This window comes from Solea senegalensis, linkage group LG8 (assembly GCF_019176455.1).
Source record: "Solea senegalensis isolate Sse05_10M linkage group LG8, IFAPA_SoseM_1, whole genome shotgun sequence".
Classification (NCBI taxonomy): domain Eukaryota; kingdom Metazoa; phylum Chordata; class Actinopteri; order Pleuronectiformes; family Soleidae; genus Solea; species Solea senegalensis.
This window is the reverse complement of record NC_058028.1, coordinates 3,540,259-3,682,279: the sequence shown is the minus strand read 5'-3', so window position 1 is coordinate 3,682,279 and position 142,021 is coordinate 3,540,259. Positions and strand designations below refer to the sequence as shown.

Sequence of the window (142,021 nt, the reverse complement as noted above, 5' to 3'; positions counted from 1 at the left end):
GCCATTTTTATGAAGATTCATTCAAACTCACCCACCATTGGTATATGAAATGGCCCGATGACAGTAGCTATGGGCATACTGAGTGAAGAGGAGGTTTCTCCCATGATGGCGAGCACCTGTGCAGGTCTCGCGCACGGTGTTTTGGAGGGCGCAGATGTGACTTCATCAGCGTTTGCCAGTGCCAGTGCAGCTCTCACACCTCTTGCAACGGAGCTGCAGGTGTCAAAAAACTTGTAGCCCAGGGAGATGGCAGGCAGTAAGTCTGTGGAGTTATTAATCTCCTCGATGGCGAAGCGCATCGCCTGAGCAAACTGGAAGCCCCTGAAATTCAAACTGAAGTCAAACCGTTTATGAGTTCAGTCCAGTCATTCTTGGATAAAATGTGACATTAAAAGAGATTTACACAGTATATAATTGACCTGGTACATTCCAGTGGTGACGGCTTGTGTGTGAAGTCTTCCCGCCTGTTCTTCCAGCTGCTGTGGAAAGAGAAGAGTCCCCCCAGCATGATGTCGCCATCCTTCAACAGCTGAGGGTTCTCGGGATCTCCTCTCTGTCGGCACAGCAGCTCCTCAGCCACAGAGAAAGACGCCACCAACAGCAGCTGTAAAAGTGCCCACCCTTGTTCTGGCCACCTCTGTGTGGACGTCATTGTGTCACAGACGACTAAACCACAAGGAGGTGTCACTCGAACCTCAGTGTAAATCTGAGTCGGCGCTGGTATTTATACAAAATTCATCTTTCGTCTCTCTGGGACGAGAGGAGGGAGGTGGCTGTATCATGTAGTTTGGAGAAACACATCTTATACAATCAGTGCATGTTAAAAGTCCCAATAATTGCGTTTTCTTAATGTCACATAAACATGTTAGTCTGACCAAAATCCAGCTAGTCTTAGACGGACTAACATACCTGGATAATGCGATCCATAGTCCGAATACTCCTGCGTGTATACGCCTAGTCAGACTGGAGTCGGACTTGGTGTTCTGTGCACGCACCAAAATTCAGTAGAAGGTTTCCGTTGCAAAGGTTCAACAGGAAACTGATACAATACGCACTCGCTTACAGAAGTGACGTGCGGTCAGGGGAGGCCGTACAATGACAAAAGTCCACTTGACTGTTCTATAAACTAGTTTTCTGTATGATTTCAACATTTCTATGGTCAAAATAACCAGATTTACTGCATTATTTCCCATTCAAATACACGGGAGAACGGTGAGGTGAGGCAGCTGAAGCAGGCAGATGGCGCATGCCCATTGCTGCCTCTCTTTATATCGCCAATATACATGTTTGACTACACATGCCGATGTTCTACAGTCTGTCTAATATATTTTTTGAATGTGTGTGACCTGTTTAGTCTTTCTGGTTGACCGTAAATGTGCAGTGAAAATGCACAGGGTGAGGCAGAAAATGAGGCTCTGATAGGGGGCAGTGCTGAGCCCCATAGGCACAATGCACGTGGCTGCGTGCTCTTCCTCGTCTAAGGATTAGGCGCATGGACTTATAATATATATATATATATATATATATTTATATATATATATATCTATATATATATATATATATATATATACATACAAGACCTTACATTGATAAATATTATTTTATTTTTCTTGCTATCGTATTGTTGAACAGATCGATTAAAGTATAATGAAAAGCTTCTAAATGTTTCAGTTGAGGTCAAAATTTAAATATAAGCTTCTATTAAGTCTGGACACAGGGAATAGGAGGCATTCCAACTAATGAAGAGATCACTGCTACAGCTCCCTCACAAATGTCTGGTTCGAGCTGCTGAAAGGTCCATCGGGCAGGGGAGTCGGGGTGTCGGCCGGCCGGCTCAGCGGGTCGCTGGGTCAAGGCTCGGATGACTATCCTTGGCGACTTCTTCTGTTGTCTTTTTTTTCGTCAACGATGACGATAGAGAAATGATTCCGCGCCTTTTTTTCATGACGATAACGAGACGATGACGAGATGAATCTTTGATGACTAGAACATGACGAGACGAAAATGGACATACATGTTAGTGGGTGGTCTGTCAGCTTATTGTGCGCGTAATCTGTCAAGTAAAACCTAAAATGATGTCAATGGTCCGTGTTTCAAGACGAGTCAGGTCAGTTGCGACATCGCCGCCAACTTCTGGTGCCTGATTTACGTGGACCGCTCACCACCCTGGTGACACGACACGGTTGGGGCGCACAGAGGATAGTCCGACAGTCGCACCGGGGTCCAATGACAACCCCCGGTGAGGGGGGGCATTCTGCAGGCAGGTCCAGGCCACTGTAAACCACCTTCACCCTGAGCCTTTCTACTAAACTAAATCTATCACATACAGAAATGACTAAAATGTGACTAAAAGCATTTTAGTCCAAAAGACTAAAACTAAGACTAAATCTAGAACGGCTGCCAAAAGCAAACACTGGTTGAACTGTTATTTCTGCTTTTTCAGCGGGGCTTAATACTCCACCTGTCCCCGCACAACCAACTCGCTTCTTGGTGTGCGGTTCCAACATCTGGGCTGCGCGTTGAACATTGATGACACAAATCACATCAAGAGAAATTATTGATCACTTTATTCTATTCAGTAACATGTCACAAAGATGCTGTTGTACGTCTACAGAGACAATTTCCACAACAGCCCACATTGAGATCGCGACTCAGTTGTTTGCAAAAAGATTGCACCTGTTTGCGTCAGTAGCAGTAGTAATAATTTTCATTCAGCAGAAGCAACGGTAGGAGCATCAGTAGTCTTTACTTCATCAGTCTGAACACCGCTATCCTTTTGTTCCTTTTCTTCATTAGAAGCACCTTCATTAGATAGTTTGACTTCACCAGTACCTGTTGAAAATGTGAACACAAAAACGTTTTGTCAAATTTCTGTCAAATTTACAGATTGATAGTTTTTCTGCATAAATTTCTTACAACTTTCTTAAACAACTCGGCATTTAATGGGTTAAATCCTGATAATTATTCAATATTTTATTGGTTTGATCAGGACTGCAGTTGATCAAAAATATTTAACCCAAACAACCCAGAAAAAAATATCAATTTTGGCGATTTGCAAACTTCGTAAATGAACAAACTAAAAAAAAAAAAAGAAGAAACGTGTCAGTTTGCACTAATTAGTTTGCACTAATTAAATCAAACGCAAAACATTATTGAACGTTTTCGCGGATTCAAAAGGCCGAGGCCAAGGCAAGCGTGCCAATTTTGGGCAAATTGTCACCATTCGCCATGAAACAGCTTGTGACACAATCGACCGATCGGCGAAACTGAATTATCTTTATCATCATTTATCAAGAGAAGGATCGTCTAAGTCACCGCACACATGAAGTGTTTCAGGTTCATTTTAACTGCGTCTTTTTCACCTTGTCCTCAGATTATAAAATCTGTCTTTGTCTGTCTTGAGATCTGTCTTTATACTCAGCTCCAACCACAGATTCTGGCCTTTATCAGGTTTTTGTCCGTGAGTACATTTCATGGGAGGGGCGTCCTGTCCCTGCATACCTCCTGACTTGCTACTTGGGGTTGTTCGTCTTCATCCAGAGCCACTGGCTGCTTCTCTCTGCTGCCTCTGATGCAGTTTTCATGGCTGTGCACTGGTTCTGGCCCCGGACTCCCAGGTCTCTCAACAGTTTGGTGGCCACGAATCCTCTGCGTCCAACCTCCACTGGGTGGACTTCCGTGTTCCAGCCGCGATTTTGTGCTTCAGCAGCTAACTCAGCATAACGCAGGTGTTTTCGCTCGTATGTCTCGTCCACGGAATCCTCCTGGGGTACTGTGAGCTCGATGATATAGACCTTCTTTAGAGAAGGGGACCAGAGCACCAGTTCAAGTCTTATGGTGGTGGTAGCGATCTCTGGAGGAAACACCGGCTGTTGGCCAATATCCACCAGCAGTTTCCAGTCACGTGCAAAGGACGGTAAAGCCAAGGCCAAGTTGTACCAAAAGTATTACTTCAGTTAAAGTAAAGTATTAAATTGAATTCATTAAAGTAGCTGTAAGTTCAGAGTTATGTTTTTTTTAATGGATGGTTCACTGTCCGTCATGTGTTTATTTTTGGATTCTACGCGAAATAAATGCATGAAGCCGGGTTGACTGATTAATTCAAGGAGAAGGGGTGAGATGAAATCATTTTTTAAACTTCCAACTCCTTTTCAAACATAAAAAGAAAAAAAGAAAGAATTTGTGAATTTGCACACTCGCTCTTCTTTATGTTCGAAAAAATTAATAAACTAAAACTAAAAAGCTTTGTGTTGACGTCACTCTACTTCCTACGGTAATAAGAGACGTCAATGGAACAGAACTGCAGGACTTTGAGATTTGATTATCTCCAATAATGAACAATAAAGTGTGGTTGGCGGTGAATATTGATTCTGCACCAAATTGTTGTGAGTTTGGGGGTCACCTCTAATTAAATGCCAGATTTAATTGTTTTCCAGCACCAACAGCTGCTGGGCGTCTGTTTCACAGCCTCAGGCGTCGTATCGGAAACACTTGCTTGTCTTTTCTTGCCCAGCTCGGCACTTTGTTTCACCCCTCGGCCTCCTGGGTAAAAAAAACACATTAATTGGCTGATTTGAGAAGGTGCTGTGATGACACATGACTGAAACAATAACAAGTGACAAAACAACAACATCTGACGTCTGCATGGTTATAGTCATTTTCTATGTAAAAAGTTTACTCCAGAACTATATTATGACGTTATAGTTATTTATTTTAGGGAAATTTCAGCTGTGTTTAAATGTCATGTTTTTCTTTTATATCTTTAATTAAAATGTCAAATACAAACTAGTTGTATACTTGTGTGCTCACTTTCTTGTTGAGGTGGAACCTTGTTGAGTTTAGTAGAAAAGTTAATTTTAATACAAAGCTTGAATTAATGACTGCAGAATTGACGTTAAATTGTGTTTTTCTGACAAAAACATTTGAAAATCGCATACATTTCACACAAACATGTTTCACCAAGAGCACGGTCTGAACTATAAAAGCATGAATGAATGAATAAATGATGGATGAATGTACAGCATATAGAATTATTTCCTCCCATCCTTAACATAACTTATCTTTATCATTTTTAACTCGCCTTTGTGCCTGTTTTCGGGACACAAAATTCTCGACTTTCAAGGTTTGGAAAACAGCGTTTCAAAATTGTTAATACTTTAAGACTTTCAAGACCTGTGCGAGCGCCCTGTACAATAATATGACTAAGAACTAGCATAAAAAAAACCCATAAAAGATAATATCAAAAAAGAAAACATTAGGGCAATCGATTAAAAATGTTTTAACTAATTAATCGTATTTTCTGTAATTAATCATGTAAAATAATGTGACGTCCAAATTTGGCACAAAAAAAATCTTTCATTTTTCTTATATTCTCGAACAAAAATAATAACAGAACCCAGGCCCGCATGTTAAAGTGCAGGGTGAATATCAAAACCACCAAGGCCAATAAATATAATAATAAATCAGCTGAAATAAATGATAACAACAAATATACAGTATGTATGTATGCACTGTGCAAATATAAACATGCTATGTGATGCTCATAGTTAATATTAACAAGTATTTTTACTTTACTTTATTGCTCCACTACACAGTCCTGGCACGCCTCGCCTCTCCTCGGCATGACACAGTTTGGTATCTTCTTTGGTACTTCCTCAACGTGGGCGGAGTCATCGTAGCATGGCTGCGTGAAACTGTCGGGACTTTGTTTTACACGCAACACAAACACACAGACTAGTGACTTGTAAAGCCGCTGTTTCCGGTGTAACTGAATCATCAGAACCAGTCGATTTAAAAAGATTCGTTCACAGAATCGCTCATTACTTCCTGCATGAGCGTCTGACGCAGTCACTGAACGTGGTCGTGATCGGGCTCTGTCGCTAAATACACCAGACTCCTCTGTTAAATGTTGACATTAATTATTGTTGGAGATTAACGCACGTTTTCAGGATTTTTTAGTCTTTCACTGATCTACAGTTCAGCATTGTTTGCTTTGATTCTTGTGTCCGACGTTGCGCTCATGACTATTCCTGTGATGACACTCTCTGACCAATCAGTGGCCGGCAGTCTGTTGACGTCACATTTAGGTATCGGCTCAGCTCACTGAGAACCTCACCAGACTAAAAAAAACACCAGGTACCAGGTTCTATCACTGATGGAATAAGAAAAAAAACTTTTTTAGGAACTCCCTGAGTTAGTGACTTTTGACCCATGTTGACTGATACAGTATGTGTTTACATATTTTATTTTGTCAGCACTTTAATTTGTAAAGGTTTGCCTTTAATTAAAAACAATTCATGTGAGATTTGTGACACCTTGTCCTTTTTGCACAACACAAGAAAGAACCACTTGTGTCCGAAGACCCCCAATTGGAAGACTTGACGGAGTTTACTCGACTTATTTTTCGTTAACGATCACGAAAAAGTGATTTAAAAAAATAAAAATAAATTTAAACTTGGTATCAAAATGTTCTTGATACCTGGTCTACAACGCTGTAAAGCATCTTTAAAATGTGACAAACACAGTTCAAATAACACCTAAATGAATAACTGCATGTCAAACTTCATAAATACCAATTACCAAGTTATTGCGCATATCGACGCATTTCTGGAGCTGACGCGCCGCCATCTTGTCCCCCCACACACACACACATGGCTCAAAGCTGCCCTTTCCAATGGTGTATGCCACAGCAGTATAAGACCAAGCATTACAGAGATACACGCCAAAGAATACACACAACAGAGAGTCGTTCGCCGAACGACAACTGTAAAAATGCTCTTACCTTTGATGTTTCTCCGTGAAAACTTAATCTTTCACCGCAAACAAAACACTCCCCGGTTAAACCGACTCCCTGTGATAAAATCAAGCGCTCCCTGGCGTCTCTAGGTGACGTCATCACGTTTTTAGACGCATTACCCTAGCCTAAGGCACAAGCCATTTTTTTTTTGAATGGAAAACATATTAAAGTCTGCAGGAACTTTGAAACAATGCCAGAAATTGTTTTATTGAACATTAATAGGCATATGAAAGTGAAGAAAGTAGTTAAATACATGGTTTAAATCTAAATCTGTTTTGAAATGTGATAAATGAGTCCTTGTCTGTAATTTTTGCACTAAAATCACTCTAATTTTGTTCTGCTTCTCTTGATCAAAGTCAAACTTTGCAGAGATTATGTTCACAGGCTGTACTTTGATGTGAGTGAGTTTAGAGCTTATTCACCATTATTCCAGAGAGATATTCATCTTTATTTTGGGTTTTTTTTCAGGCAAAGCTGAATTATTTTAATTTTGTTGGTGCCTTTATTTACTCTTCAACACTAATACTTACACTGATATTTACACATCTCAACAAATCCCACAATTTTTTCCTTTTTTTAAAAAGTATTAATATATATATATATACTCATTGTTATCGTATACTCATTTTATTATGAATAAAAAATATGCGTTCATAGACCTAACACATAGGCATAAATAGGCTCAGGTAGCAAGAAAAAAAAGAAAAATTAACTAAGTAACTTTTACTCTAAATACATTTCAAACAATCTACTTTTTTTTTACTTTAATTTGAATAAATTTTTTACACCAATACTTTAAGTTCAATCAAAAAATAGTGGTACTTTTACCTGAGTATAATATTCCACTCTTTCCACCTCTGCTGGTAAATTCATTGACCTTGATGAAAATAAAACGTTTCAAAGAGTCATTATGTCATTATGTCCTCATAATGACAATAAAAAATTCTTGAATCTTGAATTATTTCCTCTAACTATCTTTTTTACTCATTACTACCAAGTACAATCAGAAGAAGAAGAGTTGATATTATGGTCTGTATTTATATAGAGCTTTTCTAGTCTTGATGAGCTGCTTTTACACTACAGTTTTCACCCATTCACACGCTTCAACAAGTGTCTTTGCTCAGGGACACATATAGACAAAAAGAGCCAGGAATTGAACCCACAAACCTCTGGTTGACAGACAACTCACCCTACCACTGTTCCACCATGGGTCCCTCCCTAATCCCTTTTTAATACTTTTATGTTTTCTTCTAAAACTTGCAATCCAATCCAATCCAAATTTATTTATAAAGCACATTTAAAAACAACAGGGTTGACCAAAGTGCTATACAGTTAGACATAAAAACAACATAAGAAAACACTAAGAACTATTTAAAACCAACAGAAAAAAAGCATTAAGACCAATAGGAAAGGAAAGATAGATTAAAATAGGCAACTCTCATGCTGAGCCAAAAGCCAAGGAGTAAAGTAAGTGCGTTGTTCTTTTGTTTTATTCTTTATTTAACCAGATAAAAGATCAAGATCTCTTTCACACGGTGACCTGGCCAAGAAAGGCAGCAGCACAAATCATAGTTAAATAAAAAAACAGCAAGGCAGCAACTACTATACAAACATTGAAACACAAGAGTACAACTCAACAAACATAAAGTGCAAGAGTTGTGGTCACAGTGACAATTTAAGTACATAGGCACTGTTCAATGGATTTCTGTTGTCTGTCTATTAAGATGGAGCGGAAAGCTCCCAGTGAAATAAAAGCTTGCAATTTAAGTTCAGTTTGGTATTTTTGGTATTTTGGTTTGGTATTCCAAGCAGAGGGGGCAGAGAAACTGAAAGCTTTTTTTCCCCTTTTCGTTTTGCGGTTCGATTTAAAAACAGGCAGCCGAACATGTGGCGGCAGAGCGTTCCAGAGCTTTGGAGCTGCAACTGAAAAGGCTCGGTCCTCCCCAAGATTCAGTCTAGAGCAGCTGGTTAGATGATCTGAGTGTCCCGGATAAATTAAGTGGTTTTAAAAGGTCTATAAGATACTGTGGAGATTAAAACTTGGGAACATTTTATATCAGAAAATTACTTGTGATACTCAATAAACAGTAGTACATTTGTTTTAAACTGCTAATTTATTTATAAGAGACACTCCTACCTAGATTTCTACCTATTTATTATTTTACTCTTTTACTTTTATATTTCTATTGATTTTATGTTTACCTTGTTGTTGTGCCTTTAACTCTGTAAAGCACTTGAACGCTGGTCATTTTTAAATGTGCTCTAGAAATAAAGTTGACTTGACTTGATCACAGTGGCCAATACCTGCACACTTCTCCCATGTACCTCTTTATCGACTTGTGCTCGCTACATCACTGTGTGAAAAATGTGCCTGTAGTGACCTCTAGTGGACGCTGAATATATCAAACAATGTGGAAATGTATATTTTTCTAGAAGTTACCAGTGTAGTACAACATAACATCTAAAAACAGTCCATTAAATATTAAAATCTTTATTTTATTTCAAATCCAACATTTCTTTTACTGCAGTGAAAGCAATTTTAGTCCAATTTAACTTGAGGTTTCCTTGTAGAAGTCAAACAGCCAATAGGTGGCGCACTGTCTGTCTCTGATCTTGCCTGTGATTGGTCAAGGTTTCTCATCACACTAGTCCTTGCATGTACTTGTTTTTATGATTTGTTTGAGTAGTTCATGTCATCATGGTAAGTGGGAAAAGTTAGAGAAAAACACGATTTTAACACCAATTATGTCTGATTAGTGTCACCTTTATGTATGCTTTATCAGTGCTTTTCTTGTAATTTGCTCAAATTAATTCTTTTGTTGATTATATTAAAGTAAGCATGCTACCTAGTTAGGTCTGGTAGTAGTAGGTTGTAGAAATAAGTAGATTTTGGAACTGTAAGTTAAATTTGGAACTTTAAGTATTTTTTTGGAACTATAAGTATTTTAGAACTATGAGTAGATTTTGAAACTGTAAGTATTTTTTGGAACTATAAGTATTTTAGAGCTATGAGTAGATTTTGAAACTGTAAGTATTTTGGAACTATAAGTAGGATTTTTAAGTTCGGTATTGTTGGTTTTGATTCTTGTGTCGCATGTCATGCTCATGACTCTTCCAGTGACGACACTCTCTGACCAATCAGTGGTCGGCAGTCTGTTGACGTCACATTTTAGTATCGACTCAGCTCACGTGCAACTTCATCAAAGCAGGTACTGAAAAAAACACACCAGGTACCAGGTTCTAACACTGATGGAAAAGCAAAAAAAAATAGTGAAAAAGCACCATCATGCCACTGTATTTTAACGTAGGTGAGAATGCTGTTACTTCAAGAGCTGAATATTTTCTCAGGTGGTACAAAAGGAGAACCACAGACTTTACCTGTGGGTCAGAAAACTTTTAATTAAGCTGGTTTTCTAGTTTGTGTTAGTTTTTTTTTTGTAAATGCTTAGTTTAAATTTAGTACTTTAGTGTTTTAGTCTTTGTTATATGGAGTATTTGCCAGGCGCACTATCCTACACACATGTATAGCCTTACAGTATGTCAAACATTGTAAACAAACAAATTGAATCCATTTTATTATGAATGCATGAATGAAACTGCTGTCTCAAATAAAAACTTTAAAAAATAAATAAACTTTATATGAACCCAAAATGATTATGCATGAAATTAATTTACAAAGACATTTTCACTACAATCTTAGTTAGTCTTTGTTTTATTGTTTAATTTTAAACACTAGTTTTGATTTTTATTTCATTTAACGATTTTATTATATTTTGTTAGTTTTCGCTAACTATAATAACCTTGGCCCAGATGGGAATTATAAAAATTCTAATGTCTTGACAAGCAAAAATCGACGCCACCTGGCAAGAAACTGTACTACAGCACTACTTGAGAACCTTGATCCTGTTTTACAGCAGGTAATCTGCCTGTAATCTTCATCAGCAAACATGGAAATGGACAAAGTCTTAGTAGAAAAGGTCTGTCAAACAAACAAGCTCATTCAGAAATAATCACATGTTACTGTAAGTGATTACAAACATGTGCACACATGCTTGTTATTGTGTCGCTGGAGGGAAGTCTTTAATTTACCAAACATTACTTCAACTGCTTTAGATTAATTTATCAAAAACACTGATTTGCAGTTTTAAACAAAATTCAACTTTGATATAATGATGGTCCTAAAAATCACAATTATCAGCAATTAATGTTTGTATAAAAAATTAGTTCACTTTCCGTTAATTCATATTAATATTTACAGATTATAAAACGAACATGACACACCTTTTTTGTTGGATTGTAGTGCTTGTGAGGTTCGAGAGATTTTAATTAGATTTTTTTTCAGGTTAATTTTTTTAGCACTATTAATAAATACAAGGATTAAGAACAGCAGTTTAATCCAGGACTGTGATGGAAATGGTCGTGTTTGAAGCCAGACATATTCTAATCTGTCTGTCTGTCTGTCTGTCTATCTGACTGATTGCTAGCTAACTACAAAGCTAGCTAGATATAGAGCATATATCTATCTGATTGCAGCTAGCTAACTGGAAAGCGTTGGTGATAATGGTGTTACTGAGAAAGATCAGTATTTTCTCAACTGGTACTTGGTATAAAAAGTTTAAGAACCATTGATTTACAATATTTATTGTTACATCCCCACTTGTGGCATTCCAGGGGAAAAGGGGGGGCAACAATTAAATATCAAACCAGGCGTTTCAAGGAAGAAAAGAAACAGAAATATTTGTATAATTAAACTATTATTTTTACGTAAATAAATAAACGTTAACACAAAGCTACTTCCTTATGGGAGCAAAGTCAAAAACTAAGGTCAACACTATGGCCGGAGCCCCGAGGGAATAATAATCATTAGAAGATGGAGAGCAGCACACAGCTCTGGTTCACGACCAACAGCACTTCATGACACTAACTGGCAGCTTGGCCCAACGGCCCCCGTCTGCTTCCATCCCTGCAGCTTTGAAACAATCCACATGATTGCCGAGGTGCTGCAGGTATGCCTGACCAGTCAGGTAGGGAGGGTGGCACCTGGCGCAGGAAAACTATTGTAATTTGCTACTAGATGTAATTAGTCATCATAAACCAGAATGTGTCATGATAATAAATTTGCGGTCACATGGGGCGACAATGTATTAAAGATTGCTCATTTCGGAAAATACACATAAAGGTTGTCTGATTATGGTTAGTGTGCTGATATCTGAAGAGTCAAAGGTAAAAGAGTGAAAGGTGATATGTGATTAATCATTTCATGCAATTAATACATGTGAGAGGAAATAATCTGATTGGGGAGGACAAAAATACTAACAGCATTATTTCTTCCTGAGGTAAAATTTTTTTAGGAAGATTCAGGAAAATTCCAAAATCCAAAAACAGTTAATAGTCAGAAACAACCAAATTCTATAACATATCTTGTTCTATAAAACTTTGAAGAAATATTGTTTTATAAGAAATTGTGCCTTGATATTTGGGTCTTCGCATATGCAGACGATGCATGAATGTTCACACCCAAGACATAATGCAAAGCAAGGTTTTGTTTTATGCTCTATGTGAAGTAAATTCTTTTTCCACGAGCTTGAAAAATACACAGCAAAAATAGAAAATAGCCAGAAATGACCACATTTTATAATTCAGTTTTTTGGTTTTTACTTCTGTAAAGGTTTATTTAGAACTTTACAAGAACAATCGTAGTTTTAAATGAAATTGTGCCTGTTTATAGATATTTGGTCTTCGCATATGCAGACGAAGTACAAATTTCCAAGCGCAAGACAAAATGCGAAGCAAGGCAGTTTTATTTACTTTAAAAAAGGAACACATTTCAAATCAATACATTGACTGAACTGTAAGCAGAGGTTAAAAGCTTAAGTTGATTAAAATGTTAAATGGAGTAGTTTAATATAGTTGGAGTTACATTGAAAAAGTGGAGTAGATTAAAAACAAGTAAAATAAAAAAGAAGGTGATGTTATAAAAATACACATAAAACATAAAGTATAAAAACAAAGAAAAAATAAGTTAAATGTTTTTTATGGCCTGTAAATAGATACAGAAATAGATCATCCTGATATAGAAATATATATTATTGGTTTTATCCTATCCTTTAATCTACATTCAGTTAATAGTTTGTTTTACTATATTTCTGTTTGTCTGGATATTTATATATAGCCAATATAGCCAACATATTAGTAAATTCAAATAACCTCCATAGATCAGTTTAGATGAATAAGTTATTTTAACAACAAATATTTGATTTACTTAAATCACACTTGAAGCTGGAGTTTATTTATTTAAGACAAGCACAGTGGAAAAATGTAACATATACAAGATTATAGCCTAAGGCTAATTTTCATCTTTTGTCCCTTGGACAGGTTGATGGTCCCAAATGAATATGAATGACCAATTAAAGTTAGTTAACTAAAACCAAACAAAACAGCCATAACAGACAAGTTAGACATTATGCAGAATTGTGTTAGCAGTCTTGGTTTTGCAGGATCTACGTTTGGTAAATGAGTTTAGATGACTTACTTCCTCACTTAACAAACTGTTTGAGTTAATTAATAAACAACAAAGGTTAAAGTGGTTTCTTCAAACAGATGGAGTCAATCTAACTCACCAGGTTTTATAGTGTAAGCATGTACGTTTTAATTAGTTGTATACAATTGAAGTTATAAGCACTATTCAATGAAAGAAAAAAGGGATTTTTTGCACAAGTTACAAAAAGAGGTGAAAGTAAGTACTGTTAATGTGGATTTCCAGATGAATTATTAAGTGATGTTGCTCCTGAATAACTTCAAAGTTATCTGATTATTTTATGTAAACTACTTAATCAAAGCCAGACCCTTAAAGCGAGCAGGTCCAGTCATGACATTGAGAATATCAGTGTGCAGTTATCAGTGTTTGTAAATGTTTCAGTGGTGAAACTAATCACAAGTCGTAAAAAAAACCTGAAGAATGTTTTGTGGGCGGAGCTGTTCTTATAACCTGCCGGTTAAACACAGTTTTCCATCATCTTAGAGTAGATTCAGTGCAGAGACATTTGGACAAGTGAAGAACATTTAAAATGCAGCTTGCAACTGTTTTGTTTTTGGCGGCATCTTTCGTGAAATTTGCCTCAGGGGCAGGTATGTTCTCCAAGTAATTTAAATGAATTCAAATTAGAAGAAGAAGCAGAAGTACAATTGTAATAAACAGTTTTTTTGTGTGTTTGAAATTGTATTTATTTTTAGTCTTTCACCATATATGTCCTGATTTTGGTGACAGAAGAGGTTACGCACTGGAGCTTTAAATGCTGTTAAAATGTTAAATTATTTTTTTTAAAAATGTCTTCATCTGTTGTTCTAGATTGGTGCTACCAGTCTCAAGTTGCATGTAATCACACCTGCACAGGTAAAACCATCAGGACAAGCCACTGACTGTTAAAACTTTTTATGTAGAGTAACTGTTTTCCAACATTCTCTCCTGCCTTCAAAGGTCCAGACACATGGGGAGTGGTTTCTCAGCAATGCAATGGTGGAGCTCAATCTCCCATTAACATTGTTACGCGGAAGTTACTGCTGGATGAACGCCTCAGTCCCATTCAACTCACTGGTTATCAAGAGGTTTTTAATGGCCACCTCATTAACAACGGTCACAGTGGTATGGCTCTCTTATAGTGGAGATTTAAAAAAAAAAAGAATTGGATAAAAAGACAAGAAATCATTGTGCTTCTAAATTTCCAAAGGTAAATTTGGCTGTAAAGACACTTAGGGTGTGGTAAACAAAATTTTACAAGTGGTAGAGCTGCAGGAAGCTGTAAAACATTGATAAGGTTTGAACATTTGTAACAATAAAAACATATGCCAGGTTGTGCATTTTTCAGTGTTTTAATGATTTTTTTTTTTAATTTTGGTCTATTGTAAACAACGTAAACTAAAATACTCACACTAACAAACCTATGGACAAAAATGTCCTCATTGAAACACATTCAAATCCATCTTTAAATTGACAAAAACTTCGCACTTTAAGGGTTTAAAACTTATATCTATGTAATGTATTAATATATGACGAGGACTGATGTTGGCTTCAAAAATCAAATAAAAAATAATTTGTGTAATTTTTATCGCTTAATTGTTTATGAGCACACTTTGGTGCTCTATGTATGTTTACATGAGTATTTAAAATGTATAAACTCTTTTTAAATAAATGAAATATGTTTCTAAAAATAACCTAGTTTGCATGAAGTACTGTATATTGAAAATAATGAATTTATTATGTTTTTTTAGACCATAAAATGAAAGTGTATCTTGACAAAACATGGCAATTTTAGTGTTACATTTTTTTTTAAATTCATTAATATTTGATATGTATGGAAAGGACTGATGTTGGTTTAAAACATCAAAAAAATCAAATAAAAATGTGTACAATTTTTAATGTCATTAGCACATTTTGGTGCTCTAAGTGTTAACGTAACTTTCTTGAATCCATCTAAGTCTTGATACTGATTGTTTGCTTTTAGTTCAGCTGGATTTACCCTCCAGTCTAAAGATAAGTGGTGGAAATCTGGCTACAAAGTACAAGGCAGTTCAACTTCACCTGCACTGGGGCAGAGACGGAGGTTCGGGTTCTGAACACTTGATTGATGGAGAGCAATTCCCAATGGAGGTGTGAAATATGGAAATAAAAACATACTATTTAGTGTTTGTCGTATATGATATATGTTGTACCCTAACATCAAATTATTAAATCAATCATGAAGTACTTATGATACCTCAAAAATGTGCATTAACGTGATTTTTGCCACTTAACAGATGCACATTGTTCACATAAAAGAAGAACACAACTCATTATCTCAGGCTGTGAAAGATCGTGCAGGTGTGGCTGTTCTTGGATTTTTCTTTCAGGTGATATTTTTTATTATCTTTCAACAAAAATTACTAAATCAATACACAATTGTACTATTGTACTAACTATTTTGATTCAATGTGGATACATCCGTGTTTAAATGTGTCTGACCACTTAAAATCTGATGCTTTTAAAATAATATATATATATGTATATATATATATACATATATGTATATATATACATATACTGTATATATTTGTTCTCAGGGGAAAAGTACTGATTCTGATAAATTTATGAGATCAATCAGACTTCATAAATTAAAGGACACTTGTATGATATTATGTCAATTTAATATAAGCTATCAAAGCTGAGCTAAATATAAGAGCTATGTTGACTTGAAGTAATAGATTCAATTGTGAGACATTCATTTTGCTGGTAATTTAAAATTTAAGAAATGGCCCAAGAATCGAGTCTTGAGGTACACCAGAAAAGTGGTTTCATATAAAGATTGGACAAAACACCTCCAACAGTGAAGAAGTAATTTTCGAAATCCCTCGAAATTAATCAACGTTCAGTACATTTATTTATTTACAAATGTACAAAAATGCAATTTCAGTAACATCTAACTCTTTCCTTTCAGGAGTCAGGCTCCTCAAATAAGAAATTTGATTCCATTATAAACGCCCTGAACTTCACCACACAACCCAGTAAGTCAAACAACATTGTTTCATTGTATTCCAGCTGCAAAGTCCTGAGCAGTCCGCTGGTTGTTCCAGCATTAGGCTAAAGTGCAATAGTTTTACAGATAACACCGTGTCATAAAGCACTTTTGCTAACATGCAAGCAATAATTCAATCAGAACAATGAAGATGTCAACTTGAACATATTTGCCATAAACCCTACCCCGTAGTTATTTGTGTGTCTTGTTAATGTTTCATGAAAACAGCCAACAGCACCACAGTGAGCGGCATTTCCCTTAACATGTTCATTCCTCCGTCCGACAACATGACCAAGTACTTCCGCTACGACGGCTCGCTCACTACGCCAAACTGTGATGAGGCTGTTGTCTGGAGTGTCTTTGAAAACACAATTCCCCTCAGCAGGAAGCAGGTAACTTTTTAAATATACAGTCACGTCCTCTCATAAGTACACACACACTTCCCTCTTAATGCACAGGTGCGATATTTGCGTCGGCCGGGCCATCGATTTTGTCGCAATGACGCGATGGCCAATCCGATTGTCCCAATGACGTCACGTATTTTCCAGCATCCAGACTCTACTCTGGGAAACGTATTATTTTGTGTATGGGCACTCAGAGCTGTACCACACTTTACTCCACGCAAGACAATGGTTTCTTCTCTGCTGATGTTTCCACAACAGATAGTGCAACAATACTTTGGTTGATGGTGAAAAGAAATGCTACACAACTTCTGTTTAAATTACGGCAACTTGTGGCCAGCGCTTCCATCACTGCATCACAAAATGCAAAAAAATAATTAAAATAATAAATGATAAAAAATATTTTCTGGCTTCTGCACAATTCTCGCTACTTTTTGACATGTGCATTAATAACTTTGACATCTAAGAAGAAAAACCCATTTTGTAATGCCTGAAGATGTGACTTACAAACACACACCCAGGATGTCCATATAATTATTATTATTATAAGTATTATTCCCACAGCAATTTACACAACATGTACTAATATACTGATGATAACAAGTTTTATTTTGACCTTACTTTTTGATTTCATCTTTGTTTTAGCTCGCTGCATTTTCCCAGCTCGAGTTTTCCGACGGAAAGCAAATGGTCGGAACCTTCAGACCAGTGCAGCCACTGAATGGGAGGCAGGTATTTTACTCCAGTGGCCATGTTGCTCCAGTTAGTGCCGTGTTACTCTTCCTGGCTGCGCTTGTGTCCGGCACACTGCACACGACAACACTGATGTAACAAACGGTGTATTTAAAAGTAAATTATTGTATGTCTATACACACTGTTGTAATGAGAACAAGAATAAGAATAACAAACTGGGACTGCACACAGTCATGAAAGGGCCCTTGCGTGTCCCACACAAGTCGGGGAGTGCAGCAGTTCACTCAACAGTCTTCGCTTTTATTCATTATTGGGTCAAATTTGTGTCCGTTGACATGTTCACGGTCGGTCTCATGTGTCAGGTCTAAAGTGTCGAGGCGATCGGTTAATGTATGCCAAAGTTATGGGGAACTTCCTGTTTCATGGCGAGCGGTCAAAATTCACCAAAACGCCAATGGTTGCCGTGGCCACACCCTTTTGAATACGCAAAACCTTTTGACAACATTTTGCCTTTGATGTGTCTAGTACAAATTGTTGTTTTTTTATGTACGGTACGACAAACGTGCTCAGAGGAGTTTGCTCATTTATGTAGGGGTGCAAAGCTCCAAAATGGCCGGCTCCTGTTGAGTTGAGGCCATGGTTCCAATAGACTTTTTTGTTTGTCTTGGGCTATTACATTTTCCCATCAAGTTGCTTTAGAGCTCTTGAGCAATGCATGGGTTCGGGCCAATTATTGCATTTTCACCAGACCTGACCTCCGTGCAAAGTATCAAGAGTTTTTATGCACGTTAACCCCCTCAAAAATTACTGCAAAGCCACGGTTCCTCGCACAAATTTGTGCCAGGTGCTGCTTTGGCTCCTGCCATTCGTGCTCGGGCCCTAATAAAAATAAGAATAGGAAAGAAAAAAAAACAGGATACAAAATCAAGACAGTATGAAGGCAAAGTTACAAAATTCAGAGGGCCATGAAAAGTCAAAAATAAAACAAATAGGAAGAAAAATAAGAGCTACTGCGTTGGAGAAAGTTTAGTGCATTCAAAAGTTTGTGTCACTGAAACAGAATCATCTACTCATCAGGAAAAGTATATCTGTGTGTCATCTGCATAGCAATTAAAGTAATTAAAATTGTGCAGCTGGCATATACAGTAATTCCATATAAATGAAAAAAAAATTTGGCCCTAATATTGACCCTCGGGGTACACCACAGGTAATTTGGGTTGCAGGAGACACATCATTACCTACACGTAATTAGACATAATTATGACACACAAAGGATGAAAGTTGAGTAGAAACCGACTTGAATATTATTAAGAACATTTGAATAAAGGGTATGTTTCTTAAAGAGGTTGAATCACAGTTTGTTAAACAATGGACAGAAAAGTACCGTTTTATTGAGAACTACAAATACTGTTTTGTTAACATTTTTGATCAATTCATTTGGGAATAAAGGCAAAATGTCATTAAGATTTTCCTCCTTTTTTATGGTATATATCAAAAATGAAAGTGTATATTTCAAATGTAGATATGCAACAACCTTACTCCACTACACTGATCTTAGTAATTTTTATTTCTGTACAATCACTTTTGTTTCCGGTTATAAAAGTGGATGAGCCAGTATAATTTACAGGTGGCAATGGCTCGTATCTTTGTACTGTGACTTACTTTGATATGTTATCAGGTTACATTTGCATGTGATTCTAAAGTGTTTCCTCTTTCATCTTTTTAACTGTAATGAAAAGTTGGTTCTGTTTGTGTACATGGAGTGCGTACCAGTACTAGAATTCTAATAAAAGAAAACATTCAACTTTAAAATGTGAAACTGTTAGTTTTATGTGAATTTTTTTCCCCAAAAAAACATTTTACCTGGCTTGTTGTGAGTCATATTCACAAACATCCACCATGTGGCAGCACTGAGCATAACTGAATAAGGCAGCAGTTGGAACATTGTTCTCCCACGTCTCATCAAAAGAGTGTGATGTCCTGAGACTTTCAATATTTATTTGAGTCACGGGGGGGGGGTTTCCTCTCTCTTCCTGTGTGGCTCACCTCAAAGACACGAATGTTCATCATACTACTGAAACGAGTAAAAGAGAATAATGTCTTTATGTGGTGTGCATTGTACATTAAAAAAATGTGATTCAGTCAATCAGTTATCATGTATTTGTTATGGATCAACATTGGTGAAAACTAACATTAAGATGGAGCAGGACTAAAAAAAAAAGGTAAATTATCAATTATACGTCATGTCATCTTCATTTTAGGGGTCATAGGTGTTATACGGCCACAGATGAATTATATTTGGGTGGAGAGTGGTCAAAAGTGGCGACCCTGATACTAGAGGTTATAATAATTTTAATTTGTTTTTAGAGCGGGTATTCTCGTTTTTATTGTTAATGTTTTAGTTTTGTTTTTATTAGTTTTAGTGTCAAAGTAAACACTTCAAATGAACCCCTAAAGGATTATATATGAAATGAAACTTAGTTTTAGAAACACACAATTCAGTTTCAATTAGTTATAATCTTTTGTTTTTAAATGCTTTTAAACGAAAATGTTTTTATTTTATTTTAGTCTACATTATTTTGTTAGCTTTCGTTAACTATGATAACCTTCTTCTGATACTACTATTAATGGTGTTAATATTGGATTCTGGCTCTTTTTACGATATTATGACGTGTAGATAATGAAATTTCACACAGATCCTTGTCTTGAGCACATTTTTTCCCTTTATAGTTTACATTTGTCACATTTTTTCTATTGCAGGTCCCAACTTTTCTAAAAAAATAAAAAATAAAAATGTTTTTTTTTGGTTTTTGTACAACATTTAAACGGACTTAAATGTTCCATGTTCAATTCCTTCATTTACAGACAATAATGAATAGATTGTTTCATCACTGTGTCTTCGTATTCAGGACATCTTTTCTCACTTTGTGTCTGTGTGCAGTGCGCCAGTCCCATCCCCCCACTTCCTCTTCTGTCTTCTTGGTGTGACTCTGAGGTTTAGGTTGTCGTGACAACAGCAGACACAACCCTGTCTCTCTCCCGCTCTCTTTCTCTATTTGCAAAGTTTCTGTTGTTGCAAGCGTGTTGCACACTTACTACACTACGCCACCATCCCCCCCCCCTCCCACACTTCAGCAGAAACGTGCAGGCGTGAGTGAGTTCTCAGAAATACAAATCCGATATGAATGTGCGCTTCCTGTTCTCTATAATAATGCAGATGATTGACTCTTGAATGAGAAGCATGTGACTCATGAAGCAACCTCTACCATCAGTCTTTTTACCTTTACTGAAAAACATCTTCACTGTTGCTTCGAGCTTTACGCTGCAACCTCGGTGTATTTTGGTCGATTCACATTTTCCGTGAATCATTGTTGTCGATCAATATCGTTTGACGACTTAAAAGTAGGCGTTGCCACAGAACTTGACCGTATGACCTTAAAAGGTATGAGCTCATGCTTGACATCAGCAGTGCAGCGCGAAAACACATACTCTGTAAAGATTTAGGCGGTTTCCAATATCTATGTTCACACATATTTTAAAAGTCATTTAACTGTGAGGACATGTTGATGTTGTGGGGACATTTTGTCACCCTAAGCAATGAGTTTATTGAATGTCCAAATCTACTAGGTAGCGACACCCCCTTGTTCAGCTCTGTGGAGCTAAACCGGCAGTTTCCTGTTTAGCTTGTGGCTAGTTGTTAGCATTGGCTACGTGTATTTCTAAAAGTCTAACTTTAATCGGACAAACAGAATTATTTTGTTGTTGTTTTTAAGGTCACGCAAATGTACTAATTGTGAGGACATTTTGTCATTCAGTACTTTTCCATGCACATGTAAGTTGAGCTACGGTTGTAGCTTAGCTACGTCGTTCACCTGAACAATTGTCCTTGTATGTATTGAGGGAAGTGTGTCCAAATCTGCAACATAACATAAGGACATTTTGAACAGGTTCTCAACTTCGGGGATACATTTAATGAATAGTTAATATTTATGACTGTCCCTGCGGTAAGTGTGTGTGTGTACATGCTAAGTAAATGTCCTAAATTTCATGTGGATTTCTGAGATGCTGTATTTCTACTTCTTGAAACTTTCCCAGTGTGTCATGGTTGCAAGAAGCTACATGACACATGTGCACAAAAATCTCACCTGCGCTCACCTGCCAGTTTATTAGGTACACCCGTATGTCAGTTTTTAACACAAATTTCTGTAAAATGTAATATCCAAAAGTTCCTATCCCTTTATCTTTACACTGAGCAGCAATAAACCATTTATACTTTAACTGGACTTGCTTGAGTTAAGTTGTAACTTACTTTCAAAACTTTTTTTTTTTACTTAACTCAAGAATTCAACATGCAATATGACAACCTAAAATACTATAAATAAAATGTCTGAAAATATACACCTGCACTATATATCAACATGTTTTTTATGCATTACAGATATATATCTACCTGTATATGCAACTTTTCAACAACAGTTTCATTATGTTAATACTATTTTCACTGCAACTAGAAATAAGCCAAACAGTCTTAAACTGATTTAAGTTTTCTTGTTTTAAGGAAGATAATCTGTCAATTGGGTTTGCAAATCTGCAGCCACCTTCAAATTGTAATGTGACTTGTGAAAATAGTAATGTGAAAAACAAGACACAACTGGCCAAAAGGTAAGAAATTCTGTTATTAATAAATGTTTTCTTAAACTCAGTCTTCCTTTAGTTGATGAGCCGAATTTAAGGCATTATAACCAATTTCATATATTTGCACCCACACCAATCTGTGATAGGGAATTTAACACACATTTAATACACACTGTTTTATCTTGTTACTGGCAATTAAAGCTTTTATTTTTCTTGATGCAACTATTAATTAGGCTTATTTTACTAACTTGAAAACCAAGTATGTGTAAGTGTCATTTATCTTTGTACAGTATAAAAACATTCAGGTGCTAGTCAAGTCTGAGGAACACAAAAAAGGGGAAATAACAACACTTTACTGAGTTTTATTTGTTTTATACACACGAGTGAACAAGTCATTTTAGTGTGTTGTGGTTTTTCACTATGAGAAAGAGAATGAACCACCTGTTTTTGCATGCTCAGCTTTTGTTGTTTTGAAATGATACTGCCTTTTTAATGTTTTTATTATATTCATTATTTCTGTAATATTATTTTAGATCTCTGTCAAAGCACTTGTGTATGACAAGTTCATAAATAATAATAATAATAAAAAAAAAAAGATTCAGACATGTGCATGAGTTCACTTCCTTACGTGTGTGTGTGTGTGTGTTTCCTGTGTAAACCACGTGGCTCAGACGGGGGTTAATAAAAAAGATCACGTTCACTTCTGGGTTCTCTTTCTCGTGTGGACTCGAGATGCTGGTAAGACGACTGTCAAATCTGACAATCTCTGCTTTTAAAATAATAATAGTAATTATCATAACAATGTTACAAAATCTTGATTTTATCCGCTGTGAAATGCACTTTAAAATGCACTTAAACGTAAACTTTACCCTAAAATGTCATCATAAAAATGTGTTTCGAGCAAGTTGATTTGTAAATTTTTTGTTTATTTAACAGTGAACCAGCATGACTAGAGTGTTTGCAGTGGAGCGACTGAGAACTCCTGATATACAGTGTTGTCACCCATAAAGTAGAAAGCACTACTAAACGTCATTACACAGTGTAGTGTTTCCTACTTTATGGATGAGTGCACTGTTGGCTGCAGAGGGAGTCAAAGAAGAGACCGAACAACGTGACAAAGACTTTTATCAACTGCTGCATTTATTTCTGTTTGTGTAGTTATTATCATTATTATCATTATTATCATTATTATTATTATTATTATTATTATTATTATTGTTGTTGTTATTAATAATAAGTATTATATGTATTGATATTTTATTCACAGGTAAATTCAAGTTCTGATTTACATGTTTTTACATCATTCAACTACTTAACATTAACAAAAATACTCACACTAACACACCTACGGACAAAAATGTCCTCATTGAAATGATTGTCCAAAAAGTCGATTGGACGATTCAAATCACTTGGCAATTTATGGGCAAAAATATTTAATATGTATGATGTTGGTTTAAAACATGTTACAATACTTATTTTTTACCTGAAATTTCATCAAAACTCAAAAATTAAAAATATTTCCCGCCAACTACCAATTATAGAAAACATAAACAAGGTGTAAGGCAAAAAGGGACATACTATATTTATACAGTATATCATTAAGGCTAAAATAATCATTATAAGCATTATCATGTTTCTTTTTAAAAGTATGTATGTTTATGTGTGTAAGAGAATACTTGTACTGTCAATGGTGAATTTTAGGCATATGGTAATTTTCTTAATTTTCTTCCTCAATAATTTGTAATGGTTGAAAAAAGCAATAAATCAATTATATAAGGTTTTGCATGACCATGTTGTAGGTTTTCACTTTGTGGCACCCAATTTTATATTATCAGTAATACATGATCAGCTCTATTACTGATAATTGGGTTCAGTTATAGCATTTAAAATAGTAATTTTGTACAAAATGTTAAATACATTGTATATACAGAATTTAATTACAGTTTTTGGGTCATTGTCAATTTTAATTAAATTAAATAAAAAACACCTGCAATAAATCATTTATAAAAGGATTGTGTGACTATTATTGTCTTCCGGAACAATACCATGTAACGGATAATTGTTACGATAATGTAAATGTAACAATCGTTTAGGATTTTCTTATTTAATGATTTGTACATCACAATAAATGAATTAGACAAGGATTGTATGACTACTGTATGTGTATTGTATGACTGACATTTGATTATCCATCGACATCAGGTCACTTTTAGCTATAATAATATTATAAATAAACAAAATCTATACTATAATGAATTTTCACAATAATTATTTGATTTGATAATAAAATTTCTTTAGATAGAAAAAGTCATTACGTCACTTTAAGGAATTGTTCTCAAAAACATTGCAATATATGAATTATACAAAGATTGTAAGAATATGTTGTTGACTAATTCGACTTTCCGTCATTCTGAGCGACACTAATGTAGTCGTGTGTTCACATGTGTACAACAAAACAAAATGATAATTCTGCAATTTCTTTTAAAATCATGACCTGATTTCTGTGTGTGTGGGACTTGGCATTTCATAGCACCATGTGTTTTAATCCCACGGCAGTGGCTGCAGGAAATTTGAAGGAACCAAACCTCGTCGTCCATGCACATCCCCCTGAAATTTACATGAAAGTAAAGTTGATGTGCAAAGAATTTCACCAATGACTTTATTGTAACTGTAAACTGATGCGACTCACATAGTAAAATCCATCTTGATCCATGTCACCCAGCACATAAATGATGTCTCCTGAATGAAAGCCGAGCTCAGTCTGAGCAGAGGAAACGTTAAAGTCAAAGCAACGTTAACTAAAATACTCACACTAACATACCTATGGACAAAAATGACCTCATTGACACCCATTCAAATCCATATTTATCATGACAAAAACTTGGCAAGTTATGGGTTAAAAACCTAGCAAAATTCATTACTGTTTGTATGATGAGGACTGATAATTTCTAATATCTGATAATAATTCATACGATTTTTATCACTTCATTATTTTAGCTAATACGGGGTCATGTATGATTTCAGTGCTTACGTCACTGTCCACGTTGGGTGAACTTTCCCATGGATCATAATCAAATAAGGCGATCATTCGTTGAACAACCACATCGTCAGAGATGCTGGACACGTCGCTTGGATCTGGAGAGAAAGGAAAACCTGTGAATCAGAAACACACACATTTAATCACTGACAATACAGGAAATCAGGTCATTTAACAAGTGGACTCTGTAGAATTTTACCTTACGGACATTTTTTGACAAAAACTCTACACAATATATAAATATATGTATATATAAATTTTGGACGCAACTTTCCATTCACTTGTTCCAAACACGGAAAAAAGAAAAGAGACAGCTGTTGCTCTGTCAGTGTGGTGCAGGAGCTGTTATACCTGTGTTGTCCACAGGGAGGAATCCCTGCTGCATGAGTAGACGCTTCATGTGCTCGTCGTCCACCGGGATCTCGGTGACCATGTTACTTGGCACATAACCTGAGAGGCCACCAGACTCACCATGATAGAAACCGTCGGAATCTTTGTCTCCAAACACCTGACGAATGCATAAAAAGTTGGTGTTTTCACAAAACAGCTACCATTGAGACAGCGATGCACAAATAAGCTACCTGGTGTACATAAATTATCTATTTAGGCCGCACTTTGTCAAATGTGTATGTTTGTTTCTATTTGAGTGAAGGAAGGTCACAAAGTAAGTAAGAATTGGGTATATTGCCCAGCCCTATGTCATACACATAGCTTATGTTAGATCAGAACTTTTGAAGTGATCTTGTGAGTTTTTAGGTCTTGCAAGGCTTAGAGAGCTGCAGGCAAATTTTTTTTTGATAATTCTACAGCCATAAAATCAAAATGAATACAGGCCCATGAGAGGGTTTAACCGAAAACAACTGCTTTGACAGTCATTAGTGTGTTGTGTATAAAACCATGTCACGGCAGTTTCACACAGCTGTTCTATGAAGACCCCACCCATGTTGAGAAGGTACTGTGAAGAAATGGAAAACAATGTGACTGATACCAAACCGAGTAGCGTAGAGCAGAGCTGAGTAGTGCTAGAACGGTATGATAGAAAAACCACCAATAGAGTTGGGCAGCGGTGGAAAGTACTACTTTTTAAAATCACATCTGTTACTAAATGACCTGAATAAATAAATTAAATAAATAAATTATGCACCAGAAATCACGCACCATCACAGGTGAATGATGATGAGGACAGGTGGATGAATGATAAGGATAGGTGAAAGATGAGGAGAGGTGAATGATGATGAGGACAGGTGAATGAATGATAAGGACAGGTGAATGATGATGAGGGCAGGTGGATGAATGATGAGGACAGGGGAATGATGATGAGGACAGGGGAATGATGTGGACAGCTGAATGTGACCTGTGACCGATACATTGTGTTTACAGTACATTTTAAACAACAATTTTTCACTTACTAACCTGAGTACATTTTTAATCCATTACTTTTACTTGTACTGGGGTAAAAATATATCAAAAATAGTGGTACTTTTACTTGAGTAGAATATTTTAGTAATCTTTTTTTACCTCTGGAGTAGGGTCTTCACACCAGTTGGTGTTTGGGCGCTAAATAAAACAAGAGTTACATAAACTCTAACTCTAATGTTTTATGACATCACATGGATCTTACCTTGATTATCTGTCCTGGTACAAAGGGAAGCTCCTCTGCAGCCGTCTCGTGGTTGGGGGACATGGCCGCAGGGTTGTACGGGTAAAGAGCCACAAAGAGTCGCAATGTGCAGGGAATGGATACCTGGCTCGCCGTCTCCAGCTCCCACTCCCTGAGATCCTCAGGAGAAGCGAGCCTCACTTCGTCTGGGTAAATCAACACATCCAGCTCCAGCCTCGGCTCCATTTACAGCAGGGTGAGCATCCACGGACAGACGGCTGTCGCTGACACAGGCAGGACCTCTCCTTACCCTTATCCTAATTTGAGGTAACTAAGCTAAGCAGAGGGAGGAGCGGTAATCCTCTTTGACAGAAGAGGATGAGTTGATTGGTTCAGCTCAGCATGAGGCACTCAGAGCCTCTACATGCAAACTAACAGGTAGAACATGATTAAAGTCGCCAGAGAAAACAAAGAAATGCTGAGTCGTCCTGTTACACAGCTCACCTGCCATGTAGACCCTGGTAATGTAATAATTTCCTGACATTGCTATAATATATATTAGTTATAACATTATCAGGTTTGTCTTAACTCTTTAACAACTAGGTCTGGACTTCAATTGTTTTTTGATGAGGACAGGTGAATGATGTGGACAGGTGAATGAGTGATGAGGACAGGTGAATGAATGATGAGGACAGGTGAATGATAAACACAGGTGAATGATGAGGACAGGTGAAGGATGTGGACAGGTGAATGATATGGACAGGTGAAAGATGATGACAGGTGAATGAATGATGAGGACAGGTTAATGTGACCTTTGACCCATGTTGATACAGTATGTGTTTTATTTTGTCAGCACTTTAATTTGTAAAGGTTGGCCTTTAATTAAAAACAGTTCATGTGAGATTTGTGTCACCTTGTCCTTTTGCACAACACAAGGAAGAACCTCGTTAAAAAAGTAACTAAATAACTTTTACGCTGAGTAATTTTACTTGTACTGAGGTAAAATTAAGTATCAACATAGTGGTACTTTTTACAAAAAGGAATACAAATAGACAATTTTTTTGTTTATTTTTATCTTTTTTGAACTAAAGTGTGTCGTTTTTTTGTCAAACGTTCAGGTCATACTGATCTGACATTTACTCAGACATATATAAAAGGGTCAAACATTTAAATTAGACAAATTCATACCCTTATTTAATTTAACACACACAAAACTGTAAACGTTGGTTCAGAGTAAAACCAGTAATGTTATTTTAATCTACTGAACTTTGACTCGACTTGTTCTTCTCACATCATGACTTGACCTAGTTACGCATCACTGGAAGACGACACTTCCTGTCATGACCCTTGAGCAGGTCATAAGGTCATCAGGAGATAATCAGGAGGAAGAGGAAGGTTTAACTAATCCCTCTCTTTGTGTGTGTTATAGTATTTATAGCTTTGTGAGGTCCAAAACGCCTGAGAAGAACAGCTGTTGGATTTATTGATATTACTTTAAACATTTTGAAAAATAAATTTGCCAATACATCGTGTATGTGTTAATCCTGGTAAGTAAGTGAGTTAAAATAAATCAAGTACTTTGGAATGGAGTTTAGTTACTTGGCAACCTGAATAAATAATAACAACAATAATAATAATAATAATCAGCTCAATGTTTAAAATAATAATAATTATTTGACGAATGCCAATCATTTTTTAGTATTATTATGATTATTGTTATTATTTTAATATTTTTTTAATATTTGAAATCATATTATTAATAGTTAAGATATGATTAGATCTGGGTCCTCACAAATGACTGAGATCACAGTCACAGTAAAAGGTTTTATACTTGTTTGCTTTCACTTCCATTTGTGTCCAGCAGAGGTCGCTGTGAGCATGGTGTTACTAATCATGCACTCAGCGTAGCCTGCACTGTTACAAGACTCACAAACGCATAAATATGCACTGTTGGGAAAATTACTTTGGAAATGTAGTTGGTTACAATTACATGTTACCCTGTTGAAAATGTAACAGTAGTATAACTATTTCAATTAATTTCTCAAAGTAAAATATAACTAATTACATTTTGATTACTTTTCTTAATTTAAAAGTGGATTAAAACCATGTATCATTATTTTAGAATTAACCACATATATGTTCTTTACACAAATAATAAATTGATAACAAAACATGATGAAATGTAAATAAATAATAAAAAATTTGTTTGTTGTTTTATATGTGGAAAACCTGATACCATGTTCACCTAATGACAAATGTACACAATTTAGACAACAGCACTTTATATGACAACCCAGATAAGTGATGGCATTCAAAATTATAAAAATGAAACTGTTCAAAAGTCAATGTTCTTTTATGTGTTCAAAAGTTTAACCATACATTATGGTTAAACCTGGTCTAACGTTTACAAAATCTCAGATAAACTATTAAAGATTGCACCACAAGGTGGCGCTTCAAGGTCATATTTGGAAAAAAACTATATCCTCTTTGAGACTGATGGTTAGGCTACATCTTACTTCACTGTACACAGTTCTTGCATCAGAAATGATATGAAACTAAAGCTGACCTTGTCATCATCATTGAACCTGCTAGGCATGAAAAGACACACAGAAGGTTGGCACTTCTTCCCCATGTTATTGTATGTGAGTGCTTGCAGTTAAAGCTATAGGCTAGTAGGCTAAGTAGATTGAGATGTGTCCTCCAGTTCGACTTCGGCTGAGAGAGCCAATCACAAGTGTCGGCTTTAGAAGGAGGTCGTTGATATGAAAAAAAAGTATTTATTTGTTAAGTTTTTGCGGCGATTTTTAAAATGTAACTGAAATTGTAATCATGGAATTTCCAAAAGCAACTGTAATTTAATTACAAGTTTTCTCCCAGTAATGTAACGGATTACAAATATGTAAATGTTTTAATAAATTACGGTACATGTACATTCTTTACTCCCCAACACTGTATATGTGTGTGTGTATATATATATATATACACAATTTATTCCTGTTATATTTATTTAGCATGTTTTATTTGACCATAGCAGCATTTTTAATGTCTATTTTTAATGTGTATATGTATGTATTTTACATTTGTTTATATATATATAAATATACATAAATATACATACATATATACACTTGTAGTTTGTACATACATACACACATATATATATATATATATACATATATATATATATATATATATATATATGTATACACCATATATATCTTATATATGAAGCACCATTGCTTCCTAAAAAACCGGACTACTATTCCCAGAAGACCTTTGGGCCTGACTGAGGCCATGGATCCGGCCCTGTAGCCTCAGCCTGGCCCTCTCTCTGCTTCCCATGTATGGAGAGAGAGTTACATCACTGACAAAGACTCCCACCTTTCTGAGAGATGACGTAGCCGAGAAGAAGAGGGAGAGGGACACGGAGAGAGAGGGAGAGTGTGTGAGGAGGGAGGAGGGAGAGAGGGAGCGAGAGAGAGATAGAGAGAGAGAGAGAGAGAGGGTGTCCCGTCTACACGGAGCACAGACAGACAGCAGGGAACAGCTGCATCGTGAGGCTCGCGTTATAGCATTTCACTCCACTGCGATTGAAACCTATCAATATTTTCATCCACTCAAAAAAGAAAATACATTTAAAAAAAAAAAAATTTTTTTTGGTAGAATCAGCTCGGGAGAGGTGAAGAAAAAAAACCACCACCACCCCCCACCCCTCCCCAAAAAAACCTCCTCTTCATCCAAAAATCATGGTCGACCGCGAGCAGCTGGTGCAGAAAGCCAGGCTGGCTGAGCAGGCGGAGAGGTACGACGACATGGCGGCAGCTATGAAGTCGGTAAGTTGGAGCAGAACGCGCGTGTGTATATGTGTGTGTGTGTGTGTGCTGCGTCTTTCACTGTCGCTGTTCTTTCCAATTCCCCCCTCCCTCCCCCCCTCACAACCACCACCACCCGTGCGTAAAAGCGCACCGCGCGTAATTCTCCATTACTACTAAATGTGGGAGGCGGCGCTGCTTATTAGTGCCGCATTTGAAGCGAAGCGTCGCTGTGAAGTCTTTAATGAATCCATGTGTTTTGTAATTTGATTCCAGCTTCATTTTCGTAAAACGTATTCATTCATTTATTTATTTCTAGAGTTATTCTGTGTCAGTTTTGGGGCGGTGCCTTTTTGTCCTCGCGCACAGGGCCCCCAGTTTGATTCCTCACTTAATCAGGAGGCTCTTCATGTAAAGGCTCTGCTTCTATTGTATTTTGCTCGCTCCTACCCCCCCTTTCTTTATGGTGCCACCTCCCCTCCTTCCCTCCCTTTACACCACTTTTCGCAAGATCTTGTGCTGCTGGGATGTGCCATGTGAGGTGGGCTGCTGGGGGGGGAAAATCTATCTGCAGCAGCAGCAGCTGCTGATTCGTCCTCCTCCTCTCTTTGTCACATTAATTCAAATCCATCAAACAATCTGCCTACTTCTCCCCTCCTGCAGTATGCACCAGACATTTTTTGATGCACAATCAACCAACCACCCGAAAACGGTTAAAATAACAATAATAAAACTGCTCCTTCCTCCAAACACACATAGGAGGCAGTAGAATCTCTCTCCCTCTCTCCCTCTCTCCCTCTCTCTCTCACACACAGTCTAGAATATTCTTTGTCATATTGCAGTGAGTCTGTGTTTGAACGCAGGAAGGCAGGAGGCTCCTGTGTCCTCAACGTTGCTCCATTTCCCCACATCGGGTTTGCATTGTATGTAAAATCTTTGTGCTCGAGTTTGATCAAGTTGTCAAGTACATGATGCAAACATGGCGACACAGGAGATTTCTCAGCTTTTTCAGCCACTTTTGAAGCCTTTGTCTGCTTTTTTTTTTCTCCCCTGACCCTCACTCACTCCCTCCCCGTCTTCTGGGAAGTGGATTCACCGGTGGTGAAAAAAGTGCTGTGTCACACCAGCATCCTGGGAATCTGTGCTCGGGGCCTGCATGAGCTCACACGTCATGGAGATGAGGAAGATCATGGCTTTACATGAATTTACATTTAGTCTTTAGTGTGTGTTCCTCAGGAGAGAAGGAGCGAGTCCCTCCGAGGTCGTTTGTCATGCGGGGGTTTCTGGTTGCAGGAGGTGTGTGTGTGTGTATGGGAAGGGATTCCTTTCGCTTTAAACAATCTGCCATGTCAGTGCGGTCCAAAATCCCCCCCCACCCCTCCGCCCCCTTTTCTTTCCTTTTTGTTTTTTGCAGGGGTGTGTACTCAAACTTTCCTATCAGAGGGATTCCCTTCCTCATTTCAGCTGTCCATTGCCTTCATGTATATATATATCTCATAAAATCTATACATATTTATGAATTAAAATGTCACTTTTTCTAATGTGCAGCTCTTTTGGTGCCGAAGAACCAACAGCAAGCAACCAAAAAAAATGGATTCATTGAGCCACAGTTGACCTTTTTGCCTTGTATTAGTGCCAGGTCTCAAAAGACCAAAGAATCAATGTCAATGTTTTTTAACATACTGAACCCTTTTAAAAAAACGTGCTCTGCTTCCGCTCAGCTGTGTGACCTCGTCAGCCATCTTTGTGCTGTCAAAAACACACACAAGATTACGACGCCGTATATTTATTTATTTTTCACATCATTATCCCCCCGGGCTGTTGTTCCTTTAATTGAGGCATTGCGGTGCCTTCCCGACGGTCGCTCTAATCTGTCAAAGAGTCTAAATTTAACAATCAGATAATGTCATGTTGTGGTGTATTTATTAGACAGGTAAAAAGGTCAGCTTCAGCCGAAGAGAAGGTCACAGGGACACGTGAACCGCCTGTGCAGTGATGGTTTTCATTTACAGTGCAGCTGGCCACCCCGAGTGCATGTGGGAACATTTTAGCCACCTCCAACACTCCTTTAACTCCCTCTCTCCCTCCTCCTCCGCTGCTGCTGCTGCTGCCGACTATCTTGAATATCATTTCTCACTAACTAGCATTAGCCGACCACGTGACCGCCGCAGCCTCTGGTGCACTAAATGAACGGATTGCCATGGAAACTGAGAATTTCTTTCTACATGACGAGTGAAATATTGCTCTTCTCCTCCTCCCGTTACCGTGGATGGCCGGTTATTACTGGTTGTGACTCCAGGTTTTGTTTCGTGCAAGAAGAAAGGAAAACTAATGCAGCTAATGATTATCCTCATTATTATTACCGATTCATCATTTTCCTTGATGTTACAGTCTGTAAACACCATCGACGTGTGTAAAAAATATGGACATAGTCTTCCAGTTTTCTGGTTTTTCAGATGGCGACTGCAGAAAATGAGCTTCTACTTCTCATTTCGTTTACAGCGTCAGTAAACTAGATAATACATATACTATTATAATACTTGACACATATGAGTGTGATTGACAGCTAGTATTGTTCCAGGCTTCGTAACAGGAGCTGAGATTCTTATTGGTGACGTCAAGACCGGCTGGCACTTGTTGAAAACCGGCGACACATGGAGATACAAAAGAATTGCTTGGTTTTACTCAAAGTCTCGTAATAGAGATCTTCTCCGATTTCTGGTGCCTTCACTCCCAGCTTATGAGCTTAATTTCTTCTTTCTTCCATTTCCCTGTTCTTCTTCTCCCTTCAGGTAACGGAGCTGAACGAGGCTCTGTCGAACGAGGAGAGGAACCTCCTGTCTGTGGCGTACAAGAACGTGGTGGGTGCCCGCCGCTCCTCCTGGAGGGTGATCTCCAGCATCGAGCAGAAGACCTCGACCGACGGCAACGAGAAGAAGATTGAGATGGTCAGGGCCTACAGGGAGAAGATTGAGAAGGAGCTGGAGGCCGTGTGCCAGGATGTGCTCAACCTCCTGGACAACTTCCTGATCAAGAACTGCAGCGAGACGCAGCACGAGAGCAAGGTCTTCTACCTGAAGATGAAGGGCGACTACTACCGGTACCTGGCCGAGGTGGCCACGGGCGAGAAGAGAACCACGGTGGTGGAGTCGTCGGAGAAGGCCTACAACGAGGCCCACGAAATCAGCAAGGAGCACATGCAGCCCACGCACCCCATCCGCCTGGGCCTGGCTCTCAACTACTCTGTGTTTTACTACGAGATCCAGAACGCGCCGGAGCAGGCCTGTCACCTGGCCAAGACCGCCTTCGACGACGCCATCGCTGAGCTGGACACCCTGAACGAGGACTCCTACAAAGACTCCACTCTCATCATGCAGCTGCTCCGAGACAACTTGACACTGTGGACAAGTGACCAGCAGGATGACGAGGGCGGGGAGGGCAACAATTAAAAGAGAAACCCACGCCTCGCCCAAAAGAAAATATGTGAAGGGGCCGGTGGACTTTTGGCAGCCGCTTTTGCCGATGATACTACCGCAAGCAGCAGTTCTTTATTTTTCCATGTGTTAAAAGAAAAGAATCAAAAGAGAGGAGAGAGTGGAGGTTAAATCTTAGTTTAAATACATATATATAGAAATATATATACGGTTGAAAGGGGGGCCTCCGTCTTCTTGATTTTCTCTTTGACATTTGCCAAAAAAAACCACTGAAGTGTCAGTCAATCGAGCCTGAAAGTGGTTGTTGTTGGATTGGAATGGCAGGCGGCCTCGCATTGGCATAGGAACTGGTCTTGTTCTGTCAAGATAAGCTGCTTAGGTAGGGTTTTTTTTGCGTGATAGGAGATGCATTTGAAGTCGCTCGAAAGAGAGAGAGAGAAAAGGCTTGAATGGGAATGTCTCACCAAACTAGTTTGCATTGGTTCCAGCCGTAGACGGTAGACTGTACGAGAAAGGTGACGGATGTTTCCACCCTTAAACCCCAAAAATGACAACCAAAAAAAACCAAAATAAAAAAAAATTAAAGGGTAAATTTCATGGGCGACAAAAAAACCTTCCCTTCGTTTGTGTCTAAAGTGAATTTGGCTTTCTCACAGATTAGTCTTGTTTTGTCACTGGAACCATAGATTCTTTTGGAGGTGATGATTATAGGGAGAGAGAGAGACTTATAAAACGATATATAAGATATATAAAACAAAAATGACGACGACAAAAAAAAAAAAAAAAAAAATACAAATAAAAGCAGCAGCTTCTGAGTTTGTGGTTTACTTCTGTGTTTGTTTATTCAATGCACTTGCCTACTATACTGTTTCTTCAGTGTAAGATGATGATGATGATGATGACAACAATAATAATATCGACGATTCAATATTGTGCATGCCTGGTGATGTATTTATATACAAGTAGCTTGACTTTATTATTAACTTATACTGTGGGTGTTAATACGTATTCATATGATTGAGAAAAAACATTTCGAATTTATTTTCGTTTTGTTATTATATGGGGGTTTCTTCTTCTTTTTTTTCTCTTTTGTTTTGGATTCGCTATACCAAAATGGTGATGATCGTAAACATTGAGCTGTAAAATGGGCGCTGCTATAGTGACATGCAAATAAATATGTGTATTTAATTTGTTAATGAAAGAAGAAGAAAAAAAAAGTAAAGGGAAATAAATAAAAGCCCACCAGTGCTCACTTCATCTTACAGCTGGTGTTTGTCACGATGACGTATGATGATGATGCTATATTTTCCTGACGTTTTCCCGGGCTGTTATGATTCACAGACATGGACCATAGTTTTTTGTTTTTATACCTTTTAGCTGTTCCTGAGTTACAAAGAAAAAAAAAAAAATATATATATATATATATCTTGAATGTGAGTCATTATGTAGCAGTTGCACAAGAAACCGAATTAATAGCTATGATAATAATAATAAAAAAGAATATGACTAAATTATTCATGCGCCATTTTACGTGGTGGTGGTCTAGTGTATTGTTGTATCGTCATCCATAAATGTCAATTTATTTGGTTTTCTTAATTCACAGTATGTGCTTTATTTTTGTGTACCAGTATTTTTTAAGTTAAGTGACAAACTGTAGATATATATGAATATTAAAATATTAAACACTAAAACACAATGGGGGGGAGGGGGGTTCACTAGAAAAATTATTATTATTGAGGAGGAGAACCCGGGAAAAGCTGCTTCAGCTGCACAGGAGGGATTTATCTCCACAACGCTGCTACGTTTAAGAGTATCATGACTATAAAATAAATATATTCATGCCGTTTATTATTTTTTTAAAAGATAACAGAACGATTTAAGGTCACACACACACACACACATGCCAATGATGTCGCCATCATGACTCAGCGTCCGTGAGCTCATATCTCACAAGTCACGGCTTTGCTTTGATTGATTTCTAACGTAGCCTTTTCAAGGCAACAACTGCATGAAAGCGTAACAAAAACAAAAAACGCCAAACTGCGCAAACACAAAGCGAATAAATATCAATGTTTTAAGTGACGTTTTAAAGTGTTTGAAAAAAAATTAATGTTTCTCTCGTTTGCTTTCTTTCTTTTCTTTAAATTATTTATTTGTTTTTAATTGCAAAAACCCACATCAGGAGACTTTCACTCATTGTGTTTGTTTTAATTATTATTATTGTTATTATTATCATTATTATTATTATTTTGTGCTCTGTGGTTTGTGTTTTATTATTTTTCATTATTTAATTTCTAGTAAAAGCACTGAGGATTAGATTAGATCAGATTCGGGAAGAGGTGACCTGCTGGAAACTTTAGCGTACGACATGTATATGATCGTTTGAGGAGGGTTTTTTCTTTCTTGCTAATTAAAGGTTATTTGTTGATATTTGTAGTAATTCTACATTTTCTTTTTCACTCACGCAACGCTGGCATTCAACGACAGTGGGGGCAGAAACACAGCGGCTTACTCTTCTTAAATTAATGGCTGCGTGGAGTTTTACAGCCAACGTGACCTTATGTGATCCTTTGTGGTCCACATGAGTGCTGTGTAAGCGAGTGTGTGTGTTTGTGAGGACCAGTCAACTTAAAGGAATACTTGTGCTTCCTCACCTCAGTTTCTCCCCGCCCACCAGTGACACTTAGTCCAAGCCTTGAAACTGCAACGCTAATTCCGCACTTTTTAGCCCCACTCGTAGGGGGACGGGACCTCGATTCCCAGAATGTAAACAGTGTCTGCCATCTTTGCTAACACTTACGCTAACAGGACCAAGTGTCACTAGCGGGCATGTAACAAAGAATGAAATGAAGATATTGCTCATCTCAGAGGAAATTGAGGTTGGGAAGCACAATTTTTCAAAGCTACTACCCCTATTCTATAGCTAAATGCAAACCGGTGAAGTATTCCTTTAAAACCCACAAGAAGGGAGGACATTTTGTGAATGTGAGGACACGTTGTCTGCTCCTCACTTTCAGTTACATCCTAAAGAAAATTGACTGTTTATAGGTTAAGACCTGGTTTTAGGGTCAGGCTTAGAATTAGGTTTAGGGTTATGATCAGGCATTTTAGTTCTGATGGTTAAAGACAGGGTTAAAAGCATTAAATCACACTGAACTTGTGAAGACCACATGGAGACCAAAACCTGGCCCCAATGAGGCTAGTATTAGTAGAATTAGTAGGCTAATGGAAGTTTAGTCCGTCCGAATGAATGCAAGTCAATGCCGGGTCCTCAGAGGAATAGGTGCACAAACCTGTGTGTGTGACTGTTCACATCCATATCAGGTTGGGAATGTGTGCACTGTACAGTAAAAGCCTGCACTACTGTATGTGTGTGTCTGTGGGTGAACATATGAGATGGAGGCTGTGCTTGTGTGTGTGTGTGTGTGTGTGTTAAAGCTGCTGTGCAGAGACACTGACGGTCGGCTCGTTTAAAGGCCGCGTTGCTAATCATTAATTAAATTAGACCACAGATGAGAGGATGTGAGAAAACAGACTTTTTATGACGGCACAAACTACCTTAGCTACCATAAAACAATAACCCAGGACGAAGAGCGCAGGTCTCCGTGTGTTGGGGGCGTAAATAACAACGCACATATGTGCAGTATATACGTGAGGCTCAGATGAGCAGGAATGGAGCCCTCGTTCAGACTGATTGATAAGCAGCAGAAGGCACCAAAGCTGCTGGATCATCCGCCCTCAGACTGCAGCTCCTCGCTGCAGCTCCTGCTGCACTGAACCTTTCATGAGATGAAATCCTGTGCTTTGAACACTCGTCCCCTGCCAGCCAATCACAGGCGGGCACTCGCTCCACATCCACCAATCCTCTCCCTGTTACTAGGGCTATAATAAGTATCCACCATGAGCCCAGCTCCTCACTGCACTGCTCACACAAACACCTATTGCATATTATATGTCAGCATATATATATATATGTACATACAGTATATACTGTATATAATATCATATTTTCATATGTTTGTATGTGTATATACTGTACGTGTGTGTGTGTGTGTGTGTATAGGTGTGTGTATTTCTAGGTGTATTATATGTGTGTATATACATATGTATATATATATATATATATATATATATAGTATATGTGTACATAAGGGAATTCAGCACTAATCTGTCTTCCTTCCCTGCTTGTGTTTTAATGCCTTGCTACATTTTCAGGCACGTTTGCATGTATCTATTGATAAATGTTGGTGATATTACACTCTCTGGCACCTGATAATGGACATTAGATGTAGCTAAATCCACAGTATAGCTACAAACTCCTACAAGCACCTTTCTTAGTGTCAAATTAACATAAAATTAAATCGGAAAGTACACGTTCAGGTCACAAATACACAGTCGCTGCTGTGTTTAATCACTTTCATCACATTTTTGCCCCTCCTCCCCTACCTGTGATGATGATGCACAAGTGATTGTGGAGCCGTCGTTATGTCATCTGCAGGTGAACACCCTCCACATCACTGCATCGATTTCCTCGTCCGGTTGCCATGGCGACACCTTCACCAACAAAGAAATGATCACAAATCGACTCTGGAAGCCAGAATTTTCACGAGCTCTTTAAACTCCTCTCTCTGTTTTAGGTCAGGTTGAGGAATACGAGTTCACTGAAGGGGAAAAATAAAGAAAAATAAAATAGAGTGAAATACTGCTTGTACGTTTTCAGATTATTGGCTAAACTTGACGTGTTTGCACATTTACAAATTCCTGGCTACAATTTTTTTTTCTTTTTTTTAAGGGTTCTTGATCACACAAGTATGTCGCCACTAAATTTTGCTAAGAATCTTCCCACTGATCTGATGATGTCATAAAGTTTGTCCTTCTGTTAGCAACTTCTGTCTACATTTTATGACACAATCGTCAATACCCAAGTATATGTAACTATTCAATTATGGTAAGAATCTATCCACTGATGACTGATGAATTTTTTTCGCACATTTTTAAGAAATTGCGATCTCTTATAATAGACATAACTGTAGATTTCGTATTACGAATATGGCGGCAATGTAACATGGTTTAAAAGTTTTCCTTTACCTTGTTAGCTGGTTTTGGCGTGTATCTTCCACTTTCCCCAGAACTATCTCCTGATGTTAGGTGGTGACATGCCTTATCAGCTGATGTTACGGAGGCGTGGTCTTCATGTCCGATTTGACTGGTCGACCACACCTCCTGCCATCCGGTTGCTCCCCCAGGATGGCGCTCCAGGTGTGTGACAGCATATACACTCCCTCATCCCGTTTCATCGTCCTGGGCACATGTTTTCTTATCTCCACGGTCTCCATGATCCACCATTGGTATACGTTTTCTTCTGCGCGAATGATCCTGGCCTCTTTCCAATTCATTACATGGTTCTGCCGTAAAATAGTGTATTAACATTTTAGAATGAAGAAAAACAAACAGTGAAATTACCGTAATAACCCCACGTTGGCATTGACGTGCAACTTCTCAGTTTTCAGAAACCATTGGAATAAAATCTGATAGCACAAACCATCGCATAATTATGGTAATGCAAAGTGCATTTGCGATTCAGGGCTAAGCATTAGTGGAGGTCTGTGCCCTCTGAGCGACCTTGTTTGTGTTTCTGGGTATGTGAAGCTACCATCAAGGCCCAAAACATTTAATCTTTTTGCCATGTGGGAACCAAATAAAAGATTAATTTCTCACTTCCTGTGGCTCAGGTGCAGAATCTGGCTTCATTAACTAAACAGGCTGCTTTGGCTACTTTTGGAGCTTACGCGGCCGAAATGGGTTTTCTCTGCAGGATCTCTCGGCTCTCCCTTTAGGGAGATAGGGTGAGAAGCTCGGTCATCCGGCATCAATCGAGAGTAGCCAGATGAGGTGGCTTGGGCACCTGGCTAGGATGCCTCTTGGACACCTCTCTGGTGAGGTGTTCTGGGCACATCCCACTGGGCCCCAGGGAAGAGCCAGGACTCACTAGAGACTCTCGGTTGGCCTGGGAACGCCTCTGGATTCCCCTGGAAGAGCTGGACGAAGTAGCCAGGGAGAGGGAAGTCTGGGCTTCTCTGCTCAAGCTGCTATACCCGTGGCCTGACCTTGGATAAGCGGTAGAAAATGGATGGTTGGATTACAAGATGGGACACTAGGAGATGCAGTGTCTAGCATTGTTGATGCACAGCAAGAAGCGCAGATCTTGGTTCAGCTGAGGGTCTTTTTGTTTGTTCGAGTTAAGTTGAATGATTTTATTGAAGACAACTCAGATCCAAGAAGAACTGAGACAATGCCTGACATCTGCACAGTGAAGCATCATCGCCAGGTCTGATAGATAGTGTATCTGGTCGCCTTGGTATCTAGGGAAAGGTGCCTATTTTCTCCAGGTTCTCCTGTTTCTTTCCACCTTCCAAAAATGTTTTTGGTGTTAATGTGACAGTGAATGGTTGTTCTTCTCTGTGTAATGGCCCTGTGATGGACTGGAGATCTGTCCAAGTTGTACCCCCCTTTCCCCTGATGTCAGCTGGGAATTGGCTCCAGCTCCCCCCCGCGAACCTCACATGGAAATGGATGGATGGATCACAAAATGGCAACTGGATGACGGCAACAAAAGAACAAAGAGCCTGAGGTTTGTCTGATTTCAAGACAGGATGCATGAAGATCGATGGAGTCTGTAGGTCTGGAGTCTGACCCATCAAAGGTAAAAACTCAGATTTTAAGCATAATTCAACCGAGATTCTTCAAAGCTGAGACCACGCCAACGTGATGAGATGACATTTCAGCACAGACACCGTTAGAGCAGACAGACGTGTCAGCTTGTGCAAAGTCTAAATTCAAACTTAACGTCATCTGCACCTCAAAGATGCTCAGAAGATAATCGCTGCACAGCTCCAGAAATATCAACCCATTAGAGGGATGGATGGAGGGAAGTGGGGAGGAAGAAAGGGATGGAAAGAAAGTGGGAACTGATGTGGAGACAGATCTATAAATAGGCCTCTCTCCCTGCAGCCTGTGAGTAGACAGTGAGTAGACCAGAGACATCAATGTGACAGCCCCTCTCTCTCTCTGCCTCTGTGTGAGGACGTCCTCACTTCATATCTTCACATCACAGAGTGTGATTCATCAGTTTTACCCCAGCTGAGCAAACACATGACATGGAATTACACAGGTAATGCGAATGAGTCACTGTGATTTACACTCTTTCAGGTATGTTTTTTTTCCCTCCATCACAGCTTTAAAGACGTAATATGTAACTTTTAAATACAAACTGTGAGGACTCATTTCCACCAAGCAGAACAGGGTATGAATAAACCTTTTTTTGTGTCTTTAACCTTGTTCTTTCTCTCCCTAGTTTGTGTCTTTCATTCCTGTGCTCTCCCTCTCTCTGTTCTCATCTTGCAGGTTGCAGGATCCAGATCCAGTTTCGAGGTTATTATCATCACTGATTCAGAACTGTCCTGTCTGAAATTTTAACTTGATACAATTGTATTTCTGCTCCTGGTCTCTCTTCTGTCCCTACCTCACCTCCCTCTTGTCCTTTCTCTCCCCCCTTTCTGTCCCCCACCTCTCCTCTGTCCCCTATTTTTCCATTCACTGTAACCTGTCTTGGCAGATGCTGCACACCTTTGAGTCTAGTTCTGTCAGAGATTTTTTCATCCAAAGACTTTTCTAGTCTTGATGTTCACTGAAAGCTGCTTCACCCAACACATTTGTCGATCACGTACCCATTTACACACTCAGGGTTAAGTGTCTTGCTTTGGGACACTTCTTCATGTAGACTAGTGGGCCAGGAGTTGAGCACACACGAAAGATGACTGACTCACTCTACCACTGAGCTACTGTTGTCCAGTCTGTTACCTTGCATAGAAATATAGACTTTTATGGATCAGAAGAGTATTGCACACAAATGTTCTGGCTAATGCAAGTGCATGACTCAGCAAACATACATCATGCTAATCATGTCGTTTTTAGCTATTTTAATACATAAATGTTAAATAGTATGTCTTTAAATAATGATACATATAAAGGCACTGCTGACTCTTTCCGGCCTCAAAGACAGCAGTTCTGCATAACTGCTGCAAAATGAATTATTCACACTAACATTCAGACTTTTGTATTATTTATGTAAAAGCCACAGTGTTGAGCTGAAGGTTTTAAAGGACTATTTTTAAGGGAGCAATTGTCCCAAAACATCGCAGGATATTTAGTATCAGACATAAAAGTCTCTCCTTCAGGCTGAAGCTCTCAACACCACCTTCTGTTCTTTCATTTATCTTGACTGTTTAGATACCTGTGAGTGAATATTCATTCTTTACTCATAAACATGTCACTTAACTTGTGATTCACACACTAAATACATAAAGAATGACAAAGTATATTACTTTGTGATGGATTAAATCTTTGGAAACAAAACAGTTAAATAAAAACTGACAAACTTTTCATGGCTCCAGTTTCTCGTTTTGGTAATTTGCTATTTTTCTTAATGACAATTTTATCTTGATACGTTTCCACTATATTTTCTGAAAAAAAGTCCTCACTTTCTGAAAAAGTCCTCACTTATTGAAAAAGTCCTCACTTTCTGGTACCTGGTGTTTTTTTTATCTCCTGCTCTGTTGAGGTTCCTAGCTGAGGTGGGAGTCTGTGTTCCGGTTATACAGGAAGTGAACCGTGAACAAATCTTTTTAAACCTTCAGTTACAGTCTTGTCACCGACAGGATCTGGCATGCGTACTTCTACATTTTGAGCCTTCGCCATGAACGGCACATTTAGCTGCCATTTTGGCGGCTGAATTATGCGTGTTTGTACTACGATGACTCCGCCCACATTGAGGCGGTGCTATGAAGTCACAAAGTTACAACTGTCTCATGGAAAAGTGCCATAAGACATGTTTTTCACAGACGGTCTTTTGTGTACGTGACCTATCAGAGGATCCCTCCACAGATCTTTGTGTGACCCCCTCTGACAGCACTGACCGGGGGGTTGGGTGGGTGTCTACAGCACGAAAGCCTCACACAGTGAAACAGCTAATGTGCTAAATTTAGCTGCATCTGTATTAGAAGGTGAATGAATATCTTTCCAGACCAGTCCGTATTTCTGCTTCTCATCATATTATTTTACCATAACCGTGTGTGTGTCGTGGGTCCATCTGTGTGAAGTCTGACTCATTATGTACTGTATGTGGGCAAAGGTGGGATTACTAGGAAAGAATAAAAAGAAGAACGAGAATGAGAAAAACCTTTGTACACCATGCAGCCTGTAGAAGAAGGAGGTGTACATTTCAGCTGACATGGGGCCAGTGGGGGTCAGTTGTGGTGAATCACAGGCACAGAGAAGGGTGCAGTGGGGGGTGGGGTGCAGTGTAGGGTGGACAGTGACGTGGAGCCAGCTGAGGTTAAAGCTGTAAAACGCGGTATGCTGGAAGAGACGTTAACAGTGAGATCTGAGGGTCAGCGTGGAGCTGGATGTGGACGTGGAAACAAAGAGAGTCTGGGTGTGGAACCAGCAGACGCTGAGGCAATGTTTCCTCTGCCCATCCACGAAACAATGACACCACAGTCGCAGCCCAGACAGAAAGACTTTACTATTCATTTCAGTCGAAGAGAATAGAATTTGGGCAGTGGAAGCCGGGGGGTGGGGAGGGAGCAGTCATACAGTGAAGTTACTACTCGGTATGAGCGCAGTATTGTGCTGTTGCATGGCAACAGTTTCCACTGAAATCTTTGCTCAGAAACACTCTTTGGTCTTCGCATAACTGCAACAAGCAGAGGGAAAGAAATGGGCTGACTGCAGGAATACAAATGGTCTCGGGATCCGTTTCAGCTAAATTTGAATTGAGTTTATGTGTTTCATAATCGTTTTCTTTCTGTGTTGTTTTTACTGGACAAAGCCATCTCAGGGTGCAGGTTATTGTATTTGTGACGGAAAATTAATAAAGAATATTTATCACAGAACAATAGCAGAAAAAGCTAAAAGCTCTTGTCTTAGTCTTGTACACTCTGGTCTGGTCTTGACTTGGTCTTACCTATCCATGGTCTAGATCTTCTTGAATAAGTGTTGGTCCCTAAAAGGTCTTATCTTCGTTCACTCTGGTCTTGGTCTTTACTAGTGTTGGTACCTAAAAGGTCTTGCCTTAGTCTTGGTCTTACCCTGCCATGGTCTTAGGTCTTCTTGACTAAGTGTTGGTCCCTATAAGGTCTTGTCTTAGTCTTGTTCACACTGCTCTTGGTCTTGACTTGGTCTTACCCTTTCATGGTCTTAGGCCTTCTTGACTAAGTGTTGGCCCCTGAAAGGTCTTGTCTTGGTATTGTTTCACTCTGGTCTTGGTCTCTAAAAGCTCTTGTCTTGCTCAAGGTTCACTCTGGTCTTGACCAAGTGTTGGACCCTAAAAGGTCTTTTCTTAGTCTCGGTTCACTGTGGTCCTGGGCTTGACTTGGTCTTACCCTGCCATGGTTTGGTCACTTGGTGCTGGTCCCTAAAATGTCTTTTCTTGGTCTTGACTTAGTGTTTTAACCTAAATGGTCCTGATACCCTCTGGTATTGGTCTTGACTTGGTCTTGTTAACAGCACTAGCACCAACATATTTTCCACACTTCCATGTGTGGCTGTTTGTTCTTGAGCAGCAACAGCAGCAGCAGAATGTTATTATCACTGTGCTGTTGGTTTCTCACTGTTTCTTTTTCCCACTCTGCACAGTTTCAGTCTCACATCCTCCGAGATCCCGTTCCTTCTACTACACTCACCTCCAGAGAGATGTAGGCTCAAATCTCCCTCAGTGAATCCTGCCTTTCTGAAACCAGTGGTGCATCCGCCACACCTCGGCCAGATAAACCTGTAAATTTGTGCTGATGAAGATGCTTCACTAACAGCCTTTGCTGTGATAGTGAATGGCAGCGGCCAGCACTCTTCTCTTCTCGCTCAGGCATTTTTACTTTCTGCAGCATCATGCCTCCTCCCCGTCTTGGCTGAGCTGATACATCTATTTTTGCAGCACAATCAAAAGGAGAAAAGGGCAACAATTTGCATTTCAAACATTCAGCAGCCTACTTTGAACAAGTTATGGTCTTTTATTCTTGTATCCAACTACAATTCGGAGGCACAAACTGAGGCTTGTTTTTTTTAATTTTTTCTGACAGCTATAGGTACAAGTACACAGAACACACTCATCATCGTGACATATTATTAGCTTAAGCAACCTGCCAGTACATAAAAGTTTGAAAATGAGCCCCACCTGCAGTGATAATTATAGCAGCCTACACATAGCACCTGGTATATTCTTTGAAATAATTATTTAATTCTATAAATGAATGATATTTATTAGTATTTTTTTCCCTTCACTGTATAAACCACAACATGCAACAAATTTCACATTTGTAGTTTCATCATAAAGAGGAACATCCTGCAATGTAACAGAAAATAAATGAAAAAACCAGTAAGAGGGCACTTGCTGTTTCGTGGCCAAATGGTGACTAAAAGGCTGGTTGGGTTAAGTTTGTGTCCATACACGTGTACGGGCCGGTTTCTTGTGTCACATATAAAGTTTCGAGGTGATCAGTCAATGTGTGGCGAAGTTATAGGGCACTTCCTGTCTTGTGGCGAATGGTCAAAATGTACCAAAATTCTGATGGTTGCATAGCCACGCCCTTTTGAATCCGCAAACCTTTTGGTAACTTTTTGCCTTTGATGTGTCTAGTACAAATTGTCGCATTTCTTTTATGTCAGACAAGTTCAAATTCAAACTGGCCGACTTCCATAATGAGACTTTCTGTTCGTCTTGGGCTAGTTTCGTGAAATTCGGTGCAAATAAATTTTTAAAATTCTCAGCAGAAGTAGAATACATTTTGTATAAGTTGTTAAAAATAGTGTTTTTGAAAAGTTGTAAAGGAAAAAAGTGTGTTTCTGCAATTATAAAGGGCTTGTCTGTCTCTATTTAAGGGGCCTCTTGGTTTTTCATGATCAGTCCTCTTGCAGCACAATGCTTCCCTCTAGTGGTCTAAAGAACAAGGTTCATTTTATACATCAACTTTGTTGGCCTTTAGGTTTGTTACCTTTTCTGAATGTGTACAGAAACATGAGATTGTTGTTGTGGCAAATTAGCTTATAGAATGTGTGTATTTATACAGGATTTAAGATGTCATATGTAAAAAGTAAAAATGACAAACAAAAGCAGAAAGACTGAAGATTGAAAGACAGAACAAAGAATAAACACAGGGCGCAAAACTAAGGAGAAGAAACTGAATTATATAAACAAAATAAGTCCAGTTGCTTCTTACAAAATCACTGTTTGATATTAGAGATTTTATTCAACAGCTGTAGGAAAAAAATTAAAAAATATCTCATTAATTTAGCTTATTTACATCGGTAAGAACAACAAAAAGTAAATAATTGCTGTACATCCATTTACGTGCAATTTAATTATTAAAACAAGCTGAATTGAGAGAATTATATTTTTACTTGCTGTTGTTTTATGAATTTAACTTACAATCTATCTCATTTGCATTCAGAATGTGACGTGACAGTTTTCTGCATTACAACAATCATGTGAGCACAGTCAGAATGATGCCAAAGCCGAAAATAAAAGTGTGAATTTCAGTCTGTGCACTCTGTAAATGTGTCGACTTCATACAAGTCCTCCAACTCTCCGTCTCTGCTGCCCTCATTGCTCACTTTCCTGTGGACACAGACACAGCTCTGTCGTGTTATTGGAGGTGAAAGACGGGGGGGAAGAGGAGGTGGGGAGGTGCGGGGGTGGGAGGGGACACTACACTAAAACTGTCACAGGGGGTGTGTCCTCAACAGAACAGCTCATCACATTACATCAACCTCATCAAGAGGAAACAGGAAGCAGTCAACCAGAGCCCGCACCGAGCCGCCTTCATGAGGCTCCTGGGCAGAATTTATTTCTAACATGACACAGTTTGCTCACACCACCATGTTTGGCAGGCAAAGCTCCCGAAAAATGACCGGCATAACTAACAAAACTAAACTACTAAACTACCAGTAAAACAACTTCTAAAAAACCTACCCAAAACTATTGCTAAATTACTACTAAAACTAATAAACTACTACTAAAATAACTACCAAAACACTAACACAATTACTACTAAAACTACCAAACTACCAGTAAAACAACTTCTAAAAACCTACTACCAATACTACTACTAAATGACAACCAAAACTACTACTAAAAAACTACTAGCAAAATTGCTATTACTAAAACTACTTAACTACCACTAAAACTGCTAAAAACTGCCAAAGCTCCTATAAACTACTTCTAAAACAACAACCAAATCCCCTACTAAATTACTATCAAAAGTCCTACTAAAACTACTACCAAAATAACAATTACTAAAAGTACTAAACTACCAGTAAAACAACTGCTAAAAACCGACTACCAAATCACCTACTAAACTACTGCCAAAATTACTGACTAAAACTACTACACTACCCGTCAAATAACTACTACAATCCTAGTACCAAAACTACTACTAAATTATTATTACTAAAACTACTAAAGTACCAGTAAAACAACTGGTAAAAACCTACTGACAAAACTCCTATTAAATTACAACCAAAATTACTATTACTAAAACTACTAAACTACCAGTCAAATAACTGCTAAAAACCTACTACCAAAACTCCTACTAAATTACTAATAAAACAACTGCCAAACCTCCTACTAAACTACTACCAACATTACTATGACTTAAACGACTAAACTACGAGTAAAAACAACAATTAAAAGCTTACTACCAAAACTACTACTAAACTACTAACAAAACTATCCGTCATCCGTGATAAACGGCTGATTGTGAACGAACTTGTGACACTTTGTTCTCGTGCACGTTTAGTGTTGAAATGTAAATACAAAATAGAACATATCTGTCTAACTGATAAGATATTTGCATTAATGAGCAGTTGAACAGGTGTACTTAATAAAGTGGCAGGTGAGCGTATACAGAGGAGCTCTAACATTGAGGACCAGGTGATGGGTTGCAGCAAAAACGCTGTTTTGAGAGACATGTCAAGAGTATTTTGGGGGCCCCTCTGTGATGACAAGGGCCCTATAGAGTACGGCTCTGCACTCATTATCAACAACAACAACAGCACCGAGCGTGTGTGTTTGTCCAGTTATTTTAGGTACAGCTCGTTTGTTGGAAGCTTTGCGTTTGTCTTGTCTCTCTTAAATCCTCTTAACAGATGAGCTGTTCTGGCTCTGGAGCACATGAGCTCAACATGCTACATGCTTTAGGACAAAAAATAAATAAATTACCTCAAGGAAGGATGAAGCAGAGGTGAAGAACCCAACAAACCCCAAGAACCTCTGCGAGAAGGAGACGTAAGAGGCCAGAATTACAGAAATACAGATTTTATTACAGCTGGAGTGTGGCAGTTAAAAGAAAGAAAATAAAGGTTTTATAGTAAGTCTAAAGCTAGCATGACTCAGCATAAAGACTGTAAACAGGTGGAAAGAGCCTCATTCTGTAAAATATTCATATTTAATTACTGGAACTGCACTAAAAAAACTGCCTTAAAAGAAAAATAATCTCAACACGCAAGTTTTACACTTGCGTGTTCACTACTGTTGTGTATGAAATGTGTTAAATACTGTGTGTGTGTGTGTGTGTATGCAAATGTAAGAACTTTCAAGGTAAAAATTCTCAAATTTTGTTCATGTGTTTCTTTTATTTACTTCTAGTCTATTGTATTTTCTATTGGGGCTGTTTTTGCAGTGTACATCATCCCTCCAAGAAGATCAGATTTAAAGAAAATCTAACCTTCTTCTCAAAGAAAACGGGAGCAAAGCACCATTTAATTTGTAAGAAATGATTAACTTAATTCAGAGATTACTGTTCTAGATATGATTGGTTAATATGTTAGGTTTTACTACTGACTGACAAGCATGTGCTCGCTGCTTTGTTTAGTTCAAATCCCTGTACCATTCGTTTTTCAAAATGAAATGAAAAATGAAAAAAACAGATAACGACCTGTTAATTTGATTTTCAAAATAAAATGAAAAATGAAAAGACGAATAATGGCTGTGACAGGGGAGCTTCACACATGACAAGAATCATAGAACTGTCTGCAAAAAATGTGAAGTTTTATGCATATCACTTTTTTTATGCATACAAAGTGCAACGCCCCAAAAAATATTAAAAATATTGAATAACTACACCAAACTTTCTGTAAACTTTACTGCTGTTCTGTACATGATAATACACCACAGCTAATTTTTGTGAATATTTATTAGAAATAATTTTAAATAACTTTACCATAATACAGTGTAGTGTCATCAAACTCTCTATAAACTTCAAATGTCTCCTGCAGGATGTGCTACACCACTCAGTTTGAAAAAAATTGTATTTTCTGTGAATATGTATTAGTAATGACTGTGAATTACTTCACCATAATGTAAAAAGCATTTTCTTTTTCAAACTGAGTGGTGTAGCATTATGTACAGTACAGCAGTAAATTTTTCAGAACGTTTCAGAACATCATAATACCGTGTGTATTATGGTGAAGTTATTGAATATTTTTTATACTTTTTTTAGGTGTTGCAATTTGTAGACGGCCCCTGTGCTCCGGTCTCACTGATGACTGCACGTAGAGATCAACGTAGTTTCTCCAGCTCTTTTTGATGAAAAGGATAATTGAAAATGCATGTGTTTCAACAACGTTTTGTTTAAATGTTATTGATCGTTGAAGAATCTGTGAATTTTCTCTCTGACTAGCGTTTTTCAAATGAGCACAATATCGGAAATAGGAAAAAACAAGTCATTATTTGTCTTTTTTTCATTTTGAAAAACTAATGAGCTAATGATACACGGATTATGCTGTGTTCATACCGGATGCAACAAGAATTTCACGTGCGACAACTTTACATACAAAATCAATGCACAGACCGCCGTCTAGAAATTGTTCTCCGTCGACATACAGTACAACAAAATAATTGAAAGTATCTAACGTAAGATATTTTAATTTAATTTTAAAAACCACCACCACAAAGAACAAATCAAGGAGCGCAAAGACCAAGTGAGGGAGTGCAAAGAACAAGTGAGGGAGCTCAAAGAACAAATAAGGGAGCGAAAGAACAAGTGAGGGCAAACAACAGTGCAACAATGCCTTGTTTGATGGTTGAAAAGAAATGCTACGTTACTTCTGTTTAAAATATGGCGACTTGCACCCAGCGTCACAAAATGATCCCACGGTGCGAAAGACACGTCTGATGTGAACACAGCATTAGAGGCCCTATAATCTCAGAGCTGGCAGTTTGGCAGGGAGCGCGGAGTGGGCGAGATTACGTATTGGTCTACTTACGTAAGGAGACCACCGGGGGCAGACATGGACCTCTCTGCTCGTCTGCCCTGACACTCAAAGGGATTACTGAAGGAGCGCTTCCTTAGCATGGACTTCACCAGAATCTGCAGTGACACGGGGGAAAGAAAGGACATTTTATACAAAGACAATTTAATCTCCACACCAAAGGGTGCGTCTACAGTCAAGAAGATAAAGGTGAAAATAAGGGTAAAATAAATACTTGTCAATTAATGCTGTTACACCTGTAGTTTTACTTAAGTCCAACCATTTACCAAAAATGTTTAACTTTGTATTGAAATAAAGGGTCAATAGACCATGATGACCCTGTTTTGAGTTCAAATAAAATGAAACAATTAATTATTTGACTACTTATATACTTATCACAGAGTGGTATATGTCAAAGTTTAGTGAGGATTTGAATTTCTTTAATGGCAGCACAAACCTGTTGTCCTCTAATCTAGTTTGACTGTCTATAAAGTAGAAATTCACCCACTTGTGTGTCAACGTTCTAGTCAACTTTATTCCTGACATAAAAAACATGTCAACATCCATTTCCAAAACATTTAACCCTCCAATTATCCTCAAATTTACTAACACCGTTAAACCTAGAGAAAAATTCTAAGATCAAAGTGAGATAAAAGTCAGAATTCTGAGATTAATATCAGAAATTCAGAATCATTTTGAGATTAAAATCTCAGAATTGCGACTTTAATCTATAATCTCAGAATTCCGACTTTAATCTCAGGATTTGTGCTGGGGTTTTTTTTCTTTCTTTCATTTTTGTTTTTTAAATGAGGTACTAATACTATTCCGTACCCTTTAAATAAAATCTGTCTTTAAATAATGCATATAAATTGACCACAGGACCCTGAGGATGGGTTTTGGACTCACCACAGCAGAAAGGCTGGGGATGAGTTTGACACTGTTCTGCACCTCCTCCTCTGTGACCTCCACCGCAGTGCAGTGCTCCTCCTCTAGAGGGAGCGGATTCAAGCCATTCTCTGTCACCCACGGGTGAACCTGTAATTACACGCACCCTCATTGAGACTGTGGTGAACACTTGATTTCAAAAAATCAATTTGTCTTTTTTGTGACCGACTTTAACTTCAGGGATGGTGATTCTTGTTCCTGGGTTTTTGTCCAGCATCTGTCCAATCAGCTCCTTCAGTTCATTACTAATCAATGGCCTGTGAGAAAAAGAGTAAATTGGCAAATTAGTGTATACGTTCACAAACTTGCACAGGATCTGTAACAAGATCACTAAAAGAGATCTTATGTTTCACCCACTGGATCCAGAAGAACTTTGGATCTGTATAGAACTTTACCTAATTAGAGTTATTACCATGTTACATGATCATAAAAAAAATCTTGCTGATCTTTTAAGATGTTGCTGAGATACACACCATGTTACATTTAAACTGTCCCCAAATACAGTACATAATATGTAATCTGCAGTTCTGCCCATTAGAAGAGATAGAGATTTCTTTAATATCAGATAAATCTTTGTGACGTCATCAGTGGGCACATCTGAACTTGATTTAAATTGTCACCAAATCCAGAATCTGGATCAGATGCAGATCCTGACTTGGTCAGATGGTAGATTGACTGAACCTCCACACACATAGCAAATGTAATTCAAGTCTGATGATGTTTGATGGATATTTTAGAGATTATTTACAGTTCTGCCCATTTATACGAAATGGGGATTTCTTCTTTGGTCATTTTTGTGACGTCATCAGTGGGCAGATTCTTAACCAAAATGCAATTGGGACTATACTTGGGTGATCACCTACCTGTCATGGAAAATTCAGATTGATCCGTAAAAAACTGTAGACAGGAAGTTGCTAACAGAGTAGAGAATACAAACGTAATAATGTAGTTTTCTGACGTTTGCTTACGTCTCTGGAAACTCCACAGGTTTGCTCTTGATCTTGTTGTGCAGAGAGACGACGTATTCATCGTAAAAAGGGCACTGGGAACAGAAAAATATGAATTTATCGTTGACCCATAAGAGTACAGAGCATTTAAGCGGCTTTCTTTCCATTACTATGTCAAAACATATATAAAGAAAATACAAGAATATGTGCATAATATAGAATGTCCTTTTTTCCAGCATTTCCAGCAATCTGATCACATCCAATGTCTACATCGAAATGCAATATTAACAAATTTGTTTTTGAAATATTATGTGATGCTTAAATGCACTAATGTGTACATGAAGAAGTACAGTTTTGCATCTCCACATTAATTTGATTTGGGTGGAGAGGGGACAAAAATGGAATGGAATGAATATATCTCTGGCTTTTATTATCCAGACACAGTCAACTTGGACAGTGCACACACTGGTGCCCTTAGCAAGTCACCCGCAAGTTTGAAGCCTGTCACGCAAACCGTTTGTTCTGAAGATATGTGGTTAAAAGCAAGATAAACAGAATATCTGTTGGTTCTTTTAGGGATATATTTGTGGCATTTCTACTGATATCGCTTACATTTCTTCTACATTTCAAGTCGGCACAGCATACATTTGTGCCTTTAGTGAGTCATCCGCCAAGTTTGGACTGTTGGACATTGATGACAGACAGAGAGAGATAACTTGCTGTGACCTTTGCTTACCTTCCCAAAAACAAAACAGTACAGTGTGACTCCCATCGCCCACACGTCTAATGCCTGCAAAACACACACGTACAAAATGCTTATTATCAAGGACGTTCCATTAAAATAGCAGCGTCTGAAATTATGACGAGAGGAAGTTTTATGCTGTGTTCACACCGGACGTGACGCAAATTTGTCGCCCCAAAAACTTTACATACAAAGTCAATGCTACTACTAGGCAGTCGCTCAGATCCTTTGGGATTCAATTGCCTCGTTGGTTCTGGCCTGAATAGCCTTCGCTGGAGTTTGTTTACAGTGGATCGTGGGTTTTGAGCCTGAGACCCATGCACTTTGGGCACCCACCTTCTCCACCAGCACCATTGGGGATGGAGATGTGCCGGTCCTGGTTGGAGTGCTTTCAGCGAGCTACCGGAAGGCTTTATTACAGTCGAGGTTCGCCTTAGACCACAGCAGCTCTCATCCACCAGTTGCAAGACAACTGCCATTGGAGACTTGAAGATTCCAAACCCTAAAGCCCAAGAGCCCACTCAGTTTTGTGGCAACGACCACACTCGCTCACCTGTGTGAGTGTGCTTTTTATAGGTTTCAGGTTGGGGTGTACTGATCCCACGCACAACCTCCCCACTCCGCCTGGATGCAGTTTAGTGTCATACCCAGGACCAGAAAGTCAATGCACAGATGCGATATACACATGTAGATTGGGGCAAAGCGACGCAACAAAATCGTGTCTGCCCCTCGAGTTTAAATTTTTCCACCTTTGCGAAAGATCGCGACAACGTGATGGCAAAATCAGCGTTGTGATTCTCCAGATGACGTCACGTACTTGCCAGCATCCAGACTCTGCTATTTTGTGTGGACACTCAGGAATGTACAACACTTTATCCCTTGTGTAAAACGTCTGCAGAGTAGAAACCATCGTGAAACTCGCCACGTTGTGTCCGGCTCCGTGTGGTTGTTGTGGAACCACACAAGACGACAGTTCCTTCTCTGCAGACGTTTCCACAGCAGAGAGTGCAACAATTCTTTGGTTGATGGTGAAAAGAAATGGCCGTTATTTCTGTTTAAACTATGGCAACTTGCGGCCAGCATTCCCATCGCGTCACAAAATGTACAAAATGATCATGTGGCTTGATAGACGCACGTATGGATACGGAGTGTAAACACAGCATAATTCACGGCTGCATCTCACTTTCCCGCTGAAGCTCAGCTCGTGTTCGGTCATCATCTCAGGGGCCATGAACGCCGGTGTGCCCGCCGTGCTCGAAAGCAGCGCGTCTGCGCCCTCAAACTCATTGCTCACGCCAAAGTCCGCGATCTTGACGTGACCGTCGTCTCCCAGCAGCAGGTTGGAGGGTTTAATGTCTCTGTGGATGATCTTGTGGTAGTGCACTGCAAAAGGCAACCTTTAATCAGCTTTAATCTTGAACAATACACCATGTTCAACGATCTCTGATGACAATCAGAACAAGGCTCCTCAGTTTTATAGCAGTGTTTCCCAAACATTCTATAAGGGAACCCACTTTACATTTATAATTAATAAATTATTTATTTAAATTAAAAATGAAAACTGCAACTTCATTTTATTTTAAATACAAAATCCAAATTACATGAAGATAACTATTAAAAACTATTTAAAAATAAAAGTCTAAACCTAAATAAAGCATGTACCTAAAAGAATATCCATATAATAAATGACAGCAAAAACATAAGGAATCAAGCTTTTTAAAGTAAATCTATGCTGTTCTTGCAAAGCGACATTTAATCCAGACTCTAAACTCACAGTACTCTATTCCCAGGATGATGTCTCTGAAGTAAAAACGAGCCTGTTCCTCTGTGAAAGGGTCGTCTGTAGGCACTTCCATCACTGGACTGAAGGGTGGAAAAAGACAGAAAATGATTATATATTAACAATGTATATGATGTCCATCCAAAAACACTTGAAAACGAAAATGAAAACATACCCCCTTGACATCAATTCGAAGGCTTGAGGACAAATAATGTGATTTTAATGACTGCCCTTTGTTCATCCTGTATAATTCATGTATCATGGAGAATGAATGAATAATGTGCTTAATTAAGTAACTACAAAATGGATAAATGAGTCCCTACCCATGTGAAGTCCATCTTCAACAGGATCATCAAGCACCTGTAAGACAAACATATGCATGCTTCATTTTCTGACTTATTTTTTACTAAAGTTACTTTTTATACAGTAAATATACTTAGACTAGACATAGACTTTTACTGATGTTTACCTGTGTCTGTGTGTGGAGTTTTAGCAAAACATTCTCCTAGGACACCGTAGTTTTACAGCCGAGTCCGTGCTGGGCGCCATTTTGGCTCAGAGTTTACTTTCCCTTGCCCCACAAGGTAAGCACTGTGAGCAGTGTCCTGTATTTTGTTATTTATGTTTTTAAACCACCCATTGTTATTGTCATTTTGTGATTTTGAGTGTTTTCCTGTAATGTTTTTACCCACTTAAACTAAAATACTCACACTAACACACCTATAGACAAAAATGTCCTAATTGAAACCCATTCAATTAACTTTTTTTAATGCACAAAACTTGACAATTTAAGGGTTAAAAACTTAAAAATCCATTAATATTTGAAACGTATGGAAAGGACTGATGTTGGTTTAAACCATTAAAAAATAAAATAAAATAAAATGTGTACAATTTTTATGAACATATTTTGGTGCTCTAGGTGTGTTAATGTACTTTTTTAGAGGTGCATAAATTATGAGTTTTGTTATGGGGTATACAATGAAATCAGTGCAAAACCTTTATTCGAAGATGTTGGTTTTCTTTGGTTAAGAAATAAAAAGTAACTTAAACTTCTACCAAAGTCATTTTTTGGTCAGATACTTGTTTTGCTTTTAGGTACTTTATACAAAACTGTACTCATCCATATTTCAATCACACGTTCACGACTATGTCACATTTGACCTTTGACTGACCTCCACCAGTTTGACAACGTTGTGATGGTCCAGTTTCTTCAGGATGGCGATTTCTTTGTACACTTTCTCCAGAGGCAACGTGGCTTTAGGGAACGGATCGTGTTGCTGCTGTGAGTTGGAACCTTGTGCAGACAGACGACCTGGAAGAAAACGCACACACAAACACAGTATCAGCGCAGGAATAGCAAAACCACGTTTCAATTGTTATTTATTATTATTATTATTGTATTAGATGGAAAGTTTTTTACTCACGAAAAAATCCACACTGTTTCATGAGCTTCTTTTTTGAGACGACTTTCATCGCCTGAATGCAAAAAAGTCAGACAAAAGTTAGACAAACTCACTTTGACGACACTTTCTGCACAGTTTTTATGAGCTTTAACTTACGTAGTACTGTTCCGAGTCTTCATTGTAAGCTAACTTCACCACTCCATATGAACCCTGTGGTGGAAGAACAATCCAATGATGCAGATCGTATAACGTGGTACGAGTTAGTCAAACGCAGCGAGCTGCAGCTATTTGTTCACTATTAAATGAGTCTAACTACTGAGTTTTTTTTACGTTGGTACGATGAATGCTCTCAGATGAGTTTGTTCATTTACAAAGCGTGCAAATCGCCAAGATGGACGCCAAATTCAGAATGGCCGACTTCCTGTTGAGTTGAGGCCTTGGACCCAATTGATTTTTTGGATGTCTTGGGCTATTATAAGTTCCCACCAAGTTTTGTGATATTCGGTACAACCCACATTTCAGCTTAGGGGGTGCTATAGAGCCCTGGTGCAATGCAAGGGTCCAAGCCTTATGCCAATATTGCATAAAAGTAAAAAAAACGGACAACCTTCCGAGTTGGAAATCTGTTTCTGTTGAAACTGTGGACTAAGAACCTGGAATGCGAAATCCTGTCAGCGATGAAGGGTTAAAGAAGGATTGATAATAATAATCACCTTTCCGATCTCATTCTTCAGCTTGTACTGGTTGAGCCGGACACAGTCCTACACAAAATGAAAAAGCATGAAGAATTCAGTTAGTGACACACGTGTGAGGGCGGGGTGTTCTTTACATGCGTGTGAGAATTACAGAACTTCGCACATCAGCGTCTGTGATGGACACACGTTTGGTCTCAATGGTGGGCTGTCGGGCCACGCGGCTCCCTCGCTCCTGCAGGGACATCTTTCTGTCTGAGAGGCGAGGTCTTGCCGTCCTCGGGGGGCCGGACCTGAAGCCGTTGGGCGGAGTCATGCGATTGGCCGCCACATTCATGGCTGCCACCAGGTCGGCCAGCTCGCCGTGGTGCTCCGAGTCTAGCTCGGCCCTGCAGACAGTGTCGGTGCTCATGGTTGTTGGTTCCACTCTTCTTCTCACAGATGAACGTCAGCATGAAGGTTTGGTGGAAGAACCAGAGGAGGCATCACTGCACTGGAAGGGAAACATGAAAATCGTGAGGATTTGTTTTTGTTTCAGCAGCAGTCGGATGGATTGTCTGAGAATCCAATGTCACTTCTTTCATTGTGCTTATTGTCAGACCCTACAGGGCCTGTACAGATGAAAAGGAGTTTAGGACAGTGATTCCCAAACAATGGAAATATAGGAAATATCACCAAAGGTTTGATAAGAAATGAGCGAGTGATGGGATTTGGTGTTTATCTGTTCGATTTTACTCTTTCAAAAAAAAAAAGTCAGAATTCTGAGATCAAAGTCATACTGATTTTAGTTTCAGAATTCTGACTTTCTTAGAATTCTGCCTTTAAATCTCAAAATACTGACTTTAAATTTCATAATTCTGCCTTTAATCTCAGAATTCTGACCTTTTTTCTCAAAATTATGACTCTTCGGATTCTGCCTTTCTCAAAATTATGACTATTAGAATTCTAACTTTATCTCAGAATCCTGACATTAAATCTGCTGACTTTTTTTTTTAGAATTTGGACATTAAATCTCAGAATTCTGACTTTCTTTTTTCAAACAAATTGGCAGAATTTTCACACCCTTTTAGTTAAATTATTTGTGTATGTTTTGAAAAACACTTTAAGTAAACATTAAGTCATTAATTTACCAAACAAGCATGGCTCACAGCAGTTTCTTTAAAAAGTCTGATTTTTGTACACAGATAAAAATATTTAATAAATATTTATTTAAATTTACACTGAGAGTGGAACCCGACTTTAAATGTTCACTGTTATAAACAAATCAGGGTTTTCTATGTAGAACATAATACATTCAAAAATGAAGTTATATCTTGTTATATAATAAATAATCAATTTAAAATTAAAGCATTAAACCTTTGTACATACAATTTTGAATCAACAATAAATGTGTGAATTTTGTTAAATTAGTGCATCTCCCTGTTTCCAATGAAAACCTCTTAGTTTTAAACCAGGTATTTAATAGACATAAAATAGAATAGAATGGACATAAAAGAGACAAAGCATAGTACTCACACAGTGTTGGTGTCCTGCCTGTGTTTCAGTGCATGATTGTCCTGCTGTGCAGAGGAGAGGAAACTCCCTCATGGACTTTCACTGATCACTGATCAGCACAGAGTGACCTGAGAATTAAGGATTAACCGGAGCCCTATTTAGCCGAGGCTGAGTTATTCTGAGGCAGGAAGTCGTAGACACTCCACCGTGTAGATTCACACAGAACAAACAGACCTGCAGCATCACAGCGACACCCACAATAACACAATGACCCGTGGCTTGCTCGTGCCTTGCTCAAAGGCTCTGTAGCGCCCCTAAGGTGAAAACAGAAAACAAAATTTGAGTTCCACCAAATTTCCTGAAACTTAGTGGGAAGATGTTATAGTGTGAGATGAACAAAAGTCGACAGGAACCATGGCCTCAACTCAACAGGAAGTTGGCCATTTTGAATTTTGGCATCCAATTTGGCGATTTGCAATCCTACGTAAGTGAACAAACATTTCTGAGTGATTTGTCGTACCTACAATAGAAATATGCTTTTGTACTATTTGTACTACACACATCAAACGCAGAAATTTGTTTGTCCATCACTGTTTGGTTCTGTGGATTCAAAAGGGCATGGCCACAGCAACCATCAGCATTTTGGCGAATTTGGACCATTCGCCACAAAACAGGAAGTCCCCTATAACTTTGGCATACATTCATCAATCGCCTCGGAACTTCCTAAACAACACACCGACACACAACACCGACCCTGAACACATCTATGGATACAAACTTGACCCAACAGGAGGTCGGCCATTTTGAATTTAGCTGCCATTTCACTACAAAACAGGAAGTTCCCTGTAACTTTGCCATCATATGTGACACAAAAAACCTGAACACGTGTATGAGGGTCTGCGATTTTTGAGGGGATTAACACAAATACAAGTGAAGACTGTTTAGTGATGGAGACAGTGAGGTCAGGTCAATCCCCACGACTGCGGACACTCCTAGTTATTCCTGTGATTTCTTTAGAAATGTGCACATTAAAAAGGCACAGCTGAAGCAAAAGAGGCATCAAAGTGAAGTCTGATCCAGTTCTGGTTCACAATGTTTTAAGCAATGTTTTGGTCACGTCACGATCACTATTCATTTTAATTTACACGTCTACAAATACTGAAACTTCTTCAAACATGCCTTGTCTTCTTAGTATTTTCTATAGTAACTTTAACAAAATGAAAACGTCTATAACACAACCAAAATACTGAAATCTAACAACAAAAAATGTAAATTGAATGATCGTACACAGTGCAAATAAGCCATTAGTTGTTTTTAGTTTTAGTCTTTAGTTGTTTTTAGTTTAGTTTAGAAGTTTAGACTATGCAATACAATAAAAGAATACAATTAAACTGAAATTAAAGTGCAGGGGGAAAATTTGACTTAAAAAACAGACTGATGTTACTTACACTCATCAACCACTTTATTAGGTACACAGGACTTCAAGAGTCAGCTGAGGCATCTGCTGCTGATTCCCAAACACTGGGTCGGGACCCACAGATGGGTCGCTGGATGTTTTGTTTTTGGGTCCCCAAATGTACAGAAATTTTCACAACCTTTTAGTCAAGATTCAGTTGTAACAAGTGGTAATATCGTAGATGGCTGCACATGAAAACAGAAGGACAATGCACTGAAATATACAGTACATCACAAACACTTTCCAACAGGGGGAGACATAGCAAGTTCAACCTCCAACTGCTCAATATACAGAGGGCAAAATGTATACTGTAAATGAGACATTTGTTACTGCACAAAATAAAGTTTTTCAGATCATATTTTAGTCATTGTACATTTCTCAAAAATACAGTATATTTTTTCTATATATATATATATTTATATATACATATATATGTTCACCAGTTTTCTGATTATTGATGGCTATGGTTGTTCTACTGGAATAAACAGAGTTCTGTTACAAAATAGAAAGTAAGCAGCCACTAAATGACCAAAATGTGGGAAATTGTACAGTTTTCACAACTTCTGTGAATTTTTTTCAGGATTTGTAAAAATGTTTTTGCATTTGTATATACATTTCTTACAACTTCTAAAATGTAATCATCTCTTATTTTGTAAAGCTCTGTAATATTATATTATATTGTTTTGTACTTACAGGCCACCACACTCGTAACTACCATATAATTAAATCCGTTGAAGCTGTCTTGCATAGGTTTTAACACTAACAAACATCTGTTACATTCAAACTTTTGTTAAATGAGTTCTCACAATGCCAATTTATCAGCTCCTGATAAACAACTCCCTCTGTGTTTTCTCAGTGTTTCCGTGCCGCACACAGGAAGTGATTCATTTACCATCAAGACAGATGGAGGCAACAGAAACCCTGAGGTAGTAAAGTGAAACAAAAACAAAGAGAAGCGTCCACGAAAAGTGAATTCTACTGCTCCAAAAAAAACAGGTCTTTCAGCAGGTTGACGAGATAAGCACCTCCCGTTTCTTGTTAAATAAATAAATAGGTTTAAACTTTTTTTAATTGACAAATGGGTTAAAATTTGTAATTGAATTAGAGAGAATTATCGAAAAGCTTTCAATATAATTCCCACACACACCGGCATTTGGCTAAAAGCTTCCGACATTGAAGTTTAAGACAGACGGACAGATATACACAAACACACACCTGCTTTGTATTAAAATACTTATTGTTGTTATTATTATTTCATTTGTGAAATATATTTTATGAATGTGGTTCCAGTGTACAAATAAAAACCTATTATTATTATTATTATTATTACTCTATTAGTTAATTCTATCCACACAGAAACATCTCATATTTTTAGCATTTAAAACATTCCTATTGTATTAATTAATTAATTAATTAACTGTTATCCTCACCAACACCACACCACATTATACTGATTTACTCCTGCAACCTTTTATTGGAAAGAAAAGTGTGTAAACCACTCGCTCTCCCACACCAAAATCCATAGACAAAATGTAGTGTTTTTACAGCGGAGCACACTGAAGTCATTCATCCTCCATGGCTTAAGTCAGGAAGCTCAAATGTGTTTTCGCACAAGTTTAGTGTTTGAAATTCTGACAAAAACTTACCAAACAAGCCAAGAGTAAGAGAATGGCAGCTCCAGCCGAAATGTGCTGTCAAAAAAAGAGGTTAAATTGGGTATAAAAACAGGTTTTGTGACAAGTGGAATATGGGGTATACTTAATTTTGTTTGAGTCGAGGTATTTTATATGGCTCCGTGTTCTGTGAACAGGTTAGCCAGTTAGCGTAGCTTTTAGCTTGCTGTCCTGGCAGTGGAAGTTGTGCATGACACGGTTGGCCATTTTCGAATCTGGCTTTGTGAAATTTTATGAGCTAAATGGATTTTTGACCCTTTTTATGACGTTTACATGTTTCATTGCAGTATAGGACATTTGTCTCTTCTTTGGGATCAATTAAAGCCTCCTGATCACACTATAAACTTATAATAATACTTACAAGGCTATAGACAGAGAGCAAAACAGGTGTCGCTCAGATCATTTGATTCACATTATGCTCACGGTTATTAGAGGATTCTAAAATGGAAGCAGCTACAACTAAATTTAGCCATTTCTTTAATTTAATTTTCCTCCTGAGATGTGAAATGTTTTCTATGAAAAGAGAACATTGTCAGCATTTCTAATTTTCAAGTCACAGAAAGTTCAAGATGATGAATCCCTGCTGTGATTCTTCAGTGTGACCGCTCAGATAAGATGGGCAGTCTTCCCTTTTCCCTGAGGAGAAACAAGTCCAGACCAGCAGCCGTCACCACCGTCAACCTGCCTGCTTCTTCATACCAGCTGTCAGAGGGGATAAGATGAAGACTATAAGGACTGTTGAAATCTCACTGCGGCTCTCTTGATCTGCTCGAAGCTCACAAACATCACAATGTTCCAGGATCCCAGACGAAGAAACGCTGGCACAAATCTAAAAAAATAATAATCAAAAGAGTCAAGGATTTTTCATTCATCTTTTCCTTCTTACTTATGACATTGATTCTCAAAGACAGTTTTAGTTTCCACTTTTTGTTTTGAAAATTCGTAATTTCCAGTTTTATTTAGAAAAGGCAATGTAGTAAGGCACTAGATTTTGCATGTTAAATTTGAATGTGAAGGCTTTCTTTTTTTTTTTCTTTCACATATAGGCCGACAGAGGCTTGTTGCCTGAAGCCTGCCATCTCTGATTGCATTGTTCTTATTAGTTTTAGTGTTAGTGTTTTATAATATGGAGTATTTGCCAGGAGCAAGATTCAAAAAGGTCATAATAAGTATTGTGTCTTTTAAAACCCACCAAAATATGCCATTTTAAAAATGAATTGGGACCGATGACCAGCCATCCCTGACACAGGAGATGTCACATGCCACGTAAAGGCAGCTTGGACAGTTCGCGACAACTGCGACTCGAGTTTAGTTGTCTGAAGTGTCTGCTTGTCTATTAGTTTTCTTATGTACTATCATGTACTATGTTCTTATTCTGTCTCGATTGTTGTTTGTTTGCTTGCCGAGGGACTGCAGGTGCAAATTAGCTATTAGCTAATCAACTAGCAAACTGGATCAATAATTAAAATTGTTCGTTGTACCGGTTGAATAAACAATAAACTAAAGTAAACTTCTTTTTTTTTTTAAAGGTTGAATGTAGTGAATTTCCATTATTGGCACAATCGTGAATGGTGAAAATTGTTGATATGTGACTTAAAAATGCTGTCTAAGTCGCCGACATATAGTCCTAATGATTTACTAGGAAGTTCCACAAGGGGGTGCATGCATCTCTCCAGTCATTCCAGGACCTTCGTAACATCAATTTTGGCCTAATCCTGATCAAAATCACTAGATTGGATATTGGATATAAGAAAACATAATCCAGAGCTATTGCCAAACCTTAAATTTCACATACATGCTTCACTAAGTACAGACTGTAAACATTTTTTACAGTCTTCTTTATAGTTAAAACATTGCATTTATAGGTTGTAAATCACAATCCAGTTCCTGCCCTATAAGGTTTTAGATGTTTCCCCAGCTCAAACACACCTGATTCACATGACTGGGTCACTGTCAGGTTTTTGCAGAGCTCGGTGATCTGTTGAATCAGGTGTGTTGGAGCAGGGAAACATCTAAAACTTGATCTCTGTGGCTTTAAAGTGCACAGATAACTTTTAAAGTTTGAAACTGACACTGGTGCCATTCATTTTTTCCAGAAACTTTTCCTGCCAAAATGGCAGCATAAACAAACCGGAGTATCTCTGCATTACCGTAATTATGACATGACATGAAAATAAAGTTTTAAATCATTTTCCAAACATCTGTTGGAAATTATTTAATAACTAATTCAAAGCAACATTAGGTGTTACAGACCTGGCTATAAATTAGTGGCTACATCATGTGCAAATTTGCTCGTTATGATTGATATTGTGTGATATTGTCTTTAAGAAGTGGGTCCTTATGGAAAGTTTAGGAAACAGTGATTTACGACATACCCCTTATAGAAAGCTGTGGGCCCCTCTTTAATGAACATGGTGAGGGCACAGTTCAAGGCACCGCTGTACTGTCCAGGCACCGAGTTCATGAATCGCGTTTTCACCACATCCACCGGAGACGCTACAATGGTGGTGCAGAAACCGGCCGCGAAGCCAGCAGTGAAGTGACACGGCATGTTGTCTGAGGAAAAACAAATGTTTGCTTTAGGCCCAGAGACACATAAACATGGTACACAAACAGTAACAACACAATATCATCATCTGAAATGCATAATGAGGTTTTCTGTGAGGTTGAACTCACCTGTCATCAGGTTGTACTTCAGGATGAACTCTTTGATGATGTCATAGGTCACCAGCTCAGAGCAGTTTACGATAGCGTTCCGAGTTATATTTGGCAGACACCCTTAAAACAAAAGGTTAATCAGTTTTCCATTTTACAACATGGTTTAGCCAGACATTAAAATAATTATATTGGATTGAGAGGAACGTGTATTGTTTTCCCACAGTGCAACTCCGCCTTGTGACAGTTTTGTGTTGTGTAACCCTCATGCCTCTTTCACATTAACATTGTCAGACCATGGACATACTCTATCTGTAGCATAACAAGCTCCCACTTTGAAACCTCCGGAGTTGCAATTTGACAGGCAGCGTGTCAGAAACCTCAAAGACGTCACGTCTGTGAACTTCTGGTAGTATAACTGCAGTATAAAGCAGCTCATCAAGACTAGAAAAACTCTATCTAAATACAGACCATAATAACAACTCTTATTCCGATTTTATTTGGTAGTAATGAGTAACAAAGACAGTTAGAGGAAATGTAGTGGAGTAATATAAATAACAAAGTAAAGTAAAGATACGTAGGTTGTGGCCCTGTAGGCCCACTTTGTAATATACTGACACCAATGACAACAGACATATCAAATACAAGTGAAGTTCTAATGAATAACTAAAAAGCAAAAATTACCTTTCCAGAGTCCTCTGATGCCTTCATCCCTGGCGATGGTCTTGTAGGCGTCCATGGTGCTGTTGTACCTCTTCACAGAACCACTCTCTGGCAGCCGCACCTGAGCCTGGAACCTGACTTTGACCACGTCTGTGGGCTGAGCAAAGGCCACCGCCATCCCCCCAGTGGTGCAGCCGGCCAGCAGCCGGATCCCGATTCCTACGTCTGTCACACAAGCCACACGTGTCAAGTGACACGTTCCCTCCTTTACAAACTATCAGAATACACTCTACAATACCCTATCTATCTATCTATCTATCTATCTATCTATCTATCTATCTATCTATCTATCTATCTTCCTATCTATAACTATAAGTGCATACGTAGTGCGTAGGGAGATACATTGGTTCATAAATAAGTCCATAGATAGGTACCTACCCAACCTATTACCCACCCACCCATATGTGTATCTATCTACCTATCTACGGGTACATCTACATATTTAGCTACTTATGTAAGCATATATCTACATATCCAAATATATATACGTACAAACATATTCATCTACGTATCTACCTACCTAACCATTGATTCATCATCTATGTATGTACGGTTACATGTTTATCCAGCTACGTTGTATGTAGATATAAATCTACACACGTGTCTACACATCTATCCGAACAAATCGATCAATAAACATATGCCATCACCTAAATGTCAGTGTGTGTAACATGTCTATATATGCGTCTATTTATCTACTGTATATCAATCTACCTACCTAACAGGTTTCTACCTTTGTATGTACACATCTATTTATTTCTTTGTGCGTATATACAGTAGAAGTAGAAAACAGTTGACAGATGATTACTTCTTTATCTCACATGGGGCAGAAACCTCTATCTGATTGTGAGACTGCAGGGGAACATTGGAGTAGCTGGTTTAACTGGTTTACTGGCAGAGTGAAGCAGGCAAGGACGGACACCTCCAGGTACTGGCTCTTACATAAACACACACATCTGTCATTTCTGGAAGGAATCTGACCTGTGTCCTACATCCTGGAGCTATTGCCTTCAAAATGAGTTTGTAGCACGCAGCTTTTAAATATCAGCCTTTCTATGCACCAACTTGTCTGGTTTGCTAGTTATTTCATTACATATTGAACTATAAAGTGGGGTTTCAGTATAATATAACATTTTAGTAACGTTTACTGTTTACTACATTAAACTCAATATACAACAATGGCCATTGTTGGTGGAGGATTGTATGTCGTGAAATACACCAAACCCCCTTTTTTTGGCCAAAAAAAAGACACCAAAATATATGTATTTGATTAATTTACAACATAACATGTATTACACATTTCTTTAGTAGCCAGGTTTCAGTAGTGTCCTATTTACGTATTCCGTAATTTGTTTAATTTGTTCTGCAGTTAACTGCAGTTTTAAAACAACAAATATTTAACTTATGTTGTTGACTGTAATGTTATGTTTACAGTAATATTACAGAAAATTAAACAAACAGTATTTAATTGTCCTTTAGTTGTAATACAATTTGCTGTTTTTGGATGAAAAGAAAAAAGATTAACGGACATGGAAAATTAACAGATGAAAATGTCCAATGTGTATTATCATTATTATTTTGGATGGTTCACTTGAAGAATTTAACTATCTAACTACACAACATATTACACTTGTAGTACTGTATGTTTAGTTTAATATAAATATCATAGTTTTCATAGCCTTAAATTAAGCCTTTAATGTGTTTCTTCTATCTTATTGAGGCGGCCATCTTGTGCCAACATGTTCCTTCAGTAGCCGGGTTTCAGTAGCATCTTATTGCGTGTTCCAGAGACCACACTTGGACAGTGTTTTTATAATTGGGACTGCAGTAACAGTTTTAAAACAGCAGCCTCACAGGACAAGGAGAATATGATGTGAACAAAGAAGAACAATATTCTTTCTGGTATGTAAGGACAACCATAGTTCTCTGACATTTTTAAGGAAGAGAGGTGTCAATGAGAGGAGTCCTGTGCTGCAATCTGCAATCTCACATTAGATGTCACTGTTTCTTAGACACTGGACATTTAAATAGTTAAAAATAAACATCTTGACATCTGCTGTTGGAAAATAGTGGAAGAAAATGGCAGACATGGACTTAACTTCTTCTCAACTTACTGTCTGAGCCTCTGCTGTACAACTGCTTTACTGTGTCGTACAGGCCAATACGGACCGAGGCAAAGCTCATTTGTCTGTGCAGTCCTGCCACAAGGCCACTGTACAGACTCCGTGGGCCTTCGGTCGTCACCATGGTGAAGATGGTGCCAAACACACCTCTGAATTTTGCTTTCTGGCCCAACACTAACGGCATGGCTTCACCTTGAATCTGCAGTAAACATAAAACAAATTTATCAACTCACAGTTCCAACATAAAACGTCCCCAGCTGTCGACTGGGGGAATTGAGTGCTACTCATATCCAATTTGAAATAACATTGACTCATTTCATCTGAGCAGCATTGTTTTTACTGGAAGCTGTGACGACATGAGTCTGGATTGAGTAAGTTTGGGTTTTCAAGTGAATTATGTCACATATTCATGTGCTTTACGGGATTTGCTTTGGACGTGACAATATTTCACATCTAGGGGTGTGTTTTTATAAGTCTGAGTAAAAAGTTTTCATATATTTAGTTTTCACTGCAGCTGCAAATGTATTGCAAAATAATCAAAATTGCAATTGAAAAAAGTGCAATATCCAAAATAAAAGACACACAATTATTGGATTAAGAAAAATGTGACAAAACACCATTATTATGGCCCAAAGAAATCTTGTTGTACAAGTGAGAAATTTGGTGTCAAACCAATTACCAATGATATTGCATTTGTAATTTGGTATCCAGGTTTCTGAAAATCAAACCAATTACCTAAAAAGGGAATAGGCTAAAGTGCAATCTAATCAAATAACCAAGAATTGAAATAACCACAAAATCAAAATCCAAGAAAAACATAACAGCACACAATACTTTTCTTTAATTTAAAATATAATCCTTAATTATTTGAGGCTTTAAAAAAACAAAACAACTCTATTACTACAACCCTCTTAAATTATGATTTCCTTCTCTTCATTTAACTTTATTTTAAATACAGACAGGAAGGATTACATTCACGACTCTTACATCATTTTTTGTAACGTTTTTAGTATCTGGACATTTTAAATAAAGAGGACCTGATTAATAGGTTCAAGGTTTCAAGCCGTATTAAATATTGTTTCCTGAAGTTTAAATTAAAATACGATAATATTAATAAATAAATAAATAAATAAATAAATAAATGAATGAATGAATGAATGAATGAATGAATGACCTGCAGTCTGACTTTGGCTGTGTCCAGGGGGAAAGTGACCAAGTCGGCCACACAGGCAGCTGTTCCAGCTGAGAAGACCTTCACAGCAACCGAAGGAGCCAGATCGGCAGCTCCTGTCCCAACCATGATCGATGGTCAGCTCAAGAAGAACAACAAAGCCTCAAGAAGATCAACAAAGCCTTTGTACTCCAAATTAACTGCAGTCCATCAATCAGGAGGAGACTGATCAGCTGATGTCCAACAATATCTTCAGTAAGGACATCATTTGCTGCAGCCAGCGTTGCGCTCCAGGTGGTAGAAGTTTGTCCCGTGAGAAGCTGGTGCTGCTCTGTGCCATCAGCTATCACACAGTCTAGGCTTTATGACACTTTTTAAACATTAAATGACAAAATAGGAAGAAGTGACATCTTGCAGTTCACACCTGTGGTGTGAGCCACAAGCAGGACTGAACTGCTGCTGCTGCTCCACCCCTTAAAACCAGACGCACCACTGTTGCTGCTGTGTGGAATGTGATGGCTAATGAGTCATGTCACTGCAAAGACTCAATCCAGGAAAGTGGTTCAAACACAATGAGGTGTTTAATGTCACAGTTCTTAAAGCACTGAACACTGTGATGCCTTCAGGGAGCTTTGTTGAAGTTACAGAGTCCAGCACTGTTTGCACTTGGGTGCAACAGAGACACTGTGTACACTTCTACACTTTTATTATTGGCCTTTTAAGCCACTGCTAGTGGAGGGTTTTCAAAAACAAACAGCACAGTACAGCAGCCTTACAAAGGCTATTTGAACTAGGGTTAGGTGTTGTTTTGCTGTGTTTGTGGTGATAAAAATAATAACAATAATAATGAAAATAATGGAATTTCTTATTGGAAAGTATACTTTAGAAGGCAGCAATAAAAGTCAAACAATCTGCCTATTTATGTATGTACCTACCAATCTACGTTTGCAAATACATACATACATACGTATGTAAATCAGCAGGTACCTACCCACCCGTCTATCCATCTACACGTGTGAGTAAAGATCTATCTCCATATACATCTACAAATCAAACAGTATGTATATGAATCTATATACAGTATCTATCTATAGAAATACATAAATATGTACATAGGTAGGTATCTACTACTTATCTATCTAGCTATCCAGCTAGCTAGCTAGATAATAAGAATATAAAAAGAACAAGCTAGAATAACTTGGACCAAATGGCCTTAAAAGTTCTTAATAAAAAATTTAAATAACATCCTTGTATTTTTTAAAAGCCAAGCAGCAGCATTTTGTACAAGCCGCAGACAAGAGATTGTGTTCTGGTTTAGTCCTAAATAAAGTGCACTGCAGTCATCTGACGAAACATTTCAGTTTTTGCAATGGGGGGAGTTCACAAAATCATAATTGTACAACATCAGACACTTGACTGTGAAAACGTATGGTTGGAATGAAAAGATTTTTGGCATCTGTATCATGTATTCATATGGTTGGTAGAGTGGGGCTCATTAAGATGTAGGACATCCAGGCTTGTATTTCAGAGGGAGATATTGCTGAGTGTAATCTGCAAAACAATGGAGATTGATGTTGTATTTACAAAAAATACATAGCCAAGTACAGTAGACAAAGGCTATTATAAGCTATTTTATATATATGTTTTTTGGAAAACTGCTTTTTCTTTTAGTGCAACTGACTCAAGAACAAAATACAGCACCTTCTTGAATTAAGCACACTTCCCTCCTTCCTGTAGACATTTTAGAAAACTTCTGGTTACAAATTATTTATATAATTTATTTCATATTTTACATCTTTATGTCTCAAAATGTCAGTCTCTTTTGTTTTAGTCCATTTTTAAGGTGAACATGAACTGTTTTATAAACTGAATGTGGTATTGTCTGTCTTTTATTCATCTCACTATAGTGAGTCTAAAATTAAATTTAAACTGAATTGGCAGCTGAGAATCCCACCACACAAGCTTATAAGATATTACCATTGCGACAGGCAGCATAATGCACTATTGAAATTGGATTATTTCATAACACGTAACGCCTTTAATGTGAACCCACCCTTTGTGCAATTGAGCAGAAATTTTGAAAGAGTGACTGAGTGTTTCTTGTTGCTGGTTTCAACATTAAATAGCTCTGAATGTGTACTCCGGTTTCAGCCATGAAAAGAATGAACCAACAAAGAAAAGGGAAAGCACTGGGTGTGACAATGCAATAGTGAGTGAAATCTCCTGAAAAGAAAGAAAATACCAGTTTCTGGAGGAACAAACAAAACACATTCAGTGACATGGACATAATCTACAAAGACGAAGACTGTTTGCAGCTGTAAGAATGTCAAAGTTAGTTATAAATTTACATTTTAAGATGCTGAAGGCTCAGAAACAAACATTTCTAAACTGATGAAGGGGCTGGATATTGATAAAATACTTTCTCTACAGTATCGATATTGTTATTATATAATGTAATGTTTTGTTCACCAGAAAATTGTGATAAAGGTATGGGTTAGGTTTCGGGAGTCTAAGGTGGAGAAACTTCGTGTTCTCATGACGTTTGATACCCAGCAAGAAATTTCATGTCAATTAGATTTGATTTCAATGGGTAGGCTAAGAAAAAGAAGAGGAAAATGGCAGGAAGAGTAAGATAGTTCGGGGCAAAATGTGTTTACATATACTACATATACCTTTCTGGTAAAAGTAGGCCACCGTAGTTCACACATTGGGAAAGGGAGGGGTGGGAAGAGGAGTCCTCCATTTGTAGTGATCTGCAATCTTTCCATTAGATGTCAGTAATTCTTACACTTTTTCTTATTGGTGAAAAGCCTTGACTCTGTTGACAAGGGAATAAAAGAAAAGTAATGTCATGAATTCCAAAATGTCACAACGTCACTTCCTGATTGACAAAATTGTTTGAATTACAAAACCGTTTTCAAGTTCTGCTCTTCATGACCACAGGCGGATGGAAAGACTGAATTATACCTAGCTATTAAAAACAGCAAATTGCAAAATATTTATTTGTAAAACATACAAAATTATATATTAAATTTACACACTATTTTCACAGTTCAAAGGCAGAAAAAAAAATACACACACACACAAAAAAAACACTAAACACTAATGACTCTCATCAAAGTGAGTTGCAAATATTTTTGCGATTCTATCGGTCGCTTTCTTCATGGATGACGGAGACATGTTGGGACGCTGTGGTCGACGTCTGCGATGACCTGAAGAGGTCTGCAACAAACAGAAGCAGAAGATTATGACGATGATATGAATTTATTTTCGGTTATACGTAATAAATGACATAAATATAACAATTTGTGTGAGAGTGCAACAGACAGAGCAAGGAATCTTACATCTATACTCCAGTAGAACTGCAGCCATGAATATCATAAATGTAAAAAGAAAAAAGAAAAACAAACTAATATACATAAGTGAAAGCCATTTCTAATCTAATCTAATCTCAAAAAATGGACAAAATCAACATTTTGAAGCCTTGATATTTGTGATTTTCTGGTTTCTTTGCTCCATATAACAAAGAAATCATAAAACCTGAATCTTTTTTTTTTTTACTTTTTATGGACCATAACTGCATAATTGGTTGAGAAAATGATAACCAGATTAATGATTGGGGAAATAATAGTTATTTGCGGCCATAAACTCTGGCTTACAACTCTGTGTTACCTAATTCATACAGGCAACCCGGCAAATCGGCATCCTCTCCACACACTTGGAGTGATGGAGAGCAACAAATTTGATCAAATATCACATTTTGAGACAAATTAACTCAAATTCCATTTTTTGTTTTTCTTGACTTAAAACTGTTAATATACTCTTTTCACATGCAGTAAATTGTAAATAACTGCCTGGTATTTAAAGTTTTAATTGTTCTGGAAAAATGGCCAAAAGCACTTACTCACAGGTCATTTTCTGGCACTTTTATGGGAACAATAAGCAAAAAAGGTCAGACGGATATTTTGAGGCTTAGATGTTAAACTTCCATTCTAGTCCTAAACTTAACTCGTTTCCTCAGAAATGAGAATCTGCCTTATTAGGACCAGGTTTTGGCCTCCATGATGACTACAGAAATCCCCTAAAGAGGTAACAAATAAATGTAAACACACACACACACACACACACAGAGACAGAACTGTGCTGTGCTCAGGTGTTGTCACTAGAACAGGAAAAACAGGACATTCTCCAGTTAATGCTTTAACGCAGGTGTGTTTTTATCACAGATAATAACCGAGCAAAGAAGATTCACCTGAACCTGGAGCTAATAATAATGGGCTTACTCTTATTATTGTTGTTATTGTTATTGTAGCAGCTTAACGTAACATAATGGTGTGTTTCCACTAGCTCGACTTGACATAACCAGGGAAAATGTGTGATGTCACCAGACCAGACTGCCGTGCACTGATTGGTCGAAAAACGAGCAAGGGCGTGCTGGCCGCAGTATTTGAATGTGTTTCGGTGATAAAAGACTTTCGGACAACGATTTTGAAAAACGATCAATCGGTGTGAAGCTTTTTTTATGATTAAAACAAGATTTACGATTGTTTAAGCTTCTTGAATGTGAACCTTTTCTACATTTCTTTGCTCTGTATGACAAAGAAATCATTAAAAGGTAATCATTTTGGTTTGTGGACAAAACAAGACATTTGAGAACATCATCATTTCCAGGTTTGACAAACACTGATCAACATTTTTTAAGGTTTTCTGATATTTTATGGACCAAACAATGAATCGATTAAATGAGAAAATAATTGACAGATTAATTGATTATGAAAATAATCGTTAGTTGCAGCTCTAGAAGATACATCTACTGATGCCTCTGGACACATCGTCAGTGCTGTTCCTGGAATCATCAGGTGTTTTGGGGTCTTTCAACATCATGCACCCTCTTCCAGGTGACCCAGCTGGGGCTGATCAGACCCCAGCTTGGGTCCAGATGGCTCAACTACCATGCCTCTATGGGCTCTCCTCTTTTGAGTCACAGCCATCTTGAGGCCCTCTCTGCCATTTTCGGTGGTGTTACGGATGGCTGTAAAGGCGCTTCATGTGTTGAGAGAGAAGGCAGCAACAAGGCTGCATTTGGGGTGAGAGAGGAACTCCGAGAGAGGAACTCGGAGAGAAAAACTGTTTGTTTATTTGCGAAATGAAATAAAAATGAATCACTGTCACTAAGAAACGAGATCACTCGTAGTTGTGAATAGAGATTGTGATTTTCATAAATAACGTCTGGATATGGATAGATATATGCGAATATGGATGTTACTCTGGAGTCATGAAAGGTTTTCTTTTGAGATGTTTTTGCTTCTCGAACAGTGCGAGTGACAATACACTGTAAAAACATCACAGATGCCTTAAACTCTATCCTAAATCTGAGACCATATTTTGTCCGCACCATATAGATATAATATCGATACATCGCTCAGCCTTAGCTCATCAGACAGGAATTGGAGGAAGTGTGTGAATGCCACGAGTTAGTGATAAAACTCACTGTGTCGCCAGACAAGTGGGAAAAGGTCGGAGCCAAGTGAATGGTTCTCATTGACGCCTCCAGCTGGTGAGAGGGGAGGAAGAAGTTAGGGATGTCCACAGGAACCGAGCTGAAAGTAGAAAGTTAAGGGAAATCTACAATCAGAAACACAACTATATAACAGTTAAGAATAAAGACAAACAAACAAAGTGGTAAAGGTTAAAATGGATGCATTCAAATAGTTTAATGGCTGTCGAAGGTATTTTGGTGAGGCGATTCCCAAACACTGGGTCTTGACCAGCAGATGGGTCGCAGGAGGTTATTTTTCCACGTCCCCAAACACATTTTCGGAGTCTTTCCAACCTTTTATTCCAAGCTCTATATGTATTTTTTTCAAATGCGTATGCATAAAACTAAGTTTTGAGTCAAGGATACGTTTGTGGCTCTGAGTCTTCACCTTCCAGGGAAGAATCATGGTTGTCTGTGTTGTGCTGTAGAGAAGTTGATGGGCCAGAATCATCTGACTCCTTACAGGGGCTTCTCTCGTCTATAGCTTTTAGTGTCCTTCCGTCGTCTCTCTCAGGCTCTGAAACGTCCTCCACTGATTCACGAAAACTGTCACTGTCCTCTTGTCTTACACTTCCACGTTCCAGGGTCTCCAGATTTGCCTCCCGTTTCGTCTCGTCCTCATCTTGGCTCAAGTCCGGCTCTTCTGGTGCCTCCACACTCTCCAGAGAAACCAGGTCAGGGTCTGAGTGGAAGCTGGTCCAGGGACTGGTTTTGTCCGTCAAAGACGTCAGCTCGTTTAGATGCCTGGGCTTCACCACAACCACGTCATAATCGTCATCTTCATCCTCCTCGGCTCCCTCGTCTCTTATGCAGGTGACTTCATCTTTTTCCTCGTCCGAACTCTCTCCGTCTTCACGATCGGACACAGTGCATTTGTAGTGTTGTCTATTGGTGTCTTCCTCTGCCTCGGAGCCTCTGTGCTCTTCAGACGTCGTGGGAAGGAGCAATGGCGGAGGAGACACATCTTCTTGAGAGGAATTTGAATTTGTGCTTAGACTGGAGATGCTCTCAGGAATAGTTAGGAGGTTTGTGTTTTCACAAGAGGGGGTTACTGAGCTGCTCTGGAGGTGGGAGGCGATTGTGTCCAGGTGAATTCCTTGTAGACCTGTGAGAAGAAGACATTAAAGATTATTTACAAAAAACAAATCATCAGTTTAGAATTGAAGTCATTTTTTTATGGCAAAAGAAAGTACTAAAATATTATTTTCAGCTATTCAAAAGCATTTGTTTTGAGTAGAAATTATAATTCTTTTCACAATTGTATTTGTAAAGGTTTTCTTTACCTATATAACTCATAACTTCAAAAGTTTTAGTTCTGTTTGATGAACAACCTAAATTCCCATGATATTCACTTCATGGTCATTTCAGTGCAGTGAAGGGAGGTGCACGATATAATATGCAACGTTCAGACCGACAAAGTAAATATGCCTGTGTTGAATGGAAGAGCAGCTCACCGCTAATGAGGTTGTCACACTTTCCAACCAGCTGGTCCGTCTTCAGGAGAAGCCGACTCGTGTCTGTCTCCCTCCGTTCCTCGCGCTCGTCTCTGCTGTTGTGTTCCGACGCGGATGTGAATGCAGGTGTGGAAAGCTTGCGGCTGAAATACCTCTGCATGTTGTCGAGCTCGCTTTGATTCTTCCTGTACAAAAACACACACACACAAAAATTTTATGCTTGTGTACTGATGTTGGTTCGAGTGTGTATGTGTGCCCATGTATTACTAATGTTGTGGGGACCTAAACCTGTTTACACAGTCACATTATGGGGACTTGTCTTCCTGGTGGGGACAAAAATCAAGTCCCCACAATGTAAATGACTACACTTTAAGGTGAAGATATGTTTTAAGGTTAGTGTTAGGGTAAGGTTAGGGTCAGGGTTATGATTAGGCCAGTAGTAATAAGGTTAGAGTAAGTCTCCACGAAATGAATGTAAGTCAATGCAATGTCCCCTCAAGTCATGAATGTCATACATGTGTGTGTGAGGACTGATACCTGAGAGCTGAGAGCAGGAAAGAGCTGGACGGATTCATGTCCACGTCACTGCTGTTACAGACACACTGAGCTGCTGCTGCTTGTTCCTGTAGACTCTGATGGTAAAAACGCACTTTGTCCATGTGCTCGACGTGACCGTCTCTGTCACTGGACCTGGGGCAGTTGTAAAGAAAACATATGAACCCACTGCATAACCGGTGCTAGACCTTCCTGTAGGATTTAGGGCATAGTCCTCATTGACTTTTTTGTGTGTCCTGACCTAACTGATGTGTGTGCCAATTTTCCTTCATGTACGTGTACTACAACACTATTTTGTCTAATAAAAGGGGGGGTATTTTTTCAATTTCATTTGCCCCTCCAATTTCCAATTTAAAGCGCTCTATTCACCAAACCACTTTGAATTAAAACATCTGTGTCTTTACAAACCTTTTAGGAAACATTCTGTCCGTTTGTTCAGGAGATGAGATCTTCTGCTCAGTGTAGCGGCTGATGTGAGAGGGGAAGCTACTGTAGGTGGCTGTGGTGTGATAGCTGAATGCTAAAACCTGTGAATCAAACATTAATCATCAAAGTCAAATAATATTGTTTAGGTTGGGGTTTTTTTATGCTGTACATATGATTGATTTCCCTCACAGATGAGTTATTGGAAGCCTCTTCATTCACAGGTCTTCTCTGCTCTCTCAGGTCCTGGACGCCCTTCAGCGGTGTGACGGACACTTTGAGCTGACCGTGACACTGACCGCTGAAGTCTGTGATGTTGTACCAACCGTACACCGAGTGGAAGCCGCAGAGCAGAGGAGTCAAATCCACGGAGGCAAATCCCAACACCCTCTCCACTTCTGTGGAAGCAAAAACAACCACGGGGAAAAATCGGACAATTGTGACCCTGTTCTGACCTGGTTTAAACATCTATCCCGGCTGATCTGATCATGTTCTGCACCGTCAGTATGAAATGTTACCATTAGAGGTCGACTGATACAGATTTTTCTACAGTCAATGTCAATTTTTCAAAATCAGGGAAGATGAAGGCTGAAATGGCCCAAATATTTAGCCGATTTCTTTCTTTTCCTCTATCTGATAAAATATAACGGTTTAATGATAACAAATAATACAAGAAAGCGGTTCACTTCGGTCAAGATTTACCGCATTGAAGAACACTAATGAGCCAATCTACATTTTATGTCTGCAATGCAGGGCAGTTATGTGCAGCATTTTTCAATTGGTATTGGTTTTCTGATTGTTCTCCTTGATGCAGTTATATACTTTTAGGTGTTTCCTTTGGACATTTTATTTTCGGTCACTTAAAAGAAAATGTAATGACTTAAATACATAATTTGGAATATTTGAACGATTAATAAATTTTTAACAAATGGCAAATGCTGTATTCTACGTATAGTTAATTGTTAAAAACAAACACATTTAAACCTCCATCTTAAAAGGACATTACCACTCCATAAAATGCATTTAAATTGTTTTAAAGAGAGTGTGTTAAGAGTTTTTTCCTTAACTGTGATTATACACACAAACACACTGACAGCATATACACCTGTACAACCACACTCATTAATAACATGATTTATGTCCTTGTGAACAGTGTGTGATTTGGAAGTCAAATTTGACCTCATGTGGTCACAGGAAACACAGCTAGGACACACTTTAAAGACAACTGCGAACACATGCACATCAGACGGTCTGAACAGGTCCTTTAACGCAAATCATTAAGTAGAAAAAATGCATACCTCCTTTATGCCAGACTTTGAACACAAGAGACTGTTGGGGGTCAACCAACAGCTGGTTTGGAAGCCTGGGAATAAGAAAATAAAAATATAATAATAATAATATCATTTGTCTCAGAATGCCTAAGAATATTATGTTATATATAACCTGACCTGCACTCCTGTTGATGGTCCCACTCAGGGCAGTCGGTGTCTGATACAACCGTCGTAAACACCGGTTCAGCAGAGTCAGCAGTGACGTATGAAACACAGCTGCACGGTGTGGTTTCACTGCGCTCTGCTAGAGGGCAGCCTGTGGGAAACACGGGGGTTTTAACTTCATGTGAGGATTAAACAGCGCATTAGATGGAAATATGACTCACTTTTCAGATTCAGGTGCATGGCGCGGTCCACCACAACAGTCACCGGGAAAGAATCCTCCACAGTTGTTTCTGTGTGCGGCACAGATGTAACGTCTGACGTAGTTCGGAGAGATTTACTCTGGTGTCTGAGCTTATTGAGCGTTCCGGGCGAAGGCGGCCGAGCTGCTGTTTCCACTTCGTCTGGTGAGAGCTCCCCCTGGCTGTCATAGTCCATCTGGGTATCAGCCCAAGCAGACGCCTCCCCAGGGACAGAATTTGCGGTCAGTGTGATGTGAACCCTGAGCGCTGCCCCCTGCAGGTCTGCTGCAGAGCGTCTGAACAGTGGGTACACACCTGTGTAATCAAAAACACAGCTGTCTTTTAAAAAGGTCCAGTTTGCAGAGTTTATTTATTTGCAGAAATTTGATATAGTATATAATCATTCTAAAATAGTTTAAAATCAATTTAAACTACTAAACTCATTTAAAACTGTACAGTGCAAGTTTTAAATACAAAAAACATTCATTCCTTGTAAAATCAGTTCACACTGGTGGTTGCAAATATTGTGTTTTTTCCTTATTTCTTATTTTTTACACCAATTGAAAGAGTATAAGGGCCACATTGAGAAAAGAAAAATTCACAGACTTCGAGAATAAAGTCTTAATTTACGAGATTAAAGGTAGAAGTTTGACTGAAAACACCGAGAGTCACGGAAAGTTTCAGAAGTGAATTCAACTGCTCAGAAAAAAAGTGCTTGGGAAAGAGAAAGTCTACAGTTTAACCATCAGAGGTCACTAATGCTTACACACTGGACCTTTAACCACGTCATAATCTGTTAAACTACGACAGTTATTAATTTCTTACCACTCAGCGTCAGCTTTTGCTCTGGGATCTTTGCGAGCGAGGACAGATCGACAAACGCTGAGCCGACCAGTCGGTCCGTGTCTGTGGGTCTTGTGGTTTTGTCCTTCTTGAAAGCCAGCCACAGCTGCAGCTCCAGCCGCTCCTCTCGCAGATACCACATTAAAGGCCGAGTCGCCCTCAGCTCCACAGCTCTACTTCCTTCAAAGCTCACTGTAGCCTGGCTGTCGTCGGCCTCCGTGACGGACGGGTGTTTCATCTGAGAGCAGAAGGCCTCCTGTTCATAAAACTTGTACCTGAAGTAGCAGTAGGTGGAGCGCTGGAGTTCAGCGTGGCCCGGCAGGAGCAAACAGTGAACCGGCATCCACGCTCTGGGTATCGAGAATGACAGCGAGAGCGTTTTTCCGTTTCCTTCCCAGGACTCTTCATCGCACTGCGTTTCATCATCACTCTGCGACATTACCCAGCCCAAACCCTGAGCAGCTTTAATCACTCTCTCTCTGTCTGAGTGGTGGGCAAAGCTGACGGAGATTTCTAGACCCCCGACCAAGACCTGCCGATGCTGAGGAGAACCTGTTTCCTGAGGTAGATACACTCCAAACCAGCCAGAAATACCTTTAGAAAAGAAACAAGTACAATAATTATACTCATAGGGAAAATCCACTTGTGGTCCAGCTGTGTCTAAGAAAAAACAACATACCTGTTCTTTTATGAATGAGATCATCTAACGGTATTTTCACTGTCCCCAACATCGCATCCTTAGGCTTGGAAAGGCTGAATCCTGCAACATAATGAATTTATTAGTTAAATAATAATTTAAACATTCAAAGATGAATTGTGGAACCATTTGATAATATGAAAAAAGAAAAACAGAAGAAATTTCTATTTACAATTCTTGTACTAGCAATTCTTGTGTCAATGAGGTATGGATATAGCAGCATCTCTCAATTATTTTAATTAATCTGACAATTATCTATCAATCTTGTGGTCCATGTAATGTAAGGCAAAGCAAAAGATGTAGATGAATGTTTTTAAAATAATTTAAACAAACATTTTTTTGATTTTCCCTCTGTCCTAAATGTGAAAGTTTTCAAGGTTTGGGAAACATTTTCTGACACTTTTGGACCAGACAATTAAACAACAGATTAATTGAGAAAGTAATGACCAGATTAATCCTGTGATGAAAATAATTGTTCTTTGCAGCGCTAGAAAGATTTTACCATCTAAAATTGAGAAAACTGTTGACAAATACTTTTCATTCATCTGTAATATTGCTGTAAAAGTTGTCTCGGACCTTCGCGATTGTCTGTGTTCCACACAGTGAAGACAGCAGATGCCTCCTGCAGCAGCTCAGCCAGACTGCAGGTCTCTCCGCTGCTCCTCTGAACCAGCAGGTCACAGGAAACCTCAGCGTGGTGGTCGAACTCGGGGCAGAAAGTCCTGGCAACGACACGCGTGCGCCTCCTCTCGCTGTCCGGGGTGAAGGAGAGCTGGACTGTGACGTATGTGTTCACACCCACACTGGCAAAGTAGTCAAACCTTTCATCCTGTTCTGATAATAACCTGCAACACAAAACAGTTTGTTTGTTTCTTTTTACATTTGGGTTGTAACTAAGAATTATTCTCATAATTCTGAACAGCTGTTCTTCTTTGTTCCCAAAATCCAAACTGCCCCTCTCACTTCGGTCCATTACGAACCTTTTTCATATAAACTGCTCCTGTTAATGATTACTACATGTCTAAATTGTGCTAGAACAGCATGTGTGCACTGGTTATTATTGTACATTATTTGCTGAACTGATTGGTGGTGGATTAACATGGATTAGGACAGCTTTCTCTGTATGTTTTTGTTGATGCTGATTTGTTTTTAACTGTACTATTTCCCAAACCTCAAAATACTGATACCCGCTAATAGCGATAAACTGATTTTTAGCCTATAAATAGTGATTTTTAATATAAAAATATTAATAATTAATCGATAATCAATTGTTAATTCTCCCGACAGTCGATTAAGAAAAATTAATCGAATGCCCATCCCTACCGTCTGTCAATATCGCATTTTCACCAGGTATGAGCCTCCGTGCCAAGTTTTCAAGAGTTTTTTTTAACCCCTCAAAAATAATAATAATCTGAAGGGTAACAAGAGGTTCCTCGCACAAATTCATGGGTTGTGGCCCAGGCCCTAATAATTAGTTCTTGTAAGAAGACTTCTACATTATGGACATGCTGTAGTCCGTGTGGTGGTGATGATGTACCTCGCTGCCACCTGCAGACCTGACGCTCTGTGCACCTCAACCACAAGAGTCACAACACGAGAGGCGGCTCCTTGACTGGCGTAAGCGTCAGGCCTCACAGGCCGGTGCTTGTACCGAACGCAAACATCCAGTAGACCTGAGAAACAAACAGAAACAAAACCATTGATAACTTTTGTTAAACATGTGTCCATGCATTATAATGACACTGATGCTCTGTAGGTGTGTGTGTGTACCTGAGGACGGGGCCCGATGTCCCGTCAGACCGTCTGTCCTGGGAATCAGGGGTAAGGAGAACATGTGGGCTTCTTCAGGATGTTGTCTCTGCATGGTGACCATGGCACACAGCTTGGACAATGGAAGCAGCCCTTTGGCCACAAGCTGATCTCTGACGTTTGGATAATAATATCTGCAGAAATGCATCAGGTATGTAATAAGACAAAAGATGTTCTACTTTTTCTTAATTTTATTTAAAACCTATAATATAAATCTAATCTATCTATCAAACCCATTCCCATGCTTCAGGAGCTACTTTGGCGTCTTGCCTAGTCTTATGGAGCCGGGGATCGAACTCACAACCTTCTGGTTGAAAGATGATCCACTCGACCACTGGGCCACCACTGTGTGATTCGGCACAAATCTTAGGAATAGCGTAGTACTCTACAGTGTCAAGTTAAAATTCAGTTTTAAAATGGATCAAAAGGTAACAACTACAAACCTGCACCACACTTCAAACTGGACACCTCCACCACTGCTGAGGCCTCGACTCGAGAGAGAGCTGAGCAACAATGTCTGGACCGGCACACCTTCAGGAGCCAGGAGCACGTGAGTCTCAGTGTGGCCGAACACCGGGTCTGGCACACACAGGGTGGTGGTGGTACGAAACTGCTTCAGGTCAACACCTGTGGGATATGAGACGTATGTTGATGCAGAAGGAAGAAAAACTTTGATCTTGGTGTCTTATGAGATGAAATGGCCGTACTGCTCTCAACAAGGTTTTGGTCCAAGGTTGCGGCTGTGTCACCGTTCTCACGGGGGAAAGTGTACTGGACGTAGCAGTCAGCTTCACCCCACACTGTGGACTGCAGCGGTGTCAGCCCGGTGACTTTCTCTACTCTGATCACAAACACATGCTCCCTCACCGGCTCATGACGTGCAGCTACGACCTGACGGAAAAACAGAAGAGAGAGGTGAGAAGAGGTGAGACAGAAGTCGATGTTAATAACAGGGCTACAACTTTTCGACTTTGACGTATCTCTCTCATTTATGTAGGGTGAAAATCACCAAAATGGCCACCAAAATTCCAAATGGCCGACTTCCTGTTGAGTTGAGACCATGGTTACAGTCGACTTTTTTGTTCGTCTTGGTCGGGAATTTCGGTGGAACTCAATGTATGCCCAAGTTATAGGGCACTTCCTGTTTCGTGGCGAATGGTCGAAATTCCTCATGGTATTTTGTGTACACAAACAGTGTCGCAAAGTGTCTACTACTGTTATGCATTCAAATGTTCTATGTGTATGCTCTACAGCCGCTGGACATCTCGTCGTCATCATTGGAGCCGACGGGCGGAGTTACAGGTGGACTGGACAGCGATTGGTGCGGCCGCAGAACCTCCAGTTGTAGCAATTTGTGATTTTGCTTATGATCTTTTTGTGGCATGTGTTTGAATCTTCGGCTACATGGAAATTGGGCTCAGGTCCTGAGATTGTGAAAACTGATTCCTCCTTCTCACTTTTCACTAGGTATAGCGATGCTGTTCCAACCCTGTAATTTTTGCTTTTCTTAAAGCAGAGTTATTTTAAAGTGGAGTTTTATTTCTGTATTTGATTAATATGTAATTTAGCTCTTTCTTTTGAAGAGTCCTTTTTTTATTTTGCTTTTGGTTTTGTTTGAACAGTGTCCTCTGGCCATTTTCATTTCTGTTGTTTGACAAATTAATTTGTGAACTTACTATCAACTCCTTTGTAAAATTAATTCTTTTATTTAACCATATTACATCTTGGTTATTTATGTCACTTCCCTTCCACCCCTAACAAGCTGGGATGTAACAGTGTGCGACTTATTCACTGTGAAACAAAGACGACAGAAGTGCAGCTAACGATAAAAGTGAACTTCTGAGTGCTTCTGAGTTACGATTACTAGGATTGGCACCGTGACCCTCATGTGGAGTATAAAGCGGTAGAAGGTGAAGGCATAAATGTAGCGTGTCGTCTAGTGCTGAAAATGTGGAACTGAAAGGGAAAAAGAATTTCTCCCACATATGTGTGCGCACTTTGATTCTTGATATAATTTTAAGCTTCAGTTCAATAGTGAAAGCGTTATAGATACAAAACATGGCTATTCTATATATACGTACACTACTGCAAGGATAAGAACTTAAAGACAAGAATATTTTATAGACATAAGGTATTTCTTAACCCTCTTACGGCCATCATGATAATCAGGCCACCTGGATTGGTTGTTGTTTTATGGCTGTATAATTTTCACAAAAAACGTTCACTTTCTATATCTGGCAGTTACTCGACCGTTTAGGAACTACGGTACTGTTGGCACAGCGGTATTAATGAGAAGTACACATGAAAAATCTTGTCAGCGATGACAGCATCCAACTCCAGTCCAAGCCAACTATTTATAAAGCACTTTCAAAAACAACAGCTGAAACAAAGTCCTCCACTGCCCCTTTGCCCTGTGGGGTCCCCCAGGGCTCAATTCTTAGGCGTATTCTTTCTTGTACTTTACCCCCTCCCGCTGGGTAAAATTATTAAGAAGCATGTGCCTAAAATACGGCAAATAAACAGAGGTGATCAAGCCTTTTCAGCACTGGCACCTAAACTGAGGAATGAGTTACCCACCCACGTCAAACAGGCCACCATCCTGGAAACTTTTAAATCTCATCTTAAAACTAATTTTTAATCCTTGCTGCTAAACCCAGCATGAGAATTGTGTGGTCTTTTTATGTTAATTTAGGCTTTTAGTGTATTGGTTTATTAATCTTTGTTCTTTTGATGTATTTTAACTTCTCTGAGGGTGTATTAAATGTTTTATGTACAGCACTTTGGCAATGTGTGTTTTTAAAATGTGCTATATAAATAAAATGGAAAATGGATGCATGGACGGAAGTGCTGTACATCAGAGATAAATAAAACAAATAAAATATAAAAACATGTGACCTAATATAGCTAAGACATACAATAAAAGAATAACATACTGTAGAAAGTATAAAAACAACACAGATAAACAAGTCATACAATAAAACTATAAAAAGGATAAAAACCAACATCTCATACTGGGTTGGAAGCCAAAGAGTAAACATGGGTTTTAAAATGTGTTTTAATGGTGGACAGTGAAGGGGCATTTCTAATAGTTGTAAGTAATTGTATCTGTAATTTTTACAAAAGAGAAAGACAGTGTAAAGCCATAAACCTAGGGGAAACACTGGATTGAGACTAAGGCTGCTGCCTTCCAATTTACATTGCAGGTCAATAGTCAGAACTGAGAATGACATCAGTTAACCACTTGGCCACAGACTGCCCCTTTGTACATCTCTTTTATTTATGTTGTGCTCAAAGACGTTTGGCAAATAAGAAATTGTCATAAAACTGTCTCATTTATGTGTTTGACAGGTAAACAACACTAACCTTTGTTTGTAAACGTGGCTGTTGATCGAGCAGATGAACTGGTTTCACCCAGTGAGACGAGTGGTCATACTCCTCATCTCTCGACCGCTGGAGGGCGACTATCTGCTCGGATCCTCCCATCGCCAGCACGACCCTGAGGTTTCCTTCACAGCCCCCCGAGAACACGTCCACAACCGGCATGTAGCAGTCCACCCCTAAAACAGGATACTGCGCCTGGAGGAGGAGGCGAGCAATCTTTGGATCTCTGCAGGGGAGAGGACATTAGGAGGAGTGAGTCAGGTCAGTCCTGGAATACATTAACCAAAAGCGTATTTGACTGAGGAACAGCTTTTTCAGTCAAACTAATAAGTTTAATAAGTAAATATGTATGTGTGTGTATGTAAATTGGAAAAAACAACTGCAATTTCTATTCAAATCTGAAAATTTGTGAAATACAGGCAGGATTTATCACTAAATCTAAATTTCTCACGACTGCATTTCAAATTGTATTATGATTTCTATAGAATTTAATTAATTTGGCAGGGTTTTATGCCACCAGATTCCCAAGTTCACCGCAGGGATCAATAAAGTAATCTGATTGCAATTATTTGAACAACATGTTTACAAAAAGGACTATTCCATTGTCAATTACAACATTTAAAACACATCTGTTTTCACTTTCACTTTCACTTGCATTCCAATATCAGATGTCCGTCTTCTCTTATTTGTCTTTATCTGAAGCACAAATTAATCTGTTGTATGAAATGTGCTATAAAAATAAATTGACTGATTGCAGAAGAACCTGCTAACTTTCAACACCTCCAACAGTCATCAGTTAACCCCAAGTCAGACAAATCATAAATGTGTAACACTGTTAAAATAGGTTAGGTATTTTAAATTTACCTAAAGGACATGTAGAACTGGTGAAGAGGTAATTTGACGAGACCCAGGAGTCGATCCTGACCTGAGCTTCCCGTCTTCTGCCACACTTCAATGACCATCATGTTGTTCTTCATCCGCTCCAACAGCTTCGGAGTTAAAGCCACAGGAGTCACCTGACACAGGTAATTGACACAAAATATAATGGCTAACCTGCCAAAATGATCCCATTTTCTATGACCTTTTGGGTTTGTCATTTTGGCTGATTACACATAATACGCACCTCTCACATGCTTACTACTCACTTTCCCACTCACATTTATGTCAGATATTCAATGAAGAACACAAGAACTATTTGATTTATTATTTAACATTGATTTAAACCTATGCAGTTGTTTATATTACTCTGATTCACTTTAAATGTACAGTAGGTCTCAATATATTTGACATTAGCTAATTGAAACTCACAAAAGGGCATGTTATGTCCCTTAAACAGACATTTTACATTACTTCTGACAGGCACATATTCTCCTCTTTTAAGGTTTGCTGCCCTCTCTCGCTCCCTGTCAGTATCCTCATCAGATGTCATGTTTAATAACCGCAGACAGACACACACACACACACACACACACACTCACACAATATAAAACAATCCTAGGCTACACTTTGGAAACTCTTAACAATCAGGGACACAGCCGAGAGGCTGCGGGCGTCTCCCGTGTGGTAACCTGTTGCAGCAGCTCTTGCTCGGCACGGTTGCGTTTCCACTAGTATAGTACTTGGTACCTGGTACTTTTTTAGTACCTGCTCTGACGAGGTTCCAAGCGAGCTGGGGCGATACTATGCGTGATGACGCCAGACTGCCAGCCACTGAGTGCCATCACAGGAAGAGACGTCCAACACAAGAACCAATCAGTTAAAAAAGACTGAACAATCCAATAAATGTGGGGTCACGTTAAAATCATTGTCAGATGAGTTCCCCCACGACTCTCTCTGTTCTCCTCAGTGTAACGGTGCTGAAGTGTAGTCGGAAGCATAACAGCTAAACTAGTAGAGTGAGACAGCGGCAAACTTTAGGAATCGACCCCGCTTCCCTGAAACATGAGTGAGGTGAAATAAATGTTGAAAGACAACTTCCGGTTAAGGAATTAACCCCAGTTCTCTAAAACATGAGGGACATACTGAGATACTGAAACACTACGGACCTAGTGTGCTGACACTAGCAGTTTTTTGTCGACAGAAGTTAGGCACCGCAGCCACACGGTTGGTATAGTGGTTAGCACTCTTGCCTTTGCAGCAAGAAGACCCGGGTTCGAGGCCCAGTTTGCATGTTCTCGCCATGTGTGTATGGGTTTTCTCCGGGTTCTCCGGATTCCTCCCACAGTCCAAAAACATGCAATATGGGGATTAGGTAAATTGGTCACTCTAAATTGACCATAGGTGTTTGTTGTTTGTCTCTATGTGTCCCTGTGATAGACTGGCAAACTGTTCAGGGTGTGACCCCGGCCTATCGCCCTATGTCAGCTGAGACTGGCACAGCACCCCCCACAAGCCTCCGGTGGAGGATATATAATGGATGGATGGCTTGTTTGGAGGACTGGATCTCCTCGACTTACCTGAGCAAAGTTAAAAGATGGGTTCGTCTGACCCCAGCTGACCACAGATCTCGTCATCTCGTCGCACCAAAAGAGTTTACAGTTCAAGTAGACGTTTGGAGCCTGAACGGGTCCACGGCTGAAGTTCTTCCCGTCTGGTACCATGAGCAAAGTGTGCAGCAGGACCTCTGAATCCTCATGCGCCTGCTGCCAGGGTTCATAAGACGATGTGATGGGACCTGGATGAAGAGTGGGTTCTTCCACGGGTCTCTGTGGAGTGCAAACATTTAGCCTGGAGTCTTCCATAGAGTTACGAGGTAACTCCTCTCTGCCGGATCGACCAAGTTGGAATCTCTCTCCCTGAGGACAGGGTGCAGTCGATGACGATGACTTTTCTCTCCGAGACAACTTGCTTTTGCTTTTTCCAGAGGAGGAAACTCTGTCAGCAGCAAGTTCTAGAGACACCTGAAGAAAAAAAACAACAAAAAAAACATCAACGTCACACCTCAATGTCAGTCACTGGTGTCAATGACGATCATTCAGTTAAGATTACATATTGCATATTACCAAAAGAGGTCCAATCTCCTGTGTTTTACCGTGTCCCCCCAGGCCAACAGGTAACACGACAGACTGACTCAGCTGCTCCTTCTGCAGCAGACAACGCAGCGGGTGAGCGGCTTCACCGATGAGAACAGGCTGCAACAAGAGAGGATAAGTATTTAACAGGAAACTATCCGTTATTTATGGAAGCTTTAATTTGTGCAGTGGTCATGTCATTAGTGGACATCTTAACATCAACATTAAAACGCTGAATTTTACAAACCGCCGCTTTAATCTACTTACATTCCTTTGGTCGCTCCTTTGTGAGAAAATCTTAAAAATCAGATCCGTTTGCCACCAGTGTTTCACCGTCGCTGTGCTGAAGTGGACAGGAAACACAGAGCAATGGAGGAACTTCACCACTAAAAAAAGAAAAAGAAAGAAAGAAAGAATATTATTGCTTAGCATTTGCAAAGCAAGCATCTATTGTTATTCTTCCATGTTTCTTCTTCTTCTTCTTCTTCTATGGCAAATTTCACTGCAAAATTACTTCCACTTTCATTCAAAATAACATCAGGTTTTATAGGCAATAAATGAGTCGCCAATTTGCTGTCATTATGATTTCTATTGTGATTTGGGTTGCGATAGTTTACCATCTTCTAGAAAGTTTAGGAAACATACCTCCTCCTGTGACTTTACTGGAAACAGCTTTTGTCACCGCTGGACTTGAAGTGGTTGCCGACGGTAATGCGTACTCAACAAAATAAGTGCTGAAAATAAAAGAGAGAGAGAGAGAGAATGATGTCACCGGGTTTTACGAGACAGAATAACATTTTATTTTGGGTTTTCTTACCATTTTGTGTTAGTTAGCGGTCGGGGAGGTTTCCCTTTAGTTAGGGTTTTTTTGAGTGTGGTACTTGTGTTGCTTGTAGACACAGTCAGGGAGTCAACACTCACTTTGGCCACGCGAATCAAAGACAGTAGAGCCGACTGCTCCGCAGTCAGGCCGGCAGGAAGCCCAGCAGCGTCTGCAGAGCACCGAGACTCTGACGTGGGACTGGACAAAGAAGGTTAACCAATGTTTTATAAAAGCACAAAATCAAATATGGAGATTATGTGTTACAGTCACTCCACTTCTTCCCTAAAAATAGAAAAAGTGAAACGTTCCAAGTGCTGACATGAAGAAGGCAGCGTTTATGACCTCTACGGCATCCAGCCACCAGAGGGCGATCAATATTTAGCTGTATATTGTAACTGTTTTATCTTCTGCAGCAGAGCTTTCCAGATATATACATATATCTATATATATACACATATATATACACACACACACACATATATATACATATATATAAAAAAAGCTAATTCTCTACCGTAATGTAATAAGTTAAATGTGAATAAGTTCTAGGGTGTTTTTGCTCCATTACAACAAAGAAATAAAACTATATTATATTAGTTTGGGGACAAAAACAAAAGACATTTGAAAACATGATCATTTTGAGGGTTTGGGTAAAACTGGGACCAACTGGGACCAACAAATTAATTTACAAAGTAAGACTTACTCTACATCTTATTTCATTTAATATTTTTTGTTTTTTATTCCCAGACAAACTATTTTTACGTATGTGTAAGTATGTAATTTGTCAAAGTCTGTCCACCTGGTTCAGCTTTAGGATTATTTTAATTAATTTAAAACAACGCAAATAGCAAAACCCAAAGGTGGCAATTAAATAATTCTGTTTGAGATTGTTCTATGTGCTATGTCATTTAAAAATAAAGATAAAGTAAAGTAATACTGGAAATAATTTCATACCCGTTCTATATTTTGTTGTGTCAGCAAAAACACAGGTTTACACCTGGAAAAAGTGGGGTTTAGTGGTCAAGTTACACTTTAAGAAAACGTGTCTTTTAAGAGGAAATCACAAAGCACATTTTCAGTCAAATCTTTAAAGATGAAAAAAGGATAAAACAAACAACATCACTCTGGAAGGAGCCTCAAAACAGTTTAAGCAGCATATCTTAAGAAGCAGATAAAGGCTCTTACCCTCCACTAATCTGTTTTGGTTGCTTTGTACTCGAGGACACTGTTCCCTGAGCCTCTGCTTGAGTGTCATCTGCTCTGGTTTCCATCATCTGAAGACAGACAACAGTGGAATTCAAGAAAGATCCGGCAATAAAAATCAAGCAAAACGTGACGAGACTGAGAATCTCTTCAACTTACTGGGGTTTTGTAGAATAAATTTTCCAGTAAGCTCTGATCGTACTGTGGATCATTGAGCTCGCTGTCGCCACCGACGCTGCTGTGGCCAGACGAGATGTCGTCTCCATCCCAATGAAGACGTGACGTGCTTAAGCTTCAAGAATACAGACAAAATAAACAGGGAGGGTTTTTTTTTTTATGTCCGTAGACTGTAATAATGGACAAACAGGTATCTTTACCCGCCAAGGAGAATCTCTACAGCTCTATTGTCCAAGTCAGCAGCAGCACAGTCGAACTCGTGGCGACGAGTTGAGTCGGCGACACCGTTCGAGCGTTTGAGAGAAGAATCGGCGTGCAGAATATTTTCAAGAAACATCCCAGAAGGAGAAGGCACAGGCCTGTAGAAACAGATGTGAAAACCACACTTTAAACATAGTCATTAAATGTCATTTTATGTTTTGCTTAAAGGCTAATAAAGTGCATATATAGATAGATATATATAGAGAGAGAGACTCCACTTCTTCCCTAACATTGATGAGGGGGGAAAATGTATGTGGTGTGTACTTTTTTTTCCCCCTTTCCATCATGTTCCAACTGTCAAATTTAAGGAGACAGGATTTATGACTAATACTGCATCCAGCCACAGGAGGGCGATCAACATGAGGTCAACGTACTGTCAATTAGATGAGGTTTGAGGTGTCAAACTTCTCAAGATTTAGATGAGAAAATAACACAGAAATTAGGGTCGCAATGATGCACTTAATTATTAACTGATGACTAAATGAATCGCCAACTAGTTTGATGACCTATTAATCAAGTTCTCTACATAAATTTAGCAACTTCAATGTGAATATCATGTTTATTATTATTTGGAAGAGCCGATATAGTTCATAAAATCCTTAGATCGATTATTTTTGTGTATGCTATAGCCTGGTGCGCTAAACCTTGCGAGACAATCGAAATCATGCAAGACGCCACTTGTGCCGTGACCTGTTCATTCACTGGCATTAATAATAACAATTACTGCATGAATATTCTTACATTTAACCCCGACAGAACCATTCGTCAGCCTTATTTTTGTCTGTTTGTTTTTTTATATAAACTTGTAAAGCACTGACTTGAAAGGTGGCAGGATGTTGTCCTTTGGAAGAGGCAGAGGAGTGTCTTTAAGAGCTGCGGCAGAATCCACGTCACACTTGAGAGCCGAGAGCACCATAGCGTCTCGCAGTTTGTTCCCACGCTCTGAAATAACTGAGGAACATACGTTCACAGTGAGATGTGTTGTTTTAGAAATACTAAAAATGATCACATTTAACTACATCTCGATGTCTTTAGAAGGACACAACCTGAAAACAAGGGTGATATGTATAAATAGGGGCTGCAACAATTAATCAATTCCTAAATTACTCACCAATTATTTTGATCAGTTTAAGTGAGAATGAAAATATAGAGAAAAACAGACCCTAGTGGCAAGAATTCAGTGTGACTTCCAACTTACAATTGAACAATAGAAGAACAATAGTTTACTGGTAAAACCTATATTTATTTATTTATTTATGTAATAGTTCATGTTGAAAATATCTGCTGTAAAAAAAAAGACCTATACACGTGTTCCATGAGTTCAAAATATTGCCAGTATTTCAAATATCACAGAATTTGACAGACATACATTCATAATTTTGCAAGACCACTTATAAAAACCTATGAAAAGTCTCACCAAAAGAGTGAAAATCTGTGTTAAGAATCAAGGAAGGACTGACTTTTTCTTGTAGAAGTTACTTTATTTGTTTTTTCCTTTACTTTTTTAAATATTAAAATGCATATCTCCTTGTATTTTGCACAATACAATATGTTCACTAACAATTACTTTATGAGTTCATATTTTCTGTGCCGGGACTGACCTGAGAGGATATCTTTGGTCGCTGGTCCACTAAGCTCCTGATTTAAAGGGTCTGCAGCTGTTTGGCCATTTTGAGATCCGTTTGTTGTCGGCATTTGATTCTCTTGGAAATATAAGTGATCTTTCCCTCTGAAAACATAAAAAAAAAAAACAACAACACACAAATAATGGTGAGTTCATCGTGCTCAGATTTAAACTTGTATGGACATTAGGAGTTATGAAAACAAATGACTGCTTTCAAACCTTGGTGTGTTTCCGCTGCTGCTCCCACTGCCAGCTGACAGTGATCTGCGTGGACGGGCGGATGATGAGGCGACTTGTGGAACCTCAACGCTGACGTCAGTGTGAGGACACGAGCCGCTGCTGTCGTACGCTTCAGTCAAAGGCTCCAACTTCAGAGAAACCTGAGGAAACAAAAGGAGACACTAAACGATCAGCATCAGAAACACTTCATTGAAATACTGGAGGGAAATCACGGTTCATTATAGCAACTCCAGCAAAACAGAAGAATAAGAATGATATACAACATAAACATGCACAGGAGAGTCATAATCTAAATACTAAAGAAAATATAAACAGTAATAAATGAGCTGGTGTATTGTCCTAAGCAATAAGTGAGTAATATAAGTGATCCGAGTTAAATTTCTATACACATGAGCCCTTGCTGAATATGAATATAAGAACAGCATACAATAATTTATGTTACTATACATGGATGTGAAATGAAAAATTAATAACATAAATGCTAAATCACAGTGAAAATCGATTATTGCATAGTCGTTTTAGCCATAGTGTGTTTACTCAGTCCAACACACCAAGGGAGTTCTACTGTGTGAAAAGAGACTAAACTAAAATGTATCAAATTCTCTTTTTTCCTCCATTTGACACAATATATAACAGAAATAACACCACTGTCCTGTGTCACCAATCTACATTTTATGTCTGCACTGCAGAGCAATTACATACAGTGTTTTCCCTAAATATAACCGGAATATTGGCTACATAAAATAGGTCATCAAAAAAAACACAAATATTAGCTTTTGGATGAAAAAAATCACAACATTGTATTCACTTCAGCTCCAACAATGATATTCAAAAAATTAAAAATGAGATGTGATTAAAGCACTTAAAAAGGTCAAATACAGCTTAGTAAACCTGTCTCCCTTTAATACTGATTCCTGAATGACACATACGCTCATGTATCCACTCACCTGTAGCTCCCCCAGCTTTTCAGAAGTGGGAGACACAAGGGTGTAAAATCCACTGATGGGCAGTGACAGAGAGAGACGGGAGATACCAGAGACCTGCGCCCGAGCGATCGGAAAATGATCCGATTTGGTCAGAACTTCCAGCACCAGTGAGCCCATATCTGGTCACGAAAGACACATTTGAAGTAAGACGTTTGCAGTTTAACGACAGCAGGACATACAAGCATATCGAAGAAAAAAATGATCAGGATGACCAGAGAGACAACTTGAAACTTTCTGTCGGAGCACAAATTGAGAACACTCACCTTATTGACTGTGCATTAGCTACATGTAAGCTAAGGATGTTTTAATTTTAAAAATGTGTCTGTAGCTTGTGTCTCGTAAACATTTATCCACGGTCTGAATGCTTCATAGAAGAATATTTGAAAATATGCTGATGAAGATGATAAATGTTACCTGTAAGATATGAGGTGAACTGCTTTGGTCCACAGCGCACGGCAAAGCGTGCCGTCGTCTTGATGCTCTTCTGCAGGAGTTGCGATCCATCTCTGGGAAAGAAGTGTGTCTCTTTGGACGACTCTCCCCACCAGCGAAGCCGGACGAATGTTGAAGGCGGAGGCTTGTGAATGGTCCACAACAAACGACTCACCGTCACCCGCAGGAAGCATCTGAGTGGACCCTCGACCAGAGGCGGGAGGCTGGTGGAGGGCGACACATCGCTGGAGACTGCAGGAGAAATATGACGGGTTAAAGCAAAGGCTCAAAGATGTTATGTATTTCACTACAGTCACAAGTGTTCATAATAAGGAGAATATATAATTAAACGTGTAGTTACACAAAGTGTATAGTTAAATCAAATTCAAAAACAGTATCTCAACATCTACATTTTCCATTTACAAACAAAAATAAAGTAAAATTAATAGCATACATACTAGAGAAGATTAAAAAGTGACTTCATTGTTGTGCTTTACAATTTTTCAAGATTCTGTGGACTACAAAAGTGAAATTATTTGAAATTATATTTTCTTTTTCCTCTATATTCAATTTTCATGAAAAATGAAACAAGTGACGAATGACAAAACACACAGACACACAAATAAGATTAGACAAAAAAGAAGGTATATGTATGATATTTTTTTATTGAAAGGGGGAAATTTTAATTTAAACATTCAAAGTCCAAATGGTTTCAAAATAAAATCCCATTGTATTTTTAAACTGATGGGAAGATCTGATAAGAGGTTTAGTTATTTGTTTTTTTTAGGCCATTCTAGGGCTGCAACGATGAATCAACTATAATACTAAAATACTATTTTGATAATCGATTAACCTGTTGGAGTGGGTATGAACGTGAAATGAAATATAAACTATATTGCCATTGCGTCAAATACTATGCAATAATAAAGTGGAATTGTCTACATTTCTTTTAAAACAATTAGGTTTTTAAGTCGACAAAACACTTTTTTCATGAAATAAAGGAAGTGATGAAGCTGTACGTTGCTGATGGCTTCCCTTGCTACAACAACAACAACAACCTGCGGTCAAACGTCACCTTACATTGAAAATCGACGCACATTTACAGCGTTCACAGTAATAAAGTACAAGTAAGACGAACATAATGTGAGCAATAACAAAACAATAACGCATACACAACTGAGCTAACAGGCTAATATGTAACGACACCAGCAGCCACTTTACAGCACTAGCATTAGCATTAGTGGCTAGCTGAAGTTTGTTTGTTTTTTAACCTTTTCTTTTGCTGGTTCCGACTTTGAGCGCCTTCAGTGTTTTGCTCTTCATCCCTCAGTAAACGCCGGTGCTCACAACGCTGTCTGCGGCGTTAGTCAGCATGATTTGTCTTCCTTTACTCGTACTCTGGCTCAGTAGTAATCCGTTTAACAGACAGAGCACGCGCGCGCGCGCACACACATACACACACACACATTCAAACGGCAGCGCGCAAAACAGTCTCCCAGCAACGAAGTCCTACGAGGCTGTCCCGCCTGCACGGCCGCTTCCTTCACAGAGGCATGCTGGGAAGCTGAGTTTTTTGTAGTAACATGGTCAAAGGGTTCATATTTCCATATTTTCCCCGTATTTGAACGGTGTATTGTCAACGGTTGTATTGTACTCGTTGGGAATGCTGAGTCAGCATTAACAACTATGTTTTTCATTGATTATTGTCGTTATTTCCCACTGCTTTTGGTTGCTATTCCCTTCTTTTCGCTATCAAGACAATTTCAGCTATGCATATTTCAAAAATGTTCCGTTGGTTGGGACACTCTTGCCCCATTATTATTATTATTATTATTGTTGTAACTACAGTAAATCTCACTATTTACAATTGGAATAACATGCTTTCCTCAATATCACCAGCAGAGGGAAGCACTGTTCTTTCTATGATATGATGATCACATTTATTAAAGACATACACTATAAGCAGGAATCACAGTAAATCCCGTTTTTGGAGAGAACATCATGTAAATATGCTCATATTTTCTGTGTTTTTGTGCGTTTGTGGAGCATTTCCGTCTGTGTGAGCAGTAAAAATGAAAACTTGTGGCGTTAAAAACAGCAGCTGGCCACAAGAGAAGTCACATACAGAGAAGGCCTGCTGTCTGAGCTAGGACTCACTCAGACACAGATATTTGGAGATTATTTGCGTGGCATTCAGAACAGCATTAGTGGTGTGTGGGAGTTCAGACACGTAATGTGGAACAGACATCGTTCACAGTCACTGGTCGAGCTGATGAAACTCTTGAGCTCAGTCGAAAAGGAAGACATGTGTGATTCATTTGTCCCGCGTGATGGTGAGATTCATAGACACACGATGAAAACACAGTGTTCGCTCAGTGTCAAAATAACTAATCATGGACTAATTATTCAATAACATAAATCATTCATTATAAACTATTTCATTGACTAACTATTTTGGCCTCCTCACACATGTTCCCTGTCATGTCCCATTCATACTTAAATAACCGGGCATGGGAAACTAATTATTTACCATCCTTATTTAGTGGGTAATTAGTCATTAGTTAATTGTAACTAATTATGACATGATTATTTACTGAATGACAACTGATCTTAACTTATTTTAATAATCATGAACTAATATTTACCGTCATTCTTTAGTGGATAAATTAGTCATTAGTTAATGGAACTAATGTTCAGTAATTATTTACTATTACTGTTTTATGGTTAGCTATCATTATTTAACAGTCACTAGTCAATAACTAATAAACTACTATTATTGTGTAATGGTTAACTAATAAAAACTAATCATTGAGAATTTTATGGCCAATTAATCATTAGTTAATGGTAAGTAATCTGTAAACTGATTCTATTAACGTTACTTAATAATTGATTAATCATAATCATTATTTAACCATTAGCTTACAATTAGCTAATGGTTAATTAATAATTTCTTCATTGTAACTAGTAATTTAGTGAACTAATATTTAATCATTCACTCACAATAATGTTTTTGTGAGGTAAACACTGGCTAACTCCAGTGTTATTGAATGTACGTGTTATACATTTAATTAGACATGATTTTTTATATCTTTATATGACATATCTGATTATGTTTTGCACAATAACAAGACAGGGTGTGTTCCTCGTGTGTCTCTCTCAGTACACGTGACAAATAAAAAAAAAATCCTAGGAATCCCTCAAATGTTGACAGCAACTGACTCATAACTCTGGCGTGAACGGCCGTCCTGTGGTCGCAGATGACCCGACACAGGCGTTTTTCAGCCAAGAGGTGACTGGATTTACAAATGAATTTAAAAAAAGAAAAAAAACAGCTGCAGCTGCGTAAGATGTCAGTTTTTAAAAAAGCAGGACGTTAAGAACAACCTGACACAGTAAACTGAAAGCGTCACAGTGTGCAGCAGCAGAGGCCTCTTTCCATCTGCAGGAACAGTATTTGGCCTCTGGGGGCCGTTTGCCAACTTCTGCCCCACCCCTCGGCGTGTTCGCTGCGAGCTCCAGGCTCCAGATGCAGCAGCCTCCCCCCTCTATTCTCACCTCCCCGCCCTGACTGCGTGTTCACTTTTTTTGGCTGCCTGCGAGTGTGCCTCTCATTTCAGAGGCTGGCTCCTGCACTCATTTTGCCCCAAGGGACCCGAAAAACAGATGCTCCACTCCTCTCACTCTTCAGGGTTCAGGCTACAGCGACGGTGGAACTCCTGACCATGCTCGTGGATCCATTTGTTTGCCACTGGAACATAAAGACAAAGACAAATATGTTCAATGTTCTGTACATTTTTCAGTAGTTTCTACGAGAATGAAGTTATAATATTATGAGGTTAACGTCATAATATTATGAGAACAAAGTATTACTACGAGAACAAAGTCATAATATTATGCCTTTGTTCTCGTAATATTATGACTTTGTTCTCATAATATTACGACTTTTTTAATATTAAGACTTTATTCTCGCAATATTAAGACTTTATTCTCATAATACTGCAACCTTTTTAATATTACGAGTTTATTCTCACAATATTATGAATTTATTCTCGCAATACTCCGACTTTTTTTAATATTACGACTTTATTCTTGCAATATTACTTTATTCCTGTAATATTACAAATGTATTATATTTATAAAATCATTTCACAATCATTTAAAACCCTTGTTCAACTAAATGCTTGTTTGAAAAGTGAGGTTTTCAGCTGCTTTTGAACAAGTGCACACAAGTTAGGCAGAGCCATGTGAGCGGTAAAGCATTCCAAAGTCTAAGTGCTACTAGTAGGAAGTAGTTTTGTACTTTGTTTGGGGAACCACGAGTCGCCTCAGACCTGGGATTAAGTCTTGGGGAGTAGAGGTGCAGCAGATCAGCAACATATGAAGGAATCTGAGTACCAAGGACTTTAAAATGCATTCTAAAATGAACTGGTAACCAGTGACGGGATTTTAAAATAATGGGAAATATGTGCTCTTCTGTCGTTGTGAGTTAGAAGTCCAGCTGCAGAATTTTGGACAGACGGTCAAGCTCCTTCTTATTAAGACAAGTAAAAAGACTATTTTTGCACAAGAGATCTAACTTGTCACCAGACTCATACCCCACTTGTCTCCAATCAGCACAGGACAGCCGGCGTGCAGCGTGTCAAAGTCACCCTGACCATTTCTGTGAAGGTTCCACCAGAAGATGGCAGCTTTCTGTGAAAAAAAACCCCACATAGGTTATATATTCGTCGGTGTATGTGTGTTTATATCCTTTCTGTCAGCTGTTTTTGACAAATTCATCAGAATTTTTTTTCTGCATATGATGGGTAGGTGATTCCCCAAGTATGTTCCCATTAGAGTTTGGTAAGAATCTACCCACTAATCTGTCTACATTGTCTACAAATCCCGATCTCTTTTAATGGGAAAAACAGTAAAAAGATTATTAGATGTTATGGATTTGGCGAATACTAAAAATTTAACATCATTACACATTTTGTCATGTGTATGTAAGATGGTAATAACACTAAGTAGGTAAAGAAAGAGGGTTTTTGTACATCCAGTGGAGAAAAACATAAACCTTTCAGGTGCCGGTACATTACGTACATTTTCTACGCGCCCACAAGGTCCGCGTTACGTACAATTTCGTCATCCCCCTATTTTTATGTGGACAAGTTTATTTTGCACACTTTTCAGGATATCTTCGTCGTTTCGTTTCAGTTTAAACAGCCAGATAGTGAGATGAAAGGCGAAGGGTTAAACTCCAGGAATGACACAGTGAACTTCCCACTGTGGCTCATTAATCATCTGCAAGGAGCCTCAACCTCCACTGAGGCTCGACGACCGCAGAGAAAGAGAGAGAAACCTTGTGGCGGATGTCGCAACGATCCAAACGTCTGGCATGTTTGGACCTGCACCAGAAAATGTGAGTGTGGTGATGACAACCAAGCCTGAGGCCAAGGGGGGGGGACACACGAGAGAGAGCTTGAAGTTGACACGGAGACGTTTTGCTTACCTCGACGACAGGAGCGCTAAAGTTGGCGTAGATGAAGGCAGTGGATCCACCTGCCTCGACAGAGCTGAGCTGTGGGGGAAAAAAAAGGACATTCCTTCAGTGCTGTCTGTTATGTTTCACTTTTATTGTGAATATTCTCTACTCAGGCACTTTCAAAGCCTCACAAATAGCTTTTCTGTTTGCGTTTTCCTCTTATTAGGGCTCTTATTTCGGCAGGGGCCGAAAGATAACCAGACACATATTTTACGTAGAAGAAGTAAATGATAAGGTTGTGGTGGTGATATGGATTAGATTGGGGAGTGTATTATCAGCTGCTTACCATAGATCTGCCAAAGATAAGCAGTTTGTCCTTATTTATTCATAATAACTCCATAATAAAGATCTATTCTATTCTGTTGCGTGGGAAAGTGTGCAGCCATGGCGTAGGTTTTTGCATTCTCTGAGTGTGTGACACAACATGTATACAAATGGAGAATAGATGTAGTCAGATGTTCTCAAGCAGACTGTTCCAACGTCTTGCAGCATTCGTGGCAAACGTTTGACGTCTTTACTTTTAATTTAGACCTCAGATCAGCCAACAGGAACCTGCCCAAGAACCTGTGGCTACTGTGTGGTTCATACCAGGTCAGCCGACGGTCAGAGTCAGACTCCACTCACATATATCATAAAGGTCGCCACTCGATTCCCAGCCTTCAAATTGAACACAGGACTGGAAGGAGACTGTGGACAGAAAGCAGCAGTTACACATCATGTAATGTAAAAAAAGACTTAAGATGCAAAATGTATGAATATGAAGAAAAAAACAGAGGATACAGATATAAACTAGGACTGCACGCAGTCATGATAGGGCCCTTGCTTCCCCACGCAAGTCGGGGAGTGCAGCAGTTCTCTGACCTCACTTTTGAATCCGCAAAACCTTCCATTATCAATTGCCAAAATTCAAAAAGGCCGACTTCCTGTTGAGTTGAGGCCATGGTTACAGTGGACTTTATTGTTCGTCTTGGTCTATAACAGGGGTCAGCAACCATTGTGACATGGAAATTCCACTTTCTTCTCATCTAGTGTGCCATTATCCATAATAACACAAAGTTAAATTAAAACATTTCCAATATACCTGGAATTGTATTCCATTCATAGAGCACATCTCAGTGCTGTAGCTGCTCAAGCTTAATAATAAAAAATTTAAGAAAAAACATCTTAAAAAAACACTGCGTTTAATAAACATATTGCTCTGTCTGGGAAGTTAGGCCAAACCAAACCTGAGACGGCATTACCTTGTCTTAAAGGCCACATGGACCGGAAGCTCCAATTAACGCTGCGTTTGTGTGTGTATCTGCGTCATTACCTCGTTTATGAAACCCTAAAGTTTCAGAACAAACAGTTCAGCCACTGCTGAGAAAATAGTGTTGTATTGTTTTCCTGGGCTCTGCGAAGCGGATCGGCACTTCCTTAATTTGATGTCGTCATCAAAAATCCTCACCACTCCTCTCACCACTGTAGCGCCTCCTGGTGCGGGCACTAGTCCGGGCACATCCGGTTGCGTACATTCAACCGCAGAAGAAGAAGAAGAACTACTCTCGTTGTAGCTGCTGAGATGCAGAGCATCCACCTTGCCAGAGGGGGAGCTGTGTATCTGAGAGCTGGCCTATCTATTACGTCACTTCCAGGTACCTGGCCAATCACAGGACAGTGGGAAAGCTCTCGTTGGCTGGCCAATCACAACACAGTCCACATTCTAGGGGTGTGGTTTTGGTCTGAAACAGCGGGGCTGACGAGAGCGTCAGTGAGGAGATATTTTGATCGGCTCGTTTGCAGCGATTAGGAGGTTTTTAACCATGAAAACAAGTTAAAATATGTAAGTAGACCTCCATAACTAACAAGCATTCTATGTCACCTTTAAAGCCTGTATCTGCCACGGCGGGAGCTGTCACTCAAACCCATGAAGTCGGGACACACATAAAGTGAGGAACACTGAGGTGCCAGCGTGCCAGTGTTTATGCCTACCCCTGGTCTATAACATTTTCCCACCAAGTTTCAGGAAATTTGGTCTGTGGCACTCAATTTTGCCTCTGTTTTCACCTAAGGGGGGCGCTATAGAGCCCTTGAGCAACACGCCGGTCCAGGAACTATGCCAATATCGCATTTTCGCCAGACCCGACCTCCATGCAAAGTTTCAAAAGCCCGCAAAAATGACCGCAAAGCCCCTGCCACTCCTAATAATCTGAAAGTTAACAATAGCTACCTGCACAAATTTGTGGTTAAATATAGTAATTGTGGTTAAAGTGCTAATGCAAGTCATTCATTCATTCATGCAGAGTTTTGGAAGTTGTTTAACAGTGAACTCACAGTAGCGTGGTCAAAGTGAGGTTCGTAATGGCCGCCGATCCCATAATTGACCACTTGGAGATACTCGCTGTACGGATGCTGCACGTTCAGACCTGTGAGCATCGAGATCCGCTGGTCCAGCTTCCCGACGACGGGATGAGCTGTATTCTTCAGCCATGCACTGCAAATGAGACATAACTCTTCAAGATAGTGGTCGTTTACGGGCCATTCTTGTGAATGAAATAAATAGTGCGCACCTCTTGCTGATGCGATACGCCACTGTCGCTTGCTTCTCTCCAGCCGCCACCACAGACCTTCTCAACTAGTTAGCAGAAGACAGAAAAGAGAGAATCTTGTGTTTGACAAGTAAATAAAAAAATGTTGAGCAGCATTGAGAGAAAATAACCCAAACATGCCAGGATTTTTACATTTCATCAGTGCGTATAGTTTGTCAAAAGCAATTTAGGAACGTCCAGATGTTTTGGAGCAAAATTGTTCTGCCTTAAAACTGAGCGTGTGATTTGGATATCAGAAACATAAAACATGCCATTTTTTATTTTATGTCATTCCTGTTTTTGGAGTTTTTATTTCTCCTTGATTGCTTGTTTGGATTCCTTATCCTGGGTATCACAAATGCTGGGGGCTGTTTTTTTAACCCAGCTCTTTGAGAGACTGAAAAAAATGTCAATCTCACACATGAGCTTTTAATAAAAAAAATCCACCTCAAACCAGCTCTCCATTGTTCAGAGGATCGATACATGAACGAAACCTGTGGTTCAAACTAACAACATTCCCCGGGTCTGCTTTTAATCAAACCACGAGCTGACATCATGATGAAATAAGTGAAGGGGTTTCCATGTGAGCGCAGGACGGAAAAGTCATTGGGAAAAAAAACCCTCAAAGAAACTATAGGGTAGGGGTTGATTTAATCCACCAAGTATTAACTTTGAGTGAGTGAGTAAATGAGTCAGCAAACCATGAGGACTCTGCAGCACTGCAGCTTTCAGTAAAGTTTCATTTTTAGACGACGTTAAGATAGTGGATAGCGGAGTATTTATCAGAGGAACTCCGCTCAGGGGCACAGTGAGACACTCAGTCCAGTTTTCTTTGTAATGTATCCCTTCATTCCTTTAAGCCAAGCTAAATGTTTGGAGGTGGACCAACTCTTCTTCTTCCCTATAGGGTCTTTCCAGGATTTTTTTCCAGATGGAAAAGGTGCAGCAAGAGAATCCTTCAGCCCTACATGTCTTTTCTCTTAATCCAAGATTATGTCGCACATTTTCCTTTAATTTCCGAACTGCACATAAATGCACAATAAGAACATGGATACGCGACCTGAAAACTGACTGGACGGACAAAAATCGAGAAATCAGGTCAGGTCACATCGATAACAAAGTTATTTTACGTGAAATATAAAGTAAAATATAAATTTAATTAAGTAGTTATTTAACACATCTCAGGCTTCAACTGGCTCATATAAAATGCTTATTATTCTAAGGCTATGAAAAGCCAATTATTAATGATTTAAAGAGGAACTAAACCCCTGGTCTGAGGCTAACTCCGCCCAATGCCTGATTTTTAAAAATCAACAAAAAGAGGGCAGGGAGTTATCAGCGAGTGGGGAGGGGAAGGAGGCGTGAGTGATGGCAAGTGCAAATTGCGGCCACTGTGAAGTTGGTAATGGGCCGCATGTGGCCCACGGGCCGCCATTTGAATAGTCTGGACCTACAGTATGTGACAGAGTATGCAGACACGGAAAAAGGGCTCTCTCTCTCTCTCTCTTTCTCTCTAAGTGCAGTGTCGTAGAATAATCGGCGTTACTGCGGGCTGAGCGAGCGTCTTGACGTCCTCGGCCTCTGCGTCGGTGATGAAGTCGTGGTACAGAACCACGTACGGCTGCAGGCTCAACACCTCGCGTCTCGCCGGCAGCAGCAGCAGAGCCGGGTCGTCGTTGGTGAAGTAGTCGCAGAAAAGTGTGGGGTTTTCAAAATGCATTGGCTGTTGGAAGGAGAAAATCTGAAGTCCATTAATACAATTACAAAAGTACTTGTTGTTTATCAATTTAAAATCACACTAACTGTTCATTTAATTCATTGCTGGTCCCTTTCATTGGTCTCCTTCCAGAAACAAGACTTTTCCCTCCAGAATCGGGTCAGTTGAATACCTGAGAGCCTCGGGTCTGGCAGAGTCTCTCGTAAGTGTCTCTTGTCCTCAAATGAGTGGACGTCGGTCTCTTTAACCCTCTGCTCCGTCGCGGTTTAGCAGCAACCAGCAGCTTCTCGTACTTTTCGACGTTACGCAACACTCTTTCGTTCATCGGATCTGAGGAAACACACACACACGCACGTTGAGTCACACTGAAGGATGTTTAGCTGATCTCAACCAAAAATGTGTTTTCCTTTGTAAATCCAAAGCTGCACTTTATGCAAGTCACTTTATTAGGTACACCTGTTTAACTGGGGATCGGAGTGAAGACGAAAAGGTGATTTAAGTGACTTTTTTGAACGGGACATGGTCGGAGTGTTTCTGGAGGCAAACTAACAGGGCTCCTTGACATCAATTTCAAGGACTTTCCAGGACCCATTCCCTCAAATTCAAGGACAGAATGTGTCGACACAGCTTAAGATGGGAGTAGTAGTTAATTCGTTTTCTAAAAATCCATACAAATGTATGTAATAGGACATAAACTGCAATTAAATATGTCACTCGTTATACAAGGGATTAAGGCAGATTTGCTCAGGGTAGTGACAGAAAAAACATTTGGTGCTTTTTTTTTCAACAAAGCTGACTCATGAAACGTGAGGAAGGATGTGAAACAGATGTTTGAACAGTGAGAACATGTTTCCACCACTGCAGACTTGTAAACAACCAACAATTAAAGACTTTTATGGACATGACCTTCCAACTTCGCTGTGCCCGAGAGCTGTCGTCATGACAACACTGGTGGTGAAGTGGATACTTTTATTGATTTTACTTTTTTATAATCCATGCACCACAAGGTGTCCACCAAATTAAGACACGTTCATCAAACATAGTTCACAAATCTAAAGCTTCAATCTTTCAATAATATGAATAATAAGAGGCACAATAACATTAAATAAAATGTAATTTAATGTAAAATACATACAATAATCAATAATTTTTTTATTATTAGTAACGTTAAAGAACTTATTTAAGTGACTTTTTTTTCAGAAAGGGAATCATGAGTTGCATTTTAAGTGCTCCACCTTTGAAAGAATAAAACAAGATGTCCGGTGTACCTAATAAAGTGGCCAGTATTGGTACGTTGGTGTGTGGGAAATGAAGTGAACTACAAATGATCAATCTGACGCTAAAAATGCCTCTGCAGTCGTTTCAACAACCACTCAAAAGTCAGGAGAATTGTTCTTGGATCTTTATGCAGCAAAAGAAATGATTACGTGCAAAGGAAAATGAGTCTAAAAAGATTTTACCGTAGTGCAGTAACTCTTGAGACAGACTCAGCGCTTTGGAGACGTTTCCTGTCTGAAAACAACAACAAAAACGACAGTTCATATCCAATCATCAATCATCAACGTGCATATTATGAGCGTGTCATACTTTAAAGTGAGAGAAGGCCAGGTGATCCAGAGCGTCCTCTAGTGTTCCCTGGTTCTCTGGACTCCACTCGCCTCCCGTTCCTCTGAAGAGCTGCACCGACTCCTCCAGCCACTGCACCGAGTGATAGTAGTCCTCCTCCTCATAGGCCACCTGTGGCAAACAACACTTTCACTGGGAGATAGAGCTCCAATAACTGACGTCACAGATATTACAATCCTCTGATAATCAATATATTGCAAGGCAATGATATAGTGATATCTGTCTTGACCGATTTGCATTTTAAAACCCGACTATCCCTTTAAAATTCCTCCTGGAGGAACAGACAAGCTGCAGGTTGTTGGTCGCTCACACACCCTGATGGTTTTGAGGAGCCGTTTTAAAGCCTAATAAAAAGCATGTGCAGGCAGCATGTTAACTGACAGCACAGGAACTCTGAGCACTTCACATAATCTGTGCTAATCCCAGCAGCAGAACAGAGCGTTGAGTCAGGGTCAGACTCTGAATCACTCGTCTCCACATCTGCTGTGTGAGATAATGTCTTTTCCACACACACACACACATGCACTCTGCCCATACACATCACCACTGTACATAAACAGTGGAATCTATTTATTTTTCCCGTCTTTTATACGTGTATAATTGTACATTCTTCTTCTCATGAAAATGGATTCCCAGGCACAGAACTGGAAGAATTCCACTTTTCCCAGACTGAATGTTTGGATTCCCTCCACACAGTGACTGACAGTGGGTGTTAATAAGGAAGGGAAATTCTTACGGCAACATTTTGTCATTTTTCATTCAGCATTTTATTTTTTCTTTAGAAAGAAAAAACATGATCCAGGGGAAAACTAACTCCAACAGTGAACTTCAGGAGAGACAACGGTCTCTTGTTTCAGATAATTGAAATCATTGACAGTTGTGGAAAGAGGAAAGTACATTTACTCGAGCTGCAAACTTTGAGATTCACCACAATTATGAGGCTACTGTGCTGCACTTTTCCATCCTGGGATACTTTATCTTCCTCTCAGAGGGAGATTAAGTACTGTTCACTTCACTACAGTGAGAGCAATAGTAGATTATTTAACATTAAGATCAAGATACTTGAAGATAAACGCGGTCAATTAACAGTTTAAGTTCATAATGATACAAGATTCAACTCGGCACTATTTCCTCTATCAATCTATCGGATTATAATTTAAAGATTTTAGTTAAAAACTGTGTTAAATGGCTTCATATTCCGACACATAAGTGAAGATCATATCGTATTGTGATTTAAATATCGTGATAATATCGCATCATGAATCCTAATAATATTGTATGATGACTTAACATTATGATAATATCGTAATATCGTGATAATATATTGTAACTTAATATTGTGATAATGTTGTATAATGACAACATAACATATTAATATCGTAATATCTTGATGATATTGTGACTTAAATATCGGGATAATATATCGTAACTTAATATCGTGATAATATTGTGTAATGACTTAATATCATGATAATATTGTATGATGACTTAACATAACATATTAATATCGTAATATTGTGATGATATTGTGACTTAAATATCGGGATAATATATCGTAACTTAATATTGTGATAATATTGTATAATGACTTAACATAACATATCAATATCGTAATATCGTGATGATATTGTGACTTAAATATCGTGATAATATCGCATCATGAATCCTAATAATATTGTATAATGACTTAACATTATGATAATATCGTAATATCGTGATAATATATCGTAACTTAATATTGTGATAATATAACGTGATAATAATTAACATAACATATTAATATCGTAATATTGTGATGATATTGTGACTTAAATATCGTGATAATATATCATAACTTAATATTGTGATAATATTGTATAATGACTTAACATAACATATTAATATCGTGATGATATTGTGACTTAAATATCGTGACAATATATCGTAACTTAAATATCGTGATAATATAAAGTAACTCAATATCGTGATAATATTGTGTAACGACTTAATATCATGATAATATCCTAATATTGTGATCATATCGTATTGTGACTTAAATATTGAGATTATCAGCAAACATGACAGGATTCTCTGATATGACTAATGAGTACATTAGTCTAAATAAGCTGCTCCCTCCTTGATTTTATGCTAGCGCCCTCTACGGCTATTATTGTTTAATGTTTATTCATTTTGCACAATAAAGAAAATGTGTATCTACATCTGCTGCGACTTGAGTATAAAAAGTATGATGTCTATTTGAGACTTAAGGCTTGTTGGATGCAGGGAAAAGCGTAAAAATCCAATATCATGCATCGATTTGTTTACCTTTCCAACCAGGAAGCAGTCGTCACCAGACAGCGGGACAGAGACTGCAGGAGTGAAGATATCTGTGGGTTTTCCGTTTGTCACTGTTTGGAAATGACCCTTTACAAGGCTCGCGACGCGGAGAGCATAGACGTCCTGAAGCCTCATCAGTGCCTGCGCTGCCCCCTGCAGGTCCTCCAGTTTGGGAAGTTCGGCGTCTTCCTCCTCGTAACTGGACCTGAGGGCTGGACAGCAGGAGGTCAAAAGGTGAGTTGGGGTGAGGTTGGGTGTTGACAGCAGAGAAGAAGAAGAAGAAGAAGAAGAAGGGGGTTGTGTATTTATCAGCAGCAGATGTTTCTGAGCGCAAACCTTGTGAGTGCTCCAAGGCTTCGTTACTGTAGACGACGTTCAGCCACTCTGACTGCAGCCGCTTGATGAGGGTGAAGGCCACCAGAGGGTTGGACGTGGCTGTGACCGAACCTTTGTAAAGTTCAGTGTGCAGCTCAGACACTTTGGCATGAAAGCTGTGAGGAAGAACATTACACTGAGTTTCTTAAAATAAAATAAAGAAGAAGAACGAGAGGGTTAGACACTTGTGTAGGTGTCGATGGAAGCGCATCTCTTCAAGATCTCATGACTGTTCACAGAAAACTGTTCCCCAGGCAAAAACATCCTCATGATCTTCACTCACTCACCGCCTGATGTCCTCCAGTCTGTCCAGCTCGTGGTCCAAGTATGTGCTCAGGTCGTGGACGAGTTTCTGCTCCACACTGATCAGCTGCTGCATGTTCACCAGTGATGTGAACATTTCCGCCGACGACGCGAGGATCACCAGACTCCAGCTGAAGACACAGGCCGACAGTATCATCTTCATCATCATCTTCTTCTTCTCCTCCTGCAGCGGCAGAAGAAACAGCAGCAGCAGCAGTAGAAGCTCCTTGTGTGGACTGTGGACTGTTCTCAGGACTTTTCCTTCCACGCGCCCTTCTCTCCCCTCTCTCTCTGTGGGACACACACACACACACACACACACACAGTTCTGAGATCATCTTTCACAGCCTGCCCCCAAAAAAACTGCTTCATAATAACACATGTGTTCTGTTCTCTTCTTTTTTCTTACAAAACATTTTATTCAAAACATCATTTTCTAATTTTCATATTTTCATGACATCACTGTAGACTTTAATGTTTTTACCACTTCTATACTTTTATTTTTATGTCATAAATTTGGGGAATTACTTAACTGTTAAATATTTGTGTCACTGAATGAATTATGTTGTAATGTATTTATTCATTAGCCCATAATGGGTATCACAGTACGTTTGGAGTCACAGCGACACATGCAGGCGACAGCTATGCACAACAGCCTTCCTATACTATTGAAAGAAGCTGTAAGTGTGGGTCACTGCACTGCCCACTGGTGGCTCTTGGAGGTATTGCAGGTGGTGCCTCGTTGATATTGACATTCACATTAGTAGTAGTTTTTATAATTACACATTCAAATAATATAGATTAATATAGATTATATTGTATATTTTATAATATTTTATAAAATATATTTTAAATCAATTCTAATATTTTTGAATTGCTTGGAAAAATTGGAAAAAACAGGTTAATGGCTGCAGAGAAAACAGCCTCATAAAACTAAGTAAATGTAATTTTAGTCTGCTATCAATTAATAATATAGATAGATAGATAGATAGATAGATAGATAGGTAGATAGATAGATAGATAGATAGATAGATAGATAGATAGATAGATAGAATAAAGGCTTTAATTTTAATGTGAATGCATTAAATTCACTCTCACACGCTGCTGCGTCCTCACTGCTGCAGCTGCTGCTGCTGACACAGATTGACCTGGTTTATATTTAACAGCAGTGGATCAATCAGAGTGCTAATCGTATGCGTCATCAGAGGTGAAATCAAAGGTGAAATCAGCCTGAATCCATTCCCTGATTCATCGCTGACTCCTGTAAATCTTTACGTCATCATAAAACACAGGGACTGGACAGGTTTAGTCACGACGGGTTTTTATTCACTGATTATTGTTTACTGCTGCTGAAATAAAGGGACAGTGGAGGAAAAACAGAGAGACAAAGACAACTGCACAAAATAAAGGTAAAATATTTGTTTCATCACCTTAAATTTAGATTTTATTTTCACTTAAAAGAAGGACTATGGACATTTGTCATGAATGTGTAGATGAATCACTAAAACGGTTTCCTACTGGTGTCATACTGATTCATTTGTCCTTGGTTTGAGATAATAACGAGCACATTTTGACACACTGAGAAGTTAGTTCCACAATTTCTAGCTCTCTGTTTCTCAGTTTTCATGATATTTCACTTTATAAAAACACCAACAATAACGGCAGTGATTGTAAAGTATGTGCTGCAACTGAACTATAAATTCAGGTGGTGAAAGAAGGGGACAGTGTAAAAAAAGCAACAACCTCAGACTGTGGGTAAATAAATAATAAATCTTTTATCTTTTTAACCACTTTCCTACAAAAGTATTTTTAAAAAAAACTGTGAATCCTTCAGAACCTTCTAAAAACCGAGGTTTCATGTTGTTTTACACTCGCAGGTAGAGTTTTCTTCATGTCAGGTGATACTGACAACACATGAAAACAGCTGCAATTGATATGATAATGATTCATTTACTGATGTTTTCTTGTGTCAGCTGAGCCTTGGCTTTTGTTTATGAGATTATCAGAGGTCACATTATGAAATATTCAGAACCTGTTTTCATTTTCAACTCTGTTCGCTGAATGACAGTGATGAAATAACAGTTTCATAATTGACGACCGTTGAAATTTCACTTGATAGTGACAGAAATGAACTGAACTGGACCTGAGGTTTATTTTATACATATTATACATATATAATATAAAGGGACAGTGTGCGGGAAAGAAATAATGTAAAACTGCACAAATGATCCCCTGAGGTTATTATTATTTTATTTATTTTGTATATTTAATTATAAAAATTGCAATAAAAGTGCAACAAGAACCTTTTCTTGATGGCAGGTGAGAACATGAGGAGAAATGACAACACCAAAAACAGTCCTAATTGATTTTATGCAGATTTATTTAGACTTTGCTGAAAAAAATCTGGCTTTTTTGATCGATTTTTCTTGCGCCTCATCGTCACGTGGTCACTTTTATCTGCTACGATCTCTCGTCTGTAGCTAATGGGTTTTTTTTCTCTCTCTTTCAGAGTCTTGAAAAACGTGTGAATCTTAGGACAGAGGTTTGACCTCCTTTGTGCAGCAGAAGAAGCTTTTTTGAATGTGTCCTCTGAGACTCTGGTCCCTGAAGCCGTAGATGAGCGGGCTGAGAAAGCGCGGGATCAGGACGAAGCAGAAGTAGTTGAAAAAGGCCAAGTCCTCCGGCGGCCAGTCGGCGTTCAGCACCGTCAGAGTCTCGGTGATGGGGTGAGTGAAGGCCAACATGCACAGCAGCAGCTGGAAGCCGTGCAGCAGCACCGTGTACATGGCTTTGCTCACGGACGCCGTGTCCTGCCTCAGCTTCCTGGTCTCCAGCAGGATCCTCACGTACGTGAAGAGGATGACGACGGCGACCACCGCGAAGAAGAGCACGCTCACGGCAGCTTTGAACAGCGTCTGGACGGGAGACGGGTTGACGACGGCGGTCTTGCAGAGCAGAGGCGTGGAGAGGACGTCCACCGCGGGGTCACGTTCCCCGATGTTGAAGTCGATGATGGGGAAGACGCAGCTGACGGACCACAGGGACAGAATGATGATCCAGATCCGGTCCGAGCGCCACGTGGCCGGGCGTTGCAGCGGGTAGAAGATGGCGACGTATCGCTCCAGCGACATGGTGGCCAGGATCAGAGGCGTGTTCTGGAACGTGGCGGTGGACACGAAGAGCAGAGGAATGCAGTAGACGAGGGCGAACTCCACGCGGGCCATGACGAGGAGGAAGAGCAGCACGGACGTGGTGACCTGCAGCGCGTCGTTGACCAGCATGTAGGCAAACAGGATGTAGCGCGACGTGTCCAGGAACTGCCTGTGGGACGCGAAGATGTGCAGCATGACGGCGATGCAGCACAGGAAGACGCAGAAGAACGGGATGACCACGCACACTTTAACGATCACTGAGAGGTTTCTGTTGGACGTGGCGTTGGCGGGAAAGTCGGTCAGATTCTGCATTTTGTCGACGAACACTAAAGCTCGAGCACCTGGAAAAAGGAAAACATGAATTCAGTTCACAGCTTTGGTGGCAGAACAAAAGCAATAAAAACGAACGAGAAGTTTCCATCATGGAGTAAAATGTCCAGTCGATTGTCACAAAATGAATTCCTTTCAATGATTTCGTAATACGGAGCAAAGACACCAAAAAAATTCACATATAAGAAGCTGAAACCACTTCTCATCATTAAGACGAACACCCAAAGTGATCAATCATGATGAACAAAATCGTTGCTAATCAATTTAGTCATGGACTGATAATCGATTCATCATTGCAGCCCGAATTAAAACACAACATATTAAGCACACAACACAACCAAACTTCATTTAAAACAATTCCAATTCAGTTTACAGAAAGAGTGCAATTGAGATTTTGGCTAAATTGGTAGCATTTGTTGGAAAAAGGAGATCGTATCTCTGTCCAGAAGGAAGAGGAATTCATTTAAACGGCAACATTTGTCTAAAATTGTAAAACTCAACACAAATGAACCCCGTTTTATTTGATTTCCTTGACAATTTTGGACAAAGGACTTTTGTTTTGAAGCTAAAGATTTGGTTAAAACAACCAAAGTCTTTTTAAAGCGTTAAAGGAATTCAAATCAGCACAGTAACATAATCTGATTAAAAGCTCATGTACATGGTTAGAAATCACCAAACATCACAAATGTCCTTCATCGTTTGCAGAAACAGTCAATTGTGGCCCAGTGAAATGAACGGCTCACACACACACACACACACTCACCTGTGAGTATCTGCAGCTTGCGGAGTTCAGACGCTTCACGGTTGTAAAATATATCTGCGATGAACAACACGTGGCCCGGGTTCCTCGAGAGATGCCTTTCATTTTACGCAATACGTACGATGTTGAATACATTGTTATACATGTTGAATAACAACAATGATAATAAAAACTTGCAAAACACAGCGTCATACATGGTTATAACGTGTTTGATAGAAAGGTATAAAAGATGACACAATATAATCTTTAATAGCAATAATGACAAATTATATAGATTGTATCATCCATAAAGAATGCTCTTTTATAGTGATAAACTTTTTGACTTTTGTGCCCAGCCTTGATTATTTAATTATTCAAAATGCAATAAAAGGTTTAATAAAAAGAAGAAAAATAGTGTATGTATACATGGTAAAACTACAGAAAGCCTTTCAGAAAGCAGAAATGTTGAAAAGTCATCATTTATTCTTGTCTGAATTCATTCATTTACTGAATATATTAACATTTTTTGGTCCCCCATAGATAAGTTAGTTAATCACTAACAAGTTGTGTTGAATATTGAGTTTATTCACTGTAATTAATGAATGTATTCACTTTCATAAACCAAATATTAAAGCTTGATTATGCCATTTATTAGCATTATTAGTGAAAAAACAACAACTTAGAACCTAAATTATGACAGGTTGGTGTCTGTTGCTCCTTAATTCCTTAATTAGTTATTATAACAGTTTGATGCTCTTCCAGGCAGCCACGTTAGGTTTTTACATGTCATGACATAAAGGAGACAATCTGTTATTTTTGACAAAATGCGCAAACAGACAAAAAGGTTGGTTTTAAATATTTTTTTATCTGCTCTTAGTTCACTTTCTGCTGACAAAATGGCTCGCCACTATTGACCGCTGGCTCTGTGGGGATTGTGCTGTGTGGACACTCTGGACTGGTTTGATCCAGTCTTGTCTCGCTGTGTGCAGTTTTTTCAACTGTTGAGAAAGTTGTTGTTTTTGGCAGCGTTCGGAGACGTCCATTACATAACGGCCACTTTGCGTGTCTGACATTACACTGGATTTGCAGGTTCTATCCCTGGTGCCTTACCAAGATCCAGGTCAACACTCCCTAATACGACCTCTCTGAAGCTCTGCATTTCCTCTAAAAACTGTCTTAAAAACGTGTTTTTGACAAAAGCACACAGAGAGCACAGAACCTCCACCAAGGCTGAAGCCTATGTTTTACATAACGGCACCTGGAATCCACTGGGTCCAGAAGAACTTTCTGGTTCTGTATAGAACTCTCCCTGCTTACAGCTGTTACCATCTTACATCAACATGACAAAATTCACCCTGATGTGTAAAGACGTCGCTGAGATATACGCGTAAAAACCGCTATACGTAATATATGTAATCTGGAACAGATCCAGATGAAAGTTAGTTTAATGGTAGAGTGTCCATCCTCTGTCTACCCCCATGGTTCTGAAACTGTGGTACGTGTACTAGCAGTGGTATGCGAGCTTCCTCTGGTGGTACTTTGAGTAGAATCAGAAACACTGTTCTACTGTATAACACCAGTGTATGTGATCGGAGTGGAACTGAGGAAGTTTGGTGAGTGCTCACTGGGAGAGATCGATGTTTTCTCAGGTGGTTCTTGGTATAAAAAAAACAAGAGCAAGTGAGGGAGCGCAGAGAACAAGTGAGGGAGAACAAGTGAGGAAGTGCAAAGAACAAGTGAGAGAGAACAAGTGAGGGGAGTGCAAAGAACAAGTGAGGGAGCAAAGAACAAGTGAGGTGAGCAAGTGAGGGAGCCAGAGAACAAGTGAGGGAGCAGAGAACAAGTGAGGGCAAAGAACAAGTGAGGAGCAAGAACAAGTGAGGGAGAGCAGAGAGCAAAGAACAAATGAGGGAGAGCAAAGAACAAGTGAGGGAGAGCAGAGAACAAGAGGGAGAAAAGGAGGGAGCAAAGAGCAAGTGAGGGAGCAAGTGAGGGAAGAACAAGTGAGGGAGCACAAAGAACAAGTGAGGGAGAGAAAACAAGTGAGGGAGCACAAAGAACAAGTGAGGAGTGAGGAGCAAAGAGCAAGTGAGGGAGCGCAGAGAACAAGTGAGGGAGCAAAGAACAAGTGAGGGAGCACAAAGAACAAGTGAGGGAGTGCAAAGAACAAGTGAGGGAGAGCAAAGAACAAGTGAGGAGCAGAGAACAAGTGAGGGAGAAAAAGTGAGGCAGCAAAGAACAAGTGAGGGAGAGAAAAGAACAAGTGAGGGAGAGCACAAAGAACAAGTGAGGGAGTGCAAAGAACAAGTGAGGGAGAGCAAAGAACAAGTGAGGGAGAGCAGAGGAAGCGAGGAGAAAAAGTGAGGCAGCAAAGAACAAGTGAGGAGAGAAAAGAACAAGTGAGGGAGCAAAGAACAAGTGAGGAGAACAAGTGAGGGAGTGCAAAGAACAAGTGAGGGAGTGCAAAGAACAAGAGGGAGAACCAGTGAGGGAGTGCAGAGAACAAGTGAGGGAGAAAAGGAGGGGAGTGCAAAGAACAAGTGAGGGAGAGCAAAGAACAAGTGAGGAGAAAGAACAAGTGAGGGAGAACAAGTGAGGGAGTGCAGAGAGAAGCAAGAGAACAAGTGAGGGAACAAGGGGAGCGAGAGAACAAGTGAGGAGCAGAGAACAAGTGAGGAAGAAAGAACAAGTGAGGGAGAACAAGTGAGGGAGCAGAGAACAAGTGAGGGAGAGCAGAGAACAAGTGAGGAAGCGCAAAGAACAAGTGAGGGAGCAAAAGAACAAGTGAGGGAGCGCAAACAACAAGTGAGGGAGCGCATAGAACAAGTGTATTTTCGAACAATAAAATATGATGATTTTGAATGATTAAAACGATTCTTTTTTGCTTCTTAAAAAGCATTGTTTGAATATATTGACACAAACCTAATTCCATAGCATCCCAACTTTTCTCTGATGGAAATAAATCGACTAAACTAACATGAAGAAACAAACACATAGACAAACAAACAAAAGTCACATTTCCAAATCAATCCTGTTTTTCTGCAGGTCTGAGTGACGGCAGTCTGTTTGTGCCGTCACTCTGTGAGACAAAGTTATTGATGCAAGAAACCAAAGGTGTAACATCACTGTTGTTTTTCAAGAAGATAATGATGGTGAAAGAAAGTTTGCAGTTTGCTGCAGTCTGCACTGATTATCTCCAGAGCACAATTAGACAACATGTCCTGTATTCCCCGGTTTAGTAATTAACAGACTGGCTGATTATTAACACAAAGCTCCCGAGTCTAATTGTGCAACCTGAAGTTTTCAGTTGTTTGGCAAACAAGTCGGCTCTGCAGAGAGCGGCGGCTCGCGGGGGCTCGTCAGTGCTTGACGCAAGTCCCTGCGTCAGGACACGGCAGTGCGGGGGGGAGGGGGGACGGGGGGGTCGTGCCAAAACAAACTTTGTGCTCCTGTAACCTCAGCTGACGTCACTTCAGCAAACAGGTCGTCAAACTCAGTCAACGCTATTGCCAGGTTTTTATGTGCAGTACGGCCTGGAGAAGAGTCAAATCAGAATGATTTATTCACAGGGAAATAAAGGAAAAGAAACAGCACATGGGTTTCATAAATGGAGCAATACTGATAAAAAAAAACACACACACAAAGAAATTGCCCAAACCCTTAATAAGCACTGCTATGTGTGTGTGTGTTAAAAATATTATTTTCTTTAAACTGATTCATTAAAACCTTTTTTTCTCTCTAGCAAGTGTCAACTGTCCGCATATTTGACTTGGCAGAGATTTTACCCCTGATGCAACACCTCCCATTCTAGGGTTCCACTCCAGGTTTAAGAATCAGGGTTGTACTTTTGAACTGTTCATGTGTGAGGAGAAACAAACACTTAAAGACACTAGGAACCTGGATGGAACATCGCGTATGAGTCACACGTCCTTAATTGCTGAAGAGAAACCAGGGCCAAATCATACATCTGCATTTCTAACTCCAAAAATGCCCCATTGTGATGAAGAATGAAGCAGGGTTCTCACATCCATGGTTGACAACAAATTCAAGGACCTTCCAGGACCAATTCCCTTCAAATTCACACAGCTTAAGATGGGAGGAGACAACTTCTAAGAGCTCGATCTTTGAGGTCAAAGTCAGTCTTTGTCATTTGCCTTTGTTGAGACAGAGAATTTTAATTTCCCAAACATCACGTTGTCGCTTCCCCTCTCTTGTTTTAAACGTCACTCGCTCATGAGTCCACATCTGTCCTGCGTAGGCCTAGTCGTCTACGTACATCAAGCAATGCAGGGCATGAAACAGTAGGTGGAGACATTTTACCTAAATATCAACTTCACTTCTTTCTTGTGCAAAATTCAAGCACTTTCAATGACCCCATGTCTTGTAACTGTCAAGGATTTCCAAGGACCCATGGGAACCTTGGCGTCTGAACTTGTCTAATGTGATGGAACCGTGTAAGATGCTGCCAAAATCTGTGATACGTAATTGCCCGTGATGATCTGATAGTTTGTTGTTGTACCTCATCAGTGGGTCGTGTCTTACCAAAATTGAATAGGAACAAACTCATGAAGATTAACACTGTGTAGTTGGGAGGTGTGGTAGACCGTCAGGGGGGCTCTGATAGGGATGTAAAAGCCAGGATAGGGAAAGCAAGAGCAGCCTTCATCGCGCTAAAGAGCCGCAAGGCCTCCAGAGCGACGATACGCACAGCCACCAAGCTTCGGATCTTCAACTCTAACGTCAAATCAGTCCTGCACTACGGATCTGAGACATGGAGAACAACACAAGCAACACAACACGGGATACAAACCTTCATAAACACCTGTCTGAGAAGAGTTTTTAAAATCCGTAAGATCAGCAACCTAGAGCTATGGGACAGAGCAGGTTAAAACCCAGCTGGAAGCCAGAGATCCTCAAGAGGAAATGGTCCTGGATAGGGCACACACTTACGAATTTAACCTGGAATCCACAGGGCAGACGAAAGAGAGGAAGGCCTAAAAACAGCTGGAGAGGAGATGAGGAGTATAAACAACTGGCACGACCTAAGAAAGAAAGAAGGCCCAGAGACGAGTCCCTTGGAGGAATATCATCGGTGGCAAAACGTGTAGACAGGAAGTTCAATTGACAGATTAACCCACATGGACGAAAACGTGGCCGTAACAGTAATGTACATCACCTTTAAGTGCTCCGTTGGTGTTTTTTTGACCTGACCTCCACCTGGTTTTCTCTCTAGTGCACATACACACTGCACAGACAGAGCGAGATAGTGTTGATTGCATTCTGCACGTAATCTGTGGCTCTGTGAGCTCCCTGCAGATAAAACACCAAATACGTATATGTGCAGGCACAGTCAACAGATCAATAACTCTTACGCAACGAGGAGGCGCCAGAGCCGTACAAATAGCAGCCGCAGCAGAGGCAGGGAAGCAGTCGAGCAGTTTGACTGAAATATTCTCAGGAACAAGCAGAGGAAAAAAAAAAAGAAATAACTTCTCTTGATTTGTACAACGGGATTTGACAGCCGAGTAAATTGTTAAAGTTGTGCGAAGTGGAAGATTTTGCAGCCAGAAACTCCATTTACACCCAAAAAAAATGCAAGTCGTGCGTCAGTGTTCAGTGTGCGCCCGCCACGCTGCCGGAGGATTCCTGCGACACCGCGATGTCTCTCTGCTGCAGAGCAGCAAGACGGTGCTGAGGCGCGGGGCGGCCTGCGTCCGGGAGCAAAGGTTAGTGGAAGCACGGCACAGAGTTAAGCAGAGTCGCACTGCACGGCTGGGAAAACCACATCCTGGCAGCGTGAGTCTACCGCGACACGACACTTTAATTGTGTCCTTCTGTCTCTGTCTGCAGCAGCTGTGACGGTGTGCCATTCAGCAGCAGGAAGTCTGGAGTCCAGACGTCAGAGGAGTGGACCAACTCTGCCCGAATGAACGTCGCATCCTTCAGTGTCGCCCACGGGCTTTGTGCTGTCCCTTTAACACAGGTGAGACGTCGTGTATCACTGTGTTCAGGATTAATTTCTTGATTAGGTCGATAATGGTTTTTCTATGGCCGATATTGATAAAGTTTAAGATTGTTTATGACAATATACTAAAGACACATGTATTGCTCCATCTCTCCAATTGCAGCCGCTGTGCAAAAAGTTATGTACAAGCTTAACATGAAATACGTCAAAAATACTAAACTTTAGAAATAAAAATATTGAAATGAAAGAAATAGATACATCTATCTAAGTTTCTGGATAAACTAGCAACGTTTCAAATGTCTGGGAACAAAGAGTAAATTCATATAAGTAATAATATGCTTTATTCTTTAAATAACAGTTGTTCAATTGTAGGAAACTGCCAAAGATCGTTTGTTTATCCTGGACGAAGAGATTTAATTTTAATTCAAAACCTTCCAAAATGAACTGCTGTATGAACGTTAAAGGGTCTACAATCGACCAGGAAATCAGACATAATCTTACTGTCGTTATAAATCGAAGTCATTTAACGTGTCGATCCTTGTTTGAGTTTCTTGGTCCATTAAATGTCAGAAAATGTCGAAAAATGTTGACCAAAACCCTCGAAATGATGACATGTTCAAAAGTCTCATTAGTCCACAGATTTAAATTTTCAAATTTGTTAGAAAACAAAGATACCGGAAACAAGTATGACTCGACATACTAAAGTGGAACAGAAGCAGTGAAATTAATATGAATTTAAAACTTTCTTTATAGATGAAGTTTTTTTTCCATTGCTATGTTTAAACCTACATATTAATTAAACATATTAATACACAGTCTCTTATGTCCGTATTTTCAGCACAATTTTCATTTTCTTCCAACTATATAAACACACCTGAGCAAAAAATACTAAAAATTTAAATCGAATTGAATCTGTGAAATACGTCACAGTTCAAAGTTCACCTTGCTCGTTATAATGAACAAAAACAAAAGGAAAACGCTCTATTTTTGTGGCTTCTGCACAACTGTTGCTACTTTATCTCTCACGACTAAAAAACGCGATATCAAACCAATCATACCATTGACTCAACAACTGTCATTTCAGGTGGCGATAATATATCGATCTAAACACTAAAAACATGACTCTCTATTGTGCGACAACTGCATCAGATTTGGTAAACGCTGAGTTTCTTTTGATTTGCAGCAGGGGGAAAACCTCTCTCACGACTCTCTGATCAGAAGAGCAGCGTCTGTGGTCACAGACAGCACCTGCACTTTCCTGTCTCAGAACAGCCTGGCTCTCATCGACGCTCTTACAGACTATTCAAAGGTAGGTTTTCCCTCTATGGGAAACATCAACTCGCGTGGAAAAACGTATTTTTTTTTAAAAGTTGTTCTGTGTCATTCATGACTGTTTTCCCTTTCTGCTCACAGGCCGTTCACACACGTATCGCGCTCCAAAGACGGTATCTGACCTCACTGGGAAAACTGACAGCTGCAGAGACGATCTCGCTGCAGCAGGCCATCAACGGACTGCGCGCTGAGGTTAGTTTGACCCAGATTAAAAGCGTCTAAAAGCGTTCAACAATCGTTTCTAGGGCTACAACTAACAATTGTTTTTAGAATCGGGTAATCTGTCGATTATTATATTTGGCCATAAAATCAGTGTTTACCAAACCTGGAAATTCACATTCAGAGATTAAAAAATATTATAATTCAGTGATTAGAAAATGTTCATATTACGAGATTAGAAAAGGTTGGCATTTAGAGATTAGAAAATATTCACATTTAGAGATTAGAAAATATTCACATTCTAAGATTAGAAAACGTTGGCATTCAGAGATTGGAAAATATTCACATTCAGAGATTAGAAAATGTTCCCATTCCCATTCGGAGATTAGAAAACGTTGGCATTCTAAGATTAGAAAATGTTCACATTCACATTCTGAGATTAGAAAACGTTGGCATTTCAAGATTAGAAAACGTTGGCATTCCAAGATTAGAAAATGTTGGCATTCAGAGATTAGAAAATATTCACATTCTGAGATTAGAAAACATTGGCATTCCAAGATTAGAAAATGTTGGCATTCAGAGATTGGAAAATATTCACATTCCGAGATTAGAAAACGTTCGCATTCAGAGATTATAAAATATTCACATTCAGATATTGAAAATGTTCACATTCAGAGTTTGAAAATGTTAACATTCCAAAATTAGAAAATATTCACATTCTGAGATTAGAAAATATTCGCATTCATACATCAGTGTTTACCAAACCTGGAAATCATGATGTTCTCAAATGTCTTTTCAGTTTTAATGATTTTTTTTTTTGTCAAAGAAACCAGAAAATATTCCCATTTGTTGACGATTGATTTAGTCATCGATTAACAATTGATTAATCATTGCAGCCCTAATTGTTTCCTTGAATTTCATTATCTGAAAAAGAGTTGAGAAAACAGATTTTCTTCTCTCTTTGACCCAACAGATCAGTGACCGACTGGACGAATGCAAGCGATTTGAGTCGTCCTGGATTAATGCTGTCAACTTGTGTAAAATGGCGGCAGAGGCGGCGTACACTTCAGGTGAGAACAGCTGAGGCTTCACATCATGTTGAGCAGAAACTATAGTTTAACTAGATTCTTGGATGATTGACACTTTATGTTGAATAAACCTCAAACAATTACCCCAGTAATGCATATAACATGCATGTGCGTGCCCGACATATTCATCACTAAGTTATTTATTTAATAAACCTTAATCAATAGCATGTATGACATAAAACACAAAATGCACCCAACTTATGCTGCATCATTACATATAATTCACCGTAGAATTTACCTCAACCAATATACCATATAACACGAAATACCATAGGCACCCAACTTGCCGAAAATGTATAATGTGCCCAACGTATGCGTCACTGAGTCATTATATTTTATAAGCCTTAACTAATAACATGTACAACGCATAATAAATAATACCATATGGGCTAAACTTATGCGTCACTACGTTAAAAAAAAAAAACGTGTAACAGATATCGTGTAAAACAGAGTGCGCCCAACTTATACATCACTGCACCAATTTTGTATAATTCACCTTTACCCGAAAACACGTATCACGTATACGCTGAAGGTATGCATCACTGAGTCATTGTATTTTACAACTCTGAACCAATAACACATATAAACACATAATACATAATACCGTAGGGACCAAACTTATTACGTATAATATGATATTATAATATATAATACATATTGGTCGTTAAACCATATGTGCCCAATGTATGTTTAATAAACCTGAACTAATAACGCAGTAAAACTTACATTATGTTATAAAAAACTTTATCCAATTACACGTGTAAGAGATATCGTGAAAACAGAGTGCGCCCAACTTATGCATCCCTGTACCATTACGTATAATTCACCCTCACCAAAAACACGTATAACATATTACATGCGCCCAACCAATAACACTTATTCTATTTTAAACATAATACTGTATTACGTATAATTCACCTTCACCAAAAACACGTATAACACATTACACCCAAGGTGTGCAACACTACGCTCTCATGTTTAATAAACCTGAATCAATAACACTACTAACGTATAAAACGTTATCCCGTATGGGCCAAACTCATTATGTTTAAAGAAACCTTATTCAATGACAGGTGTAAAAGATATCGCCTAAAACAGAGTGCGCTAAACTTATACGCCACTGTACCAATTACGTATAATTCAGTTTTACGGCCGAGGTATGTGTCACTGAGTCATTGTATTTTATAAACCTGAACCAATAACACGTATAAATGCATAATACTGAAGGGGCCAAATGAATACGTCACTGCACCATTACGTATAATTCACCTTTACCAAAAACACGTATAACATATTACATGCGCCAAACCAATAACACTTATTCTATTTTAAACATAATACTGTATTACGTATAATTCACCTTCACCAAAAACACGTATAACACATTCATGTTTTATAAATCTGAATCAATAACACGTCTAACGTATAAAACGTTATCCCGTATGGGCCAAACTCATTATGTTTAAAGAAACCTTATTCAATAACACGTGTAAAAGATATCAAACGTAACACAGAGTGTGCCCAACTTATACGCCACTGTACCACTACGTATAATTCACCTTTACCAAAAACACGTATAACAAATTACCAGTTAAACCCTATGTGCCCAACTAATTTAGTATTCTGTTTTAAACATAATACCTTATGCACCTAAATTATTACGTATAATTCACCTTCACTAATAACTCGTATAACATAAAACACACTCTACATGTGCGTCACTGTGTCATTATGTACTACGTAATACGGTGTGTGATCAATTCATATAGATAAACCTTGAAAAATAACACATATAAAGGTGTAACATGTGTTATATGTGTTCCACTGCTTCAATAACACGTATAACGTGCAATAGCGTACGCGATTCCCACCTTTAGTGGACAACGGTACCTTTTCATTTCGTTTCAACAATACGGGGACATTCCTGACATTCCGTGTGTTTGTGTTTGCAGGAGCGGAGCAAGCGTCCATCACAGTGAGGACAAACATTCAGGTGGCACAGTCGCAGGTGGAGGAGGCGCAGAGAACCGCGGCGGACGTAGATAAGAAGCTCGCCGAGACTAAAGTAGAGGAGATCCAGAGGATGGCCGAATACGCTTCGTTCGAGGAGCCGGAGGTGGAGGCTTATCTACGAGAAGACTAACAGAAATATTTATAGTGTATGGAAGAGAGAAAAAAGGGAACATGTCACTTGTTATTTCATGTTGTGTCATGTTCTACTTCCGGTGTCCCTTCTGTCTTTGTATGTATGGAGTCAGTAAAATTGTATGTGTTTGTATAATTTTAATGTTCTAAGGACAAAAAAAATGAAAAGTTACAACTAATTTATCACTATTGTATGAATCAGTATTTAAGAGTATTTATTTGAATTGTGAACGTAGATGGTTTTTGTAGCTTTTGGAACGTGATCGTAGTGTTTATTTGTGTTGTAACACAGATAATCTTTTCATAAGAATTTTGTCAACTGTCTCTTGTTCACAAAGAAGTAAATAATAAATGAATATTTCATTGATTTCCTGGATTTTAAGCAGCATTTTTTATTCTTATTGAACACATTGGACCTTGGATAAACTGTGCTGTCACAGGGGAAATGGGAGTGTAAAGGCCTCTTCGTTATACTGTATAGACTCCAACAAACAGCACAGAGCGACAACAACAAAAGCACATTTCACCAAACAAGTGGACAAACTTAACGAATAATACAATTAAATAAAAAATGAAATCAGAGGTTGACCCGTTCATTTTTATTCATCCAGCCAATTGTCATAAATGACACATTTCTGTTCCCAGAAACTTAATAAATAATGTCAATTTCTTCTTTTTTTTTATATGTTTTGTGAATTTAACATTTAGTGTATAGGTTATTTTTTGGGGGGAAAATACTGTTTTATATCGTGATACTGTACTTCATTAATCCTCAGGTTTGAGTTTTGTTTTAATTATGAAAATGAGCATTTTTGGTCCAGACTTTCTGGACAGAGGTTTTCTTACAGCACAGGTGTGAGAGTAAAATTATGTCCTAAATGTTGTAGTTTGGGGAATTATTGCTGATAATCTTCTGCTTATTACAAGCAAAACACATCATAGCTATTGCATGGAAACCTATGAGTGGACCGAGTTTACAAGCCTGGCTATAACCACGTACTCTCTTTTTCTTCATTATCCATCATTAATATTCAACATTCAAGACAAAGGGGAAGCAGTCATGGGTTCAGGGGTTAAACCAACAACACATACATATACATTTTTTTATTTAAGACATGAAATGTTGGAGTTTTTTTGTCCGTTTTTATTCATCTTTCTTTCACTTATTTCTCACACACGAGACACGGGAGAGGCTTTTTTTCATTGCAGTGAAAAACATGTCATCCCTGAGGCCATAAATGAGAGGACTAAGACACCGCGGTGCAAGATTAAACACGATGTAGCTGAAAAAACGTACATGTTGAAAGGTCGCGTAGTTAGTATAAATCAGACTGGACGTTATTAAAGGATACCAAAACTGGATGAGACAGAGCAGCAGCTGGAAACCATGAAGAGTCACCGTCCTGAGTCTTTTCCTCGATGCTATTTTATCATCTCCTGACGCAGTTCTGGCCACTTTCATTATTTTAACGTAGCACAGCATGATGATGAGACACATGATGAGAAAGTAGAACTGAAACACAGCTGACTTGACGTGATCCTGCCATTTATACACAATTAAAATCTCCACATAGCACATCCTGTACTGATGGTAAAAGTCAAGAGACGCCGAAGCAAAGAAGGTGAAAAGGACGACAGCATAGGGCACAGAGCTGAGGCCGTGAATGATGAGGATGACGTGCACAGTGCTGCGCGTGGAGCACAGCTCCGCGTGACGCAGGGGCATACAAATGGCCACGTAGCGCTCCAGCGTCATCACTGTGAGAGTCACCGGTGTGACGATGATGTACAAGAGCACACCGATGCAGATGACGCTGCACAACGAAACCTGTACGGCGATTTGAAAAATGTTGAGGACGAGGAGGAGGTCAGTCAATAAGAACAGGAAACTGTCCGACAGTAACGTCACAGCAAAGAGGATGTAGCGAGCGCTCGTGTAGAAACACTGGTTTTTAAAGAAGGTCGCGATCAGCAACAAGTTCACGGAGAGGAAAATCACCACCAGCACCTGCACGATAATAAACTTACTGTGCCGCTGCGCCGCTGAATCCTCACCAAACACGGAGTTGTTAGAATTCATGTTAATAAAAGGGTCTGTAACATTTGTACTTTGAAATAAAAGTTCAGATCCAGGTTCTCCAGTTTCCTCCCACAGTCCAAAAACGTGCAGATTTGGGGATTAGTCAAAGTGGACACTCTAAATTGGCCGTAACTGTGAGTGTGAGAGTGGATGGTTATTTGGCTCTATGTGGTCCAGTGTGGAGCAGGTTTGACCAGTGATGCTGCAGTTCTGTGCAGCTGAGTCTCCTACTGAGCTGATGAGGACTTCACAGAGCAGAACCATCTAAATATAACAGCAAACAATGCAGTGTTGTCATGATCCCTCATTGGCTGTCCACAGCTCAGGTGTTGAACACACACGCCACCATTAAGGAACCGTTTATAGCTTGACAACTGCGCTCAACAACAAGTTTGAGTGAGGACCGGTTTTAAAATGAGGCCTGTGGACCAAATGAGGCCCTCGACTTTGACTTTTAGTGACTTGTTTTGCACTGCATGTAAAAATGAGTGACATCTCGTGGTGACACAGCAGATTGCAGCGGGACAGAATTGGGAGTTGAGGCCCTGCTTGTCGCGTCGCTGCTGCTTTCTATCGTGTCCTTGAATTCATCACCATGTTCACAGATCAGAGAGTGAAAAAATGGACATGACATCCTACCAGCGAAGGAGAAGACGAGACAAACAATGAACAAACTGGCTCATCTGTTGTTTTAATGCAGGACAACTTCTGTTTCCGCCACAGAAGAGCAAAACCTCAAAGCCATTTCTCCCGGCTGTCACACAATAGTAGTATAATAGTATTATTCATTATAAAGTGCAGTTGTTGCATATCTTTTATAGTTAGTTAGTTAGTAATAATTGTGTAAACTCTGCCTTGCCGTTAGTTTTGTATATTGTGTGTTTATATGCTGCCCTACATACACCAAAATGACTGCTTTTTAAAACGAGACCAAGTTAATATTAAGCAGAATTTAGTTCAGCCTTAGAAACAATATTTTCTGTTTGTCATGTGGCCCCGTAGAGACGATAATTTCCCACCTTTGGTCCAGGCTAAATCTGAATACATGAAAAACATAAATATTATAATATTTGGTTGTGGTTGACCTTTCCCAGCACCCCGTCCCTCTTAGGCCCTGTTCACACAGGATGAAAGAGAGAGAGAATCTTAATACATATATATATATATATATACTATATATATATATATATATATATATATATATATATATATATATATATATGTATATATATATATATATATACATTCAAATTCATGTGTGTCAGTTTTACGGTCATTAAATCAATGTTATCATCAGATTTTTATCAAGTTCGTCATGATTTCGTAAAGCAGCACATTAGAGTTTAAGAAAGAAATAAGTACATGACAAAGGGTTTAGAAATAAATAATTTGAAACTAGACACATCGTTTTAAGGAAATCTTGTCAGCATTAATTTGACACCTTTTCACCTGTTTGGATGCATGTTATACTACAAAACTGTTAATGGATAAAATAATTGTCTATAACTATTTCCATAACAAATCAATTCATTCAAAGTAGGCAATTTAGGTTTGTTGTTAAGATGGGGAAACATTTTTTGACATTTTATAATATGTTATTTTATACATGTATATATATATATACAGTATATATATATATATATATATATATATATATATATATATATATATATATATATATATATATATATATATATTTCTAATATGGAACACATTTTCAAATTCTTGTGATCCTCACTCTGTTTTGTCGAAAGTGGAACTGAAAAGGTACATTTCGTTTCAGGGCAAGAAAAACCTTTTCATCCCTGAGGCCGTACAGAAGCGGACTCAGGCATCTTGGAGTGAGATTAAACACTATGTAATTGCAATACCTGACATTTAAAAAAAGCTTGAAATCAGTCTGAAGCGCAGCAGTCTCCATGAACGGACACCACAGCTGGATGAGACCGAAAAGGAGGTGAAAGCCGTGAAGAGTCACTCTCCCGAGCGCTCTCCTCGACGACTTGTTATTCTCTCCTGACACAGCTTTTTTGGCCGCTTTCATGATCTTAATGTAGGAGAAGATGATGGTGGCAGACATGACGAAAAAGTACAACTGATACACAGCCATTTTAGCGTTGTCCTGCCATCGGAGATACACAAATATGTCCATGGAGCATATCCTCTGCTCGGAGTACAAGCTTGTGGGAGCTGATGCAAAGAAGATGGAGAGGATGAGAGTCAACGGTACAAAGCTGAGGCCGTGAATGATGAGGATGCAGTGCAGAGCTCTGCGTGACGTGCACAGCTCTCCGTGACGCAGGGGCATGCATATGGCCACATAGCACTCCAGCGTCATGGACGTGAGCGTCAAAGGTGTGACAAAAGTGTACACAACCAAAACAATATAGACGGGAACACACAGAGCGATAGGCATCGTCATTGCGTGAGAAGCCAAGATATACAGAACGTCAGTGATGAATAAAATCAAGGTATCAGACAATAGAGTCACAGTGAATAAGATGTATCGCATGGTTGTGTAGAAGTGGACCTTTGAGAAAAGGGTCATAATGAGCATCACGTTGACACACAGAAAAATCGAAACCAGCAACTGCACGACGTAAAAGCGTTTACCGAAATGCCGCAAAGTGCCACCACCTGTGACGGAACTGTTATCTGCCATGAATGTACTGTGCGTATGATATGTTTCAGGAAAAAAATGTAATATAACACCTTCTAATATCAACAAAGTAAGAAGGCAGCCCACGTTGACTCCGGTGTTCAGCTTATTCTAAGTTACAAGAACGTAGATTGACTACAGCTAAATCCTCAGACTGCATGAAGACGAGCAAAGTTAAAGTGACTCACAACATCGTTGCTCCTCATCTCATATTCTTGTCACCCATGAACAACAAGCATTGTCAAGTCTCTAGAGTGAACACAGTAAACACGGTGTGTTCAGACAGACCCGTCGCCAGACCTCAGTCCTAAGGGGGCCATATGAAATGAATGGGCGGACACAAATATTAGCCTACAGTACGTATATTTTTTTATTATCCTATACTCTATTCGCACAGCATGTAATCATCACGTTAAACATAACCAACAGCAATATGACCAAGTATAGCCTACAACCAGTGCATCATTTGTAAACCATAAGGTGCCGTATGACAGCACAGGGATGACGAGACGGACACAGGTCCCGGAACGCATACAGAAAACAGTGCTGAACTACAATGCAAATGCCCATTTACAACGACTTACAAGCCTCAATTTCAAATAATATCCATGGTATAAATGTTATGACAATAACTTCCAGTTATTAAATGCCCACATCACCACAGGTGGGACCATAGGCGTACTATTTTTGATCAACAATTTTGACCCCAACACTTCTAATATATTTAATCAATTTATCATTAACAAAAAACTCAACACTCAAACTAGCTTTATACTTTATACACACGGGGGAAGCTCTCTTCTGATTTTATTGACATATTTTTAATGTTTTAATGACAAAGAATGCAACATATCAAGTGATTTATTTAGCTGATATGATAATATAAAATATAAATTAAAGTAATTTTTTTTTAAGAGATCTGTGCCTCAAATGGGGCACTTTGGGGCGGCCTGGCTCCCTATAGCGATGGGTGTCTGTTCAGAGATGATTATGTCCAGGTAAGGAAATATACCAACAGATTTAGACTCTGTGACATTAGTTTCAGGGAAATTTAAAACATTTTTTATTCACTACATGATTCATTTAATGTATCAGGATACTGCTAAGATTCTCTGTCACACTTTTAATATTAAAAGGTCAATGTGAAGCAAATGCAGAGTTCCTCCTCTTCACAAAATAGTTAGTTACCAATGTGGAGTAAACCTCACTGCAAGGCAATGGATTCAGTCGCAATTCTCCCTCGAACAATAATGATGATTCCCGTTTCACTTCCCCAAGTTGTTATCGAAAATAAAATTATTAATCCTGGACATAACATACAGTTGTCCAACATTAGGCTTCCCCATGCCATTACATTTAATAAAACCTTCATCAATAACGAACAGTATAACATATAACACCATATGTGGTTCATTATTATGTTTCATAAACCTTGACCAATAACACGTACAGTATAACGTACAACAAATAATTCTGTGTGGTATCATGTGTTATACTGTATGTGTTTATGTGATTTATTAATACGTATAGTATAATATATAACACGTAATACACTACACAGCAAAATTGAGTCGTATCAGAATATGTCTTCAGTGTCTTGGAATACTCATGGACCAATTTATGGTGCATTCAAGAGTGCAAATAGGTTTTTATTGTGGTTAGCTTAGCTGTACAATGTGAGCTGTAATGTTAGTGTGGAAAAGTGACTTCAGACGGTATTTAATTATACCAGTAGGTTTCAGTAGCGGGTTGGTTACTCTGTGCTCTGATGCTGTACTCTAGAGGAAGTCAGCTTGGGCATAACGTGACCGTGATTTTTGTTTTATTCCAGAAGAGTTTTAAAGTGAACAATCACTGTACACTGTGTATGTCAGGTTCATTGTGTTTAAACCTGTTAAAGAAAATGAGCAGGACAAATATCGCTAGTCTCCGGGGTTAACAGCCTCTATCCTCGTGGGCTATACAGCCACGGACAAACATTATGTTTCTTGTGGTGCAAAACACTAAAACCAAACTGTTGCAGGAAATATCCACATTTTAAGAACAAATATCAATAACAATAGTTAAAGATTATTATAATATCTAGTAAATAAAGGATTATTCATTTAATCATTGCTGCCCTATTTAATTTTATTACACGGTGGGAATTACATTGCGTCTCACGGCTTCCTTGCTCGATACCAGACCCTTTAAACGTAATATTTAAACGCCACAGTGTTCTGTTGAGTGAAGAGGAAGGTACCACGTTGACATAATGCCTATTAAAACTTGTTTTGTCATCTCCAAATAATGACTAGTGTCGTGTGGCAACGGTAATGGACTTTTTGTGTAAGTTAGGCTTCTCAATTTTAGCCGGTTAACCCCACTGACCTTTCAAAGCACCCCATCCCATTTACACACATTACATAAAAGAAAAACAGTTGACAACCTTGACAAGATGGACATAGATTAATTCAAGTGGCATAGAGGTTCAATTTCAGGCCATTATAACAGTTATATAATCGGTTTATATCAGGTCTGTCAGTCATTCCCTAAAGCAGCAAATCTTATGTACACAGTATATTACATAATTAGGTAGATAGTTGTGGTGTTTATTGGCAGTTTTACTACATGTATTTAACCGTCCATATACAGAATTTTAAATGAAGCAGATTATCTAACAGAATAAGACAAGTAAATAATTAAAGCAACCATTATTTTCTGTCACACAAGCCACAGGAGAGACATTTTCTCAGTGCATGGAGAAACATTTCATCCCTGAGGCCATAAATGAGAGGACTAAGACACCGCGGTGCAAGATTAAACATTATGTAGCAAAAAAAACGGACATGTTGTAAGTCAGTGAAATCAATATTAATTAGACTGGACGTTATTAAAGGATACCAAAACTGGATGAGACAGAGGAGCAGCTGGAAAGCATGAAGAGTCACCGTCCTGAGTCCTTTCCTGGAGGATATTTTATCATCTCCTGACGCAGTTCTGGCCACGTTCATTATTTTAATGTAGCACAGCATGATGATGAGACACATGATGAGGAAGTAGAACTGAAACACAGCTGACCTGATGTGATCCTGCCATTTATACAAAATGAAAATCTCCACAATGCATGTCCTATATTGATAGAAAAAGTCAACAGATGCTGAAGCAAAGAAGGTGATAAAAATGACGGCATAGGGCACAGAGCTGAGGCCGTGAATGACGAGGATGACGTGTACACTGCTGTGTGTGGAGCACAGCTCCGCGTGACGTAGGGGCATACAAATGGCCACGTAGCGCTCCAGCGTCATCACTGTGAGAGTCACCGGTGTGACGATGAGGTACAAGCCCATAATGATGCAGCTGACGCTGCACAACGAAACCTGCATGGTGACTCGGAAAATGTTAAAGATGAAAATAAAGTCAGACGCTAAGAACAGGAAACTGTCCGACAGTAACGTCACAGCAAAGAGGATGTAGCGAATAGTTGTGTAGAAACATTCATTTTTAAAGAAGGTCACGATCAGCAACAAGTTGACGCAGAGAAAAATCACCACCAGCACCTGCACGATAATAAACTTACTGTGCACCTGCGCTAAAGTCTGACCAAACACTGAGTTGTTTGAATTCATGTTGTTCTTTGAGAGAACTGTCAAAAAGTGTAATAATCAAAGTTCAGATCCAGTGTGGAGCAGGTTTCTCCAGTGATGAGATGCTGTAGTTTTGTGCAGCTGAGTCTCCTGCTGAGCTCTGTGCAGCCTTTCTGACACAGATGATGTAAATATAACACCGAGCAATGCAGTGTTGTCATGATCCCTCATTGGCTGTCCACAGGTCAGGTGTGAAGATGAAGGTGAAAATCCCACCAATAATTAACTTATAACATCATTTTACTGCTTCACAGTTTTATTGTTTATATTTATTTATTTTGTGACATCACGATCTTACATCGTCACAAATCTACGCTGAACGTGACAACAACACAAGTATGAGTGAAGACGGGTTTCCAGACAGAGCCTGTGCAGGGCTAGATATTGAACACTAAAACTTGTAGCTCAGGACCACATGGTTAAAATTAAAATTAGACTGTGATACGTTATCAGTATCAACAGACACAGCATGTTTGTGCCAGAGATTCAACTGTTGTAAAAACCACACATACACTAAGAGCCATCATCAACTATTGTTATATTGCCATTATTGTACGCTTGTCAATACACAGCGATACTGAGTTACGTTAGAAAATCTCTTTGATGCCAGAGAATATTTTAGTTTAGGGTATTGTAGAACTCTCTAGCAGGAAAAGCTATTTATCTTTCATTCTATTTATCTGTTCATTGTTGTAATTGGTATCAATGCACTGTTGCCTTTAAAGTGCCTTTAAGGTGCATTGTCAAAGCCATGTTTTGTTATATATTACCTTCGTATGTGCCTTTGTAAGTGGCTTTGTAAATCTATCTATCATCAGAACTTGTACGACTTGTCAGTTTTACAACCTGACTAATGTCTAACTAACTAGTTAGTAGCTAACAAGATGCTGTCTAACTAACTGACTAACTTCTAACTAATAACTGACTGCCGCCTAACTGCTGTTTAACTGTGTATATGGAATAAACCTTCAGAAAGACAGTCGAGTTGTGCCCGCCGTACTTATTCTGGTTTCCCTTTCGGATCAGCCAGCAGAAATCTGGACAGTTGTAAAACCGCTGTCGGCGCCGCATCAGTGGAGTACGGACTGCCGAGCGGAGGACGCCAATCGTGAAGTACTAGGACCGGCGAGCCGGGGACGCTGGTTTAGTGAATCAGTCGTGAATCACTCAACGGAGAAGCCGGAGCAAAGAGCTAACGGGGCCGTTGAAGGATTAAAGTGAATCACTAAACGGAGGAGCCGGAGCAAAGAGCTAACGGGGCTGTTGAAGGATTAAAGGAATCACTAAAATGGAGGGTCGGAGCAAAGGGCTAACGGATTAAAGGAAGTGCCGCAGCCGAGAGAAAGGCTGTGAAGATTGCACAAGGAATACGAAGCTCTTCTGGGCGAAGAGCCTCACAGACTGTGACATTGTGACATCGACAGCTTGAGGCGTGGACATTCGTGTGCCATTCGTAGACATGTCGTTTGCAAAGAACTGAACCCTTTGAACCCTTAGTCATTGGCAACGAATCAGAGAGTCAAATCCTTTGAACAATTCCAATCCCAGAGTGAGTCAGAGTTCAAAGAAGAAGAATGGCAGACGACAAGCCAGACGTGGAAGACCTACAACGAAAGCGATCAAATGCACAGCGGAGCCTAACAACGCGTTTTAACCGCCTTAATGTCAACGCTGGTCGTCTAGCGGCAGAAAAATCATCGCAAGAGTTGGCAGGGTTGGAAAACGACTACGATGTTTTCGTCGATGCCAGCAATAAATATATAGAAGAACTGGGACAGATAGACCCAACGGACGATAACAGTGAACTGAGCAATGCCCTAGCAACAAGGGACACCATTGTGCAAAGGTACCGTGAGACTATGGAAATACTGTGGTTCAAGGATGCTAAGCAGGAGAAAGAATCCCTCGTGACAGTTCAATTCGGCTTTCGATCAGGTTGAGGCACTCTGGAGAGAAAATATTCTGCCGTGGAGTCAGAAAGATGCCACAGGAAGACAACTGGATCCAAAGTTTAATAGACTGAGAGAGCCTGTATATGCTTGGAAAGGCTATTGGCCATACGGAAGAGAGAAATGGACACTCCTTTTGGCATTAGAAGATGAAAAGGAGGCATTGATGGATAAGTGGGCGTGCCGCCGGGATAACGAACGGGTAAATGGGCATATCTGACCAGTAACCCGTGTTAATACCATCCCTCCTGTTCACACCCACTCAGCTATTGTTTCTCCATTTGTTGACAGGCAGAGTACTGCATGTGTTACCTCCTCCTCCACAGCCTCAACAACCTAACTGTAGACCTAATGTCGTGTCATGTTTTGCTCGACCTCCAACCCTCACTAGTATGCCAGGACTTCACACTACTTCTGTCCACTTCAGTATGGGACGGAGCACTGTGCCCACCAGCAACTTCGGTACAGTCACGGGAGGAGACAGCACTCAGTGGGCCCAACCCAAAGCAAAGATCACACCGATAAGCTTGCCTAAGATCTCCGAGGACGAGAAGGCTGATTGGGAGAGTATCCAGGCGCAAGCGGGTCCCACAGAGTCCTTTGAAGTGGAGCAGAAGAAACTGAAGGGTCAAGTGACAGAGTTACAGAAAGTAATGGAAGTCAATGTCAAGAAGGTAGAGGAGCAGAGTAAACTGAGGGCCGAGATGTCTGAGCTCAGCAGGGAGCTGAGCTCTGAAAAGACCCAAACTGCAGAGCTGCAGGGGACCTTGGTGAAAACTGGTGAAAAAATCGATCCCTGTTGAGACCAAGAAAGATGAGACACTGTGGGGAGCCGCACTCATAGTCCAAGTGGGTCTGAAAAGGTACAGCCCTCTAGCTAAGCTCTGTGGAGGGGTCAGTTATGCCCGAAAGGCTGTAAAGAAGTGGGTTGCTCGTATAGGGAGAGCCCCTATTCCAGCAAAGTGGGAGGTAGTACTGACAGTGACCAAACTTGAAACTGCATTCCAAGATCCCCCTACGTCATCCCGCTACGTCATCAGAGACACTGTGAGACGAGGAATAAAGATGAAATCCGGGGCGCGGTATTCAGTTGCATGGCTTCGAGAGCAAAGCGTGCTGACATTGTGGAAGATCTGTCGACGGATGGATTCCTCAAGGCGTACCAGTGCTTCAAGGCTCTCAGGGGTCACCCAAGAAAACTTTGGTCAGAACAAGGGACCAACTTTGTGGGCGTCAAACCAGTTTTAAAGGAACTCTTAAGAATTCCTGAACAACATCGACAAGGATCAAGTCCAGAAGAAAGCAACCGCCGCTGGGACTGAAGCAGTCTGAAGCAGACTGAAGCAGCAGTCCGTACACTCGAGAGCGTTGAGCAACATCGGGGTGGAAAGTCACCTGACAGCACTGGAGTTCCAGACTCTCCTCTACCTGGCCGCTAATCTGTCAAACAAAGGACCAATCGGCGCGAGAGTCCAGGTACAAGACGAGACTGTAGGAGTCATCACTCCCAACTCCCTTCTGCTTGGCCGTGCTGGGCCTAGCGGGGACTCTTGAGGGTTCGAATACCTGACTTACCCCGTTGTGTGCCTGAGAGCGGTCCAGAACGAGGTCGACAAGTTCTGGAAGTGGTGGAGTCAGCTGGCGGGCCCGGGCCTCTTCGTTCGACAGAAGTGGCACGCACCCGCAAGGAACATCACAGTGGGAGGCTTAGTGTGGGTGGCTGACCAGAATGCACTGAGAGGCCAGCTTAGGCTCGGTCAAGTTGCGGAGGCCCATCCTGATGTGAAAGGCGAAGTACGAGATGTGAAAGTGAGAATGTGCCAAAGTTGTCCAGTTTTCAGGGGACAAAGTAAGAAAGGCAAAGAGAAGGAGAACTGTCCCTCCACCATCCTTCACAGAGATGTCAGGAGGCTGGTGGTTCTGTTACCAGTGGAGGAGCAGAAATAGATTTCCCACCACATGATGGTTTCTGGATCCGGCCAGAAATCCCCATTATGTGGTGTGTTTCGGTAAAAGGATCAAGACCCCCCCCTCCACCATCCTCCACGAGAGGCTGGTGGTGTGTTTTCGGAAAAAGGATCAAGACCCCATGTGTGTTTCGGTAAAGGGTGCCACTGCGTCATCAAGGACAATGTGTTCATGAACAGTGAAACCTTTATTTGTCATTTGTATCTGTTATTCATTCATATCGTGTGTAATACCTTCGTACCCAGCGATGTAGCATTATGTACCCATTTGAAAGGTAAAATTGTGTGTAATATTCTTTGATTCCAGGTATCAAAGTGAACAACAATCACATAGTTCTTTTCAACTGTGTATGTCAGGTTCATTGTATTTCAGCCTGTTAAATGTAAGAAAATAAGGAGGCTAACTGTCGCTAGTCTCCTATGTTAACTGACACCATCCTCTGGGGCAAATTTAGCTCACTGGGAAACTAAGAAAAGTACCAGTCCTTCTATGTTTGCACAATGGTTGCACAATTTTAATACAGATGTTTTCCTCAAACTTTTAAAACTGAAAGATGTAACCGATGATGAAACCAAAATGTTGCCAAAATAAAGTAAATGATTAATCAATTAATCATTGCTGCCCCTTTTCATCTTATTACATGTTGGGAATTACATTGCGTCTCACAGCTTCCTTGTTTGACACCAGACCCTTTTAACGTAAGATTTAAACACTACAGTGTTCTGTTGAGTAAAGAGGACATTAGCATGTTGAAATAATGCCACTTCAGACTTGTTTTGTCATCTCCAAGTAACAAGTTTCATGTGGCAAAGTAAATGTACTTTTTGTGTAAGTTAGGCTCCTCATTTTTAGCCCCAAAGCCCACTGACCTTTCACAGCACCCCACCCCCTTACACACGTAACATCAAACAAAAAGAGACAACAAGCTTGACAGGAAATTTGCTTTTCTCAATGTAAATATTTGTACTATAAATTGGCCCTTGAATTTCAGTCAGTAGCACACAAAATCATTAGGTTAAAGGTTAAATTTCAGCCCATTATAAAAGTTATATAATCTGTTTATATCAGGTCTGTCAGGCATTTCCTAAAGCAGCAGACAAAATCTCAATTAGTACACAGTATATTACATAGTTAAGTAGATGGTTGTGGTGTTTAATGGCAGTTTTACGACCTCCTACTGGATTTAACCGTCCATTAATGGTAGTTTTACATGCAGCTGATAATCTAACAAAATCTAACAGGAAATAAATGACTAAAGGAAACATAAAAAAATGTTAATGTTTTTATTGTCTGTCACACAAGCCACAGGAGAGGCATTTTTTCATTGCAGTGAAAAACATTTCATCCCTGAGGCCATAAATGAGAGGACTAAGACACCGCGGTGCAAGATTAAACATTATGTAGCTGAAAAAACGGACATGTTGTAAGTCAGTGAAATCAATATGAATTAGACTGGACATTATTAAAGGATACCAAAACTGGATGAGACAGAGGAGCAGCTGGAAAGCATGAAGAGTCACTGTCTTGAGTCCTTTGCTCGATATTTTATCATCGTCTGACGCAGTTCTGGCCACTTGCATTACTTTAACGTAGCACAACATGATGATGAGACACATGATGAGGAAGTAGAACTGAAACACAGCTGACCTGACGTGATCCTGCCATTTATACACAATTAAAATCTCCACAGAGCATATCCTGTATTGATAGTAAAAGTCAAGAGATGCTGAAGCAAAGAAGGTGAAAAGAACGACGGCATAGGGCACAGAGCTGAGGCCGTGAATGACGAGGATGACGTGTAGAGTGTTGCGTGTGGAGCACAACTCTGTGTGACGTAAGGGCATACAAATGGCCACGTATCGCTCCAGCGTCATCGCTGTGAGAGTGACCGGTGTGACGATGAGGTACAAGCCCATAATGATGCAGATGACGCTGCACAACGATACCCACATGGTGACTTGAAAAACGGCGAAGATGAAAAGAAGGTCGGACACTAAGAACAAGAAACTGTCCGACAGTAACGTCACAGCAAAGAGGATGTAGCGAGCAGTTGTGTAGAAAGACTGGTTTTTAAAAAAGGTCACGATCAGCAACAAGTTGATGCAGAGAAAAATCACCACCAGCACCTGCACGATAATGACCTTACTGTGCCGCTGTGCTAAAGTCGGACCAAACACTGTGTTGTTTGAATTCATCTCAGTGTCTCCTGCTGAGCTCTGTGAAGCCATTCTGACACAGATGATGACTTCACAGACCAGAACCATCTAAATTTAACACCAAACAATGGAGGTGCTGTCATTATCCCTCATTGGATGTTCACAGGTCAGGTGCTATTATCATCATCGTAATCTTACATCATCGCAACACACTCTACTGAACACAACAAGTTTGAGTGAGGACAGGCTTTAGGACACGGCCTGTGGACCACATAAAGCATAAAAACTAAGGATGCACCGATTGATCGGGCTGGTGACCGGAATTGGCTGATTTTTACGCGATCAGCCATGACCGGCAAACGTTGTAACGTGAGCTGGTGCAGATGGAAAGGCAGTTAGCAGAGGCTCCGGAGAGCTCAGATAGTCGACAGATCGACAAGGATCATTTCCCTGCACTTGCTTCACAGTGGCGGTCTTTCCTACAGGCAACATAGGCGCTTGCCTAGGGCACTGTGAAAAGCGAGGGTCTCGTTTTCCCAGAGCCTACCATCTAGTCCGGAGCCTGCGACACATAGCAGCGTTGTCCACGGGCGGCATTTCCAAGCCGGGTTTCGTAGCACGTTTATCAACATATTAAGCGAAGCTAACGGCCACAAACAACCACAAAACACGTCGGTTCAAGCAACGGCATTTATTTACTTAACACAGCGCACAGTGAGTTACCCACTGGTTCAGTTACATATTCCATTTAGTTAACAATACTTTCTCTAGTTTTCCAAACGCAACACCACACACACGAGTCAACTGCCGGTCTCCCCGGTCCGTCCGCAAATTGGTCCGGGTGGAAACGCGAGCCACAGTGGAAGCAGATTCTTTATTCTGTCCCAGGACAGGACAACTGGTGTTTGCTAATGGCGGGGGGGCGGGGGTGGGTGTGAGTTGATGTGAATACTTCTGTGTATCATTATTATTGCTGATGTGATGTATTTAAAGCGTATGTTTGAAGGGGGAAATATGTATGGATATTTATAGGTATTATGAGGGGATATTATGGTGTTAACTCTATTGTCTATGGCTATTATAATGATTGTACTTGGAGAGGTGTTACCTATCCGAGTGAGTTCTCCCAATGAGTAGCTGATTGGTGGGCTTATTTAAAGCTAGTGGGGAGACGGGGTAAGAGAGAGTGCTTTCATATGGCTGTAGGTCAGCTTGCTGCGAGGTTGCCTTTTTCGTGCCTCTCCAAGGGAGTTTTGTTTTGCCTATGAAGGGCTGGTTTGATTTTTGTGATTTCCAAGTATTTTCTTTATTCGGTTTTTTTTTGTTATTATTTTTTGTGCACGTGCGCACTTGGCAATAAACCAGCACCATTTTTTCACTTGAACCCTCGAAGCTGTGTCCTGTTTTTTGCACTTTGTGGCGTCCCATCCCGTGTGTGAATCTGGGGTGCAGTACCCCCTCTTCACAGGCGCCATCTAGTGAGGGGCGCCAACATTATAGTGTCCATCTATTTTTTCAACAGTTTTTGCCATCACTCTGTATCTTCAACAATACTTCGACATAAAAATAAATTAACCTTAAGTAAAATAAATGACAATTCTAACCTCAGATCCACCATGGCTCAAGAACGCCTCAGTGGTATAAGTATAAACCATGAGGTTGGTGGTCAGATTTCCTACGTTGTATTTGTAGGGCTAGATTTAAAAAAAACTAGACTAGCCCTTGTAGCTCAAAACTAACTAATGTTACCGAATGTTATGTTTGTGTGCTAACCGAGACAAAACTTGTTTGCAGGCTATGGTACATACCAATAACTTGTTTACTCAAACTCCCAACATTAAAGACACTTTCTGGCATGATGTCTATTGTCCATTATAACTACGAAACAACAGGGTTTTTACTTTTGTTACTTATGATTTTATGTAGAAACTTCAATTTTAGGGTTGCAACTAACAGAGATGGGGACTCAAGACTTAACCTCAAAAGACTTGGTTCCTGACTTGAACTTGAGGACAGTATTTAATTATACCAGTAGGTTTCAGTAGCAGGCGGGTTACTCTGTGGACAGACACTGTACTCTGCATCAACAGGAAGCTAGCTCAGACCTAACGTGAGACAGTCTTACAAGCAGCAGGTAATAATGGGTGCTCAGCTGTTCTTCTTTGATTCCCGGTATCAAAGTGAACAACAATCACATAGTTCATTTCCACTGGGTATGTCAGGTTCATTGTATTTCAAGACAATAAGGAGGCTAACTGTCGCTAGTCTCCTATGTTAACTGACACCATCCTCTGGGGCAAATTTAGCTAACTGGGAAACTAAGAAAAGTACCAGTCCTTCTATGTTTGCACAATGGTTGTACAATTTTAATACAGATGTTTTCCTCAAACTTTAAAAACTGAAAGATGTAACCAATGATGAAACCAAAATGTTGCCGAAATAGTAAATGATTAATCAATTAATCATTGCTGCCCTTTTTCATTAAATTACATGTTGGGAATTACATTGCGTCTCACAGCTTCCTTGTTCGACACCAGACCCTTTTAACATAAAACACCACAGTGTTCTGTTGAGTAAAGAGGACGTTAGCATGTTGAAATAATGCCAATTCAGAATTGTTTTGTCATCTCCAAGTAACAAGTTTCATGTGGCAAAGTAAATGTACTTTTTGTATAAGTTCGGCTCCTCATTTTTAGCCCCAAAGCCCACTGACCTTTCACCCCACCCCCTTACACACGTAACATCAAACAAAAATAGACAACAAGCTTGACAAGAAATTTGCTTTTCTCAATGTAAATATTTGTACTATAAATTGGCCCTTGAATTTCAGTCAGTAGTAGACAAAAGCATTAGGTTAAAGGTTAAATTTCAGCCCATTATAAAAGTTGTATCAGGTCTGTCAGTCATTTCCTAAAGCAGCAGACAAAATCTCAATTTGTACACAGTATATTACACACTGTAGTTAAGTAGATGGTTGTGGTGTTTAATGTCAGTTTTAAAACCTCCTACTGTATATAGTCGTCCATTAATGGTAGTTTTACATGCAGCTGATTATCTAACAAAATATAACAGCAAATAGATTACCATAACGTGAAAAAATTTAAATGTTTTTATTGTCTGTCACACAAGCCACAGGAGAGGCATTTTTTCATTGCAGTGAAAAACATTTCATCCCTGAGGCCATAAATGAGAGGACTAAGACACCGTGGTGAAAGATTAAACACTATGTAGCTGAAGAAACGGACATGTTGTAAGTCAGTGAAATCAATATGAATTAGACTGGACGCTATTAAAGGATACCAAAACTGGATGAGACAGAGGAGCAGCTGGAAAGCATGAAGAGTCACTGTCTTGAGTCCTTTGCTCGATATTTTATCATCTTCTGACGCAGTTCTGGCCACTTTCATTATTTTAACGTAGCACAACATGATGATGAGACACATGATGAGGAAGTAGAACTGAAACACAGCTGACCTGACGTGATCCTGCCATTTATACACAATTAAAATCTCCACATAGCACATCCTGTATTGATAGTAAAAGTCAAGAGATGCTGAAGCAAAAAAGTTGATAAATATGACGGCATAGGGCACAGAGCTGAGACCGTGAATGACGAGGATGACGTGTAGAGTGTTGCGTGTGGAGCACAACTCTGTGTGACGTAGGGGCATACAAATGGCCACGTATCGCTCCAGCGTCATCGCTGTGAGAGTGACCGGTGTGACGATGAGGTACAAGCCCATAATGATGCAGATGACGCTGCACAACGATACCCACATGGTGACTTGAAAAACGGCGAAGATGAAAAGAAGGTCGGACACTAAGAACAAGAAACTGTCCGACAGTAACGTCACAGCAAAGAGGATGTAGCGAGCAGTTGTGTAGAAAGACTGGTTTTTAAAAAAGGTCACGATCAGCAACAAGTTGATGCAGAGAAAAATCACCACCAGCACCTGCACGATAATGAACTTACTGTGCCGCTGTGCTAAAGTCGGACCAAACACTGTGTTGTTTGAATTCATCTCAGTGTCTCCTGCTGAGCTCTGTGAAGCCATTCTGACACAGATGATGACTTCACAGACCAGAACCATCTAAATTTAACACCAAACAATGGAGGTGCTGTCATTATCCCTCATTGGATGTTCACTGGTCAGGTGCTATTATCATCATCGTAATCTTACATCATCGCAACACACTCTACTGAGGGGGTGCAATACCCCCTCTTCACAGTTGGTGGCAGTGGTGGGATAGTGGCGCCCTCCAAGAGCAGCAAGAATAACTCCGGAAGACGGGAGTCAATGCGTCCGAGGATGTCCATCCGACATCTAACCAAGGATAAGCCGCAGTGAGGGCAAGAAGTACATGAGGAAGAGGACGGAGCCAAGGGAGGTGATCCAGTGGTGGATGATGCAGCAGAGGACCTGGGGACCTTAAACTTGGCATCACTCTACAGCCTCCTTCAGAAAACCCTCCAGGGCCAAGAGTGTGAGGCCTACAAGCAGGAGCACAGATGACGTAGCGTGCAGGTGCAGCTGAACAATGTCCGAGATGAACTGGAAGAAGAGCGAAGGCGTGACGCTCCAGCCGAAGAAATGTGCCTTGGCACAGTCAGAGGTCAGTTACCTTGGGCACATCATCGGAGGCGGGGTGATTAAGCCTCAAAAGGACAAGTTAGAGGCTGTCCGGGACTGTCCGCGACCCCAGACCAAGAAGGACGTACAGTCTTGTTTGGAGCTCGCTGGATGGTACCGGAGATTCATCCCAAACTTTGCTTCCCGTGGGTCCACAAGAGTCAGGTGGGAGGCAGTGCATGCGGGGGCAATGTGAAAAGCGAGGGTCTCGTTTTGCCAGAGCCTACCATCTAGTCCGGAGCCTGCGACACATAGCAGCGTTGTCCTCGGGTGGCATTTCCAAGCCGAGTTTCATAGCACGTTTGATCAACATATTAAGTGAAGCTAACGGCTACAAACAACCACAACACACGTCAGTTCAAGCAACGGCATTTATTTACTTAACACAGCGCACAGTGAGTTACCCACTGGTTCAGTTA

The 142,021-nt window shown here is 39.4% G+C and overlaps 14 protein-coding genes and 1 long non-coding RNA gene across 19 annotated transcripts in view; 3 read left to right on the top strand and 12 right to left on the bottom strand.

The window, feature by feature from the left end:
* LOC122773914 (extracellular calcium-sensing receptor-like) overlaps nt 1–865 on the bottom strand; it is a 5,157-nt gene extending 4,292 nt beyond the window's left edge. The window contains 2 exon segments of the mRNA XM_044032904.1: nt 36–333; nt 420–865. Coding sequence (XP_043888839.1) covers nt 36–333; nt 420–652 — 531 coding nt within the window. The 5' untranslated portion in view covers nt 653–865.
* Nucleotides 866–2,552: 1,687 nt separating this feature from the next.
* LOC122773915 lies at nt 2,553–6,869 on the bottom strand. Of its 2 annotated transcripts, XR_006360928.1 has the most exons (3): nt 6,782–6,869; nt 5,575–5,702; nt 2,553–4,542 (listed from the first exon to the last, which is right to left on the bottom strand). It is a non-coding gene; the product is annotated as an uncharacterized LOC122773915 (long non-coding RNA). The 2 variants fall into 2 exon arrangements; XR_006360929.1 differs by lacking the exon at nt 5,575–5,702.
* A 6,943-nt stretch (nt 6,870–13,812) lies between these two features.
* ca4b (carbonic anhydrase IV b) lies at nt 13,813–19,584 on the top strand. Its single transcript, XM_044031488.1, has 8 exons — nt 13,813–13,924; nt 14,145–14,189; nt 14,274–14,438; nt 15,298–15,443; nt 15,590–15,682; nt 16,267–16,333; nt 16,573–16,736; nt 17,391–19,584. The coding sequence occupies exons 1-8, from the start codon at nt 13,864–13,866 to the stop codon at nt 17,574–17,576; spliced, it is 927 nt and encodes a 308-aa protein (XP_043887423.1). The 5' UTR covers nt 13,813–13,863; the 3' UTR covers nt 17,577–19,584.
* A 4,633-nt stretch (nt 19,585–24,217) lies between these two features.
* On the bottom strand, nt 24,218–27,321 carry si:ch211-105f12.2 (RIMS-binding protein 2-like). Of its 2 annotated transcripts, none has more exons than XM_044031374.1 (5): nt 26,732–27,321; nt 25,462–25,618; nt 25,105–25,208; nt 24,763–24,834; nt 24,218–24,680 (listed from the first exon to the last, which is right to left on the bottom strand). In XM_044031374.1, the coding sequence occupies exons 1-5, from the start codon at nt 26,954–26,956 to the stop codon at nt 24,615–24,617; spliced, it is 624 nt and encodes a 207-aa protein (XP_043887309.1). In that variant the 5' UTR covers nt 26,957–27,321; the 3' UTR covers nt 24,218–24,614. The 2 variants fall into 2 exon arrangements, with proteins under 2 accessions (XP_043887309.1, XP_043887308.1); XM_044031373.1 differs by having other exon boundaries at nt 25,105–25,226; nt 26,732–27,315.
* A 2,880-nt stretch (nt 27,322–30,201) lies between these two features.
* ywhag2 (3-monooxygenase/tryptophan 5-monooxygenase activation protein, gamma polypeptide 2) lies at nt 30,202–35,470 on the top strand. The gene is made up of 2 exons (XM_044032014.1): nt 30,202–30,543; nt 33,315–35,470. Exons 1-2 carry the CDS (start codon nt 30,457–30,459, stop codon nt 33,969–33,971), a joined length of 744 nt encoding a protein of 247 aa, XP_043887949.1. The 5' UTR covers nt 30,202–30,456; the 3' UTR covers nt 33,972–35,470.
* Nucleotides 35,471–46,232: 10,762 nt separating this feature from the next.
* Nucleotides 46,233–58,394, bottom strand: camkk1b (calcium/calmodulin-dependent protein kinase kinase 1, alpha b). Its single transcript, XM_044032013.1, has 17 exons — nt 58,283–58,394; nt 56,934–57,260; nt 56,789–56,836; nt 56,232–56,285; nt 56,097–56,148; nt 55,845–55,984; nt 54,996–55,032; nt 54,848–54,869; nt 54,667–54,755; nt 54,076–54,275; nt 52,887–52,940; nt 52,172–52,245; nt 51,373–51,460; nt 51,165–51,293; nt 50,274–50,377; nt 48,229–48,279; nt 46,233–46,626 (listed from the first exon to the last, which is right to left on the bottom strand). The coding sequence occupies exons 2-17, from the start codon at nt 57,177–57,179 to the stop codon at nt 46,545–46,547; spliced, it is 1,470 nt and encodes a 489-aa protein (XP_043887948.1). The 5' UTR covers nt 57,180–57,260; nt 58,283–58,394; the 3' UTR covers nt 46,233–46,544.
* Nucleotides 58,395–59,701: 1,307 nt separating this feature from the next.
* On the bottom strand, nt 59,702–70,830 carry LOC122773009 (mitochondrial uncoupling protein 2-like). 2 transcript variants are annotated; one of them, XM_044031370.1, is made up of 6 exons: nt 70,735–70,830; nt 66,883–67,090; nt 64,730–64,933; nt 64,067–64,168; nt 63,766–63,946; nt 59,702–62,219 (listed from the first exon to the last, which is right to left on the bottom strand). In XM_044031370.1, the coding sequence occupies exons 1-6, from the start codon at nt 70,828–70,830 to the stop codon at nt 62,117–62,119; spliced, it is 894 nt and encodes a 297-aa protein (XP_043887305.1). In that variant the 3' UTR covers nt 59,702–62,116. The 2 variants fall into 2 exon arrangements, with proteins under 2 accessions (XP_043887305.1, XP_043887304.1); XM_044031369.1 differs by lacking the exon at nt 70,735–70,830 and adding an exon at nt 68,066–68,548.
* Nucleotides 68,625–95,030, bottom strand: c2cd3 (C2 domain containing 3 centriole elongation regulator). The gene is made up of 33 exons (XM_044031365.1): nt 94,467–95,030; nt 93,178–93,447; nt 92,725–92,882; nt 91,757–91,917; nt 91,515–91,642; nt 90,732–90,864; nt 89,853–90,011; nt 89,635–89,767; nt 89,458–89,546; nt 88,267–88,470; nt 88,095–88,183; nt 87,717–87,835; nt 87,441–87,569; nt 86,895–87,338; nt 85,303–85,454; nt 84,421–84,664; nt 81,765–81,948; nt 81,501–81,684; nt 81,019–81,191; nt 80,786–80,921; nt 79,825–80,093; nt 79,231–79,311; nt 78,534–79,145; nt 77,691–78,023; nt 77,482–77,620; nt 77,332–77,396; nt 76,226–76,431; nt 76,019–76,137; nt 75,593–75,745; nt 75,056–75,240; nt 73,968–74,706; nt 73,554–73,662; nt 68,625–71,284 (listed from the first exon to the last, which is right to left on the bottom strand). The coding sequence occupies exons 1-33, from the start codon at nt 94,516–94,518 to the stop codon at nt 71,165–71,167; spliced, it is 6,471 nt and encodes a 2,156-aa protein (XP_043887300.1). The 5' UTR covers nt 94,519–95,030; the 3' UTR covers nt 68,625–71,164.
* Nucleotides 95,031–95,109: 79 nt separating this feature from the next.
* On the bottom strand, nt 95,110–107,817 carry p4ha3 (prolyl 4-hydroxylase, alpha polypeptide III). 2 transcript variants are annotated; one of them, XM_044031366.1, is made up of 13 exons: nt 107,608–107,817; nt 107,282–107,436; nt 106,934–107,157; nt 104,591–104,740; nt 104,464–104,515; nt 103,176–103,333; nt 102,833–103,009; nt 101,269–101,333; nt 101,033–101,192; nt 99,344–99,406; nt 98,687–98,755; nt 97,791–97,887; nt 95,110–96,943 (listed from the first exon to the last, which is right to left on the bottom strand). In XM_044031366.1, the coding sequence occupies exons 1-13, from the start codon at nt 107,790–107,792 to the stop codon at nt 96,873–96,875; spliced, it is 1,626 nt and encodes a 541-aa protein (XP_043887301.1). In that variant the 5' UTR covers nt 107,793–107,817; the 3' UTR covers nt 95,110–96,872. The 2 variants fall into 2 exon arrangements, with proteins under 2 accessions (XP_043887301.1, XP_043887302.1); XM_044031367.1 differs by lacking the exons at nt 95,110–96,943; nt 97,791–97,887 and having other exon boundaries at nt 98,692–98,755; nt 99,308–99,406.
* Nucleotides 107,818–109,985: 2,168 nt separating this feature from the next.
* On the bottom strand, nt 109,986–112,489 carry or95a1 (odorant receptor, family 95, subfamily A, member 1). The gene is made up of 2 exons (XM_044031368.1): nt 111,869–112,489; nt 109,986–111,116 (listed from the first exon to the last, which is right to left on the bottom strand). Exon 2 carries the CDS (start codon nt 111,085–111,087, stop codon nt 110,155–110,157), a length of 933 nt encoding a protein of 310 aa, XP_043887303.1. The 5' UTR covers nt 111,088–111,116; nt 111,869–112,489; the 3' UTR covers nt 109,986–110,154.
* A 4,794-nt stretch (nt 112,490–117,283) lies between these two features.
* LOC122773106 (diablo homolog, mitochondrial-like) lies at nt 117,284–122,900 on the top strand. The gene is made up of 6 exons (XM_044031502.1): nt 117,284–117,570; nt 117,695–117,827; nt 118,993–119,118; nt 119,223–119,333; nt 120,274–120,370; nt 122,341–122,900. Exons 1-6 carry the CDS (start codon nt 117,437–117,439, stop codon nt 122,529–122,531), a joined length of 792 nt encoding a protein of 263 aa, XP_043887437.1. The 5' UTR covers nt 117,284–117,436; the 3' UTR covers nt 122,532–122,900.
* Nucleotides 122,901–123,176: 276 nt separating this feature from the next.
* On the bottom strand, nt 123,177–124,692 carry LOC122773760 (odorant receptor 131-2-like). The gene has a single exon (XM_044032665.1). The coding sequence runs from the start codon at nt 124,611–124,613 to the stop codon at nt 123,693–123,695; it is 921 nt and encodes a 306-aa protein (XP_043888600.1). The 5' UTR covers nt 124,614–124,692; the 3' UTR covers nt 123,177–123,692.
* Nucleotides 124,693–126,323: 1,631 nt separating this feature from the next.
* LOC122773872 (odorant receptor 131-2-like) lies at nt 126,324–127,545 on the bottom strand. The gene has a single exon (XM_044032845.1). The coding sequence runs from the start codon at nt 127,273–127,275 to the stop codon at nt 126,331–126,333; it is 945 nt and encodes a 314-aa protein (XP_043888780.1). The 5' UTR covers nt 127,276–127,545; the 3' UTR covers nt 126,324–126,330.
* A 680-nt stretch (nt 127,546–128,225) lies between these two features.
* On the bottom strand, nt 128,226–131,089 carry LOC122773721 (odorant receptor 131-2-like). Its single transcript, XM_044032603.1, has one exon. The coding sequence runs from the start codon at nt 130,878–130,880 to the stop codon at nt 129,966–129,968; it is 915 nt and encodes a 304-aa protein (XP_043888538.1). The 5' UTR covers nt 130,881–131,089; the 3' UTR covers nt 128,226–129,965.
* A 4,995-nt stretch (nt 131,090–136,084) lies between these two features.
* On the bottom strand, nt 136,085–137,089 carry LOC122773110 (odorant receptor 131-2-like). Its single transcript, XM_044031508.1, has one exon. The coding sequence runs from the start codon at nt 137,077–137,079 to the stop codon at nt 136,099–136,101; it is 981 nt and encodes a 326-aa protein (XP_043887443.1). The 5' UTR covers nt 137,080–137,089; the 3' UTR covers nt 136,085–136,098.
* Nucleotides 137,090–142,021: the final 4,932 nt, after the last annotated feature.

Excerpts from the sequence above, each read along its gene's own strand:
- ca4b (XM_044031488.1), top strand. The coding sequence starts at position 13,864 with ATGCAGCTTGCAACTGTTTTGTTTTTGGCGGCATCTTTCGTGAAATTT. Across the intron at positions 13,925-14,144 it reads GAAATTTGCCTCAGGGGCAG|ATTGGTGCTACCAGTCTCAA; the intron begins GTATGTTCTCCA and ends CTGTTGTTCTAG. Across the intron at positions 15,683-16,266 it reads TTCTTGGATTTTTCTTTCAG|GAGTCAGGCTCCTCAAATAA; the intron begins GTGATATTTTTT and ends CTTTCCTTTCAG.
- si:ch211-105f12.2 (XM_044031373.1), bottom strand. The coding sequence starts at position 26,956 with ATGGAGCCGAGGCTGGAGCTGGATGTGTTGATTTACCCAGACGAAGTG. Across the intron at positions 24,835-25,104 it reads CACCCAACGTGGACAGTGAC|ACTGAGCTCGGCTTTCATTC; the intron begins GTAAGCACTGAA and ends TCCTCTGCTCAG. Across the intron at positions 24,681-24,762 it reads ATCAAGATGGATTTTACTAT|GGGGATGTGCATGGACGACG; the intron begins GTGAGTCGCATC and ends TGTAAATTTCAG.
- ywhag2 (XM_044032014.1), top strand. The coding sequence starts at position 30,457 with ATGGTCGACCGCGAGCAGCTGGTGCAGAAAGCCAGGCTGGCTGAGCAG. Across the intron at positions 30,544-33,314 it reads TGGCGGCAGCTATGAAGTCG|GTAACGGAGCTGAACGAGGC; the intron begins GTAAGTTGGAGC and ends TTCTCCCTTCAG.
- camkk1b (XM_044032013.1), bottom strand. The coding sequence starts at position 57,179 with ATGAGCACCGACACTGTCTGCAGGGCCGAGCTAGACTCGGAGCACCAC. Across the intron at positions 55,033-55,844 it reads ACGTTGTCAAACTGGTGGAG|GTGCTTGATGATCCTGTTGA; the intron begins GTCAGTCAAAGG and ends TTTGTCTTACAG. Across the intron at positions 54,276-54,666 it reads CATCCTGGGAATAGAGTACT|TGCACTACCACAAGATCATC; the intron begins GTGAGTTTAGAG and ends TGCCTTTTGCAG.
- LOC122773009 (XM_044031369.1), bottom strand. The coding sequence starts at position 68,191 with ATGGTTGGGACAGGAGCTGCCGATCTGGCTCCTTCGGTTGCTGTGAAG. Across the intron at positions 67,091-68,065 it reads CAGCCAAAGTCAGACTGCAG|ATTCAAGGTGAAGCCATGCC; the intron begins GTCATTCATTCA and ends TGTTTACTGCAG. Across the intron at positions 64,934-66,882 it reads GTACAGCAGAGGCTCAGACA|ACGTAGGAATCGGGATCCGG; the intron begins GTAAGTTGAGAA and ends CTTGTGTGACAG.
- c2cd3 (XM_044031365.1), bottom strand. The coding sequence starts at position 94,518 with ATGAAGAGCAAAACACTGAAGGCGCTCAAAGTCGGAACCAGCAAAAGA. Across the intron at positions 90,865-91,514 it reads GACCAAAGATATCCTCTCAG|TTATTTCAGAGCGTGGGAAC; the intron begins GTCAGTCCCGGC and ends TATGTTCCTCAG. Across the intron at positions 88,184-88,266 it reads CCGCTAACTAACACAAAATG|CACTTATTTTGTTGAGTACG; the intron begins GTAAGAAAACCC and ends TTTTATTTTCAG.
- p4ha3 (XM_044031366.1), bottom strand. The coding sequence starts at position 107,792 with ATGATGATGAAGATGATACTGTCGGCCTGTGTCTTCAGCTGGAGTCTG. Across the intron at positions 101,334-102,832 it reads AGACGCTCGCTCAGCCCGCA|TTGAGAAGGTCTGTGGTGGC; the intron begins GTAACGCCGATT and ends TCTGCTAACTAG. Across the intron at positions 97,888-98,686 it reads TTAGCGCTCCTGTCGTCGAG|AAAGCTGCCATCTTCTGGTG; the intron begins GTAAGCAAAACG and ends TTTTTTTCACAG.
- or95a1 (XM_044031368.1), bottom strand. The coding sequence starts at position 111,087 with ATGCAGAATCTGACCGACTTTCCCGCCAACGCCACGTCCAACAGAAAC.
- LOC122773106 (XM_044031502.1), top strand. The coding sequence starts at position 117,437 with ATGCAAGTCGTGCGTCAGTGTTCAGTGTGCGCCCGCCACGCTGCCGGA. Across the intron at positions 117,571-117,694 it reads GCCTGCGTCCGGGAGCAAAG|CAGCTGTGACGGTGTGCCAT; the intron begins GTTAGTGGAAGC and ends CTCTGTCTGCAG. Across the intron at positions 120,371-122,340 it reads AGAGGCGGCGTACACTTCAG|GAGCGGAGCAAGCGTCCATC; the intron begins GTGAGAACAGCT and ends TTGTGTTTGCAG.
- LOC122773760 (XM_044032665.1), bottom strand. The coding sequence starts at position 124,613 with ATGAATTCTAACAACTCCGTGTTTGGTGAGGATTCAGCGGCGCAGCGG.
- LOC122773872 (XM_044032845.1), bottom strand. The coding sequence starts at position 127,275 with ATGGCAGATAACAGTTCCGTCACAGGTGGTGGCACTTTGCGGCATTTC.
- LOC122773721 (XM_044032603.1), bottom strand. The coding sequence starts at position 130,880 with ATGAATTCAAACAACTCAGTGTTTGGTCAGACTTTAGCGCAGGTGCAC.
- LOC122773110 (XM_044031508.1), bottom strand. The coding sequence starts at position 137,079 with ATGGTTCTGGTCTGTGAAGTCATCATCTGTGTCAGAATGGCTTCACAG.